This window comes from Orbicella franksi, chromosome 4 (assembly GCF_964199315.1).
Source record: "Orbicella franksi chromosome 4, jaOrbFran1.1, whole genome shotgun sequence".
NCBI lineage: Eukaryota > Metazoa > Cnidaria > Anthozoa > Scleractinia > Merulinidae > Orbicella > Orbicella franksi.
The window spans coordinates 1,789,083-1,925,553 of record NC_138148.1 but is presented as its reverse complement, the minus strand read 5'-3'; the positions used below and the strand labels follow the sequence as shown (position 1 = coordinate 1,925,553).

At 39.4% G+C, this 136,471-nt stretch overlaps 9 protein-coding genes across 12 annotated transcripts; 3 read left to right on the top strand and 6 right to left on the bottom strand.

Annotated features, from left to right (window-relative positions):
• Nucleotides 1-3,788: 3,788 nt before the first annotated feature.
• Nucleotides 3,789-5,777, bottom strand: LOC145485300 (potassium voltage-gated channel subfamily A member 1-like). Its single transcript, XM_081463986.1, has one exon. The coding sequence runs from the start codon at nt 5,466-5,468 to the stop codon at nt 4,137-4,139; it is 1,332 nt and encodes a 443-aa protein (XP_081320112.1). The 5' UTR covers nt 5,469-5,777; the 3' UTR covers nt 3,789-4,136.
• Nucleotides 5,778-7,484: 1,707 nt separating this feature from the next.
• LOC145485830 (uncharacterized) lies at nt 7,485-13,952 on the bottom strand. Its single transcript, XM_081464472.1, has 5 exons — nt 13,463-13,952; nt 11,006-11,156; nt 10,509-10,674; nt 9,836-9,993; nt 7,485-9,259 (listed from the first exon to the last, which is right to left on the bottom strand). The coding sequence occupies exons 1-5, from the start codon at nt 13,771-13,773 to the stop codon at nt 8,696-8,698; spliced, it is 1,350 nt and encodes a 449-aa protein (XP_081320598.1). The 5' UTR covers nt 13,774-13,952; the 3' UTR covers nt 7,485-8,695.
• A 2,145-nt stretch (nt 13,953-16,097) lies between these two features.
• On the top strand, nt 16,098-24,369 carry LOC145485826 (uncharacterized). 3 transcript variants are annotated; one of them, XM_081464467.1, is made up of 8 exons: nt 16,098-16,260; nt 16,637-17,306; nt 19,443-19,506; nt 19,769-19,908; nt 20,647-20,706; nt 22,015-22,093; nt 22,443-23,539; nt 24,031-24,369. In XM_081464467.1, exons 2-8 carry the CDS (start codon nt 16,680-16,682, stop codon nt 24,157-24,159), a joined length of 2,196 nt encoding a protein of 731 aa, XP_081320593.1. In that variant the 5' UTR covers nt 16,098-16,260; nt 16,637-16,679; the 3' UTR covers nt 24,160-24,369. The 3 variants fall into 3 exon arrangements, with proteins under 3 accessions (XP_081320593.1, XP_081320594.1, XP_081320592.1); XM_081464468.1 differs by lacking the exon at nt 16,098-16,260 and having other exon boundaries at nt 16,571-17,306; nt 22,446-23,539; XM_081464466.1 differs by lacking the exon at nt 16,098-16,260 and having other exon boundaries at nt 16,571-17,306.
• A 71-nt stretch (nt 24,370-24,440) lies between these two features.
• Nucleotides 24,441-27,591, bottom strand: LOC145485828 (uncharacterized). Its single transcript, XM_081464470.1, has 2 exons — nt 25,995-27,591; nt 24,441-24,521 (listed from the first exon to the last, which is right to left on the bottom strand). The coding sequence occupies exon 1, from the start codon at nt 27,573-27,575 to the stop codon at nt 26,340-26,342; it is 1,236 nt and encodes a 411-aa protein (XP_081320596.1). The 5' UTR covers nt 27,576-27,591; the 3' UTR covers nt 24,441-24,521; nt 25,995-26,339.
• Nucleotides 27,592-27,705: 114 nt separating this feature from the next.
• On the top strand, nt 27,706-48,801 carry LOC145485825 (tubulin polyglutamylase TTLL5-like). Its single transcript, XM_081464464.1, has 34 exons — nt 27,706-28,396; nt 28,567-28,667; nt 29,711-29,793; nt 30,115-30,221; nt 31,045-31,108; nt 31,209-31,275; nt 31,359-31,441; nt 31,691-31,760; nt 32,132-32,216; nt 32,517-32,618; nt 33,023-33,114; nt 33,678-33,785; nt 34,326-34,407; nt 37,454-37,515; nt 38,933-39,012; nt 39,681-39,874; nt 40,357-40,419; nt 40,608-40,667; nt 40,779-40,839; nt 40,950-41,018; nt 41,282-41,336; nt 41,706-41,831; nt 42,024-42,234; nt 42,478-42,549; nt 42,826-42,880; nt 43,442-43,536; nt 43,972-44,023; nt 44,534-44,652; nt 44,746-44,910; nt 45,061-45,236; nt 45,885-45,992; nt 46,135-46,212; nt 47,449-48,130; nt 48,470-48,801. The coding sequence occupies exons 1-34, from the start codon at nt 28,257-28,259 to the stop codon at nt 48,546-48,548; spliced, it is 3,846 nt and encodes a 1,281-aa protein (XP_081320590.1). The 5' UTR covers nt 27,706-28,256; the 3' UTR covers nt 48,549-48,801.
• Nucleotides 48,802-50,152: 1,351 nt separating this feature from the next.
• On the bottom strand, nt 50,153-62,214 carry LOC145485827 (BTB/POZ domain-containing protein KCTD3-like). Its single transcript, XM_081464469.1, has 18 exons — nt 62,074-62,214; nt 61,336-61,389; nt 60,092-60,137; nt 59,505-59,578; nt 58,982-59,040; nt 58,065-58,145; nt 57,456-57,620; nt 56,836-56,920; nt 56,340-56,470; nt 56,083-56,151; nt 55,701-55,816; nt 55,191-55,278; nt 54,544-54,660; nt 53,330-53,656; nt 52,715-52,811; nt 52,252-52,384; nt 52,086-52,143; nt 50,153-51,648 (listed from the first exon to the last, which is right to left on the bottom strand). The coding sequence occupies exons 1-18, from the start codon at nt 62,115-62,117 to the stop codon at nt 51,404-51,406; spliced, it is 1,989 nt and encodes a 662-aa protein (XP_081320595.1). The 5' UTR covers nt 62,118-62,214; the 3' UTR covers nt 50,153-51,403.
• Nucleotides 62,215-63,641: 1,427 nt separating this feature from the next.
• On the bottom strand, nt 63,642-78,626 carry LOC145485829 (UTP--glucose-1-phosphate uridylyltransferase-like). The gene is given in 15 exon segments (XM_081464471.1): nt 63,642-66,637; nt 67,235-67,339; nt 68,665-68,831; nt 68,990-69,068; nt 69,343-69,439; nt 69,834-69,865; nt 70,339-70,407; nt 70,653-70,741; nt 71,129-71,262; nt 71,549-71,757; nt 72,843-73,025; nt 75,207-75,314; nt 76,010-76,135; nt 77,848-77,974; nt 77,976-78,626. Coding segments are annotated over 15 exon segments (1,809 nt in total). The 5' UTR covers nt 78,152-78,626; the 3' UTR covers nt 63,642-66,529.
• Nucleotides 78,627-85,340: 6,714 nt separating this feature from the next.
• Nucleotides 85,341-108,633, bottom strand: LOC145485824 (uncharacterized). Its single transcript, XM_081464463.1, has 33 exons — nt 108,012-108,633; nt 107,816-107,885; nt 104,833-104,952; nt 103,663-103,779; nt 103,013-103,045; nt 102,787-102,848; nt 102,581-102,699; nt 101,951-102,020; nt 101,729-101,801; nt 100,759-100,826; nt 99,743-99,843; nt 99,186-99,326; nt 98,596-98,693; nt 98,230-98,316; nt 98,028-98,147; nt 97,640-97,762; nt 96,971-97,022; nt 96,560-96,694; nt 95,745-95,845; nt 95,515-95,621; nt 95,380-95,424; nt 93,207-94,874; nt 91,944-92,150; nt 91,530-91,564; nt 91,366-91,430; nt 91,035-91,135; nt 90,554-90,625; nt 90,097-90,193; nt 89,905-89,947; nt 89,191-89,270; nt 88,423-88,500; nt 88,084-88,161; nt 85,341-87,325 (listed from the first exon to the last, which is right to left on the bottom strand). Exons 1-33 carry the CDS (start codon nt 108,056-108,058, stop codon nt 87,221-87,223), a joined length of 4,518 nt encoding a protein of 1,505 aa, XP_081320589.1. The 5' UTR covers nt 108,059-108,633; the 3' UTR covers nt 85,341-87,220.
• Nucleotides 108,634-112,330: 3,697 nt separating this feature from the next.
• LOC145485823 (uncharacterized) lies at nt 112,331-136,023 on the top strand. Of its 2 annotated transcripts, none has more exons than XM_081464462.1 (19): nt 112,331-113,480; nt 115,340-115,512; nt 116,011-116,088; nt 116,789-116,947; nt 117,559-117,693; nt 118,253-118,819; nt 119,178-119,384; nt 120,460-120,623; nt 120,937-123,977; nt 124,502-124,617; nt 125,228-126,201; nt 126,956-127,583; nt 128,178-128,243; nt 128,803-128,914; nt 129,320-129,446; nt 130,445-130,524; nt 131,054-131,151; nt 134,307-134,401; nt 134,761-136,023. In XM_081464462.1, exons 1-19 carry the CDS (start codon nt 112,874-112,876, stop codon nt 134,873-134,875), a joined length of 7,542 nt encoding a protein of 2,513 aa, XP_081320588.1. In that variant the 5' UTR covers nt 112,331-112,873; the 3' UTR covers nt 134,876-136,023. The 2 variants fall into 2 exon arrangements, with proteins under 2 accessions (XP_081320588.1, XP_081320587.1); XM_081464461.1 differs by having other exon boundaries at nt 124,499-124,617.
• Nucleotides 136,024-136,471: the final 448 nt, after the last annotated feature.

The window sequence follows — 136,471 nt, the reverse complement described above, 5'->3', positions numbered from 1 at the left end:
ATGTTGCATTTAAAAACTGCGTCCCTTATCAAAAGTGTCTAGCATTTTTTTTTCTTTCTCATACAAACCTGTGTAAAGGCTTTCTAGAATACAATAGAACTATCCTTTAGTGTTCCTATTATCACTGATTAGCAGCAGCCCTTCTGCTGCTAAAGGCCAGCCGAACATTTCAGAGCCAAACGATTGAGTCAAACAAAGGCCTAACGGTTGGAAACCGAAAAAACTGCATAAAAATACGCGCTGTCTACACCATTTGTAAACGCAGAGTAAGGCATAACGTTCTTGCCTGCTCAGTTTGTCTTATAAACAGCCCGGAATATCCCGATAAATTAGGACAGTCATGACGTCATGAAGCTATTGTTAGCAGGGAAAATGGCGGACCTTTTCTGCGGACCAGGAAAATATGTTGTTTCCAGTCTCGCATAGAGTCTGGCCGGCATTATCCAGGACTTTTTGCGACCAAACGTTGAGAAGGAGAATAAGCGGCCATTTTGGTAGTGGGAGAACGTTGACTGTCTTCTAATCATTGAGTTTTTTTAGTGTCAAGCGACGATGTGTAGACGCGATTTTGTGGCCAAATATTAAGGTTAGTAAAGTGTACGCGTTATTTTCTAGTATTCACGTATTTTTCATTGAGCTGTGTATATTTTTTACTGGTTCTAGTGTTGTTCAAGTTTCATCATGCCAAATTACACAGTTGTAAACAACGTCGATATTTTGTAAACTCTCTTTGAATTTGAGGCGTTACAAGTGTATCTGAACCGCTGTTGTTATAAGGCTTGAGTAATGCATCGTTCCTTCATTTTGATGACATTTGTTTTCAATTTCTCTCTCTTAAGTACATGGAAGAGCATACTCGACTGCTCGAGGCACTTTGCCGAATTTTTGGGGAAAAAACAAAGGGAAAAGAGAGGAAATAAGACGTCGCTAAGTACGCGGACGAAATTAAACAAATTTGGGAAGTCTCTGTTTTGGTGGATTCACCGAATGTGCACCCCAGTTTTATCACTGGAGAGCCAGTAGCCTGTTGAAAACCACCTAGAGCACAGAAGTGGCAGCGAAACAGACAGGCCAGGGGTTGTGCAGTGATTCCCTGTAAATGGATGCTATCAGTATCCCAAGGAATGGCACAAAGGGTAGAGAGATTGTTTGTGCTCATTTACCAGACGTTGAGGGCCATGCAAACATGTAAGTTAAGGTTTGTAGGGGGCATTGTACTCTTTTTTTTTTTTTGGCATTTTTTGAAAACTATACTGTTGTAAGATAGCTTTAGATAAGGCTCAAATACTCAACGCAACGTTAAACACTGTCAACACAATGTCCGACATAAGCCAACTCGCATGTTCGCGAGATGTGGGGCGGCCCACGAAAACGTAAGGGACTCGACAGAGGGGTACCCACAAGTTAATATTACAACATCTCCCCTCTAACAGGATTCAATGAGTCTCTGGGGCTTTTTAACTTGTCGCCCGGATCTGGTTGCAATAGGTGATCGTTCTGCATTTCTTGGTCCTTCTGCTGATTCCATTGGTTCTGGTGCTGAGTCCTTTATAGAAGGTGATGATGGACATATTGGAGAGTCAGCACACTGGGGACTTGAAGGAGGATCATGCAGCCGTCGTCTCATTGGATGATCATTTGGGACTGAGATTATCTGCCTTCGATTTCTTCTATAGACACACCCTCGTTCATCCTGTACTAAGTATGATCGTGGCAACACTTCTGCTTCACGCCATTCTCTATCTCTATTTGGCCGAATTCGCACCTTATCCCCAGCTTCAAGTGGAGGCAGATCTCTACTCTGTTTGTCGTAATTCTTCTTAGAGACAAATTGACGTAGCCGCAGCGCTTTCACTACTCTATCAGGATCCACTGCCTGCAGTAATAAGAGACGTCGATGGGTTGGTATCATTGTGCGTGTGCGCCGACTCATCAGCAGCTGTGCAGGTGACACGCCGATATCTTCAAATGGAGTGTTGCGGTACTTCAACAGCCCTTCAAAAGGGTCTTTTTGGTCAGCTGCAGCCTTCTTCAAAATGCGCTTTGCTGTCTGCACTGCTCTCGTATCTCGCTCAGCCATCGCGGTTTGTAACTCAGCCAAGCCCTGATAAACTCCTTGCAATCTCTAAAAGGTTTTCACTTCTGACACCATGTTGTAAGATAGCTTAATATTACAACATATACACACTGCAGCCGTTCCTAGTACATGATGATTCTTTTCACCTCCCAATGAAGCTTGAATGTGCCAGAAAGTAATGTTTTTGCAAAATAATTTTTATGAACGCAAAGACTGAAAAGGTACGAGAGTTTATAATGTAGTGTCAAGTGTTGAACATTACTAATTGTGAAACTAATGCAAACATTAATTGGTTGTGAACAGGAAACATATCAGTTTGGTTAAGAATACGTAATAAAAAATAGAAAACATAAGAGTTATCAGACCACTTGAGGGCAATCTCTTATTTAGTGAGACTAACGTGGTGACTACATTCAAAATAAATTCATATGTTAAAACGAAAATACATTTGTAATAATATTGGCATCTGTAAGCAATGTAATAATCTCCTAAGCGCCTGTGATTTGTTTCAGGTCCTGCATTCTGCTAAGAGGCAAATTCAAGGTCGAGAGTACCTAAAGAGTGAATAAAATAAAATGGATTTCACTTTCAAGACTGAATTTGTTTTGTATACTTTAAATAAATATATAATAAAGCCTTGGGACATGTGGATGGATTGTGAATGCTCCCTTGTCAACCTGTCCAGGAATCATATTTTGATATTTTTGGGTAAATAACTTGTGAAAGTCAGCAATTATATGTAAGTTTTCATAATTTACATGTGGAAATCAGACATGATATCTTTTAGCACAGTAACAAATAGATACAGGAAATATTTGAAATAAATACCAAAATGGAGAAATTCCAGATTTACAAAGAACATATTAACAGAATTTTTGACTATCCCTGCATCTGACAACACTAAAACTTTGGATACATTTTTTCTAGTTTAGTTTATTTTGTATAAAAGAACAAGAATTTCCCACTCGTATGCGTTATTGAAAATTCTGTTTTAATGATGATTTCATTTCCTCGATTAAGCCAAAACGTATAACATTTTGGACATCTACAATTTATCTTTGCTGGCATAGAAGAACACGCGCGGGCTGTCGATTTCGGCCCGATAATCCCTAGATAAGAGGAAAGCCTCAATTCTCACATCGATCATTTCTGTGCTTAGAGAAATGCAGAGTACAGATGCTTACCGATTGTACGGTCTCTTTCCAAAGAATGATAACAGCAGCTCGTCAAACGTGGCCCGCATTGCGTTCTGTGGTGCTTCCTTCGGTCCGAGGATAATCGTTATATGGGCAGAACTGTCTGTGACATGGAACGCGAACACAAACTGTCCTTTTATTTTATAATTTGGACAGTATTTAACTCAATTCGAGATAAACATATACCTCCTGAAGGCCCGCATTCATGGCATTGGAAAGTATTCGCCACTCTCTTTGTCCGCCATCTTGAATCTCTTGGTTTGTTGTGAAACACAACACTCCAATCAAAACACGCATTCTCATTGGTTGAAACGTGAGTTTCGTGACATCACAGATGTCCTAATTTATCGGGATATTCCGGACTGATAAAACAGCATGATACGGACAGACTCCGAGACAAAACGCTATTTTACAGGTGTTAGGCCACAAATTTGAAGCTAAATTTTTTTGACGCTGAATTGAATAACGATTAAAAAGCGAGTACGGCAGGTAGAAAATTATTTTATGCAAAAAAAAAAAAACAGAACGAGAGAGAATTCATTGTTAGTACTTATAGGGAAACGTCATCCCATGATATTTTGATAACCAAAAGCTTTTTTCTTTTATTCAACTTGCTAATTATAAATGCTAGTTGCCCGCAAAAATTAGACTACAGAATCGTATTTCAGAGTGCAGAATTTTAATTGCTTTTTGGTCTAATTACAATCTTTGCATTGATCATCTTTAGCAACACTTAATATTTATATGACGTTTTATTCATAATTATTCTTGTTTCCATCTCTTGATATAAATCGTTTGGAAAGCAAACGCATAAACCGAGCATGAGTAGTGTGAAATTACAACGTCATAAAGCGTATACGTACCTAAAATTTATAATTTGAAAGGTTTTTCCTTTTTTTCTTTTCATAATATAAACGAAATTTCGTCACGATAACAGGACTTGGTAATGCAATCACTAAAACACCTGCTAAAGTGGAGAGAGCTCCTAAAACCTTTCCCATTATGGTAACAGGAACCATGTCTCCATAACCGACATTTGTCAACGATACTATAACAAACCAAGCTGAGGCAGGAATACTCGAAAATGAATCCTTCTGAGCTTCGTATTCAACGTAAAAGGTCCACCCAGAAAAGATTGCAGTGGTTATAAGAATGAAAAATAGAATCATACAGAGCTCTCGCCACGTCGAACGAACGGTTTTGACGAGGACTTTGAGTTCATCAAGGTGTCTGGCCAGTTTGAACAGTCTAGAAACTCTCAACAATCGAAACCCGTCAACGATTTCTTTCGCGTCAAAGTCGCGGTCTAGGGCCAGTTCGAAATAATACGGCACAATAGCGGCCAGGTCAATCAAGTTGAGGATGTCAAGTATGAATTTTAGCTTGTTCGGACACGAAACTAACCGCAGGAAGAATTCTAAGGTGAACCAAGCAACACAAATTAACTCCAGTACGTTGTTAAATTGAGCCAGTCCGTCATCTCCGTATTGACTGGTTTCGGAATCTGCGGCAGTTTTGTCGTGATCTATTGTCTCAGCACACAGGACGTAGATTGAAATGGCGATAAAAGTGACAGAAAAAGTCGCAACAAGTTTGGCAACTTTTGAACACTTGGGGTATTCGAACCAAAGCCAGATTTTCGCTAAAACCACGTTTGTTGGCAGAACAACTGGTTCGTCGTCATCGTCTTCAATGGCACCCTCATCTCTCATGAATTCGGTGAGAGTTTCTTCCTCAATTTGAAAAAATTTCAGTTCATCGCAGAATTCTTGCAACCTGACGTTGTTCGGTCTGGTGAGGAGACCATTCGATTGATAATAAAAAAGAATTGTGTCAAACGCATTTCGATTCCGATTAAAGAAATATTCCTGTCGCTCTTTGTCGAAGTACTTCTTCCTTTTTGCGGGATTTCCTAGAAGGGTGTTCGGAAACCGCGCTAATGTGGAGTACAGTGTTTCGTACATTTTCCCACTTATGTTGATCTTCACCCGAGCGCTAAGTAGTCTTCTCTCCTCTGGATGTTGAGTTACTCGCAGAGAGCTTAGCCCAACTTCAGGACAACTGGCGCGGCGGTTGTAGTTTTTAGTGTATAACTTGGGTCCTACCTTCAATTCATTCGTAGCTCGGAGGGCAGATTTCATATCTCTAGAGTAGGGCTCCGATGTCGCGGTGAGCTTGTTTATATATGTTAGCATATCAGTAGCGCAGGCTTACTATCTAAAGCCACATCTCGATTTCTGAACAGTTACACCAAACAACGCTTTTAAATTCGCGAGAAATTCACGGATGGCGTCGTTTGGGATAAACTCTTTAAAAGCGCTCCGCCTCCCACCATAAAGACGCGCGGTTCCGCTGAAGTGATCTGACAACTGATCCGCTCTCATTAATGATTGCAATTCTGTACCATATTTCCTCAATGCTGTGAATTATTTATTGTGTTGTTTGTATTTAGCATTTTTAGAATCCAAAATAAAGTCGCCCGCGTTGTCCTTGACTAATATGACACAGAGACGATAACGCGAAAACGCTATGTGAGTTGACTTTGAGAAAAATATATACACTGAAAATGACCGATTAATTGTAACAGTTTCTTGGAAACAGTTGTATCTCACTGAAGCGATTAAAAACAATAATATCTTGGTGTAAAGACATATTAACGCATTCTGTTGTTATGATGCTGAAATGAAAGGAAACAATGAAAGAAACACCAGTGAAAACAGAAGTGTCGACAACAGAATTTTTAACAAGATGAAGACAAGTTCTTCGTAAGAGGCAATGCAAACACTCCCTTTTAATTAGTATTTCCGTATTTAGATCCACTTTTCACTATATTCTTAAAAAGCCTTTCGATCTGTTTCCATTGCAGTTGCAAGTTGTTAAGTTTCCAAAATCCAGCGAAAAAACAAATGAGGATTAAACTATGGGTTTTTGTAATATTAAAACTTGATTACTGTATTCTTTTGAACATTTACCGTTTTGCACCGAAGTAGTAATTAAAGCTTTGGAAGAATACACAGAAATAACTGAAAAAAATGTTGTATTGACTTCGGTATAACGTTTTATGTTATTGCAATTTACAAACAGGTGCATGCAAATGTTGGAAAAAAATCATTATATTCATAATAAATTACAATATATTCGTTTTTCATAAACTGACTCTGTCGTGGACAATTGCGCTGGATTCGGAACAATAAACCGATTTATCTCTGGTTTTGTGTTGTTTTTACGGGTTATCCAAGATTTGACTAGTTTTCACCGTTGTTTTTTTAAATATTATCGCCGCATGAGAACCTCGGTAATGTCTCATAAACTCGATTTTTGATAGGCAGATGTTTTTAAAAGCCGGTGTAGATATTGGTTATGTTAAATTGTCACAAACTCGACTAACCTCCGAACCTGTCACGGGAGAAAGCCGTACTGACCTGTTAGCTGGCTTACACTAGAATATTTAGCTCTATTACCCGGAAAAGGAAGAAAAATTGTGATGCTTTCCCAATTTGTGCACTGATTGCAATCTAATGAAGAATTAATTCATTGTTCCTCTGGTCATGGGACCAAAAAGCAGGATTCGTGTAATTTTGGCGCGCAATCACCTAGTTTACCGCATATTCTGATGGGAAGTCCTCACCTCTGTCAAACCCAGTCCTCCTCCCGATTGTGTACGGACATTTAATTCACTCGAGGAAAAGAAATATCCGAAAGCTGATCACAGTTATATCAGGTGCCATCTTAATGAATTTTTTTCAGGATGATGCTCAACAAAGTGAAAGAAGTTTTCAGACATTTGCTCGGAACGTAGATAATGTTAACTCTTGCGCACTCTTTGCTCGGTAAACTGTATGCAGATGATTCGTCAGAAAATCTCCTCCACTCATTTTGCCCAGTGATGCAGAACTATTCTATGTAGATAGCCTGGAACGACAAAAAATTACAATAAGGAACTAACAAATTAGAAAAATCCCCCGTCGCGGTTTCCGTCCTCCTTGATTCTTTGCACATTTGTTCAGTCAGTTTACGTTGTAGTTTGGCAAAGTCAGTTGTGAAATTAACCAAATTGCGTTTCCCGCCAAGTCAAAGTCTTCGATTTGCTATACTTTCGGCTTGTCAACGACGTTATCGGTGAAGTCATAATCGGTAAAGTTTGCCCAAACCCCTTGTTCAATGACAGTGAGTGGATTCTAAAGACACCATTTGTGAATACTTGCAACAGGTCCTTTCACAGTAAGTTTATTTTACAGGTATGACTGATTTTCGATCACCGTGTACTGAATATTGAACTACACTTTACACGCATGCAGCGAAAGTGGGGTTAAATGATAAACAAGATTATTTACAGTCGTAATAATAAATTAAAAAGTCTAAACTTTACTACAAGTCCATTGCTTCAATATTTCAAGCTCTCTAAAATCTATAAATTAGGTAAATAAATATCGAGTTTTCGAATTAAAACTCGAACGTTCGGGTAAAACTTGATTATTTTGAGGGTTTTAGTACCATCGACATAGGTATACTTTCAGAGTAAAAAGTACAAGCAAAAGACAATTAAAATAAATATCCTAGTACAGTTTATTCTCCGGCACAGCCGGAGAACAAACGCATCTTAATTCTGGGGGTAATGTCCCAAAATGCCAGTGTTTGTTTCATCGTCTCAACTTGGGTAAACTCACAGCTGGTACGAAATCATCCCTCTTCCCCACGCCTCACTTGAGAAGTTCAGTACCACGCAAAGAAGTCGAAATTAAGAATTAAAGCAGTGACGACGGTGACTCTGGGGACAACACCAAGTCAAAAAAAATGACCTTTGAATAATTCAATTGTGAAGATCTGTTCAGTTCGTCTATCAGTCTAAAAAGTTGCTCAGTTTACTTATGTAATGACAGAGTTCAGTTGCAAAAGAAAATACGACAAATTAGGCGTGGCGGTTCACCTGCTTTAAAATACGCATAACTTTGTTATTTCAAGTTTGTTTAGCGGATAACGGCTAAGAAATGTAACAAGAATCAAAACGCACGTGTTACTGCTCATTAGAGGTGGACGATTTGACCTTTAAGTGGTGTGTGGGTTAGTTAGTACAGGGGCGAGACGTGTGTACGTATGATATTTTTTTCTCCGTTTAACATGCGCTTTCTTTCGGCTAACTTAACGTGCGTAAATTTTTTTCGGCAGTGATCGTGTGCATGAATTTTTTGGTACAAGTATGGCTGCAGGATATTTGTTTTAAAAAGACCCACTTCCGCCCCTCAAAAGTGAAATGGTCCATCCCTTAGGCCTTTTGTTCTGTGACATTCTATATTAGCGTTGCCGTCGTGGTTTCCTTTAATTTCCCTATTTCTCCTGTTTTATGCGATGCGTATGGCTTACGGATTCACAACCATAGATTACACCTAGGATGTTCGTCAGATGAATGAAGCCGAATGACGCTCTACACTGGCGCGTTCGCCATCTCATAAAATTCACCGTCCTTCTCAGCTTCGTCTTCGTCCTCGTAGGACTCTTTGAGCAAAATCACCAATCTGTAAATAAGTAAGGACAACGCCATAGCGTTCTTGCCAGTGAAGAAGATATGCAATGTAGCTTTAACATCGTACACAATGATTAACACCAGGCGCACGATCAGAAACGGCCCGTCTTGCATCAACATTAAAGTCAGTATTGAGTATAAGTCACCGTGAAGTTTAAGTTTCTGTTTTTGCTTGATGTGATTTTCAAGGATTTCTTCCTCTCGTCTGACTTCTCTTTGTACCTGTACAACTTCTAACGCTGTATCATGGATAGAGAATCTTGCTTGTCGTCCGCGATCTTTGTAAGCCTTGAGTTGCTTGAGCTGTTTCATTTGATTGACCGCAGCACGTAAATCAGTGTTCTTTTCAATCTTGTCCAGCTCGTCTTTCTGCTTCTGTCTAATGAGCTTTTTAATATACTTTGGTAACTTGGTCTGACCGCCACTTCTTGATTTCTCTGTTTTGTTTTCCTCTGCAAATGGCGACTACAAATTAAAGTAGAAACGAAACGGTCGTTTAAACAAGCTGACTGGCAAACATAGGTGTAGTAAATATCTAACACTCTCCGTGCGCTCAATCAGTTCCCCGCTCGAGAAGTACTGGGATTAGCCCTGGAAAAAATTCCATACTGATGACGTAGCTCTAACAGGGTCACACCTAGTCTCTGATTGATTGTTCCTCAGGTTTGAATTTTCCCGCATAAGAAATGACCAATAAGAGACACTAAAGTTATCTCTGTACAGCTACGTCTTCAGCATGGAATATTTAGGGTCCATGCAGTCTCATGGAATTTTCGAGTCCAGCCTCAGGCTTTTTTTGGAGCAGAGGAAGAATGGCCAGTTTACAGTACGGTTGGAACCCGTTAATTGGAACTCGGTTATTTCGAATTCCCTGTTATTTCATACTCAAATCTGTTCCCTTGGATTCCCCCTTTAGTCATTTACTATCGCTTTTTCTAACTCCCTCTATTTCGAACGATTTTTTGCTTACCGTGCTGGTTTGAAATAGCGGGGTTCAACTTTATATTCAGGCGGATGTCAGTGCGTGACTTTATTACATACCTTTGTCTCCAGTTTTTTGTCGTCCGGGACAGTTTCTGCTGTGGCAGTGAACACAAGAGTGAACTGCATAAAGGACCAGGTGTATGTCGCGAGTACCGCTAAAGCCACTCCCTTTACACACCACAGTGCAGGTTCCTGATCGAACACCTCAAAGAGTTCTGAAATAGAAGTGCAAAGAATCAGTACCAGGAGCAACCTTCCGAGAATATCTACACAGAAAATGGACCATCTCCAAGAAGCTTAAAACACAACCGCCGGCATACGCTTAAATGTTCTGCAATTACCCCAGTCATCATATAACCACTACCAGTCATTAAGCAATAGATCCTTCTGATAATATAAGTATGAGGGAAAAACTTTCTGCCTTTCAGCGCGTAACATAAGAACACTTTAACTGTTGTTGTACGATCTGCAAGCACACCCTTTCTCTAGGAAACCTTGTTAACAGAAATAATAAACATGACAAAACAACGCATGTTTCTCCGTGTTTCTCAGGGTCTTAGTAGACCGTAATCACATCGACATCTAGATTTCTTAGAACCAAAAAGTCAAAATGTTGTGCCTCGATAGAGCTCTTGCGTCATCAGTTTTAGGGAAGACGCCTTATTCTCCAGCGTTTTTTTCCACCGAGTGCTCAGTGTACACGTGACACATGTGTCTGTTGATAACTTACCCATAATGTCAGCGGCATTCGCCACATACACTAGAAGTAAAGAGGATAGTTGATCACGTGTTAGTTCTCCTCTCGGAAGCAGCCATCGACCTACGATGATCAGTAGGATAAGGCCAAGCTTGGACCACTTCTGTGCCAACTGTCCAGAATCTGTTCTGATAGTTATCTAATAAAGAAGATGAAGTACAGTTCAGCGAGTATTGTACCACCATTAAATTGATTTGGAAGAGGGTCAGCAGATCGAGCAGTCGATCTTTGTCCTCAGCTAAGTTGATCTTAGTATTTCTGCAGCGAGAAGCGAAAGCGAGGAAAATTGAGGGTGGGTACGTGCTATTTATGAATTTTCCATTAACGTCATAAAATTGATGTTTTGATTCAGTTTATGCCAAAGCCATCGGGGGATTTCAGATTGAATCGCGATCTTTTTTGCTCTCTAGAGCTATGAGGGTCATGTGTAATAGAAACTAGTATATTTTGAAGAACAAATGTTAACGTACCAAACCTCTGCCAATAGTGAAATCACTTTTTGCAGCAATTAGTTCACAATTATCCACACCAGAAGCGGTCTTTTCCTCCAAGATGGCTAACTCGGCAACCCAAATAGCAGGTAACACTGTTGTCATGTACAATAAACTGCCGGGCCAGATACTAAAATAGGACACAAGCAGAGAGGAAGATTATAAGTACAAAAGAAGCACAATGCCATTCAAATTATTTTGAGACAGACTTTTCGTTTTACAAATTCCAAATTTTACCACTGCCCTCAATAGAGATATAAAACATATAGAGATATAAAACCTAGAACCAAATTTCACGACAAGGTCTAAGAAAGAGAGCCTCAATTTATGCATTTGTCTCTTAGACCGAGGGCAATTACGAAAGGATGTTTTGGGCAAGTGTGAGAAAAACAGTTCTAAAACCTTCTAAGGCGCCGTTGTAAACCGGCCGGATGGAGTGGTCAGGCGAGTCAACGTTCTGTCCGTCCAGGAGTTGGGCCGGGGTCATTGTATTGTACTCTATAATCTTGGACAGTTTAAATGAAAAATTAAGACCACAACCCCCCCCCCCCCCCTCCCCTCATTTTAGTGATGGAAAATATGGCGCGTTTTGGGTTTAGAGCAGTTCCTCATTGATCCGGGGGGAGGATAGGGGTATTTTATTCTAACCAAGATTGTAGATCAGAAGCCAGGTACTTTTCACGCAGTCTCTATCCAAGTCCCTTTCCGTGCAGAAGTATAAATGTCGTGGTGAATCAATGATGAACTGTTATGGACACTTGGCAGAATCTGGGAGGAAATTTGCGGTAAACTAACAGCCCATTCAACGGTAGCAATACTTCTCTTATTTTGAATTTTCGAAAACTATTTCAATTGTAAGTATAACTTTCAATTTTTATTATCTTTTTTTCTCTGTCTGTTTATCACGTTACATACAAACGCCCTATTACACTAATCCGCATCATGTTAACATCTTGTTCTAAATGGTAAAAAAAACTTCCACAGCGAGAATTGGAACATGTGAGCTGGCAAAGATTTTGTCTCTGTAGCCAGTCAAGTGCAAAATTAAACCCAGGCTTGTAAAGTTTTTGGCGTGCTTTGCAATCGCAACATGTCGTTTTATAGTTTTTAGTTGGTTCACTGCACTAAACTGGCTTTAGTTAAAATATTGGTTAACACGCCACTCAAGTATGACCACCATAAATTTCCTCACAACCTTGGCACACAAAAATTAAAACTGTTCCGATCAGTGTATGATAGACAATGTTAAGCAGCAGTTGTGATCATCAGACATTGAGAACGCGGATTTGTTCGGTTCAGGTATTGACGCTGCGTTCTAGCTTGACTTAATATTTCAATCTGTCCATTTTGTTTCCCGATATTATGTTATCATATTAGAGGACTTTGCATAATGATATGTTTATCGTTCCTAATGACGAAGTCAGTATCAATTCAAACACTTGTTCGTCAAAGTCAAGAAATGGCAATTCCACTAAGTTCACTGAGCAGTGTAAAATGTCTAAAATGTCGAGATTCAGAAGTTATGCAGCTAAACTACAAAAATAAAGAGCGATCTATAAACATTTTTGGTTATCGCCTTAAATCAGAAAAGCTTTTTTAGTTATATATTGCACAAGTGTTTCTGACTAAATATAATTTCCTCGTGCTTTTTTTGCTGTTATAAATTCATTTGACCGAAAGCATTTTCAAGTTAGTTCTCTCAGCGGTAAACGGCGCCACGATCACACACTTGACTTTTTTAGACGTCCAATGTCATAAGTTTTATACGGTGGTGTGTTTTACGACCACTAAAGCTCACTTGTATTTATAAAATCTCATCAAATTTGCCGTAAAAATTCTGCCGATAAACGTAAAGAAAACCATGGCGAAACTGAGATTCACAGAACTTTTCTGAACCATTTAAAACCGTTCAAAAACATGCTCAATTTCGGTATAAAAACTTTTCATAAGGTTAGGAAAAGAACCCTGGTGTTTTGATTGACTGCTAATTATTGTGTAACACTCTATTTGCCGCTTTCACAACCACAGGGTAATGAATATCATTCAGATAATGACCTTGTGATCCGTAGGGAGCCATTCAAACTAATATTTCCTAAGAATTGATCGCGGTAAAACAGTTCAAAATATAGAGTTAATCCTAGGAAGGAATGTTGGAATCTAATTAGACGAGGTTTCCTGAAGTTGGAATGATCCGTTGAAGGATTTCATCCAAAACCAAGTTAAGCTTTCTGCGAGTTAATAAATATTCAAATTCATTTGCCATCAAGCATGTTGAGTGAATGCAAACAACAGTGTATGTCTGTCCAAGTTTGCTAGAGATTTAGTTTGGCTTGTTTTCCGAACAAGGACAAACACACCGCATTGCGACTGCTTATTTGGGGGAAAACGCTCCGAAGCCTGAGAGAACATAAACAAAAACAGCACAGATGCACTTACTATTTATACTCTTGCCCTTTCCGAATGACGATTGTGTAAAACGATTCAACGAGTAGAAAGAACAATCCCGTACATAGCCACCAGTAGACCGGATCGTTCTTGTATTGAACCACAAGATATACGCTTATTCCTCCGTGAACAAGGAATATGACCCTGGTAAAAATCCCGCTGAAGAACGTAAAGAAAACCATGGCGAAACTAACACCAGACAAGATGACTTCCTTAGAAACACGATCCTTCGGTATGTAGCGATGCGTGAGTGATCTCGCGTGATTTACATGTTGATGTTTGTGACTCCATGGTTTCGACATTAATAGCTTTGTATGTCACACCCGTCTTTGATTGACATGCCTGTCGGTATTCATTCTTTGTTGACACGCGGAACAAAAAAGAAATAATTCTACATTCCTTTGAAGACAAGTTCCGATATGTCCATTGCATTCCTCAGTCCCCTTTTGTGTAAGAGATTTTATAATTAGTTTCGCTGCGTAATCTTCGTGTGACCACTTTTTTTCTAATTTCCATACATGCTCATTTACTTTGCTTCAAGCAGAATGTCAACGTTTTCGTTATGCTCCAGCCAACAATTTTTACTTCTCTCTGGTCTTAATAAAGTGTCTGGATGTGTGTTTTAAAATAATTGCCCAAAATGGCTCGGTTCGTATTGACGTCAGTTGAGCAAATGACGTCACACAAGGCGGGTTTTCCGCTTTGAATACCAGCCACTGTCCATGAAAGGAGCCTGCGCACCTCTCACGAACTAACCTTCATCAGGGGCTTAGAAAAGCTACGGAGGTCAACTTTGTCTATCAAACCGAAATATTGGGCTAAATGCAATTCTCCGCTGTTTGATCAGCAAAGACAGACGAGCGTCTCTGAAAAACTGTACCGAGGGCTTGCTGTGGCAGGCCAGATCAGCTATGCAGCTTTATAAAGTTTATAAAGTTTGTTTATTGTGCCCAGTGCTGATGGTGATCTCAGTTCACAAAGTTTCAGCTTTTATTTGCTCTTGTTTGTTTTGATCTAGTGGATGAGTGTAGTTATAAGTTTTCTTTTTTCCCGAGACATCTGTGAGCTCGCAGTGATCCTCGTAAGTCGGAAGTTAGCCTGCGTAGCTGGCGGGAAATCGCGCGCGAGTGCTTTTGTTTTGCCTGCAAAGCCGTGGCTCTGCCACCAAAAATCACTCCCTCGCGAATCCCACCATCTACGCAGACTAGTCGGGGGTCGGCTGGCGTTACAAGCTGGTCTTACTGTGGCCAGTCCGAGTCACTTTTAATTTGATCACATTTACAATGTGAAGGTACTGGTAGCAGAAAAGGAGAAGCAGAGTGAAGAGAACAAAATATTAATTTAAATAAACTGCAATTTCTAGTAAGTTTACCGATAAAAGTCACCAATGATTGAGGACCAAAAAAAGTCCAGAACAGGTATCTGTGTCAGTTCAACGAGGAATCAACTAACTATAGGGGTTGTGCTACAGGAAAGATTTTATTTCTTCCACCAGAGCTTTTTGAAATTACATAGATACCATCTGACTTTAGCGTCCCTCAGTGGCGACCTCTCTTTCAACGAGCCTATAGGCCGAGCAAGATCCTGGGAACAAGTGGCTGAGTCTCTTAGCGATTGTAGCCACACTCTCCACCAGTTTCTTCTCGGCCCGTCCAGCCGCGGTCAGACCCTATTGGCCGGAGCCTGTTCACAGGTTAGGGAGATTGCTAATCCATGTTTATCGGTTTTCGTTATTGATCAGATAAAAAGTAGCGAATTTTAGTGACCCATTTACTGCTAGTGATTAAAATCAAGAATCCAACACATGCCCGTCGAGAAAAAACTATTGTAGTGACAAAACTCAGAATCTAGAAATGGTCGCTAAACTTAGGTAAAACCAAATCGATAAATTTAGATGCCGTTTGCTTCTATTCCGGAATGGTTAGCAGCCTTTTAAAAATATCAGTCAAGAAAAGGAGATAGGAGAGAGCGGTCGGGGTTCACTAAAATTCATATTGATACAGGTCACTGAATTCAAATGTAAATGCGCGAAGGTTTCAATCATATATTCCGTGAATAAATATGGCTAAAATACCCATAATGCGATTTTTTTGTGAGTAAAATTATTTGCTAGAATTGTCTCACTGCAGATTTGCAGATCGCTAAGACGCGTTTTAGAACAAGCTGCCCCTAGATCTATTTTCTAACACTTTATTTTACGCGCAGACTTGAAAAAGAAAAACATATCCAAGATGCATATTAGGTGATATGGGGGCGTTGTAAGTTTGTTTCATTGTTGTTTCAGATAATAAGCGCTTGAAGCAAATTGCGTGGAAGTGATTGGAGAGAAGATCTTGATTTAAATCAACAAACTAGAAAACATCCAATAAAATTATTTATATTTGGACTAATTTTCATTGTATGTTTTCTATAGATCAGTCTCATTTCATAGACTTGGCTCTGGATTGTTTGAATATTCCAAATGCGACGTTGTTTTTTGTGTAAACATTGAGCACTGAAAGTCTTTTCTTTCCATGAATTATAATTTGGTTAAAAACCTGGGCAGGTGCCAAACGTGACAGCGAATCAAATTAGCATATATGAAGCAGCTGCTTGCCATTGTGTCATTCGTATTTCAACACTTCAAAGTAATTTCTGATTTGCATTTTGTGTTTTGTTATTGCATTGGAAACGGAGAAATCAAATTTACAAAGGCTCTTTCATAACCGAGATTATTCAACGTTTGGCGCAGAAAAAGCTTCATTCTGACAAGTTGCGCCAATTGTAAAACTCCAGCACCATAAATCATTGTAAGTATTTTCTTGATCTCGCTGAAAAAGAATATTGGAAGGCGAATTTTTTAACTGAATTTACTGCCACGAGGCATGGAAACATCCGCTGCAGGCCACGCACATTATAATTTGGTGCAATTCAACTTGCGCTTTGCCGCGTCCATACTGTAAGATCATTACTAGCGCGAATATTTTAGGGAGAAGAATATATTACTTATTGAGAGTGCGTTCGCTCAAGGCGTCATTTGATGCGAAAATTATTCAAAATTCTCTTCCGTAACCTAGTTGATATGCGCATATTTTAGAAAAAAAAATGAATCGTAAAGAGTAACAGTATTATTCCTGGTCCGATTATTTATTCTTCTCTTGCTAACTTTTCATTCTATCGGGACAGATTCGAAGGAAAAGTTTGCGCTCGCGAAGAAAACCATTCAACTATGAACAAGTCTTCGGAAAAGAACCCAAAAGTTCTTGTGAAAAGCTCGGCAAAAGGACGAGGAGGCAAGGACGTCGAGATTCGTTCCAAAAAACATAAGAATGAACTGCATATATTGAAAATGTCACAAGAATGGGATTTAAGGAGGCAGCAGAGACGCTTGGATCGCCAGAAGTGGGTGGAAGAGCGAAGAAACCAGAAGTTACCTATCTGGCAGCGAGTTGGTAACCTTAGAGTCCAAGCGAACGAAAAAGAGATTTTGCGGGGAACTGACAATGAACATGTAAACAAGAAGGAACATACCAAAAATTCAAATGAGGGTAGTCAAGATGGCATGACAAATGACGAGAAAGTAAAGGTAAAAGTGAAACAAACTGTCGCAGTACCGCCTGCCGAAAGCGATCCATTTCGCTTCAAGTGCTCGCGTTTATCTGAGCTCATTCAAGAAACGTACAGTCCAAACCAGAAAAGCCATTTATCTGACGAGATTCAGTTTATCAAAACTGAACAGCAGAGAACAATGAAACAGCCCTTACAGTACAACATCAACACACTACAATCATCAAATGTCGCCGCGACACAAATCACTGGACAAGTTTCGATCACAACTTTTAACAGCTCGTCAAAGGTAAGGTAGTTTTAAATTTCCTTCAAGTTTCAGAAGGCCTATTTACACATGCGTGCTGCTTGTAGACACAATGATCAATACAAGCTGGTTAATATTTGCATACCAGTTCCTTGTTGCCAAAACATAACACAGTTAAAAATTATGCGTAAAAAGCCGACTTTCAATCCGTACCTAATGAGAAGTTTTGATTTTTCAGATTACAAGACAGCTGTATTTCTGCGGATGAATTAATTTCATTTCAGCTCAAAGACTTAAAAAACGATAAACCTTTTGAGTTTGAGGTATTTCGTCGTTGCTTTTGGTTCTCGCGAACAAAAGAGATAAAGGTTGTCTGTTTTTCTTTTCAGTTGGTACGTTTTATTTAGTTTGAAATTTCGGAGGAAACTGAAAATTCGACTTATAACCGTGAAGCCTTTACTATACATATAAAAATAAATTGATCAAACCAGATCACCGCTAAGATAATGCATTTGTAGTGATGATTCAATCGTTTCTCTTGCCATGTCCCCAAAGCCTAAGGAAGGCCAAGATCTCCGAGGTATAGCCGACGTATTACTATTAGCTTATGCCACAATAGCTATTGTATATAGAGATATTTTTATTTCCTTTTATAGTTTTGCGAAACACGTGTTATAACGCAGCGTAAGACAATATTTTGCTAGAATCAGAATATTTTCGAAACAAAAAGAAATTCATAATTAAAAAAATTATACTCCCCTTTACTTTCGACGATGTTTAGTATTTGTACGTTAATGTTGTAACTATGAATTTTGTCGTGTTTCATGTCGAATTTTCCGAATGTTTTGCAGATTGAAATTAATATTTTAGTGAGAAAGTACGATGCTTTTAGTTAATTTCTCCAAGGAAAAAACATCGGACATCATGTGACTGAGTTACACAAAACATTGATTCTGAAATCATGAAAAGTAAACTGATATTTCCAAGCGATGCGCAAGTGGAATATTTCCGTAGAGACAAATATTCTGGTGTTTAATCGATTTTATGATTATTATTAATATCATTATTATTGTTATTATTATCTTCTGACAATAAACACCTCAGTCATGATACCCATTTGAACTTAAATTAGGAATTTCATTAAAACAGATCTGAAAGAGCTCGCCACTGAGACTTGAGAATTGATAACTTTAGTCATCTTAGTCGAGCACAGAGATTCAAATGCGAAGACAATGGCAAATACTCAGATTTTGGAAGAAAAAAGGCCACGCTGTGATCTAAGTAAAAATCCACACGGTGAAGAATTCCTCCCGCGGGCTAAATTGTTGTCAAGTTTGGCCATTTTATCTTAATCTATTCTAATTTTCGCTGTTGGTATATTAATGATCAGTCTTCCTTTCCTGCAAGTTGGGTTTATTTGTTTTTTGAGTGCAGTTGTACAAACTCGAACTTTTTTCTCGATTTTCTGAGAATTGATCTTTAAATGGAGATTTGAATTTATATCTCTTTGCGAATTAGTTGATCTTAAGAAATGATAAAATCCATACACCTTATCTGATGGTTTAAAAATAATTGTACGCGTGGATATTTTGACAGCGCGGTGAATTTGTATATATCAACTGCTTTAGATGCAAATTTATTACGCTGAATTCTTTTTTGAACTACAAAATTTGAGCGAAAGTTCATCGCCAATCTGTATTCTTAAGTCAGAGCATTAGTACACGCGCAAAAAACGAACATAAATAAAAACCAATACAGAGAAAAAGTTGTATACTACGGGTGGTGTGTTAAATCATCGAGTTGATTCTATGCACGCAGATGAATTATCCTTGGTCTGTAATCTTGGGTTTTTCTTTTCTTTCAATTTTAATTTTAGTCTCGGAAGGTCTGTAATTTTGCTGTCTTCTGTGTTTATGACTCGTAGTTAGAAATTTGCCCGATGGAAATAAATCTCGGACATAACATTTTACCTCTTACGACAAAACGTGCTTAATTTAAGGTTTCTCAAAACTGAATATTTCGCTCAATATTTAACGTATTCCTCCCGGATTTGCCACACTGGAAAAAGTAATTGCACAGTTGCAGTAGGTGTATCTGCAAATTTGTTAAAGTAAATATAATTGCCAATGCTAATTTGGAGATAAAAGTCGCACTTTTAACTTTGGGTTATTCTTACAGTCTCCAACAAGGCAAGACAAACACGAGGGACAGCAGTATGAAAGCAAACCGTCTGCGGATAAAGGTACATTTCTCATAATCATTTGTCAGCGTTATTAAAAAACTTCATTCCTGAATGGTCGTTTCGTTGCTTTATCAACAAGGCAAAAATCATGTGCGCTTTAACGCATGCTGTCAATTCTTATTCATGTAACTATCACAACCAAGAGAACCCTTTTATGAACGGAGTAAATGTCGATGCCCTGAAAAAAAAATGCTAGTCTTCCGTCGGGTAAAGTGTTCTGATATGAGGTACTACATTAAACAGCTTTTATTTAAATGTGCAGAGGGGAAAGCTGCCCGCAGCCCGAGAGGAGAGGGGCGCGGATGTGGATCTCCACAAAATATGTCGACAACTGAGGGGTTAAGAAAAGACAGGAAGCGAAAATTGGATGCGGTACTAGTCGAAGACGATACGAGGCCGACGGTGAGTTGCTTTCTCTAAGTCCATTTGTTCAATTTTGAATGGACTCGTAATTGGTTGCACTATATTTTGCGTGTTCTATGTACATGTACACACACAAAAGTGACAATTGCTATTGAAATGAACCAAAGAGTTGGAACTGCACGCGTTAATTTTGAATATCTAAATATAGCGATCAGAAAATTCCTTTCGAGTGCAACGCTAACATTTAATTCTGGTCAGCGTTCAGGTGTTAAGGTCTGTGGTAATACACTATATATGCCTGGGTCTCGATGGTCCTCGATGTCCTCTACCTTTCTCGTGGCCCTCTCTCCACTAAGTACAAATGCAGGAGAGCAGCAAAGATGTTATGATGGACTAGTGTCTTTTTCACGGGAAATACTCCGGCTCTAGATACTTTAATTGCAAGCCACTGTGTGGATTTGAATTACTGGCCTATCACTAAAATACGAAACAGACGCATTTCAAGAACTATCCTCTTACAAAACCCATTTTCAAATTCCGTTTTTGCGTATCGAAGGCCGTTTCAAGGCAAAAGAATGATTTGACTTGATCTGAAGGCTCGCTGTTTTCAGATTAGCATTGAAGTATTTAATTACCGGTAAGTAAAAATGAAAGAGACAAAATGGCTAACCGTTTTCATTTGAAAGTAACTGAAACGTTTATGAATAAAAACACTTCTAGTCAATCAAACACGCATTATAACATTTCATATTATGTTATTATTTTCTATTGCTTTAGCCTAAACTCATGTGCGTTGATAAACCGACAACTTTAGAGACTCTTGAAAGAGCAAATGGGGTAAGTAAAACTTGCAAATAATGCAATACTTTTGCTCTTTCATTAGACTGTGATTATTAAAAAAGTTTTTTTTCCCGGCTAGAACGTCCTCTATTTATAAACTTAACATTGTTACGTTAACATGAATTCTCCAAGGTAATCTAATTCATTCTGGCGGCAACATTTTGAGGGTTTTTAATTCTTTTCCGCCCGCTTCTTTCATCGGTGTCATGATCAAGAACCGTTTTCACTTCCCTTTTCAGGAAGAAAGGTGAAACCAGTCTAAGTGTCGCTGAATTAAATTGGATTTTAAAGTTTGGAAAGTTCTCGTAAAAAATAAAAACAAAAACAAAAACGAAACGAAACAATATGTAGTTTTGACGACTTTTTTTGATGGGTCTGACAGAATGCCAACAACTTCAAAATACGTCTTCGATTTGGGAATACCAACATTTTAAAATTAAAATTTATTCCCATTTTATCAGGAATTGCGATAGCTACTAGATCCCACTAGTAACATAAAACCCAGAATTTCCTTGTTTCACGCTGTTAATATGCAGAGAACACAATAAGAAACTTTTCAACACACAAATTTAGTGAGTCGATTTAATATACCTTTATTTAGAATTCTACTTTGGGATATTCTAATTTAATTAACATTTTACTTGAGTTTATACACTGTGCATTAATTACGTAACCGAAACGTTTTTATTGTCAAGTTGTTCAGAGAGATGTAACCGCACGTCGTGTTTTGTACACGGTTGTAGGTTGTAGCTGGTTGTCGCTCGTTTTCCGAGCTCGGCTTTCGCGTCTGAGGGCAAAAAAGCGAACAAAAAATCATAGACCAAACGGAGATTTCTTGACTTCACTGACCACTTCCCTCTAGTAACTATGACGACTCTATGACTAAGTGCACACTTCTAGCACTATAAACTTCGTTTCCGAAAAGAATTTTAATTTTTCGATGATGCTGTGTGCGTGCCATATCGTGAGAAGTTTCCCATCAAATTTGTAACCTCTCGCTTCAGTGTTTTTTCCAGCGACATTGAGGTAATTAATAGAAGTTTGCCTAGTTCCTAGCTAGGCCTTGATATGTCGCCTCGGTCAGTCGTTCTCAGGTCATGTGGTCCAAGGCGAAAAGTGTGACGTCACCGACATCGATTGACCGTGAAGGCCTGGAAGAAAGCCGTACAGGAATTGGGCAAGATAGACGTCACTCCTCGTCCCTCCCTTGACCTTTGATGTCCTGTACGTCTTGGCTTGTCAGAAGTCTTAAATAATTCTTAGTTTGATAAAGTATTTTCGCTTTTTATCAATATTTTCTGGCAGGTTACTTCATCAAATTCCGTGAACAATCCCTCTACAATGATGAGACACAGCCGCGGAGGACTGGATCAGAGCGTACGAGGTATGTAAACATCGGCAGCACTTTCCCGTCCCTCTCCTCCCATATCAAAATAGCGATGGATATCAAGAGACCCTCGATGGGAGAGAGGGGTTGATTTTAAGTGACACAATAAAAAAAGTAGAGACTTCAAAGAATAATTTTACCCATTTTCAACAATTTTGGAATTCACTGCTTTCGCGAAGCTCCAATAACACAAGTAGTTATGCAAAGCTGTCTTTTTCATTTGGTTGTTAGTTCTACCTTATAAATTTATGGCGTTTTACTTAGCTTGTGGCAAATGTGAACTTATTAAATAGACTTTTTCCAAAGAGTTACATGACTCATTTGAACTGATGCTGTTTCTTGTCAGCAGGAGATGAAAGCATGCCGCGGATAAAACAATGCTACTCCTTGCATGACAGTCGAGAAGATGACGTCTCGTTTGCAAAAAAGTCACAAAGCAAATCCACGCCACTTGCCGTTACCATGACATCACCAGTAACTATGACAACCACGCCTTCCTCTAAAGGGCTACCGTCAGTAACGGTGGATCCTGGCTGTATTGTTTACATATCAAAATCGGCGGCGCAAACTCCCTCTCCTGGCGCCAGTCTCCCTCCTCGGGCTGGCTATCTCTTGCCTGTTTATAAACCGGACACTAGAGAAGCTGCTTATGCATTTTTGCCAGCTGGTGCCCAGCTTCCCAATCGAGTGGGGGACAAAGCGGGCTTGGAAACACGTGCGTTACAACGCAAAAATGACAGCTGTACAACAGTTGCAAGTACGAGCACGCACTCTCATCCGCGTCCTCATTCGACAAAAGGTTCAAAAGAGGCAAGTATTGCTAGCCATCCTGACAAAGCGAAGTTTGTTCTACACTCCCAACCTCAGTCCACTTCATACAAAGACAACACGCCACAGAATGCAAGAGTACATTCTGGTTATGAATCAAGCGCGGGTGTGAATGTCACGTCAACAAATCCTTCACGACCTGATTCAGGTAATACTAATGGCGACTTAAGAGGAGGTAGTGGAAATAATCACGTGGTTAATATACCGCACACACATGGGCAACATCCGAAAGCAACCATTTACGTTGGTAACCCGCGAATTTCAAGAGAGGATGTAACTGGCTCACCGCTGCCTCAAGATGACAAAAACTCAATCGCGCCATCAGATAAACTTCATTATCCAGCCGTTTGTCGCACACCAGAAGTTGTACCAAACCCAGCGCCAAACACTCAAGAAGGCATTTTCAACCCGATGGCCTTGTATGTTAGGCCGAGATTGGTTCCCAGGGAGGTAGTGTCGGTAAATCACGCGACAGAACCCAGTCCCCCACTCGTGGAGTACATAAAGACTGATGCGATATGCGATAAAGAGTTGACTAAATGGGACGCCAGAAACGTGGCGGATTTTATCGCAGCAACTGACTGTAGGGATAAGGCGGAACTGTTTCTGGAAGAGGTTTGTACCAAATGATCAAATCCTCTAGTCATCAGCTAGCTTCTACAAATAATTTCATAAATTAAGCAAATTTTTTGTTAATTTTCTTGCTTTACTAGTGTATCACGCTTAACCGATTATGCCACCAGCCATAGTTCTACAGAGATCAATGTCTCTGATTGGTTATTTCTTACGCGCGAAAATTCAAAACCGAGAAACAACCAATTAGAGACACTGCTTGGATCTCCGTAGGGTTAAGTCATCCGTAGGGAATTTTCATGCCCAGTCTCAAGCTGAGAAAGAATTAAGCGTTTGGGGAGAAGTCTTTTCAATACGCCAGCGAATTAACATTAGATTTAAAGTCAGATTATCCCAGCTTATCCTGAAACAGTTGTACCGTGACTAGTAAGGAGAATTTGTTCGTCAATTCGAGGACGCAATGGGTCATAACTTGGTATTAGAATAACCTTAGAAGTGTAATGAAAACCTTCTATTTTTCTCTTGTTTTACAGGAAATTGACGGCAAAGCTCTGCTTTCACTATCCCCAGAGATATTAATGAAAGGAATGAACTTGAAGCTTGGACCTGCTGTAAAACTCTATAATCATATCGTAAATCTGAGAGCAGCACTGTCACTTTAAGCTTTGTTGCATTGTCCAAGCGAAGCACATATTTTGCTAGTTGTATTGGTAAATAATTACTCACTTCATACAAAGCATTTCTTTATACATGTGCCGGAAACACACCTTCCGTCATCTTGATGTCGCTGACGTCGTTACGTGCTATTTATTTTGTATATTTTGTATGATTCATGGTTATTATATATTGATTATTAAAGAAATGTGCGTCAATCAAGTTGCTTCTGTTTATCCCACTGGGGAAATGTTCTCTGAAAAACCCGTGATCCCGCAAAATTCTGGGAGCGAGAAGCGCACGAAGGGAGGGACCAGACAGACAAAGCTTCTCGCCCCTAGGATTTCGCGCCGCCATTTTTTTCTCGCGGCTTAAGGTTACAGTATACCTTCGGGTCGGCAATTTTCTTCAAATTTGGATTTTTGGGTCAAAATAGTGGTCGAAGAATAATCTCTAATTTCTGAAAAAAAATTTTGAAAAAGGCTAAATATTGGCGGAGAAATGGCGGTTTTACGTTTTCACCGGAAGTGAAAGTTTACCTCTTGATTGACAGCCCTATGGCGCGTATGCAATCAACCGAGACGATTTTCGCGGGAATTACCTATATGGATGTCACGAATTGACTACTCAGTTGATCAGCATTGTTGTTCTGACTACCCAGCATTTTTGGTATTAGGCGTGTCTCTATTAAATTATAAGTAAACATAGACCACGTTTAAACCATGGACCAGTTCGAAAAGCGAAAACAGCGAAGAACGAATGAAAATACATCAATGAGTGAAGAAGCGAAAGTTCGCCACGCGGATGAAGCTATAGTTATCGTATAAGGCGGGTAAATATTCGTGGTAAGAGAAAAGAAAGGTTCTGTAAAAATTTCGGAACTTGACAGCAATAACAGGGATGCTGACAGAGACTCTTCTGATGAGTCCGATATCGACGAATCGTCGGACTCATTGAGACCATTTGAAATATTATCCATGCACAGCTGCCCACACACAGTTGCTCTCCGCGCTTTCTTTTGTTTGTTTCCTTCGCTCAGCCACTCTAGCGTTCGTATCCTTTTTAGTCTCCCCCATTTTGCCAGACCAGCTTCAAGAAAAACCGAGCTACAGAAAAATTATCTCTCTGCCTTCGGTTCCTTGAGCGCATTGCGAAACACAAGAGTTTTTTAGAGATTCGCGCGTAAATTTCACCAGGAGGTTAACGGTACTAAACTTTCCCTGCACTGATTGGCTTAGTTATTTGAGAACCCAGTTGAAGGCGTTTGTGGGCGGAGTTTGTTTGTGAAGCAGAAAATTTTTCTTAGCGCTGTTTTCTCGAATAAATTTTTTCACTTGAAGCAGACACTTTAAAAAGTTATAACTCAAAGGGAATTTGTTCAATTGCTCTTAAATTGGGACAGTGGCTAGTTTAACATATAAACTACAAAAGCGTATCTGGGAATTGTTAATTTCGAAATACTTTTTCTTCGAGAGCGATTTTTGTACGATCACTCCACATTTTTTAAATCCTATTTCGAAAATGTTCTGTAACCTTTTACTGCAATTGAATATGCCAAAACGCAGACACATTTTTTAAGCGCTTTGGGCCCTGAAACCGAGGAAAAAATTAAATTGGCGAAAAAGGAAATTCGCTTTGACTTGTAGCTTTCGAAAGGTGATTCGGGCGCTCGTATTTAGTGGTCGTGAAAAATTCGACAATTCATTTTTTTTCAAAATTCTTGGTATAGTTTGATAGCCAGCTCCATAAGCTTTAATTTGATATAGGGGTTTAGGTATCTACAGCTTAAACTGCACGTGCTACATCGCTTGCGCGCGAGACACCCCTGAAGGTATACTGTAACCTTAACTAATCTAATCTCGACTAATAATCGTAGTATATTACGTCTGTTGCTGAGTATAGAGTACAGAAAGAAAACTACCCATAACGTAATAAATGCGTTAGCGTGTGAAACCATACTTAAACTGATTATCTCGCCCATCTCCTCCAAAATAGCCTTACAAAATCGCGTATTTGACCATATTTAATTCAAGAATCACGCAAGCTTATCATCTGTCATGTGATCATGATGGAAGACATGATCAGGAAAGTTTTAGAAGTGGTCCTTAGGTAGGCTGAAAAGCACTTCCTAACAACGTAACAACTGCTAGCATTCATTCTTGTGAAGACTGCATTGAGTGTTTCTTCCTCAGAGCACTTTCACACCCAAGCCACACATTGCAACGAGGGTTGAAAACCACGCCAAGTTGGAGCCAAATGTGACTCCACCAGCTTGGAAGCCACATTCAGTGTACTGTGCACACTGGATGAAGAGCGCCAGCTGGGCCCGGCTGTGGAATGGGTGCCCTGTGTCCCAATCCTCGTCAGAAGTCATATTTAGTTCCTTAAGCATTTGATTGCAGCGAGCAGTCACTGAAGCGGCACAGTAGCTTGGGTAGACAAACGCATACAGGTATACCACACTTACAAGGGCGTCCTGATACAAATCGTACCACTCGCTGGCATTTTGTTGAAAAAAATCCACCATATCTGCAATATAAATGACGGTCGTTATCGCCAAAACAAACCAGTGAATTACAAACCATGGTTTCAGAGACTCGGAAGTACAAGAAATCTGTTTACAAAGGCGCTTATGAATGCGTATGACGTCATTTAAGCTGCTGTTGGTGGTGATTCGGATTTCCGCGTGACATGATGTCACGCAGTCTTTCATTGCGTTGGTGATGACTGAAAACATCCAGCAACTTGTAAGGATACTCCAGCGTGGAATGATGGTCAGAGAAACTGACACGTAATTAACGAGCGGCGCATTGATGGTCAAGTTGAACCATAAAACCTTAATCACAAGGCAGGAGCCAAAAATAAGCATGGTGAGGTTTAGCGTGACCCAGAGCGAGCGTCCGGCTGCGGAATAGGACTGATCTAGTGTCACGCAATGATCCGATCGTCGTTTCAGATTCCACATACACCAAACGAATGCTGCATTGGACATGAGCACAGCAAAGCAGGAGACCAGATATAAAATGTTGATCAGCTCAACTCCGTGTAGAAGTTCAGGTAAAGTTGCCTTACTTGTACATGATGAGTTTGTAGTGGAGACGTTCACACACATCCAAGGGTCGAGGGGTGTGTCAAAATGGCCACACACGAAAGCATAATAAACGGCTTCACAGAGGTAATATACATCCAGTAATAATACGATCGCTGCCATTATACCACGGAATCCTTTGCTGGGGTTCCAGAATCCGACAGCGTATGCAGAGGCCTTCAAAAACACACCGGAAGAAAACAGGCGTTTTGTCCTCTCGAACAAATATCTGCATGGGTCTCTGGAAGAAATGCTGCGGGTCAAGAAATTATCAATTGGTCTCCCCGAGGAGATTAAATCAACAAACTCTTCGTTCTTTCCTGTTTCTGCCTCCATCACAAAAAAAGCGATTTCAATTTCTGGTTTTGATCGATCGTTTCACTGCTAGTCACGCGATGGGCCCGTCACACGGTATCATTATCTTCCCATAAATCCTTGCTTGCCTGGATGGCAACGAGGAAATGTAAGTAAAATGGCGGATACTTTGAACCGGTGGGAAAGCTCATTTTCAATTTCAACGTGATGTTCAGAGTTTTGTTGTTACTGGATTATAGTTAAGAAGAGCACGCAGAGAACAGGTTATCTGATCAAAAGTTGAGCTTGACTGGCATCAAGGTTCTCTGTTAATTGTTGTGATAACTCCAGGAAAAAGTGGGTCATTTCAAATCAAGGCCAGCTCGCTCCAGTAATCACCGGAATTTCTGTTGTTCAAGCATTTGCATCTCTGGATTCTTCACCACTGCGGGCAGTGAAGCTGAAGAAAAGACTAAGCTGCCGTGAAGGATTTATAACCAATTGGATTGATTAATTTATTGACTGATTAATTTATTGACTGTTCTAAAGTAAACAACTGTAGGAATTGTGATGGTTACAACAAAACATAACATCGTAAGCTTATGGTTGCCTTTACGAATCTCTGAGTTTCTTTTATTGGTTTGTCACTAAGACTTTGCAATTAAAAACCTGTGAAGAATTAGACAACGTCCGAGGTTGACGTTAGTTGATTGTCAGACCAGAATGCCCAAACCACAGACTCGCGAAAAATATTCTGACACAGACTCTGCAGTGACAGAAAACGATGAATGTGGAGAAGAAAATGAAATTCCTATAACATCCCATGTAGAGGAACCTTGTGAAGAGTCAGATGGCAAAACCAGGTAGCACTATTCCTATATAAATTATCCCATATTGCTAAAACGTTTCTTTAAAGCTAAGTTCACACCATTAACAATGACATATAGCAACATGGAAGCTGATATATTAAGCTTTTAAGCTTGTGAAACAACGTTTTGTAAATATTGGCTCATCCCATAATCTTCTTTTTCAGCATCATCAAGTGGAGTGGTCCTAATAAGAAATTTCCCCTGATCCATTTTTCTCCTCATGTGCTTTTGCTGGCCTTGCCCCCAGAATCAAAATCTGAAGCAGGTAGGAAACAAAACAGTAAATAAAAACTCCAAAATTATGATCATACTTATCTTACAACTGAGCATAAGGATTCTGCTGGGAGAATATCAGCTTTAGGTTTTGAACCCATTGTCTTGAAAGTACAGGTCTTCTAAGTGCAGTGAGGTCCATACAAGAATAATATTACAAAGTGCTGATATTCTTCCAATCTGGTTCCATGCAAGGTGTTTAGATGTACTGCATGACATAATAAGGGATTGAAAGAAGTGCCGTTCAATCATCTGGGACAGGTAGATTCTCCTGCTGGGCGAGTAACTTTTCATTCTCATTTAGCCGATGGGTAGGGGCCTTGGCAAGTCATTTACCTGCCCAGGGTCAGGAAAATTTGAGACATGCTGGTCCGAAGGCAAGCTTGAATTAAAAGTTTTTTGAGCCCTGATAATGATTGAAAAAGACGTGCAGAAACTTTACCAGGTCCAACACTTAGAAAATATTAACCATCAATAAAGTATTCTGAGTTATAATGGCCCTGTTGGCTGTCATAGTCATGTAATAATTTAAGCTAAGGAAAATAAATAGCAAACATGCTTTCTGATTTTTACAGATAATATGTTTCTAGTGTTAATCTGAAAATTGGACAATTTGTAGGACTAATGACCTGGCTGTATCAGCACTAAAGGTTCTTTTATAACAAGGTGCTACCTTTTTATTGCATCATAGAACTGCTAATGTTTACAAGTCCACTTTGTGTGGATGATGTCAAAGAAATAAAAGGGAGTTTTACAGCCTTATAGTCCAAGAGGCTGTTACTAACCCATGACTTGATGTCCACAGTAGGCTTCTCCCCTGCCCGCTCCCTGTTGGGTCCCAACATTGTTCTCAAATCACCCTTATTTTATTTGTCCGTTGTTATCTTTACATACTTTTGGTTGGGGATAAGTGCTATGCGAGAAGTGACCTCCACACTAGTATTTTTTGTGTGTAGCATTAATGTAACAATGCTTTACCTGTGCAGTTTATCAAACGAGGTCTAGATACAAATTTTGCGTATGTTCTCTTGACAGAAAAGTACCATTTGACATACAAATTTATGAAGACTGAATGTAAACTTGTACGAAGCATCCTGAGTGTCCACTGCTTTAGAGAGGTGAACAATTTTGATTCTAGCTGACATGCTCAAAAAGAAAGCAGAATACTAATTTAGTTGAAAACAGCTGTACAGCAACTATGGATTGAACCCCTTCACCAATGGCTTATGTTTCTACAGCTTTGATTCCTCATTCTCACAAACATTAATCATTTTGTTCCTTTATACTAGAAATTTACAAAATATTTGCAAGTACTTGTTATGAATGCGAATTAAAATTAAAAAAAGAATAATCATATTGTAGTTCTACAGATTGGTTAGTTTATTTTCAAATATTATTGTTCATTAACAACAAGGTGGAAAACCTTTTTTTTTCTACAGGTTCATCCTAACAGTTCAAACTTTAATTTGATGTGGACGGGGTCACATGTCAAGCCTCATACTCTGAGAGGCCTTCAAGACTTTCAAAAGATAAATCATTTCCCAAGGTACAGTGTAAGCACACCTTACAGGCTCATGGAACAGACCTTCCCACATTCTAACAAACAATGGTGCCAAGTCAAGGTCAGGGTGGACAAAAGTACAGGAAATGTATGAAAGTATTCACCCCATCCCCATGTACCATTGTTCGTACGTACTGAAGTGCAATGTGGGAAGTTCTATTAACCCTAGACTCCAAAGAGTTGGGTACTTGTCTTAAAGTTATGACTATGAATACATGTATCAGACAAAGGAAAGAGAAATCAACTAGTTCACAAAAATATTAAACTAAGCAACAGTTTCAAACCATGACATCTATAGGTTCCCAAACAATAGCCGAGATATTTTTGCATAAGGGACTTCTCATTTCCTTATGGGTAAAGTTAAATTTTTTACGTTGAGTACACCAACCATTACACTGCCAGTATGTGAAAAACCTTTAGATACTACTGTCACAGTCGTCTTTCATTTTAACCCATTGATTATCTTACCTAAGTACAGAGACATTATATTTGAACCAAGTGAGTAATCATATGGACCTGAACTGTTGCAACTGGCTCACTCTTGCAAAAAAGAGGGTGATGAAAAGAAAACATTTTATGGGGATGCTGGCCATAGATATTTACAGGGTGTTAAGACATTTATAAACACTTTAGATGTTTGTTTTAATATTCAATGGAGTGTTCAGAACACCAAGTTATGTTTTAGTTACAATGTAAAATAATATAAAATGGCATATTCTAATCCTGTTGTCTCGAGAAATAGTTTGAATGCATTTTTAACAGTCATCTACTGTATGTAATTTGACTACTTAATTTTTCTTTCAAACAGATCGTATGAACTTACCAGGAAGGACAAATTATACAAGAATATCCAACGAATGCAACACTCCAAGGTATAATATGTACTCTTCTTTGGGTTTGGGGTAATTATGGCTGGTGAGCCAGTCAGAACATGAATTTTTAAACAACAAATTTATATTCTTTCTTTTTCAGGGTGTGAAACATTTTGATTTTATTCCTGAAAGCTACATCATACCAGAGGAGTTTAATGAGTTTAATGGTAAGTGTTTTGACATTCAACATGCATACATTGGCTTGGTTTTGTTGTTTGAATGTTCATATTCTGCATGTTGTACCATTTAGCGGCATTCCTGAAGGATAGAAAACCATGGATTGTAAAACCTGTTGCTTCATCACGAGGTCGAGGAATTTATCTTGTCAATCATGTGAGTACTGATATGTGGGCTGTATGCTTGTCATTCTAGCTTGGTGATAATCAGATCAGCTAATGAGAGAAATCAAAATCTCCAGGTTATCTCTGTTAGCCAAACTGATGAAACAATTCTTCCTGGTTGATGATTTTTTACATTTTCCTCACCTGCTTGCTCAACATGATTATATTAAGGCTTTAAAGAAGATTTGTACATCTTGATTGATAATTTATATGATCAATTGCTCTTGAAATCTTTTTGCAGCCCAGTCAAGTACCTCTTGATGACAATCTTTTGGTTTGCAAGTACATCAGTAACCCACTGCTTGTTGATGGTATGTTCATTAAACATCTCTTTGGAGAACAACATACATTTTCAAAAAGAATGCATTTGCAGTTCAAAAATTTCACCAGATGGACTTTGCAGTGTATGAGACAACAATTAAAAAGTTGTCAAAACTTTAAACTCAACCTCTGGAGAACATTAATTTGTAAATCAGTTACCACAAACAAATCAAGCTTCCAGGTTTTTTCCTAAAAATTTTATGGAGGCTACCCCTATCCCTACAAGTTACAGGGGATTGCTATGAGGCGGGGAAGTTAACTTCAATGCTCCATGTACAAGATCAACGTCTAGAATTTTAGTTGTAATTTACTTAATGATCTTAAATTTTATGATATATCTGAGATGTTGTTCTAACCACAGGATTCAAGTTTGACCTCAGATTGTATGTTGGTGTGACATGTTTTGATCCTGTCAGAGTTTACCTCTATGAAGAGGGATTAACAAGGTGGGTTGGCATTTAGCTGAAATGCAGTGAAGGAGAAGAAAACACTTTTGCCTAAGTTTGCCTTTTGCCATTCAGAATCAAAGTGCAAAAATGTGAATCTGCATACATACAAGGTAGTTTGATTATCATAAATGCAACCACAGACACTCCCTGTAAACAAATGTTACTCCTCAGCATGGCCTCAGAGTTATTTGTCTGTGGAAATGGTGACTACATACAAAGGTGTGTACATTTGTAATATTGAATTATCATTTTTTGTATGTCGTTGTCTTGAACAGGATCATTACTATTATTTTGTAGATTTGCCACTGTTAAATATGACAGAACTGGTAAAAACATCAAGAATGTTTGTATGCATTTGACAAACTATAGCGTCAACAAGAAAAATTCTGACTTTGTTAGGTATGTGAAGTTTCATATTGTTTTGCTCACCTCACTGAATGAATAATTGGTTGCTGTGAAACTGTGAAGTAGCTACTGTTTTATGTCTTATTCTGTGACGTTTTTAAGGTTGGTAGTTTTTAAACTAGTATGAACCTTAATGTAAACAAGGTGGGCCAGAGTGACCCTGAATTCTTTTAATGCTCTCCAGCATTATTTTTAGTTCATAAACAAATAAACAAACAGGAATACACATTAGTAAAGGAAACAGCAGGCCCCAGTTGTTTGAAGGCTGGATAACGCCATCCACTGGATAACTTGCTATCTGCTGGATAGTGATTTGTCCAGTGCATAGGGTTATCTACCATTTAAACAACCTGGGCCAGGTTTTTAACATATTTGAGCTGTATGGCCATGTACTCCAGGTGTCCTGACCCTGAAGTTGAAGATTTTGGGAACAAGTGGAGCATGAGTGCTATGTTAAGATATCTCAAGCAACTTGGAAAAGACACCACAGGTAAGCTTACATGCAGAAATAAAATGAAACAGGAATTGATAGTCACAAAGCCCATAGAGAGGCCTTTGTGTCCAGATCTCTGTCCCCCCCACACCCCCCAGGATTTTGCATGGCTTTTCATTTCTCACAGTTTTCTTTTGCATCGCGCACAACGGACTAAGCAAAAGAGGGATTACTTGTAGTCTAACTAAATTTAGAAGTGTTGGTTTTTGTGGTAGGAGGAAAACCAGAGAATCTGGATTAGAAGTAGCCCCCGCGAAGGTTTGGGGTAACCTTAAAGGAAGGACAAGGAAGTTGGGACAAGAACCATCTATGAACTCAATCCACTTATGATTTGAACCCTTGCCACATCGTTGGCATGTCAGTGCTCCCAACACTGTGCCATCCCTGCTTCTTGATATAAAACTTGGAATGAAATATGTCAAGTGACCTTGGATTTGATTGCCATGCCTGCTAATGCTGTAACAATGTTGTGCTTGTGGTACAACAAACTGTTCTAAAGCTTAAGTTTTGTATGACTTCAGGATAACTAATTTTTGCTCAAATTTATTACTTTCTTGCAGCTCTGATGATGAGAATAGAAGATGTAGTGATAAAGACAATTTTAGCTGGGGAGTTACACATTGCATCTGCCTGTAAAATGTTTATGCCTTATTCAGGAAACTGCTTTGGTAAGCAAAGCCTTCTCTAGCTCCATGTAAGCTCTCTGTGTTGTACTCTTATGTATGTTCTCCCTCCTTCTTCTTGCCACCAAAAACTGACACAATGCAACTCCAACCGTTAGCTGCCAGTAGAATAAACATAGCAGGCAATTTAAAAAAAAATAAAATAAAATAAAATAAATGGTATTTAATGTGTGAAGTTCCGGAGGTGTCAGTGGTGGTCCTTGGATTGAGCGATCCAGGTTCAAGCCCTGGCTGAGGTCATTGTGTTATGTTCTTAGGAAAGACACTTTACTCCCACAGTGCCTCTCTTCACCCGGGTGTATAAATACGTACCAACGAATATGCTGGTGGTAACCCTTATGATAGACCAGCATCCCATCCAGGGGGGAGTAGAAATACTCCTAGTCATTTCATGCTATAGAAACAGGGATAAGCCCCAGCTGTATGGGCAACTGGCTTGACACAGACTTAGCTCAATACGTGACGTTCAAGTAGAAGCAAAGGCTGGCCAGCTCAGTTGGTGTTTCGGTTTTCCTATTTTCACAGAAATATACGGCTTTGACATTCTAGTCGATGAAAATCTGCGTCCTTGGTTGTTGGAGGTTAACTTATCTCCCTCACTTGCTTGGTAAGTTCAGATGATTGTACTTCAATGGCTAACTCTTTATTGTTGCTGTTTGTTGAGTGTAGTTACAAGGACTACATGGCTTCCACCAAGGTTTAGTGAGCGTTTGGGATATCTTGTTTGCTTTCACCATTCAATAACAAACTTTCTGTTTTGTCCATAGAGCGGTTTTCATTTGAGTGTCAAAAAGTGATTGGTTTTGCACCTACTACGTAACACGATTTGCTTAAAAAACTCGCGCCACTTTTTCATCCAATTAACCAAAAATGACTCGCTCGCACACGCTTTCCCGCGCTTGGCGTCAGTGACATGTAATTTCTTTGAGTTTTGATGTGTTCACTGTATTGTCTATGTCCTTTGTGATTGGCTAGAATGATTACTTTAGTTTTGGTTTTACGATATTCAATATTAGAGAGATTAAGCATGACGTAACGTCGAACGGCAAAAATGAAACTTTTGCCGTCTGTCTTCAGCTGTCTGTACAGCAGAGTGAAAATATTTGTATTTGCGGTGAATAGTAGAAGACGTTTTTCTATTTTTGTGTGATTTATTTAAAGGAGTAGGTCACTCCAAAGACCGTGTATTTTTTTCCATCACCAATAAAAAGTTCACATTGAGTTGAGTTACTCACCGTTGTTTTAGCTTCTGAAGAGGATGCGATCCCAATGAAAAAGAAGTGAAAAGTTCGACACCGGGAGCCGCCATTTTGAAAGGATCTTGAAGGCCAGGCCGCATATACGTGACGTCATTCCGTCCGAGAATGTGTTTGTTCTTTTAAGCTTTAGTATGGCTGCGCTTGAAGCCAGAACGTGCTGGTGATTCCGCGGATGATAATAATCAAGTTGAATGGAATGATCGATTGGAAAATGCTCTGTGGTGTACTTGTGAGAGATGTGCAACCATGCCGACGCAAAGAGAATGTGTGCCGAGAACAGCCCGAGTAGGTCACCTAGATGGAAGCTACATTTTGCAGTGTAATTGCAATGAAAGCAGTTAGTGGAAGAGGAGTTTTATTTTTAATTTTAAATTGCTCTCAGAATTGAACTGGTCGCTTAAATAAATCCCCAGTATAATGCTTTTGATTTGATTTGTCTCCATGTTTATTTTACTGGCGGTTCAATGCGGAGGGAGTTCTGGTATCACAGAAACTGACGAGTTTTCAATGGTGTGTTTACATCGGGCGAATGCTTTCCACCTCACAAGTCTGTGTTTTTACTTATAAAATTTGGATACTTTTTGCCCGTGCTCATACGTATTTGTCAGGTTTCTTTACACTTATGGACTACGTGGACTCTTGTGAAATACGCAGTGACTTTTACATGTAAGATGCGAAGTGAAATCGACGTCCGTGACGTGAGAAATGTGAAATTGACGACATTCCTTATCATTACATGAGATTTTTTGTGAGAATTGTAATTTGTATTTTTGGAAAGCTAAGCATATGTAATATAATTTGGATAGAAGAAAAAAAGTATATGCAACTTTTACATGCGTAAACATTAGCTGATGAGGGAAAATTCACTCTGCTAGTGTGTTTATCCGTATCGCATGTGTCGTGTTTACTCGCCTCGTTACTTGACAAAGCATGCAGTAAAATTAAAGCTTCATTTTTTACCGTAGATGTGCTTTCATTAGCAACTATAATTCCTAAAAATGATGTGAATGCACAAAAACTGTCCTTAATTAATGATGAATCGTGTTGATAAAATTGAAAACAAATTGTAACAAATTTTGTACAAAATATTATTTACATGCGGATATCGGATTTCGCTATAGCAGGACTTGTTATCGGTAATTGTCGATATGTAGATAGGACTGATGTACAGTTAACTACTTCTTCCGATGTATTCCAAATCAAATTAGACAGCATTTAAAAATTTGTAAGTAGTTTACCTCATCCCTGGCTGTCAAGGCCGATTATTAAAGACGCTCTGAATTTGGCCCACCCAAGAGATTTATAAAGCGAAAAAATACTTTTTCGATAAAAGAAAACCGTACGGGCTTAGTCTGACTTGTAATTTTAAAGAAATCTGTAGGGCATTTGAAGTTCCCACGGTACCCTAAGAAATTTAATAAATCACTTCCAAAAAACGCATGCAGTCGCTATGCATCAATGAACACGAAAACACGAAAACCCTAGCGCCAGTCTACGAAATATAATGAATTAAGAGCTTGCGACATGGAAGCCTTTTTTGTAAATACTGGTAAGACTGGTAAATGAAGAAAAGAATTTAATTCAGCCATTTTCCCAGTTATTATAGAGAAAAAAGCGACGAACGGATTATACATGAAACTGACCCGTGATTCACGCCGTTTTAGCGTCTTTTTCGTGAAAATGTATTGCCTGAAGGGTCGAAAATTTTTGGCGACTAAAATACTTGTGCTGGCGACTAAACCTGAAAACCTAGGGGCCAACTGGCCCCAAGGTTTTTTCTTGAAATTTGAGCCCTGTAGTCCAGCGAGGAGCTTCAATTTCTTGCGCAGAAATAATATTTACCCAGTCAAGTCAACGACAGTTCTGCCGGGCAAAAATATTTTTAAAAATTAAAAGTGTAACTGATAGCTACCTCTTTTCGTTCCTTGCGATGCGCCGTTCGCTTGCAATACGTGCCTTTACAAGAGCCTTCCGTTGAAAAATTGTCGGAAAGCATTTTTCTTCAATGACCTCCTTCTTGAGCTTTGCGGCGCCAATTCGGACGGAATGACGTCACGGATATGCGGCCTGGCCTTCAAGATTCTTTCAAAATGGCGGCTCCCGGTGTCGAACTTTTCACTTCTTTTTCATTGAGATCGCATCCACTTCAGAAGCTAAAACAACGGTGAGTAACCCAACTCAATGTGAACTTTTTATTAGTGATGGAAAAAAATACACGGTTTTGGAGTGACCTACTCCTTTAAGGATTACAAGAAAAGAATAAAAAAATCAGAGGTAATCTTTGTCGTTTCCCGTCTGCCGTAAACGTTATGCTTAAACTCTCTAATATTCAACTGAAAACCGCACTATTTAGCCTTTTTAATGTGTTGAGTTGCTTTCCCTTTATTTGTTTAGTGACTCTCCTTTGGACCTGAAGATCAAATCTCATCTGGTGTCCGACATGTTTAATTTAATTGGTGAGTGAAGCTCGGTGTATCAGTCTTACAGTTCAAGGTATCTCAAGTACTCACAATCTGTTCGTATGGGTAACGTAGACACGGAAATTTAATAATAGGTAACCCAAGCATAATAGGTAATATAACAGTTTGTATGGAATTTAGAACTGAGACTTTGTCTCATAAATAATGTCGAAATCACGAAATATGTTCACGAAACCGTATCCGGTATTGCTTTCTATCCTAACGTCGTGTTTCAAGGTAATCTGAGCGATTTTTGGTCAGCATATGCTGCCATATATTACAAGAATCAAGGTAAGAAAGACGGCGAGTCGACACGAGGTTCCAGCGTTCGCAGATTGCTCGAGTTTTAGCACAAAACGGCTTCCGCAGCCATTCTTCTTCGTCGTCCTTAAAGGACAAGGGTCTAACAAAATTTCTGTAAAATAAAATTGCACATACCTTATATTTCTTACGGAATTAGCAGCTCAATAAAAATCAAATACCATTTTGAACTTGCCGCCATGAATGCGTGAGACACAAGATCAGCAGTCAGCATTCGCGGTCAGTCGCGGTCAGCATTTGGTGTGAGGTTAATAAGATTTGTTACACCTCCCAACTCAAATACGTTTCGTGATTGGAGGAGAATGTGTCACGTGTCGTGGGTAAAAACTCACAAACTTCCTAGGGCGAATAAAACTCACTAACTCCCTAGGGAAACAACAACTTGAACTTTCCGCTCACACGTGATCAGGACGGGCTCCTTGAAACCGCGGCAAATTTGTGCGCCAGCCGGCGTCAAGCAAACGATTTCTGCGCAGTTTTTTCTATTTTTGAGGGAGGTGTAACAAACTCTTAATGACTGGCTCCGCGCGAAAAAAATGAGTTTTGTTTCCCCTTGACCTCAATGTTCCCCTCAGCTTCGCCTCGCGGAACATTGAGGGTATCGGGGGAACAAAACTCCCTGTTTCCGTAGGGGCCACTCATGAAGTGCTTAATACTCCCCGTCCAGGGTACGCTGGAGAACTTTGAAAGCGCAGCTTTATTTCTATGGTTAGGCCTACCGTCCACACTAATCCGTCATGAAAACGGATTTGTTTAAGTGTGAACGAAAAACATTTTGGAAAAAGAGCTTTACGAAAACAATGACGTCACGATCAGGTGATTTCCCTGCCCGAGATTTCCTCAAACATAAATCCAAAATGACCGGTGATTGGTGCGTTTTCAAATGTCTCCGGGGTGGTGTGGACGGAAAACATTTGATGCGTTTTCAGAGCGAAAACATCGTTTTCAAATTTCTCTGGCGTAGCGTGTACGGGGCCTTACATTTTCAAAATACCTATTAAAAATACCTTATATTTTCAAAATACGTATCATAGGCACCTATGATTAAATAGGAACTACTATCTTGTTTTTGAACGACTCTTTTTCTTGGCAGGTTTTGTGGCTCATGATCCGATGGTTCGTAAGCTTCCTACCCGACGTTTTGTGGATTATCCACAGAAGAACCGATATCAGGTAACAATGTAATAGACTTGGCCTCCTTTGCAACTGTCTTTTGTTTGGCTGTTGTTTCCCTAGGTGTGGGAAATTAAAAGTCACGGAAACGAAAACCGCAGAAGAAGTTTCGCCGCTTGGTTTAGAAAATCGGACGCCGAGTCCAATTGAGGGAAAACGACCTCGGTGTAAAGCCCTGGCCAAACGGACTCCCAAGTAGACGCAAGTTGAAAACTTGGGTCTACTTGCGAGTCCGTTTGGCCAGAGCTTAAAGACGCTTTTTATATATGACTGAGAAAATTACCTCATTGTGATTGGCTGAGAGCAGGCCAATTTATCGTTAATTCTTAAGTTGCACTGCAGTGCAAATTAATGCGCGCGCTTTCGTATTTTTCTCAGTCGTATAATAAAAAAGTAATCGTTAAAAAACTCGAGCAATTAAGGATTTACACTACTCGTGATATTTGAAAATTCTTTCAAATTGCACTCGTCTATAGGCTCGTGCAATTTTGAGAGAATTTTCAAATATCACTCGTAATGTAAATCCTTACTCGTATTTATACGATTACCTATGCATATTATTTCATATCATAAACAGAACATCGTTTATTTTCCTAACTTTTTGCTATTAAGTACATTTGTGGAAAGTGGCTTTTGTTCTTAAAAACTGCTGATTTATTATTTCACAGAGGCAGCGATCAGCCACAGCCGGTGGAATCGTCACTTCAAACTCCAGACCATTGTCTTCAATGACAAGGAAAAAGACTGATGATGGTTTGACAGGAGAGGAGATTAGGATATTACGTCACACCAGAGAAGAATTCTCAAGGAGGGGAGGGTTTGTACGAGTCTTTCCCTCCCCAGACTCCTGGGAGCTCTACGGGTAAACAACTAGTCCTAAGTTTCAGATGTAATTTCTCGTCACTGATTGTCATATATTTCTTTTAGTCTTAGTTTTGAGAATTTAGCAGCACACAAAGGTATCTTTTTGTTGATGATTTTACGTTATTCTTGTCTCTATCGTATATTATTTGGAAAAATCGAAAGAAACGTTAGAATCATGTTCAGCAACTCAAAGGAAATTCTATGGCATTGTACAGTCAAGAATTAGAGAAGGCTGAAGATTTTAAAACTTGACAAAAAAAAAGTTTAGGTTTAGTTTGCGGAAACGTTTCCCTTAATTAATGTCTCGTATACAATCTGCAGTTAGTCTGCTGGACATGTATGAACTCTTTTGTAGAAGAAATTCATGATTGCGAAAATCGGTAGTGTCCTTCAAAAGAGACTTCATCGTGTCATGCTCACTCTCAGAAGAATTTATATTGCTAAATGTTCGTTTTTGATTTTTTTGGTGTGTCTGTTTAGGTCATTTCTGGAGCATGGAACAACTCACAATCATATGCTGCACTCTAAACTGTTTCCTGGAAGGTAATTGTTTAGCATATATTAGGAACTGATTAAATGTTGAAAGTACGTTGCTAGAAAGTAATGAAAAACTTCAGTGAGTGCAATAGTGGGGGAATCTTCACCGTAAAAGCTTAAATACTAAAATGCGTACATAGAATCAATCTAAGGCTGTATAAATTAGTTATTAATTCGTGTGGATCACTCCATAGAAAACCTTCTTTTCAAAGGCCAAGCACAGCCAGCTTTTCGTCAGCAGGCGCGCGAGCGAGGTACGTTACGGTCAAACATAATTGTTTTTCATTCTACTTTTGCTGCTTAAAGAGCATTTCTCAAGAGCTGTACTAAATATTTACTTCTCCTAATCGCTGGTTTTTTTCTAGGAGTATTACGTCTTACGGAGCACCGCAATCTAAAGTTAATCTAGTAGTTGAACCGGCAGAGGTAAAAAGATATTTAGATTCTATTTTATTTACTCCAAGCTTATCGTCCGCACTAATTAACTTGATTGAAAAATAACATCATTCCTCTGTTTTTCATTCACTATTTGTCAGATGTCTGATACTGTCTGCGTGGGAATCAAGGAGAGAATTGTTTGCTACGAGAGGAAACTAGACAGCTGGGTACGTAACACAGTTAGCACTCCAGTCTCGCATGAGGAAGTTTTGCTAAACAGTCGTTCTTAGTAAACAACGACACAACGTGTGAGTTTAGAAAACATATCTCGGATACTGCAGAATCTATCATCAGTTTAAGGATGTTTACAATTTTGTGACTCCATTTGAAAAGTTGTCCAAAGAAATTCTCAGTTTATTCTACAGAATATGATTTAAAATGGCCTCTCTACATGCTAAGCGTTGACATTTTCTTTCGTTTTCATTGACAGAGTCCCTCTCTCCTTCGGACGAAAAAAGCTCTGGGCACCACAACTCCAAGTGCAGGTAGTGGCAAACGTTTCTAAGCGTAAATGAGGATAGCCTGCGAGCAAGCTCTATGCTCGAGGGTGGGAAAGAGAGAGGGAAGGGAAGGGGAGATCCGTCTAGCGTCTCTGATTAGATATTCTGGGTTTTAAATTTCCGCGCGCAAGTTGACAGCCAATCAGAAATGCGGAACGCTGTAGAGCACGTCATCAGTATGGAATTTTTCGGGTCCAGTCTCAGACGTCTCTCGGGTGGGGCATAAATTAGGCGCGAGGAGAGAGAGATTCTTTTTTCTTGGTGGGCTGCATGTGGTTCATAAAATGTGGATTTTTAATTCACCCTAGTCATACCTAGTGCAGTTCTGACTGCATATCACTTGTCTTTTTCAAGGCACCCCTAGTGCAAGCCAAGACACATCGCAAGCACCTCGTGCCAAGTCCATCTCTTCCCGATTGAGCCCCGATGGACAAGTGGTGACGAATTACATGGAGGAGAAGTCGGCCTCTCATCCCGAAGGTTCGTGTGACTCATGCGATTTAATAATCTTACAGTATAGTTTATTCTCCGCCAGCTGAAATCTTGAATGAGGAGGACCCCCTGCATTTTGCATGAAATAATGATGACGAAGGGGGCGGGGGCGGGGGCGGGGTTACACTTTGGCACTGTTTAGTCCAACGTAGCATCTTAGCGGTTTGTTATTTCCTTCAGGACTAAAGCCCATATTGGATTCAGAAACACAGGCGCCATATCGATTATCCTCGGCTGGCCCCCATCCAAGGGCCCTCCAAGAAGCCACACGGGCGCAGAAGCCACCTGTGCCGATCAGCGGCGAAACAGTGTCAAAGCGTGTGCTGTCTGCGCAACCGCGATACCAGCCAATTAAAGTGGATGACATCATGGCAAAGGCCGGCACACTCACGTGAGTAGTCAAGAACACAATTCTTGTCTCCAGGGTTGCTCGAAAATTTCTTCCGGCGGGGACTATGCACGCGGATTAAGAGAATCAAGCGGCTTTTGTAGACGTTAGCCTATCCAAAAGACAATTCCAACCTAGCTCTGAAGTGCTAATTGTTGATCGCTTGTCGTTTTGTTCGAAAGGTTCGTCTCCTGAAACTAATGATTGTCGAGATGTACTTCATAAAGTTTGTATTTTTTCTTGCAGGAAACTTCAAGCGAGGCAAGCATTCGCTATGTATCTACAGCGAGTCCAGCAAAGACTGGTTCATGATACCAGGTAAGGCTTTATCCCTCTTAACTGCTGTTGCTTCAAAACGATTGTGGAGCATACTGTTTCATGGTGACACAAACGTACCAATTGTTACTTATTACGTATTTTAGACATCCTGGGACAAATCAAATGCCACGTTAATCATGGGGTCGGGGACATCAAAGAAGTCACGTGACATTATGGGTGTTTCTTTGATTAGCTGAAAAAAGACAAAGATTTGTCAAACATTCTACGCTGAGAATGACTAGTCTATGTTAAATTTTTCCTTGTCTTCTCTTTCAGTTATGATTCAGAGGATTCTCGAGATAGCACAGACCCCAAACAAGACGATCAAATGGCAAGTTATGACTATATCTCCTCTTGATAAAAATACCAGTCGCAAAAAAATTCGGACGTTTAAATTTCGGACACTTTTTATCTCATTTCGGACAAATTTCGGACCCTGTGATGGAACATAGCTAAAGTAAATTTACGCCTACAAAACGCGATTAGACTGAAACATCATTTGTGAAAATGACAGTTTTACTGCAGCGTCAAGGTTTTAGAGATATACCAACGAGAAAATAACACAATCATATTAAGTCGTTACCTATCTCAAGCAGTGCGTCAACTAGAGTTCGCACCAAAAAGGAAACTTAGGGCTTTGGATCTACTTAAAAATGTTGTACTGTATTGTAAATATTTTGAACGCTTAAAATTTCGGACGCTTAAAAATTTCGGACGGTTGCATTTTCGGACGCATTTTTGTCTGAAATTAAAATAGTTCAAAATGTTTTGCACGTAATGTAGATTTTTAACAGCCTAGTGACGGCTAAGAGTAAGGTTTGTGTCCCTCTCGATCACGTAGAAGGAGTTGAAAGTTTTAACATCTCTTGTGATATGCTGTTTCCTTGTTCAGAACTTGGTGATTCGTTTTCTGAAGAAAGCGGCGAGCAATTTACAACAGCCATTCAAGGTGGTTGTACCGAGCCATAAGCTGCCATTACACGACAGGTAAGACATGTGAAATGAAACGTATTGTAGAAAATCGTAGCTGGTTAGTTCACAATGCAGGTGACTTAGTAGACAAAGATAATTATGAAGTTATTATTTCCTGTACCGCCAGTCAGCCGACGTTTCCCTGAATTTTTTACACTGGTTAGCTAAGGCGTAAAGAGCCTGCCAAATGAGGACGTGTTTGAAGTGACCCTTTGTAATGATGTTACGGTTAGGTACGAACGATCTTTTAAATTCTCCTAGAACATTTACGTTTGTTAGCAACCAACAGAAATGTTCCCACATCTACATAGGGGAATCCTGCAAAGAGAAACGCCCATCACTGCAGACATTGAAAGCAAAAAGAGGGGAGGGGGATTAAAAAATAAAAAATAATTATGTAGCAAGAGTTCGAGGGAGGAATCTTCATTTATTTAGTCTTTTTTTTTTCAGACGAAGAATTCTTGCCAAACAGCTGGGAGACTTTGTTCATGTTTATGGAAAGGTAAAATGTAGGGAAACTGATAAATTTTCAAGAATCGACATATAACTTCTCCTTACTCCTCCTGAGTAAACCCTCAAGCATACAGGCGATGAGAATAAAAAAAATAGCAAAACTAGGTGATAGTGTCTTGTTTCGCCAAATTATCAGAACTAACATTACAGTGCGACCTCTCTAACCAAGGCTGCCCGACAAAATTTTCTACAAATTTAACGAATAAAAATCGTGGAGGTTAACAATAGTTTTCCAACAAATTATCCATGTAATCAAGCTGTACATCACAAAGACAACAGATTTGTGGTCATTTTGAGTAGTAAATATTTAGCAGAGGTCAATTTGCAAAGAATTTGTCTTAATAGTGGTCTTGGTCGGAGTAGTCGCATTGTAAAATGTGTAGGCTTAAATCAGTAAGAACAGTTACAATAGCTGGACTATTTATGCAGAGTTCGTAGCGTTCTTACGGAAACCAGCCTTTAGCAAGTAGTTTTGTGTACACGATCTTTTGTTCAACAGGAAACTATGCAAATTCAGAAGCGGCAGGAGATTAACCGCACATACGGGCTTTCAAGGAGCAACTCGTTCATGGGTGAAATCCCGGATGAGGAGTTCAAGGTTTTTATGGCCATTGCAAGGTACTCACTGCATTCTGGTCCATATGTTTCAATGGGTTGTTTCTTGTGAATTTCGTTTTTGTAGTAATCCATGTTTTGCTTCGAATTTTACAGCGAGACAGAGTTGGAAGATCTTTTAACTACGTACACCAGGCTCAACAAGAACGCCAGCGTGTTCTTAGGTGGTCGACCTGAAAGGAGCTCGGAGGAGAGCACTACCAAAGTGCCAAACGACTCAGTACTGTCTAGGAGAAAAGAAGGGGACAGGCACCCCCGGAGGTAAATATGGCGAGTTACCATTCTTGGACTAGTACTAGGAGCTCGGTCGAGAAGTTGAAGTAGATCCATTTTCGCCTTCTTGTCTGCTGATGTATGCTCAAAGATGCGTTCACCTAAAGTAACCGTTTCTTTATTTACATGTTTTGTCAGCACAAACCCCATTCCTGATGACGAAATGAAGCCCACGGAAGACCTTAGTAGCACAGGCCCTACAGTGACTGATCGACACGCAAGGGCGCTGACAGCTGTCTCTGCCTATGGCGCCTCAGTGGCTCTAAACAAGACCAGGCAACGCCCGGTGTCAGCCAAGATAGCAAGTTCACAAGGTGAGGTGAAAGCGATATTTAGCGTCTTCATCCGTTGAATACACGCAAAAAAAATCAGTTTTGGCTTGGAGCAAAGAGTTGGCTGCCGTTTGCTAAAGCTTTCTCCACACGCGTTCCCTGGTTGGTAGACGTTTGAGCCTGGACCCGAAAAATTCCACACTCATGACGTAGCTCAAGAGAGATCTGTGGTCTCTGATCGGTTGTTGCCAACCAGGGTATCAGACTCTACACGGATCTTTGTAGAGTTACTTTTTTCGGCTCCAGTCTCATTTTCAAAACTTTAAGGTGGCTCTGAACCCTATGTACAGATTTTTTTAAAAACTTTGCCAAAAGTTGCGTCTTATCATGTTTATTAGAATTTGATAATATAAAAATATTCAACGTGCCGTTTTTGAATTATAAGCCCCTAAAGCTGTAATTAAGGGTGTTTTTTAGCAGGTCATACTGTTGCTATAGTAATAGTAACCTATTGGGTCCCAAAAAATGATAGCAAAGTGTTCACCAATGATTGGGCAGTTTTTTAATACCATGATTGTAGCGTCAAGTGATAATGAGTGGTTATAACGACCCATCAAAATCTAAGTGCTGTAAACTGTTTTGAGCCACCTTAATCAGAGTATGTGAAAATATTTGATAATCTATTTTAAGGAACTGATAGAATTCACCGCGTTGGTCGCCCAGTATCGGCGAAGCCTCACTCACGTGATATGACGAGAACAGCTGATGACCTCGGGGACACCCGGAGCATGGATGGCGGTAAGTGATCACGTGACATGCCAAAGATTCTTACTGTAATTCTACACGAGATCTTTGGTGTAAACATTTCAGAAGTGTTTCTTTCACTTAACAATGACTATAAAATTAAGTTTTTAATTAACTTATTTTAATCTTTTCATAGCTCACAGTGGTCGCCTGAGTCGTATCTCATCGGCCCCAGTCCGCCGCGACAGCCGAGGCGCTGACAGTGAATTCAGAGGTGTGTAAAGCAATGGATGAAATATCATTTCACCAAAAACTCGTTGATAAGAAAAATAAATGTAGCCGACGAAAGATGGGAAAATATGAAACATCCACTGTTTCCGTGTCTGGTTCTAATCAGATTGCCGTTCACGTTTTCACACACCCTATCGAAAAGACCCGCGAATATAAATAAAGCAGCTTAAAGTTGCTTAACCTGTATCATTTGTCTGTCCGTCATGGTTTAGCACGGCTCGTAAGACTCGTAAGAATATGCAGAGATACTAAGCCCTCATTAGGTCATATAATGAAGTGATTGATTGTACTTGACTGTGCGGCTGGTATTTGTAAAACATCACAAAAAAAAAGCACAGGTAACCCAAGCATAATATTTCCATATTTTAAAATGTAAGAGTTTGTATGTAATTTAGAACTGAGACTTTGTGTCGATAAAATAATGTCGAAATCACGAAAAAAGTTCACGAAGCTGTATCTGGTGTTGCTTTTTATCGCTACGTTGTGTGTCTAGCTAATTGGGAGCGATTTTTGGTCAATATGTCTTATCATGTACATACAATATAAAGCAAGGTAGGAAAGAGGTCGAGTCGACACGAGGTTCCAGCGTTCGCAAATCGCTCGAATTTTAGCAAAAAAACGGCTTCTGCTGCCATTCCACTTCGTCGTCTTTATGGGGAGAAAGTTTAACAATATATTTCTAAAATAAAATTGCACATACCTTGTTTCTGTAGGGAATTAGCAACTCCATAAAAATCAATACCAGTTTGAAATTGCCGCCATGAATGCGTGAGACAGAAGATAGTCACGTGCGCGGTCAGCACTGGGTACGAGGTTTAAAAAATACCCAACGAGGAACGGGTGCGTTATTTTTGTTACCACATACATGTAATTTGCTACACCTACAGACACTTCGAAAATACAAAGAATCGGCCGCCATTTTGCTAACAAAAGCACACTGCTAGACTGCTTTCCATCTACAACAGAATAGGTAGTGAGTAACGTGGCCAATAAGAGAATGGCATTCATGATAGAACGCTAGTGGATTTTCAATAATACATTGTAGGATACATTGACCAAAATTCGCTCCAGATGCAGTTTCGTGAACCATATTTCGTGATTTCGACGTTATATATCGACAGAAAGTCTTAGTTCTAAATTGGATATAAACTCTAATATTTTCAAAATGTCATTAATATGCAAGTATTAACCTTGGGTTAACTATGATTTCATTCGACAGGCCACAGCTTGGCTGATGAACACGCAGTCGCCGCTGCTCTTCAGCGGTTAGCCAAACGACAGGCTGCGCGGCAGTATTCTGCTTTCAACACCAGCGGTCATCAGGGACAAAACTGGGATGAGCTGTTTAAGAAAATGGATTTCAATCGGGAGAAGGAAGCTGCTGTTACTCACAACGAGGACGAATTCATTAGCGTCGGAGACGAGTTCACGGATCCCTGGTCGCTTGGTGTTGGAAAAGCTCCGCACTCGGCTCACAAATCACGTGACCGTCACGCAAGCGCAAACGCTACGTTTGAAACTTTTGTGAATCACGATCAACGCCCTGTAAGTAGTCATAGTCACGTGGGCTGGCTCGATAGTGCCGCTGACCAGGGTCGTTCTATTACCGCGGGCGCTCGCTCGTCTGAAGAGAAATCGATTCACGTTGATTTGAAAAAGGAATACAGTGGAGCACAGGAAATGCCGAGAGAAGAGAAAACAGCAGTTGGAGAAACTGCTAAAAGTTCATCTGTTTCAAGGGAGGAGTACAACAGACAAATGAAACTCATAAGTCAGAAGCTTTCCGAAGAGAAGGTTCGCCTGCAGAAGCAGTTACAGCAGTATCCTCGCCTACCACGCCCACCACCTGCTCGGCCGAGCCCGGGCGCCAGAAAGGTTGTTAGCCATAATAGAATGATAAGGTAACTTAAGGTAACATGTTCAATATTTAGAAGCTGAAAATTATGAAATCATTACCTTGTTAGTATTGGTAATTGTACTCCGGGAGTCCCAAATGACTACTCGTGATTTTTAAAAATTCTCTTAAAATTGCGCGCGCCTTATGGCTAGTGCAGTTTGGTAGAATTTTGAAATATCAAGAGTTGTTTTTTTTTTTTTTCACACCCGGCGTCCCTCATTTATTCGCCTGTTCTCAATCTCAGTTGAACAATCTTGACAGCGGGCAGGTTTTTTGATACTGATTTTAGAGTTTGAAAGCGTAGTTCTTGACTGGTTTTTACTGTTTATTTCATGCTAAACAGGTTGGCTGCGTCCAATCCCCCGCCAGTTTTTGACGTCATTACCGGCATGACAGACCTACCGAACGACGATTCTCTGTGACAGCGGTATTCCTCACCCGACGCTTCTGATTCGAAATCGTTTGCAGTATTTCCACGTTGTCACAAGTCATCAGTTGCTTAAAACAGAATAGATTTTTTAACATGAAGGAAGCCAAGCAGAGTGGATGTATTCTTTTTTTATTTATTTGTTCGCACAGGAGATATTTTCGCACATAGAACTGTTTTGATAGCGAATTACTGTGATTTTTGTATGTCAAAACAAAGTTGTACAAAATTAAAACTGGACACTTTTACTTGGAGTGTACGTTTGCTTCTTGCGACAGAAAATTTATAAGACTGCTTCAAGACATGTAAGCTACAACAGCGTCATATTATTCCTATATCGAACGTAGTAAATGGAAAACGCCGAAGCAGAAGACGAAACTTGCATGGCCTGTTGTTTTGCTTCTCGCTAGAAAATCTAAAGGAGAAAGCAGACAATTCTTCGAATGGTTAATTGAATCCGAGACCTCTCTCGCGATTCAATGCAGATGACTCTCTTTCGCAGAGGCTCTCAAAGCGCGCTTGAAAGTGAATATCGGGGTGTGTTCCTTTGCGGATCAGGATTTATGATTTCTCCGTGATCATTCGGATGATGGTGCATCAAAAGAACCCATGAATCCTTGTCCATACTAGATACTACGATTGTCAGTTGAGTAAGGCACGACGGAAGTTTGGTGACGAAGTTTTGGACTTAAAATTTCGGTGTCAGTCACGGGCAACTTACATTGTTTCCATTGATATCAACAGCCGTGCGTCGCCTGTGGCGTCGCGTACAATTTCGCGCGCTTTGCTGTTAATGACATCAAAGCCGACAAATTGCCACTGGAAACGGAACCAGTTACCCGTGACAACAACGCGATTTTTACGTTAAAACCCGATGACCAAACTTTCGTCGCGCCTTACTCAACTTATAATCGTAGTACATGGGTTTCCCTTGATGCACCAGGATTAGATTCATCATGGGCTAAAATCTTGATCGGGACCTTCCCAAAAGAAAGCAGCCTTTCGTCTCAGCGGACGAAAGGGAACAGATGTGTCGCCGAGCTCCTTCTGGTCCGATTTTGAATTCTCCTTCACCGCGAAGAGCCCACTCCCAAGCTAGAGCAGGTTTTCACTCAGGAGTGTGAATGGGTAACTGGCAACCTGAAAAAATATTTCCAATGAAAAAGATCATGGTCGCTTCATGCTACAAGCACTGAACCCTGTGAAATTTGTAAGAGACGCGGGGACCAAATGGTCAGCACTGAGTTGTGTTCTCGGGGAAGACACATAACTCCAACAGTTCCTGCTTCCATAAAGTATGTTAACGGTAACGGCGAATTTAAATTTGGGGAACCCTGCGACGGACTTGGGTTCGAGGGTTTAGGGAGAAAGGGACCAGGGAGGGTGCCTTAATGCAATAGAAACTGGAATGAACTCCACCGGTAAGGGCTTCTTTGCCTGATGCAAACTCTGCGAATGAGCTTACAGGCTGTCTTGATTTCTTGGATTAGTCGGGACTTTTGTCCTTGCAAGGTCGTTGTGCATCACTTTATTTGTTTGGGACCTAGCAGGAAGCCCTCAACGATTTTACACTGCCGGCTCTGCATCACTTCAACTGTCTTGAAGATAACAAAAAATTCATCCAAAATCTTTATTTCCACTTCTTAAATAAATTTACAAGTTCTCAACGGGAAACAAACCATTAAAATTGTGTACATTTAAGTAACAGAGAATGTATCTCACAAACGCACTTATTTTCGAGATCATTTCAAGGTCATTTCCCAATTTCATTTAAGATCATTTCCCAATGACTCTGAGAATTAAAGGAACTCGGTCACGGTATTTTGAGTTATTTTGGCCACGAACAAAATTACCTTTAAACTTAAGGAAACCTGAAAATAGTAGTTTACAAAGATAGAAAAACACCGAAGAGATATTAATAAACCATAAAGGAACAAGGATGGTTAAGGATGGAAAAGATTAACACGGATTACAAACAACAAGCTTGAAATAATTCAGGCTTAACTTTTCAACCGTGACGTAGCTCCTTTAAGTTCCATGTTGACTGACTTCAAGAGCTTCCGATTCCTCTCATCCAATCAAAAAACAGCGTAAACAAACACCAGAACTACAATAGCTGTTAGGTGACATGACGCGATAGGGGCACGTTTGTTGCTTAGAAACTTAAAATGCGAAAATCGCGGGCTCATATCATGACACCTCGCAGTAGTTTTCATGCAGTAGAAACCTTCAATGTAATTGTATAATTCTCCAATTCGGGCTGGACCTTCGTTGTATTGCTTTTCAAAGCCATCATCAAGAAACGAAAATTTGGCCCCGCGAATTGTAATTTTGCTTCGACGTTGATAAGAAATTTCAAATAATATCTCACCCATGTTAACGTTTCGTGGTAATTTCATTTTGAAAAATAACTAGGAGCCTGGTTCAGCTGTGAGAGTGACAAGAGGAAAGCATTTTTCAATCGTCCAAACCAGGGTCAAGTTCACGCGGAATCACACGAGACTAGGAATATTTCGCTTTTGCAACTTTGTACAGTTTTTCTCAACATTTTTGGCGTATCTCTCGAGTCCTAATGACAGCAAACACCGATATCAAACTCAAACATTGTGCACGACTCTCCTTCTGATAATACAATCAATTCAATAATGAAAACGAGTGCGTTTTCCCAATTTTATAGATTTCACAAATCATCGAGAAATTGAAACATACGAGAACTGAACTTTTCCACTAGCCTGTGCGTTTCACTGTCTAATCCAACGTGGTTAGGTTTAAATATTTAAAGCCGGCTACGGCTATAAATTCACTGTATTTCCCGCCTGTTCTCTATTGTATGCTCCTATATTTTAGACTCTAACACTGCGAGATGAGAATGCCATATTTGGACTTTCCTCCGCTGGCACCAGCCTCTTCGCGGTCATCTTCGCCCAAGCTAGGGCATGAGTACGAGAGTTTGAGGCGCGAGCCCGTGAGATTTGTGTGCAGCAGTGACGTGGCTGGCGACATGGAGGGCGTCGTGCAGCGTGACGCACTGAGGTCACATTGTTCGAGTGTCCGTAACAGTTCTCCTTGTGTGACATTACCAATATCGTCACGCTCTGTGAAAAAAAAAAAGAGTAACAAAAGGCGTTACATAAGGAACATAAAGCGACAACGACAATATTCCGTGCGCTTGGTGATCCAGTGTACACTTTCGAGAATAAATGCTGGAAAGTATAACAGAATATGAATTTTTTTGTCTTACAGTTTATGACGTCGCTGTTATGTAAAGCATTTTTTTAACCTTCGACCCATCAGAATTTTCTGCCTTAACGATTTGGGCTGGGATTTTGCGTCTCCTAACCAAAGCGGTTCAAAAAGTCTTGGCAAATGGGCTTTGGTCAGATCATCACAACACAAAAACTGGAAACGCGAATGACTCTTCGTTGTAAGAGTCAACAGTCTAAGACTAACAACTCTCCTTTACAATACAGATTGAATTTGTACCGCAGACAGGTATCATTTTAGTAATTTATCGAAGCAGAATCTCTCTAACCTGTGTTTTCGCCAGGCAGCTTGGAGGCAATCTCTAGTGCTGTTGTCAGGTCCCACATCTAGACACCACACACACAAAAATAAATATATCAATTTACTTTCAGCGAAGAGCCTACTATAGGCGAAGACACCAGTTGCTTTGGAAAGATAAGATTCTGTGTTCTTACTTGAATACATCCGTTTGAATGGCCTGTTATCAGGAATCGCCGGGGTCTGGAACCCATTCTGCTCGAGGCGTCACATTCGTGCACGCAATATGAAGTGATATTACTGCCGTCCACTGAGCGAATTGTGCAGATCCTGATAAAAATAATACCAACGTTCTAAACAGACGCGAATGCATTCAGTCAAGAGAAATGAACTCTTGATTCCACCCAAGAGATTTTTAGACTCAGCTAGGCTGAATGGTTTAGGATGCCGGACTAATAAATCCATCTTTTATCTCTTTAACTTCTCAGCTTTGCGACGTCAATTAACCTCCTGGGTTGAGTTCCTGAAGCTTCTCATTATCTCAAGCTGTGACCATAAATTGATTCAAAAACTTACCATGCAGCAACCGCTAAAACAAGCTTCGTTACTGCGATCAGCATTGCATTATAGCGTTAGGTAAAATTAACGCGTAGTTATTACCTTTTCCCTGTGGAAGAGAACCGCACGATCACGTGATCAGTGTCCGGTACAAGCTTCTGAATGAACACTTGTTGATCGTCACGCTCGCCGAATGGACCTGGGACCGACAATAGATAAGTATGTCAGTTGGGCGTGTCAACACAACAGAATGGAGCAGTGGTTTCCAGTAACACGACGTACTCTGATTGCATCAGCTGATATAACAGCTTTCTGATTGAATGTTCGAGACAGGCAAAAATGCTTCTTTTCGGCACAAGAAAATTTATTCGCTCGTCACATCAGCAGCTTATTTAAGTTAATTTAAGTAACGATAAGGAACAATACACATAAATGGCTCTTATTAAATGGCTAGCTCCGTGAGCGGGCAAGATGAACCAAATCTTGCGCTGTGATTGGTCACCCGAGCGGCCAAGATGGCGCTATCTTGCCCTCTCGGATCTACCCTCTGTGTCTCGCAAGAAAAATTTCCCCGAAAACCGTATAATAAACCTTTATTGACAAAGCTTGTTCGGTCAAGATGGCTGGATACCGGCCTCGTTCTCGACTACATCACAATCAGAAAAAGAACTTGGCCAATATCCAGCCATATTGACCTCACGCTTACATGTTACTCACCGATGACGCTGCCAGCTGATGAGCTAGGATGTGCGTCCTGTGCCTCAAGAGAAACAACATTAAAAGACGCCAGGGGCGTGGAACCAGGCTGCGTGGAGATCATGCCGCGAAAGCGTGTCACGTTCCACGTGCGCACGTGATTGTATTCTGAGCAAATGGAGACGAGATTCTTTTCGCTAAGCATGACCTTCACGACGGGATTTCGATGAACCATGAATGTTTGGAAGAGTTGAGGTCCATGACCTACTGTCTCTGGATGTTGAACAATCACTCGCACTGTTCCTGAGCTTGTACCATACGCTATCTCAATCCAATTGCCACTTAAACCTGACAAGAAAAACAAAACAGTGCAAATAAGCTTATTATGTCAGTAAAAAAAAATGCGTTCACCAAGAATCAGAATCCTAGATGGAAACGTAAAGGCATCCGAAGTTTTCTGTGTTGGAGTTGTTCTCAAATTACCCCTTGAACTGTAATTGTGCTTACTTTGTTTGAAGTTAATTTTCTCTTTTTAATTTTCTCTTCTAGTTCTGCGGTGACGGGGAAATCCCTTTGCAGATTTTATTTAACTCTTACACTACTTCCCCTGGAAACAAAGGAAATAGCAGAAACAGCATGCAGGCTTTTAAACTCTCAATGACTGGTTCTAAAAACTCGACATTCAGCGTGCAGTATAAACCAATCTCAGCAACGATGCTGTATTCTTTTCCCGTGCTTACCAGTGGTTACTAAATGTTTTCCGCGTTCGCTAACGGCAACAAGTTTCCCGCGCTTTCTTTGGCTACACAATTTGGTAGAGGTTGACGAATTATACTCCTAAGTATAAGTATTATGTTCCTTGTATCACATTTGAAAGTGGCTACCCTCCAAACTAAGCTCGATTGCGGATATAACGCCGTTACAGTGTACTTAGCTTGGGAAAGACCCAGGGTGAAATCTCATATTTAAAGGACGGGGGTGCTCGTCCTACCTTTTAGGGGTTAAGAAATCGGCTTTGGTGCCTTTTAGGGTATTGAGCCGAAAAAAATGCGACAAGAGATAATGTGTTGTTTTAGAATTGGTACCTCTCGGGAGCGAAAAAATTTCAAACCACGCCCACAAAGCAGGATCTTGGTACCTCTTACAATGTAGGGGTTCGTTTCAAAATTTCCGACAAGCACCCCTGCCCTTTTTATATGGTAGTTCCCCCCCTGGCGAAAAGATTATTCACGTACACGTCTTAGGTGTCAAGTACACGCTGAGTGCCGTCACCATGTCCTCATTGGGATCTTTATAAAGTTCAGTCACCAGAAGATCATTATCCTTCATTCTCAGTGGAAACTTCTGCATATCTACGAAACAAGAAATTATCTGTGTGATGCCACAAAGAACCAAGTAAATTTCGATTTCTGACAAGCATATCCAGGCGGAATAAAGTTGTAGATGTCCACTTTTGATTTTCAACGGCTTTTAGAGGCGTAATGGGAGTATGGACGTAAGAAAGATTGAATCAACCGTTCAAAACACCTAACTTATAAAGTGCTTCAATTCACAAAGGTGTATAAATAGGTAGTGGGGATGCTGGGGGGAGGAAGGCATAGGGAAAGGGGATGACATGGGATGGACTAGCATTCCCCCCTGGTCGGAGCAGGGCGGGGGGGTAACAATACTTACAACTTGTATCATGCTACAGAGATGAGAGCTCGGAAATTGAGTACAGATTTCTTCAGTTTTAAAGATGGAAGAGAAATTAAAAAGCAAAGGGGAGCACACTAGAAGTATCACGACAATAAAGTGGTGAAATGCTGATGAGCTGGGTAGTTATCAAAAGTACACTACCTCAATAAATGGCCTATAAAGCCCAACAATCTTGCATACATACCAATGTAATAAATAGAACCATTTGTACATCCAAGAAGAAGGAAAGAACCTGCAGTGTCATAGCTGGAGATAGGCATTACATCCTGGATCTGAACAAAGAAAGAAGAGTTAATAATCTACAATTTACTCCTTGAAATACCTATAGCAAGTAGGCAGGGCACAGCTGGGCAAGTACTTGCCTTCCAGCCTTGTTGAGCCAGGTGGATACCTGGAAGTGCCCTGGAGTCCACCATTCTAAATGGTCAGAACCAAGACTAACGGCCTCAGGCCAGGTCTGACAGGAAAGTTCACGATTCACTGACTTTCCTTCAAACCTGATTGGCTGACAAATGCCAAAATACCTGCCCAGAGGTCAATACTCATAGTGTTGACTAAAACGACTGCAGGCCCTGAAGACAAGCATGCCTTCCCTTGGTGCCAAAAAACCCAAAACAATAACAACAGTTGGGAGCAGACTGCCAGAAGTTCAGTGGGCTGATACTGACAAGCTGCCACTCTACACACACTGTACCTGCCAATGCTGAGTCATGGAATTCCACACACCAATCTTGCCTGTGTGGCTTGTAGCCACAAGCTGGCTTCCAATGAAAAACAGAGCATCTACAGGAACAGTTAAATCAAATGTTCCTGCAGCCAGATCAAAGGAAACAACAAAATCATAATTCAGTATTGAAAAACAAATTCTCAAATAATAAGTGAAAAGTGATGAGGTGATGGCAGTGAGCCAAGGAATTAACTTTGGCAGATGTGCCCTTCATTTTGTAGTTGAAACATTATTTTGTTGGACCCTTTCAAGCAATCAAGCTGCACTTGCTATGGGCCCTGAATAAAGAACACTTGATTTCTAAAAAAAGGAATTACAAGGCAACACCACGTGATCAGCTAAAACATACCAATTTCAAATTTCACAACACCTTGAATATGGTCTGTTGTAGTGAAGCTCCATAAACGAATTTTACCCACTGAAAGAGAAAAGAATGATGATTTCCTATTAACACCTGAATTACAGAGTGACTTAGATTTACATCTACAGTACATCTTAGCAGGACTTATTTTAATTTTAACTGCAAGTACTACAAGTATGTTGTTATGTTTATGTCATTATGTCATTACGTCATTACGTCGCTAGTGTGAACTAGGTTTAACTCACCAGATGAAACTGCCAGCATTTTATCCCCAAGAGAACTGGACGTCACTTTGGCATTGAGTGCCATTTTTTCTACACAGTGCACCAGATAAGGAGTGGAAAAAATCAGCTCCCAACCAACAGAATCCTTAGATCTGCAGACAAAGAGTTATAAATAAATAATAAATTAATTAATGTTTAGAGAGGAAGCCACATCAGCTTCAGCTAGTTTTCATGCAGGTCCTCCATCCTGATTGAGTTGGAATTTGGAAATGTTGGTATTTCAGGAGGGAGGAAAACTGGAGTACCCGGGAAAAAACCCTGGAACAAGGTGAAAACCAACAACTAATTCAACAGGCATACAGTGTGGCACCAGGCCAGAATCAAACCCGGGCTACATTGGTGGGAGGCAAGCACTCTCACCACTGCCCCAGCTCTGCTATCCAACAAACAGTAGCAACATCAGCAAAAATCAGTGCTAAGATGCAGAACATTTGCAGCAGGAATTCTTCACTCTCACCTGTAGCAGAACACACAATGTGCAAAAGCCACTGCTACAAAGCTGTGATGACCGATCACCATCAACACTCTTCTAGGATCTACATCTGTGGAAGAAAACAACATTTGCAGATAATTGACATCACAGTACCCTAGTGGGTGCTAATGATAAGCACAATGGATTCCAGTTGATTAATCCAGACAAAGTGAGTAGAAGCGTGTTAATGGAAGCGTAACATGAAAACAAACTAATAATGGATGCAAACCATGACTCAAGATCCACACAGGCTATGAGAGTAGCCTGAGGTTAAAGGCATTGTTTACTTGGGAAAGACAGTTTTATTAGACTCGAGCTAGTTGTGTACTGGCACATATGCCAGGTTGTCTGAACATTGCCCCATGACCAAACAGAATGGTTCGTAGCCACTTCATGCTTCAAACTTGAGATAAGTATATGCTATATATACAAAGTCATGAAGCATAAATAGCAAACTTAATACGTAGCCCATGCAGCCAGAATATAATAAGACGAACAGAAAGGTGACAAGAATTACATAATAAAAATGCACTGGACACTCCTGGTTCAACACACATGAAAAATTAATTTACTATATTTTTGTCTGGCTTCATTTAAGTACTCACCCACAGCTACAACCTCATCATCATCAGGCACTTCTCTGATGCCAAAATCTCGGTAAGAAGGGGCATTAGTTTCATACCGTGATGCACTTATTACAGTTGATGCAGAGCTTCTTCTCGTGAGAGCAGATGACGAAGAGTGTCTTGACATGGAAGGAAGTGGAAACTCTGAAAGAAAATCAGTCATTTGGATAAAAAAATTACTTCAACTCATCATAAACCCTTTATATCTCCCCTTCTAACTCATTGTGGAGCTGACCTGTTATATTGTCCTCTCCCTCTTAAGTCCCCCCCCCCCTTGTCAAACACCCTCTCCCCACCAAACACATATAACCAACTGTTGCTTATCAGTTACACCCCTCCAGAAATCAAGATTTCCAAGGTTGTTAATAAGGTTTTTATTGGCCTTATCTCAAATGAGTATTTTTTCAGTATATATAAACTTAAAATTTTAGAAAACGTTTTGAGAATGTGATACATTTCCCTCTGAAATCTGTTTTGTTCAGTCTACACTATTTAATAAATCACCAGCTACTTCTTCATTAAGGTCCTCAAAAAGACCCTAGGAAATTATCAGAGTAGTTTCTCATGGGTTTCTTTAACATTCATTACCTGGAGGGTTAAGATATCCATGGAACAGCACATCACCACATTTGGAATGAGAGACTTCTTCACACAAAGCTAGCCGCTTAGCTACAAAGACAAAGCAAATCAACACATGTAAATAATTATGTAATTCTGTCAATACAGTAGAATCCTGATTTTTTTGAACCTCCAAGGGAAATGAAAATTGGTTTGAAAAAAAGCATAGTTCAAGAAATTGGGGATAAAATTACAGCGTTTGACTGAGGAGGGGAAAAGACTTTTGATTCAAGTTATCAGGAGGTTCGAAAAACTGTGGGTTTGACAAATAAGAATTCCACGGTAATAATAATTGCAGGTGTGATTGGCTACTCTTAGAGAGGCTATCTTTCCCGGGGCTGCCTGATGTATCCAGGAAGAAAAGTGTCATGCAGTAAAATTGCATCAATGCCATTTAATAAACCTTTGTTAGCCAGGCGTGTTTGGTCAAGATGACTGGATATTGGCCTTCATCTATTTTGTGTTTATGAACCCTGAGTGCATCTCAGTCCATAAGCATCTAAAAATTTCTTGGTTCAAGGCTCAAAAAAAGTGCCCTCCAGTCATCCAGGACAAGTAGATTTTCCTGCAGGGCAAGTCAGTTTTCATTCACACTTGCCCAATGGCCAAGGGCCCAGAAACCTCATCTGTCAACTAAGACTTGCCCAGGGCAAGCAAAATCTGAGAGTTACTTGTCCAAAGGGCAAGATGGATTTCAAGTTTTTTCCTAGCCCTGGTTAATAATATCCAGCTACCTCATTTCATGGAACTTGGCATACGCATTTATGTACATGTATCTGCTAGCAGGTTTTATTGAAAACCATATTGTTATCCCAAAAATTTATTAATAGTGATTACGTTATCAACTAAACAAGTGCACCACCAAAATTTTACATTTAGTTTCATACCAAGAGGGGTGATTCCATAATACTCAGCTTCATGTTTGATAATCCTTAAGTCCAACCCTCTACAACATAAAATACATTTTTATAAGAGATGACATTCTAACTTTCTTTTAATGGGAACACACAAAATTTTATATGTAGATTATAGTTATCAATCAGTCATACCGCAATTATAAAATGGATGCATGATATGGTACACATGTACAACAAACAGCTGCAGTTTCAGTTCTTTCACAGTCTTATATATTAGATAAATGTTTACATATCATGCTGGTGTAGGAGGAAAGCACACTGATGTTGTCATCTAGAAAGAGTGACTTGCAACTCTTCAAAATCATTTATTAGTTTTTATTACCAAGAAACACACATAAAAAAATTAACACTAACTTTGTTGTTGTTGTTTTTTTTTCAATCATTCATAAATAGCACGCTTCTGACTTATACACCTGACCAAGCAATTTTATTTAAATAATATGCATAAATGCATTTTAACTATTAAATAACAATTTCACACATGGAGCCCTACCTTGCATCAAGTTCTTTGGTTCTAAGAAAATTCAATATGGGAACAAAAGCTTCAGGATCTCTGTCAATAAATATCTATTTCAAAACAAAACAATAAAAATATCAAGTGATTGTGAATGTCTATAATACTCAACTAATAAACTACGTTAACAAAAATTACGTGAAAAAGTGAAACCAGCAAATTAAATTACAGTGGAAGTCCTAACTGCTAACACTTTACACGTACATGTACTTTTTTTTGGGGGGGGGGGGGGGAGGGGGTGGGGCACTGACCATGCACCAAACCACAGACTTGACTCTTATCAAGCTATTCTACATGTACAACAGCCACATTTTTAAAACAGCCAGTTTATTCTGTCTCAATGTAGCCTTTGAAGACAAGCTCAGCTTAAATATCAAGCCTCTTCCAAAATGACATAAAGAGATTGATGGATAGAGAAACAAATCCAAATCTATCATTGATCAAGACTAAAGAAACATATTCTATAAGACCCACAGATTTCTGATATCACTTTATGAAAAAACATATATTTTTTATCCTTGATAACAACCTACTTCAATGATATTACAGTGTCATGGTTTTCTTACCGCTCCTGTCTCATCTCTTAGAGACGAAATTCTTCCACTTAGTAAACTGGGAGAAAGAATTTAAACAATAATTGTATAGTCATATGGAACTAATGACAGACAGCTTGTAAACAAGACTACAATGTATTCTCAACTACATGATTACGTATAACGATACATGTTTATCAATGCCAATGCCCTATCATTTTTTAAAGTGCTCAAAATATAAACAATCACAAAGTATAAAGCACCAGCTGAATGTTCAAGGAGCTGCACATATTTTTCTTGGTCAAATTAAGTTCATTATGTATCCTAGTATGATATTCGTACAGCACTTAGCCAAGTGAGTAAAGTCTGTTATTAAACAGCATTTAAACAAAACCATAGTTTACTTTCGTTCATCTGATGTGGTCCAAGGAATAAATGATTTTAAGTAAAAGATCCAAGTATAGCCAAAGACCTCAAATAAATTCTGTATCTAGGTTAGTTGATAACAAGTTGTAATAGTGTTTCAACCCATATACATGTACTGGGGCAGTTGCAGAATTTTAGGGAAGGAGGTTTGAGATACAGGCCAGCAAAGGTGGTCCCCTTTAGAGGGGTCTGCAGAGTATCCTCCCCTGGAAATTTTAAAATTGAGGTCCTTGGACATTCTGAGGCTAGGTTGGCATGTTATGATGTCTTTTTTTTTTAATTTAGGGGGTTTGACCAAACCACCTGAACCCCCCTGGATGTGCCCCAGATACATGTATAGTTCTTGTTTCAACAGAGGTAATGTCTGTGCCATGCCAAAGGATCTGAGAGTCCAGACTCTTGGAGTTGTCGATTCCTGTGGCATGAAGTCATTATCACTCCCTCTAATTATCACTACTCCCTCTGGATGGGATTCAGTCCATTATAGGTTATCCCCTGTATTTCTTACATTACAGGTTGTCCTCTTGGGTTCAAGAGAGGTTAGTACTGCAAGAGTAAAGCATTTGACCCAAGAACACAACATAGTAACAGTATGACCTTTGACCAGGTCTTAGACCCAAATCATTGTGGAAGACCTTTTGACTTTTCAAAGTATGGTTGTCCAATATATATTCTTAATTTGCGTTGAGAAATTGCTTTAACTTCGATGGTATCTCACAATATAATTATTACATCCTATCTTTGAAAACACCATGTTGCTGTTGAACATTTAAGAACACAAGATTTGCAGTCATGGCATTATTCTATATTTCCCTCACTGCCAAAAAAAATCACAACCATGCCTACTGTACCTTGAAAAAAATGAGTCTGGAATCCATGTTAAAGTCTGCTTGGAAGTTGAAAACCTGCAGATGTTCAACAAGCCAAAATAAAAATGAAGGCCACGAAAAATTATTACAAATTTTAGATATGTCCACCATTCTGACAATTTACACTGAAAACTGTACAACTGATCAACCTTTTAAAAATATGGTAAATTTTGAGCTGAAAGACTGCGTAGCACCAAGTGCTTGTAACAGCTAGATCACTACATCCACTTTGTTTTGGAATTAACAATTTGTACTGTAGAAGCTGTCAGCAGTATGCTGCAGCCGTATTAATAGTAAGTCCAAAGTGTGTGCCAGAAATCTAAGATAATAGAGGTAGGACTCAAAATTTTATCCTAACAATAAATTATTCGTTCCCAGTTAAACTTTAAAGTTATCAAACGTAAATCAAGCTTACACATGCATGCATGTAGTTTATTCCAATTTCAATGCATCTTGGAAAGCTACTACAGAAACAGTTTTCGATTGAAAGGAATTAATCTTGAACTTCTCTGAAAGCAAGTCACGATTTCTTTTCATGTGAATAAGAGCAGCGTTACTATCTCAGTGTAAACAAAAGTTAAATTTAATTTTACTTTGACTGTGTAGCAGCACCAAGCAAAAGACACTTTCTACCAGATTTTACCGCCTTACGGACTTTTAAAATTACTAATTCCTCCACAGAAAAGGCCCCCAAAAGACGATTATGCGAATGGCACTTACTTTCGTCCACCAACATTCAGAGTTATGATTTCTCCGAAGCTCATTTCCCATCTAATGTTTTTTTGAGGATCTGCAGCAATTGTCAAAATTTCGCCATGATTTCACCTGTCTACATTATTTTCAAGATGGCGTCTTGCTACATGTAATAGAACGAGCATTTTCATTGGTCAGTTTCTGGCCCTCGCTATCATGACCACAAAATGACGTAATGTCTTTTTCCTGGCAGTCCGTATAAAGGCAAGATTCCCACTCCTTTCTTCCAGTCTTTCCAAGTCTTTCAGTGGTTCGTTCACTGATTCGTTCATTAGTTCTGGTATTTCTCTTCAGTTCAGACAATATGGTCCTTTTTCTTGATAATGTATGTTGTTTTTGACCTCAGGCCCTAGTCAATTGTTAAAAATAGCACATTTCTAATGATGTACTATGTCGGAAGAATTTACTGATCTGAGCGCTTAATCGTGCTTTGTCACGATTCTTGCGTGATGCAAGACCCGAGACCATTTCCGCTCCACCCATGTGAATTGCCGATGACAAGCCAAGCGCACTTTTTGTTTTGTTTTATTTTATTTTATTTCATTTTATTTATTATTAGTAGTAGTATAGGTAATCATACGGTTTTGAGTTCAATTTGGAATTAATTTGCACGAGTGAGTTTTTCAAAAAGTTGAAATTGCACGAGCCGCTTCGGCGAGTGCAATTTCAGCTTTGTGAAAAACTAACAAGTGCAAATTAATTCCAAACTGAACGAGAAAAACCGTATGATTACTCATTAATAATATAAACATGAAAAAATTCGCGTGGAGGAAGTGACGGAAGATCTTTCTTAAAGGCATTTTTTTCTCATTCGAGAAAACGTTTTTCAAAGTTTCCACAAAATATTCGTCATCATTTTACGTGATATCATTTGCTTAGAAAATTTCCTATTGTCTTTCAGCCAATCACAATCCAGAATTACGATGTGTAATTTGAACTGGTGTTACACTTTTTGCAATGGTGTGAAGGTGAATTAATCAACATGACACGAGCGTGGGACAAAGAAAAATTCTGAGTCCCCAACAGGAATCGAACCTATGACCTCCCGAACACCGGGCGGGCGCTCTATCCACTGAGCTACGCGAACTCATGGAGAGCAAGGTCATTTAACTGAGTTCATGTATGACAGGTGTCCTGCATACTGCTAGGATCAACGCTATCGAAGTCATCGTGAGTAGTGATAAGTTAATAAAGATGGTGAATTTTAAGCTCGGTAATGAAATGTGAAGGTGAATTAATCAACATGACACGAGCGTGGAACAAAGAAAAATTCTGAGTCTCCCGACAGGACTGCTGCTTATCATCATCATCATTATTATTGTTATTATTATTTTTTTTTTCATTTGGGACTTGTTTTATGTGCATGTGTAGACAGCAGGCGAGTTTTTGCAATGGTGTTACACATCTTGCACTGATGTTACACTTTAACTACACTGCTCATGTATATTACTATTATTATTATTATTATCATCATCATCATTATTATTGTTATTATTTTTTTTCATTTGGGACTTGTTTTATGTGCATGTGTAGACAGCAGGCGAGTCTGAGATTTTCTAAAATTTTGACAACATATGAAGGACAACGCTACCATGGCGAAATTGTAAACTGGCATTTCTTTCATGGAGTTATGATTAAATCCAAATCGTTCAAATGTTGGTTCACGTGGCATTTTAAAGATGGAACAACAGGGAACCACACAAGAGGGTCTTGAAAGTGGGGGCGGAATAAGTCTCAATTCCCAACCAAAATCCCATATTCCAACCTATTTTCCCCCATATTCCAGTCCCATTCAATTGCCGTTTTTTCTTTGTGAATTGTGATTCTCTTACCCAGTGACCCAAATCTCACTTTCCCAGCGAAAAATGGGCAAATCCCAGCCTAATAAGAAATAACATACAAACAGCGGTGACAAACATGACAATAAAACGCATTTTGGAAAACAAAATGATAAAGATATAAAGATAGGGTCAACCGTTCCCAAATGTCAAAAGTTGTGTATAAGGCTAGTTGTTGGGACTGCCAGGATTTCTACATTGGAAAAACAAAACGTAGATTGCATGACAGAAAAACTGAACATTTTAAAGCGATCACAAGTAGCTGTCATGCGTCTGCTATCGCAGACCACGTCACGTCAACTGGCCACAACTTAAAATGGTACCACTGTGATATATTGGCAAAAGGTCGGTCAGATACTCGTTGCAAGACTGAAGGAGACTCTACTAATTAGGGAATTGAAACCTACCCTAAACGATAATGTTAGCAGCGAAAAGCTTTATCTTTATTAGTTTGCATCTTTTAATATGCAAATTTTTCTCAGCTTCTGTCATTGTTATTGTTAATTAGTTACTTATCTTTAATTTAAATTTAGTTGTTACTTCTATTCCAAACGGTCACTTCTGAAGATGTATGTCGAAACATACTAAAAGTCAAGTTAATGAATTTTGTTTTCCAAAATGCGTTTCATTGTCATGTTTGTCACCGCAGTTTCCATGCTATTTCTTACTGAGCTACGATGGCCAAAGAAAAAGAGTATTTAAATCCCAGTCTCTATTTTACTCAATCGGGCCCCACACACTTGTAAGCGCGCGTTCTGTGCTGTCCGATTCTGCATACCCCTCTTTGCCCTACCGTTATTAACCTAGATTTGAATTTATGTTTTGTTTGTAACGGCAGCCCCTATTATTGAACATGTCGTCGGAGTTATTCAATCAACAAGGTTGCAATAGCCCTGGCCTGTGTAGCAAGGGTATCGAAATATTCCAGTCTGATGATGTTATAGTTCATTAGTTCTTACCGAAATATAACTTCTAGTTTTGCCAATTATTGTCGGAATTTCGACGCAATGAGCATTCTCGGATTATCATTTATTCTCTATCGAAGAGTGACCCGCAATAACAAAATCCTGCAATATTTCACTTCTCGTCACTATTTTGGTGCCGCCAAAACGCCCTGGGCTGAACGAAGAATACAAAAGCAAAAACCGACACAACGTAGAATGATTTTTTGAAGGTGTACTATATTTCGGCTGGCCAAACCAGCCTTCTTCAGGTACAATGGAAGATTTTACATTGGTGCGTGTTTTTATGTAGGCTGAACGCTTTCTCCGTTGTCCGCGGAAAAACACCCTAGTGATATGGGCTTCCTTCTGGCGACTTTGCGGAGAACTCATGTGTAAGAATCGTAATAAGAGGAAATTTAGATAAACATTTTAGAATGTAAACTAGCGAAATTAAGAATTGTAAACACAAAATAAACTGTGCACATAAATACAAAACCATATGAACTTTATGTGATTTTGCAATCACGAGCTAAAATGCATGTTCATTTTTTTCTCTAACAATAAAACATCAGGCTCACTACTACACTATAAATAATGACATGATATATATAAGTTCATCGACATCTTTTATGTTACGATTCCTTTCTACGTATAACCTCGGTTATAAGTTTTTTCAACTATGGTATGAACGATATTGCAGGGTGCAATACAAGCCCTATCAGGCACAGACGTGAAGGCACATGAAACAAGAAGAAGCATGGACACATCAAACTCTCGTCCTTTGTTACCTACTCTCCACGGTTTTGATCTTGCTAAAATTTTCACAACGATCAATGAGAGTTTCGCTTGTTTGACAAGCAGATTATGGTCTCTTTTAGTTCTCTCAGCTTGTTTCCTTGTCGACTATTGCTCCTTTTTGAAACAACCTTTTAATTATCTGTAAAATTATACGAAACTATAATTGAATGAGAACTGAGACATAGTATAAAATGTGCCCCCAGTTCGTTAACCCTTTTTAAAAGCCCCAATTCTCGCTACTGACCGCCATCCATTTTCACTGTATTAGTTGTGAAAATGTGTTAAATATCAAGACAATTTCACGTTGTTGATCAGTTCGTTAATTCTCGAGACTAGCAAACTTGAGTATTTCTTAATAGGACGAAGAAAAAAGAGATGTTACTGATGTTATTCTGGCAAATTTTCTACACTTCACATTACCAACACCTTGATTCTCAATAACTCACTTTTTGACCTATTTTGCAAAAAAAAGTAAAGAAATTACGAATTAATCAGAGAAGCAACAACATTGAAAAATCCGGCTATCCAAAGAATATGATTAATGGCAATCACATCACCTATTAAAACCTAAACTCACTATTTTAATAACCTGCAAGTAAAGCCGTTTCCCCTCACTCGGAGCAGAGATGATTACAATGCAAAGGGTGCTCCGCTCGCAGGGTACATAGCCAGTACCATTTAACATTAGACAAGGAATACCTACAACTAAACAATGATTACATTTCACAAGCCTACTAACACTACAGTTGGTTACGCACAACCCCCTGTCATGCAGTTGCTGTAGAGACGAGGAAGAGTGAAAGAGAGACAGTTGTTCATGTTGGAGGTAACAGGGGCTTTCTTTTAATGTTGTAAGATTCTAAGATTTCCAGACACGATCTTGTTTTCAAGAACGGCTCCTGAAGGAATGTCGATCCTATCACCGTGATTGGCAATTATAATGACAGTGCCCTGTAAGGAAAGATAAATAAAATCAAAGAAATAAATAACTGTACGCTTTTGTTTCCTTTTACCGGCTAACAAGCCCTTTCTCTTAGTTTGTGGAGGCAGCGAGGCTGAGTGGTCAGCGTGTCGCACTCGAAATCCAGCGGTCCCGGGTCCGAGTTCCGCTCTGACCACACCTCCGAGATCAAACCCTCGGCCATGCTTGGAAATAGTCAACTGGTTTGCCTCCGGCCAGTCAATGCATAATAATGTTATGTTCAATTTGAATTGTTTGTTTATGCTTGTTTGTTGACCCCACCAGCCTTTGAGCTATAAACACTGCCGAGGATAAATAAAGGTTATTTTATTTATTTTTTATATACTTTTTTGTGGTCCACTGGGTATGGTACTTGCTGACTAATCTATCGTACTGGGTTCGAGTATCGATGGAGTCGCATTTCCATAAAATTAAACCTTGAGTATGTAAAATAACTTATCAACTACCTATATGTACAATAGTTTCTTCCGGTAAAGCAAAAGTACTTCCGATTGCCAGTTGCCCTGCAATTTTCTCACGACAGACAACTTGGTCAGCGGTTCTCCAACTAGACAAATAAGACCTACCTTCAAACACACACCCTTGCCGAATGTGACGTCACCAGACACAGTCAAATGGTCCAGTTCTAACACATCTGGGATGGTCTCAAAACGGTTCAAGAAATCCTTCACCTATTGACCAATGAAATGACAGAGATGGTCAAATAGAGCTTACAGCAATTTTCTCACAGCAGTCTTACAGATAACTAAAGTTAACCAGAGTCAGTAACACCAGTGGTTAATATTAACACTGACAAGTTGAGTGATTTTGATTTTTCGTCTGACAACATGTCTCTATTCTTCTTAATCACACAATGCTGCACAGGGTACTTGAAGCAATCTAGCCTGTGTGGCAGGCGACCGAAGGGGAGGGAAAGAGGAAAAAACGAGCATGCAAAGCACGTGATGGTAGGGGAAGTCCCGCGCTCATTTTGACCTTTTCCTTCCCCTTCTACGGCCTGCCAAGCAGGCTAGAAGCAATCATATATTAGATAAAAAATAAACTTTCTCATATCTCTACTAAGCTTGATATCTACTACTACCACCACTGTTCCTTCCGCACCGTGAGATATTCTGACTTATTGACAAAACTAATCCTTACCAGGAGGTGAAAAGTTTGTCAGGTTTTAAGCTAGTTATAGAGTGGTTTTCAGTTGAGTGTCGTAAAACCAAAACCAAACCAATAACTTATCAATTAGACTACTCAGCCAATCTTTTTTTTTATTATTTTTATTTTTTTAATTATTATTATTATTGCAATGCACACAACTATTTACACAACTTTCATTACAATACTTTACTACTTTACTATACATAATAAACAGGACTTACGGTATAACATCACTAATTCACACTCACTCACGTACACACACTACGAACAAGTTTACATAGCAAAGTCACACCTATTTGAGCCTAACATATTCTAAGTTATTCAACTAATTCTAGTATTTATATTGCCCACTTCTTCCTAAACATATCTAAATTATTATTTTTTGTACAGATGTATTTTTCAGTCTCATACTTTAATTTGACTTTTGATTGAAAACGTCATATACTTGGAAGTTCTTTATTCCTTCTACACGCCCATAAATAAATTTTTCCTATAAGTAACAGATATTTAAGTAAGGGAACTTCTGGTGTTAGAAGACTGATTAAAATATCCTTCAGACTACTCAGCCAATCTAAAACCGTAGTGAAATCAAAACCAAAACCAAAGTAATTGCCTGATTACTTTCAACACTCAACTGAAAACTGCTCTATGGATTAGCTACCTTGGGTCTTCAATCTGAATGGTGTCCTAACGTTAGACCCCGGGTGTTAGAGTAACATTCTTACAAAAATGAAAGGATAAATTAAGTTTATTAGCAACCAACATGTGTTATATCTGGATTACAATACTTCGAAAAACATAAATTGAAAGTTTTAATGTAGAAACACTATGAGTTAAACACACGCACCTTTTTAAAAAATGGACCACTGAGCTGTACTATGGGCACAGACGGAAACTGTCTCAGCGGACTCAGATCAAGTCGGCCATCATTCATGTCATACAGGTTTGACATGACCAATAGTAAATCTGAACAAGTTTTGACCGGAAGGAAACGTCTCCGAGGCACATTTATACCTGCATGAGTGAAGAGGAAAGGAAACGTGATTGTGAAATTGTTAGCGATCATGCGTGACAATGCAAATAGTGACTCTTGATGTATCAAGAAATTTTTATCACTGAAAACAAAAGAAATGTATGAAAAACAGCAGGGAGAATTCTAATTTTGATCTTACCATGCGCTCCTTCAAAGTTCTTCATGGCAGCACCTACAGCTGTCTCCAGTTGAATGATGCGCATTCCACTATCAAGGGTCTAATAAAAAAAGAGAAATAAGATATTTTAGGTTATTTATTATCAAGTCTATAGGAAATCCTCTTGTAATGGAAATTGTAACATCAGAATGGGAAACACTGCATCTTCACTGAAGAGGGTGTATCTTGTACAAATTTTTCTTCCTCTCAAAGGCAACAAAATTAATCTACGTTTTCAAAGTCAATAATCACAAAATAACATTACTTAATCAAGCTTTCTGTTGAACAAATAAGTTTGGACCGTATGTGCTGCTAATTGAAACATCGTCCCTCACCTTGTTGTTAACAATAACTTCCATGTGCATTTTCTTCTCTTCCACTAGCCTTTTTATAGCAGTCAACTTCATCCACAAGTTATTTGTGTTGAAGATCCTATAAACATAAATTGATTAACATAAAATGGTACAGAATAATCATAACAGATATTACACAAAGTGCATATTGAGTGAAAGGACAAGACTACACTGAACCTGCAACAGAGTCCACAAGGCCACCACTAATGGTACTGGCAGCCTCTGTAGCTTAGACAGAATGTTAGTCCACTGAAAGTTACCTCCACGTTTTCTGTTGAGCCCCCCACCCCCAAGCCCTGCTCACATACCCCCAAACAGCTTGTCACACCCAAACGAACTCCTTGATTGAAATTATATGAGAGAAGTACAACTGTCACGGTGAAGTGTCTTGCACAAGAATGCAAGATAGCAGTTAATGAGTACAGCTGTACCAAAAAACCATTCCAAAGTAGTACCTTGCAGTCTTAACTTACCTAAACTTGCTAACTGACTTGAATTCATCAACCTGCAAAATAGTTGAATTGTTTACAAAGGGTTCAGATTTCCACATTTTCATTTTTTGTGTGTGTCCATCAGTGGAAATACATGAAATAAGTTACCATAAGAATATAAAGTGATTATAAGTAAAAAATCATAAGAGTGCAACCTGTCATCACAAAGAAGCTCTTCTAAACGCTTATTATGTGATGCAGCACAGAAAAGTAGGAAAATGGCTAACATCAAGTTTTCTTTAGGGCTCGAAAAAAAAAGTGCTGTCCCATTGTCTCGGACAAGTAGATTTTCCTTCTGGGAAAGCAACCTTTCATTCTCACTTGCCAGGTGGGCAAGGGATGAAGGAAATCATCTGTAGACTAAATCATTAAAAGAGCAAACTAATACTTGTCCAGGGCAAGCAAAATTTGAGAGCTACTTGTCTCAAAGGCAAGCTGGAATTCAAGTTTTTTTCAAGCCCTGAATTCTTCACATTTCAGTACTTACATGTTCTTTAGGAACTTGCGCAATTTCTAGCAGTCTTTGTTTTCCTTCATATTCTATAAGTGTTCCTCCCTGCAAGAGTTTCATTATTTAAATCATTTACTATTATTCTCGCCTAATGAATTTCAGTTTATGTTTGCAATGAGATAAAGTAGCATCATATCTCTCAACATGTAATTTTTGAAGGCAGGCCTGACCAGTCAAACAGGGACACAACAATGGCATTTGCAAGCAGTTGTTGCATTTTTGATCCATTGGCTGAGGCATTACATATCCCCTAGTAATCATCAATGTAAATAAATGTGTCACAGTAGTACCTTGACATCAGCCCTTGTTTTATCAGTGACTTCCATGAGGAATTCCGGTGCTGGTGATCTTGCAGGATTTTCCATGTAATTCAGAATATCTGAAATTAGTTACGGAATCTGTCGCGAGTTATTTTGTGTTTCTACACCACACCTTGTAAATTATTTCCATCAATTTTCTGTTTTTTGAGCATACTGTTAACACTAAGGGATTTTAAGCTCCATATAAAAGACAATTCAACTTAAACTACTTCTGATCACCAGGTTAATTTAACTCTTGTAAACTTAAGCATGACGTAACTTTTACTATATCCATTTCTGGGTATGGTGGTAAACATCATAGATTAGAAACTGCTGCACCTACATATAAAACAAGTAAGCTACATGAAAGCACAGTTGTATTACATCACTGCAGTGAACCTGCCGGTATTGACCTAACATTCCCAGCACAGATAACTGTTTTGCTACTGACAGCTTTGAAAGGATATTTACATCTACAGTGGCTCCCAGGTTGTCAATGTTGGAAACAAACATATACTCTTTGCCTTCATCAATGAACTTTTCAAGAAGACCAGAACTGTAGAATGAGCGATAAATATCACCATGACCTGGTGGGTTGAAACTAAACAAGAAAATAAAAGGATATTACGACTGAAAGCTATAACTTAAAGCCCACTAGATTTAATACTATCACCACAAATTAAGGAATGAAGAGATTCAAAGTAGGTGGACAGTCTGACAGACAAGCAGGAAGAAATGAAGCAAAGAAGGAGGCAAGGAAGCTAGGAAAGAAGGTCAGCAGGCAGGCAGCCAGGCAGGGAGGAAGGAAGGAAGGAAGAAAGGAAGAAAAGAAGGAAGGAAGGAAACCTTTCTACCTCCATCCCTTCAGTGTCTCACTGATTACTCACCATTCAACATTAAATTCCTTCATGCCCATAACCCTGGGCAAAGGAAGCAAAGATTCTTTCACAATACGTGGATGACAACTCTGATTGAAACATTTTATCTGAACATTATATGCACTGTATTTTCGCAGTGTCTTCATAGTTTCCTCATGTGTATTGAAGGAGTTCATCAGGACAAGGGGAACTTCACAACCATACTTGTTATTCAGTTGCTGTGGGGTAAAATGTAAAAAAATAAGAGCGTTAGAGGATACTTAAAAGAAATAACTGTTAGGTAATTTCCTCAGTCTATAATTTAATGGTATTTAATGTGTGCAAGTCTTCATTAAGACAAGATACTGGGGTGAAGTGTTGAGTGACAGCTCTAATAAGGGCTGCAAAGGACACAATGTCTCATTTCACTAACTAATAATTTTTTTTAATCTCATCAGCAGTTTTTATGGGGTGATGGACAAAACACTGACCCCTAGTCCATGGACTACCCTAATGGACTACCCAAATGGACTACCCTAAAATGGACTACCCCTAAAAAGTACTATTTCAGATGAGTGGTATGTTAAGAAGCTGTGATTATATACTTACACTGCATGGAGGATGCTTTTCTTTTCGTTCCGCATCACCTCAGCCACCACTTTGAATAACTATACTGAATAAAACAACCGCTGTACACAAAAAGCGTAGACTCAAATCAAATCAAATATTCTATGGACAACTCAATCTTGCTCCCATGTGATTCAGTAGCTCAGTCTTTTTCAAACAGACGAAATGATCTTCAGGATGTTACTCATGATTTGTTTTGCTTGTTTTGTACCGAAAATTATGGCACAGAAGCAGCTAATCTTCTGGTTTTTTCCTGAGTGTATCAAAATGAAATAGAAATGGGAATGAGGATAAAGCTATGGGACAGCAAGAAATTTCAAGGACTACGCTACAAAAATTCATAGTGGAGTGGTTCTTGGCTGGCCTGGACTATAATTAAGTGGAAATTTACGCGTTTTCTGTTCAGCAGTTGTTTTATTCAGTATAGTTATTCAAAATGGCGGCTGAGGGTGATGCAGAACGAAAAGAAAAGCATCCTCCGTGCAGTGTAAGTATATAATCGCAGCTTCTTAACATACCACTCATCTGAAATAGTATTTTTTAGGGGTAGTCCATTTTACGGTAGTCCATTTGGGTAGTCCATTAGGGTAGTCCATGGACTAGGGGTCAGTGTTTTGTCCATCACTGTTCTTGTGGTGTATTGCATTTACAAAGTGAGTTAATTAGTTGATCAACCTTGGAACCTAAAACGTCCCACCTCAATTTGCTGTACATTCATGTCCAGGAAGGTCATATCACGACGTAATGAGATTAGACTTTTGGGACCAGTACAACCCATGCTTGTCCCCAGACCTCCATTGAGCTTGATCACCACAAGTTTATCAAGAACACCCTTTATATCACTTGCAGAGACTTCTGGTATTTGATCATACCTAACAATCTGAAGAAGATAATACAAGAAGGTAACTCAGTGAAAAGTGAGCTTTAAAAATCCAGCTTTTAGAGAATGAAACATCATTTAGATTCACACCATTTAGATTCTCATCCTGCAAACCGGTTGAAAGGTGGATCAAAAACCTGGCTATAAATTTTAGTAGCTTTAAACAAGTCTATAACAGGATATTTGAATCTAAAATAGGCTTTTTGTTCCTTAAAACAGTTTATGTGTTGACCATACCTCTGCAACTACATGTATTAACAATAAATCATTGAATAGAGCAGTTTTTAATTGATTGTTGTAAAACCAAAACCAAAGTAATAGCTCTAATACTAGCTAATCACAAAGGACACAGAGAAAAGAAACTGTATAAACTCGCTTAATCACTCAGATCTCCTTTTTATACTTGTAAATATTTCATTTAATTTTGATCATCTGTGTAATTGAATTTGAGTAAGTAAATAAATAAATAAAATAAATAAATAAAAACCAATCAAAGCTCAAAGTAATTACATGTGGCTAATGTGAAACATGAGTAAGCAAGTGCAAGTGAGTTACAATTGAGTTTTGTTTTACTTCTGATTGGATTAAAAAGTCGTACAAGTTTTTTAAGGTTACTTCAAACCTTCGCCGGTGTACTCCAGAAAAAAATTTGTACGCGCGCTGTTTTCAAGGAAACCCCCACAAACTATATATCAACAGAAAGGTTATAAAATGTAGAATACGATAAAATTATGTTTTGTTTTGGATTTTGCTTTCCAAAGGCGGCAGAGGCCGTCAACTCCAAAATGACCAACTGACGTTCCAGCGAATTAATCGGGTATCAAATGCGATCATTCATGCAAAATAACTGTGCAGTGTTAATCACAAAGCCTCAATCTCCAAAAGAGTGTCAGCATTTTCTTTTATTAATATTCGTTATCTTTTTATAGATCTGTCAAGTTCAACTATCGAAAAATTTGCGTAACCTGTTGCGTTCAAGGCCGCCACGAAGAAAGTATTTAAAATAAGGGAATTAGCCGACACACTTTTGTTCCATATCTATCAGTGAATGCTCTGACCAAATTTCATGGAAAACCATCAAATCTGCATACCCTATTAATTCATTTAAAGAGAAGGGATTCTCTCAAAAAACGAGTGCGAGTTTTCGCCTTCTACAGATTTATAAACATATCACGCCTTCACAGAGGAATGTGTCAACTTGAAAAGCCGCGAGCCAATGAAATAACAGAACTCCTAGCGTTCACAGTATCCAAACTTGAGCTTCACGGACTTAATTTTCTTGACCAAAAAAATATCGACCAGTGTAGCCCTATGAAGGTTTGAAGTAACCTTAATCCAATTGTGCGGTGTAGTTGATGCAAAACCAATTACTTTTTGACACTCAAATTATTAAAACTGTTCTATGTAGTGCGAGTTATAAGGCAATAGCTCTTATACATGTTGACATCAGACAAGGTAATTTTCACCAAACCCTGCTTGCAAATTGTTAATTTTATCATGAACAAATTCTCAAAACAGCAAAGATGAAAGAATACACACATAACAACAACACAAGAGCAGAGAAAATTTCATGCAACAGAATGCTGAGTACGTGAAAGAATCATGCAAAAGACCTATTGCACTTGAAAGGTTCCTTTTTGTATACCATATCTCAGTCAAAAACAGACTCAACTGTTATCTTGTATATGTTATTTGCTTGCTGGAAGGTATGATAGTAAAAAACTGTGACTGTGGTCTTGAAAATCCCAAGGCCATAGGAGAGGGGGGCACTTTCAAGTTTGAGGTCAAAGTTTTTCATTATACGGACCGGCCATATGCTGGTAGATAACTTATCTATTTTTTCCTCTCTCTCAATCACTTACATAATAAATTGTTGACCCTTTTCACACACATCACACATGTTTCTGTGACCATGGTCAGAGTTAGGAAAATCTAGACCATTAGATTGCAGGATTCATTACTGTGACCCCATAGGAAAAATACATAATTTTTTTTCACCAAAATATTTGAAACCAAATGTTTCTTTAATCCTCAAAATTTGCAAATAATCATACTGAATAATTTAATTCAGTTTACAGTTAGAACTAAGAAATGATGAAAACTGGACTAAACAAAAAAAAATTTCAATAAAAAAAACAGACTGAAACATATTTATTTAGTACTTCGTGTTAAATTACTTACAGATCCTTCAGGAGGAGGCTTTATTTTCTCCCATTGTACTGATGGGCCTGTTTCTTCAAGAAACCTACCAAACAACTCTTTGAAACCACTTATGTTCAACAATGCTTCCTGAGACAAAAAAATAAAAGGCAAACCTTACGAACAATGACTAAATGTTTATAACATAGGTTGAATTGTACATGCATGTTGATTGGCGAAAAAGTTAATAATGCTTTAATTAAGTCATTGACCACACTCTCTGGGGCTTTAATGGCAAAATAAACCCATGGGGGATGTTTCGAGAGCTCAAGATAAACTAAATCACTCGAAGCACAAGACAAGCTAAATCATTTGTAAATCGCGAGCCTAACGGCTCATCATCATCAAGTTTCCGTGGAAGACAAAATCTTAGCTCCAAACCCCCTTCATTTGTTTTCTGGCTTAGGCTCTTTCCCTGCAGATAGCTAACAAGGTTACAGCATGCTATAATTATCCTTGATACGGTTATGTAAGTGCTTACAAAACAATGGAACAATACAACCATGGCACGAAGGAATTTTGTTATTGTTTCCTGTGGTTTGATAGCGTGATTTTGTTGTTGATTAACATCGAGAGGCTTTTGCACTACCTGATTTATAAGTATCTTTTGTTAACTAATTGTGACCTTTTGAGCTTACTTGATGAGATGAAGACACCTTTAAGCTCCCTTACACACCAACTGATGACCCAACTAGCTGAAGCAGAACAAATAGTCAGGACGGACGGCCGCTCATGCACGAGTAATTCGCACAAGTAATTCTAACTTTCGTACAACAAGACATTACCTCTTTTCTGTCATCTGGTACTGTGTCAAACAAGAGTTTCAACTCATGGTCCATGCGCTCAAAGGCGTCTCTACGAGCTAATGTTTTGAACTCAACCACTGGGTCCGCCGCCTTCTGTAGCTCCATCTACAAACAAACAGATCAACACTCGTGGCTTTGATCGCAGCAAGAAAAACACATTTACCAGTTTAATCATATCTTTCAGCTTACCATGATCTTCTTACAAAGTGATGTCTCCAAGGAATTAGTCAAAAGGGTGTAAATGAAATATTTATCGATGAAATACACGATCCACTTCTCTCATGAACGACCCGCAAACTTGGGTCCAGACTACTACCGTGACATGGCAAATTGCGTGATTTTCGACGTGTGACGTGGCGCATGATCTTTGTTTGCTTATTTCAGGAACCCCTCGGCCCTTGGGTTGTTCATATAGCCAAAATGGTAAACAAAGACGAAAATACTAGAAACACTTTGCAGAATTCCGAGGTACATGTTATGTTCTCGGAATCAGACCTTGACAACGCATTTTTAACCTAGCTATTTAGGTTCGTCATTTAGATGCAGTAAGGGCGAAGAGCGGGAAAAGCCCGGGAAATAGGAGAGCGGAGTGGTCCGTCACACTCCTCCACTACCCCTATCTTTTCGCTCGCCGTTCTTCCTAACCGAACACTTTTAAATATAACATTTCAAGGTGCCAAAATTTGCAATAGCATTAGCGGTGATGTTAAGCTCCTAGCTCTTAAACAATTTAAAAATAAGTTAAAACCTATTTATCTTGAAAATTATTTTAAATTATTTTCTGGCGTTGTTAAAAGTTATTTTTGACTTCTGGCTTTTAAAATACATTAGTGCGAGTTTATACAAGTGTATGTGCGTGTGTGTTGACCGTGCATTCTGTATCATTTACCTGACACAAAAACTACATATTGTTGTGCTCTTAAGTATGGCTGCTCTCTCTTTTTTGTTGTTGTTGTTGTTGTTGTTTTTTTTTTAGCCCCTTATGGTTATATAGGGCAGCTAGTACTCTCTTTATTTTTGTACTTTATTATTAACTCATCTGCAAATGTAGATGCTAGGGTACAAATAAAGTTGTTGTTGTTATTCTTGTCGTTGTCTCCGTACGTGGCGTGATGTGGCGTTACAGATATATAACAGCGCTCAAAGTCCCTTTCAGTGGCCCGATCGTATTTGTAGACTTTCACCGGAGCCCAGCCAATAACTCATTCATTGGAATATCTCGGACACGTTTAAACTGATCTCGAAATCTCGTAGGCTTCTTATGTCGTGAGTAGTGAAGTATCCTTTTTACTTTCTATCCGTCTGTGAGTCTGAAATATTTGCCCCTGATATTCAAAGAAGGGTATCGCGTTCTCATGGACTCCCGTATTCGTCACCGCTCGCGCAGCTCGGCCCAGACTTGCCTTACGAATTTTGCGTTTGAGAGCATTATGAAGATGAAAAAGGCTAACCCACACTATCAGAAACACAGTTTGAAATGAAGCTCTCACACAGCTATAAAGAAAAACCAGCACATTGACGGATTGTAAACCAGTCAGGGAGACTTGTCTTGAACTAGTCAAGAACATGAGTCTAACCGGAACGTTTAGTGAGAAATTAGAGATGTATCGAGTTGTAGATATGCTTTACTAAACGATCTGACAGATAAATTTTTATATAATAATCAAATTAACCTCAGACCGTCCAAGTGTATTTAGTTTACAGAGCTTGTAAGTTGAGAAAAATGCAATCATAGTGGCAAACACATGATCCAGCCTGTTGTGAACGTCATATTTTGTCAAATTATAACTAGGCAAACTGTATCATAACATTCTCACCTTATATGAAGCCCAAAGATCATTGCTATAGTTGAGGCCGCCTAACTTGTTTGTTAGAGTTTCGCTCTCCTTTGAATTTTCCATCGTCTTAAGTGTCCGCGGATCAAGAACAAACTGTAGTACAAATTTTTGAATCATGAGATGGGACTAAATTGCTTTTGAGGATCTCGTGATGAGAGACAAGGTAACGCAATCTGGTAGGTAACTTTGTTACAGTGTAATATAAAATTTCATTGTCTGACAGAAAACGTGATGAAATCCATTTGTCACAGGACTTCCGTCCGACTGTAATACTGATATCCATGGATAGGCGAAAATAACTTGGAATTAACAAGGAAGCGTTACCGAAGTCTCTCCTCTGATCAATATAACTTACTATCAGAGTCTCTGTGAAGTAAATCTGTCTACCATAAAATCTGGGGCTGTGAAAGAAAATGGCTTACTTTCAGATGGGGGACAGGGGTTTTCAAAAGGTACACACAAACCCCACAATTTCAAAACAAAAGTTTTAGTCTGCTCATGTAATCATTCAATATCATAGATACACTATAAGTTACTCTGTATATGAGACAAGTGGCTCATCAGGGCTCGAACCGAACCGCTCGATACGCACTAATCGTGAGACCGCGACTCCCCTTAAGGAAAAACTATAGCAGCTAGTCCCACTAAATGATTTAAATACACCCAAGAAAGTCACAAAATAAAAAAAGAAAATCTACCTCCGCGAAAGCTATATTGATCCTAGCATTTCAAGTGGCATATTTGATTATATACATATCATACACATACATATTAATATATACTACCAAACACAGCGTGCGTAAAAATAGAACACCTTGTAACTCCTTGTCTCCATTAATTTTGGGATCGGACTTGCAAGTGATTTTTTTTAAGTTCAAGACATAAACGATATATACCCTGCCACAGTAACAGCTAGTACACTTAATTTAATGTACAGTTGTCATCAGCAAAATGATCTAAGACAATTCAGTACATTGGGATCTGTAACAGTTTCAACGGTGGGTGAAGGTGAAGTGCTTTAAAGAAACTGATGCCGAAAAATATTTTTAAATACAAACTGAAACAGTTTTTATTGAACCATTTTAACCTTAGTTAGTAGTATTTTAATTCTTGTTTTAGTTTTTAATCTTAGTTAGCTTACCGCATAGGTTTTTGTCCTTTTTATTGTATTTTAGATTTTAATTTTCTTAGAGGACCCTCCTGAAAACCACCTTATGGTAATTGGAGGCTTCCTCTTAAAATATCATGTATTATTATTATTATTTATAAGGGTGAAGTTCGTAAATTTATCTATAATAGCAAAGAGATTAAAACACGCCAAGAATACCTTCTCGTATGACGAATTTCTCCCGTTGTTGTCAGCCCGAGACGGCGTTTTTTAACCGTGTTTGTATTATGCAAACCGGCTGATTTAATGTTTGTTTCTTATTCTTTTGTACGTGTACACTCGTCCCGCAGAGAAATTTACATATTTTAAACCAGCTGATTTAATGTTTGTTTCTTATTCTTTTGTACGGCTACACTCGTCCCGCAGAGAAATTTACATATTTTAATGGGATTTGGAGGAGCTAACCTTGAGATTGAAGATCTCAAAACACTTGCGAGTCGTCAACCCGTTGAACAAATAAGCTAAGAAAAATTGGAAATGGCTATTAAAAATCCTGACGGTCAAATGTTTTCCTCTTATGTTTGGGAGGAGTAACAGACCTTTTTCGACTGGGTGGTTTGTTGCCCCATTTCTTGAGAATTCTTCTTTTCAAATTTTCAAATGGTCGTGTGCATATAAATAAATAATTTAAAGATGGATAAAAGAACAATTCTCTAGAGAATATCAACCCAAACCGCCCAAGCGAAAAAGGTTTATTAACGATAATTTTGCCGGCCACTTTGTTAGCCACTATTCAAAAACACAACCACGGTAACGAGTGTAAAATGTAACAATTTTAAGTGATGCCGATAATTAAGGGTTTTGCTACACTTTTGATCTGATGGCACAAGGATGAATGCATTCAAAGGGAGACACAACGACAGAATTTGCAAAACTCTACAGACTACAGTCTCATGTGTCTTATATGTAACCTCCACGTTTCCAACGAGTGTTCGCACACCTTGGCAGCTCTGGGAAGGGAAAACTCGACCGTGCAATTTTCTGCCAGAAGTTATTTTGCTGGGGGTCAAAATTACGCGAAATACTTCAAATCGAATTCACGTAACAAATACTGTATTTTAGGGCGCGTTTGAGACACCTTAATTAAACATAGGTACGCAAGGCCTGCAAGAGTATTTTTTTGTGACTTAAAAGTCCTGGAGGTAGCAGTACTCGGTGGACTCGTAACAGTTATGATAAGGGTAACTCATTCACGTATACTGGTCCCGGATTCCATTCAATGGCATTATAGAGTTTAATGTTTTTGCACAACCTTTGATGATTGTTGTCCCTAAATATTTCACAACGATTCTTCAAAACAACTCTTTTCCTTCTTTTTCTCCTTTTTAGCTAATATCCCAACGAAATACTTAATAAAACAGACATGCTCTTTTCGAATACTACTTTGTCTGAACTTGTTAAGTATCGACGACCTTGGAACAGCCCCAGTACTCTGTCAAATAAGCATCTTATCTTTCTATTTTTCTGTAAGTTTGGGACAGATTCTTGAAGGTTCTCGACATCTAAGCTTACGTCTTTCAGTCATCCCTTTGCATCATCCGCTCGCTACACACGAAAATACAATATTTCGATCTTACACCTTTTAACTCATTTGCAAAGCATCTTGTTCCCTCTAAATAATTATTGTAATCGATCGAAGACGTAAGCTTAAAATCATCTGCAGCTTTACCAATATCCACGTCTCTCTGATCTACAATTGTTTCTCTGCCATCCTCTTTCTTTCATGCGATTACCATAGCAAACATCTTGTATGACACCGCACCTACCATACGAAATATTCCAAACCAACCTCGAGATAACATATACGTAGGCCATGACGAGATTTCTTACCATTTCTGCAACAGTTTGTAATAACCACAGAAGTAACTTCATGATAACACAGATGAGTACTTTCTACAATTTTCGCTTCGGTCAGCAAAATCAGCCCGTCTAAAACGAACGCTCGAATCGCAATTTAGTGTTGGGCATTTTGCTGACAGCGTGTGCGTTGTAAGCAGCTGAGCGTCACACAAAATACTTTTCATATGTAATTCTCCCTAGATTTAACAATGTAAAATGTAAAATCTCCAGATTAATATAGATACCATCCTATTTTCTAAGAGGCAATGTGATTCGTTATTTGATACAACCCACACTGTGATTGGTGTGACGCATACAGGCTTGACTCCCTCACTCACTGACCACATAGCCCTTCCAGCCCCAGAGAGAAATTTGTGCATAGAAATACTTAAGTTAGGAGAAAACTTTCCTCATTTTATACGAGTCATAAGTTTACCTCGTACAGAACGCAACAACACTACTTCGCCAAAAATACTAAGAAAGAGAAATAACCTCGCTGGCACTTTAAGTCTGATTAAATCTGATTTGTCGCCACGTAGTCTTTTACCTTTAAAAAAAGATCTCGGACTGAAACGAATGTCATAAAATGCCCATGAATTAAAAATATTATACTGCTGCTGCAGACACACAAAAACTGCCCAAAGATGTTAGCTTCTTTTTGTTTAATACCCTGGAAACAAGAGGCGATAAGTTGTCAGCTCTAACTAAATTTACTCCCATGTAAAAAACAAAAGTGTTAAGTTACCATTTGTAACTAAAAATAGCAACATCTCGTTTTGTTTGTTCAAACATTTCATGGGAACAAGTCATGACGATTCGTCAGCTCTAATTGAATTTACACCCTTGTGAAAAACAAAAGTGTCAAGTCACCATTTGTAACTAAAAATAGCAAACATTTCATGGGAACAAGTCGTGACGATTCGTCAGCTCTAATTGAATTTACTCCCTTGTGAAAAACAAAAGTGTCAAATTACCCTTTGTAACTAAAAGATAAAAATATCTCGTCATATTTGCATACAACAAGAACAAAACAACCGTTACCTGCACTTACAATTGTAAACGTTAGAACTGCTTCAAATCTAAATAGTCTCGTCTTCTCTAAAACATGTCCTAAGAACTAGAAGCGATGATTCGTGACCTCTAATTGAATTTACTCCTTGTGAAAAACAAAAGTATCAAGTTACCCTTTGTAACTGAAAATAAAAATATCTCGTGCCATTTGCATACTACTAACTCATGAAATGCTTCAAAACTCAAGACTCATCTCGTTCATATATAACTAGCTAGCCACCATTACACTGAAAATTACGCACTCTAAAACAACCCAAAGTATGTAGGTAACTGTCACCCTCCCCTCCAAAGGACTTCCAAACCGGACTAAAAATCACAAATCGGCAAAATACACGTCAGTCTTTATTTTTCAATTACCAAAGTCCTTGTGTTTAATACAATAAAACGCTCAAGACTTCAGTGTACCTCACTAAAGTTATCTTGAACAAAAACAATTTTCTTTTTCTTCTACTACAATTCGTGCTGGCGAAAACTGAAAACCCTGATAACATTGAAGAGAAACGATTTAGTTTCATTTAAAACGTATCTTTTCATTCCAGTAGTAAACAATAACCATTATAACTGTAAAATCGTCACAGAATAATATCTTTTTGTTCTGTTAACCAAATTAATCGTAGTCTCTTCGCTTTTCACATTGAAACTCATCAATTGATGCTGAAATTAACGACACGCCCGGAACACTCATTACGAACTCTGCAGTAATATTTAGGTTTCAATACAACACGCAAACGATTTGATCCTGGTCGCAACCTCTTCACATTCCCAGTAGTGTATTCCGTCCCCCCTAAAATACAATTGTTCCCATCATAGAAACCACATCAACTTTTTTTTCATTCACATCTTAAACCTAGTAGTAGAGTGGCTAAGACTCAGTTAATTCAAAACCTTATCTAATGGGAAAAGCTCACCCTTCATCGCATGCTCGTAGTTATATGCCAAACACTATGTTTCTTTGACTGATAATCCAGTTGCAAATTATTATCAAACCCGCCCACAAATCCTCAGCCTAACCCACAGAAGATGTCAAAGTAAGCCCAATTAATGAAGACTTCCTCCTCTTTTATAGAAGAATAAATATGGCCGTTCTGAATGATATCGGGATCAAATCTTCTCACATACCATTTACCTTTACAACAAGAAATTTGATTGGCTGTTTATAGTAGATCCAATCTGATTGGTGTGACATACATACATTTCTCACTCACTCACTCACTCACCCATTGACCCGTCCATAACATACCCGACGCGCCGACTACGTGTCAACGTGTCAGAGAGGTTTTTTTCTCTTTCTTTCAATTTTCGGTGAAGTAGTGTTGTTGCGTTGTGTTGTGTAAAAAGGGTAAACTTACGACTCGCATAAAATGCGAAAAGTTCTCTTAACTTGAGTATTTTTGAGCAAAAATTCCTCTTGGGGGCTGGAAGGGCTCCCGAGGGGGTACTCCCAGAAAAATTGGTTGGGGTGTGCGGCCCGCTTCCCAAAACCCTTACCCTATTTATGACCAAAATCTGTGATATTCCTTACCCTATTTATGACCTGACCAAAAATTCGAAACCCTATTTACGACCTGACCCTCAAATCAAAACCCTGTTTCAGACCTGCGTTATAATTAGCTCCCTAGTTCAAACCAATGTTAAATTACCGTAAACATATAAATTTGTGAAGGGCTTTTGTTGATTTTCTTTTCGATAATGATGAAAAAGTGGCTTCTTCTTAAAGCATACCCATATCAAGGCTAGAGTGCAAAAACCGTACCCTATTTATGACCAAAATGGCCAAAATCAGCTAAAATCGATACCTATTTATGACCAAAACGGCTGAAAAATCATACCCTTCGGGGCCGCACAGACCTATATAGCCCATATAAGGGAGTCCCCCCCCCCCCGGGGGAAGGGCTACGTGATCGGTGGGTGAGGGAGTTATGCATGTGCGCGTGTCAGACCAATCACAGTGTGGGTTGTATCGAAGAACGAATCAAATTGCCTGTTAGAAAATAAGATGGTATCTACATTAATCTGGAGACGTGTCAGATTACTGTAGTTTGTTCATTCAAACATTTTATGGCTTACTATTTAGTTACCTTACCATTACCGATGTAACATCTTATGTACATCATAAACTCCCAGTTTCTTTCTTGCTGTACATCGCAACCAAAAAAACTAGTCAAATCAACCAAATCATTGCTGTAAACAGTTCCATGAATGTGCCTATCTCCGAGACTTATAGTTCACAAAAAAAATAACTCTTGCACGCCTTGCGTGCCTATGTTCATACTACGAACTCACGAACGGTTTCAAACCTCAAGGCTCATCTCGTTCGTAAATAAAATCCTCAGCCTAACCCACAGAAAATGTCGAAGTAAGCCCAATATATGAATACTTCCTCCTGTTTTATAGAAGAATAAATATGGCCGTTCTAAATTGTGTCGGGATCAAATCTTCTCACATACCATTTACCTTTACAACAAGAAATTTGATTGGCTGTTTATAGTAGATCCAATCTGATTGGTGTGACATACATACATCTCTCACTCACTTACTCATCCATTGACCCGTCCATAACATACCCGACGCGTGGACTAAGAGGTATTTTTTCTACCAAAAAAGTAACTCAAAAACTTGGGGTAAAAATTCGTGGAACTACAGCTGATTTAAATAAGAATGGTAACTATCACAGAACGGGGTATAAGTCAAAGTCACCATTATTTAAATCAGCGATCCGAGTAGTTTCGGTCCAAGTTTTGTACATGCCCCGGTTTAGTTGGGGCGACACGATGCAAACTGATCGAGCGGCAAACTTGTTTGCAACTGAAGTTTCCCTTGGGTTCCCTTGGATGGCTTTGGTTTGATTGAACTTGTATCACAGTGCTGCTTGAATTCATTATTTATATATTTGGCGAAGGTTTGATGGCTGTCAACCTTGAACCCAGGTTCAAGACAAGGGAGGTAAAGGAGGACGAGCCTGGGATTGAGCTTGGATGGTTGTGTCCGTGGTGGCTTCGTGACGTGTACATGGTACGACTTATACATTAAATTACAGATCACGCTCAAATTTGGCACAAATGTTGGCCAGGTGGAAGCTATTTGATCTGCAACGAACAACTCCTTTGAATACCAAAAACTAGGAAAAATAAATTTAAAAAATAAAATTAAACAAAAAATAATACAAAAATGAGCACATGGTTTTTTCATAGGTAATGAAAGCCTTCAGTACATTTCTCAAAATGTCATTGAATGTTTAAAGACGAAATTGTGCCGATGTAGCTTGACCGATTTATGGCCATTTCATTAATGTTCTCCAAAATATTACACGATAAATTCATACTTAATCAGAACGTACCACGAAATTACCGACGCCCAGAAACTCCAGAAGGAAATTGAGATCACTAAAAAAATCATAAATTCAAACTGTTCTTTACTGAGATCAGTTTTGCACTGAGGGCTACTGTAACGAAACAAAATACTTGTATAAAGTTATTCACCTTCCAACCAACTATAGCATAAATATCATTTGTTACTATTAACTATCTAAATGTCATTTACCATTGGAAATTTTGTTTTATCAAAACTAAGAAATGTTAGCATGTTCCAAGCTCTCGCATGTCTAATTTTTCCGTCGCTACACATTTTGCAGGTTGTCAACAATCTGAAAGCCTCGAAAACGCTAACAAATGTATGCAAAGGCATTAAAACTATAACTCTACCCAAATACTAACCCCTAAAAAATGACAATTACTCATAACTGAGACAAAACTAAGGTGCGGATCAAACGTGAACGAAAGTCGATGATGTTTTTCTTTACTCTTCGCAAGGTGATCAAACGAGCTGAGAGTAGGCCAGAAATGATATTATTTGCCTGTGGATGAGACAAAAAATGATCGTTTGAGCAGGATCGAAAACGATATGAGCACACGATACTAGCAGTCATCACACGAGAGTTGTTGGTCAAACTACAATTCAAAGTAAAGAGGAAGTTTCCGGGATCCGTTCTCTTTTGATCCCACCACAAATCGCGTCCCCAGGACCTGCGAGGTTTCGGAACCAGGATATGCTAGCTTCGGCTTGATCCTTTTTTATTGTACGCATGCGTTCAAATTCAATAACGATTTCAGAACATGACTAGATGGAATAACCGCTGTGCCTAATGCTGGCTCACCTCATTTTGACTGGCCAAAAGGATCGCGGTCTCTGGGAACGAGATTTTTACACCGCTAACAACTTGTTATCTTTATGTTGGCTTTTTCAAATCTCTTGTCCAATCAAATTGCTTGTAGTCACGCGTGCTTTATCCTTGCGTGACCTTATAATTGCCCCGTTATTGAATCTTCACCTCGTACCCTGACTTTGCTCGACTGACCGAGTACTAAGAAAACCAAAATTAAAAAAAAATACAACGTAGAGACGTCAAGAAAAGATTTGCATCCAAACCCATGTCCTACAAATTGTACATTACAAATGTTAAATTTGCTCTTCAATTCAAAATACACCGCTATAATACAATTCCCAAAATATCTATTGATTTACTCTATAATTAAATACTCTTTCATAAAATTTAACCAGCAATAAGGAAATATTTTAGTTCGCAAGCCCAGAAAGTGTTATATACAGTCCATTTTTGTCTTTGCATATAAATTGCTGTAGACGATACTTCTCTTAAAATGCCTTGCATAAGAAGCAGATGTGAATAAAAACGCTAAAAATCTGCTACAAATTCAAGGGTAAAATAACCTCTTTGTTTTTAAACTGAACAAGTTACCAACCACAACAGAAAGTTTCAACCCCCATTTAAATTAACAGCTAAAATGGAATTGTTGATGAGTGGGATGAACCCAAAGCTAAGCCGAATAAATACTAAACAATCTAGGAATCCCACTACATATATGGTGGGTAAACTCCGATTTTATGGTACGTTGCACCTTCATAGCACTGACAAACATCTTGCCATATTAACATTATATAACAATAAACGAAATTCTTAAAAACGTTCAAATTAATCCCTTTAGGCGATAAATTTAAAATTTGGAACTTGGAATTTCGACTCTTGCTTTAAAATGTATTTAGAGTAAAAACACTTATTTTTGTACGCTAAAAGAATATTGTTCTCCTGTGGCGCCAAAGAGCTCCATATAATGAAGGGCTCCCTTGCATAGCAATTCGCAAGCTTCATAAGTACACTCTAACGAGGGCCTGCCGTTTAGTAACCTTATGGATGGGCCAGCAGGCTCCGTAGGCACGCTATATAGACGGGGCTGCCGTTTGGATAGCAGCTCGGTATACTCAAGGAGGCGCCAGGTAGTTCCGTAGGAAGGCTATACTGAGGGGCTGTCGTTTGGATAGCAGATCAATTAACCGCCATGGAAGGGATGAAGAGCCGAGGTGAACCTGTAAGAGAAGTGGGAAAGAAACACGATGATGATTGAAGAAAGGTTATGCCGGAATCGCTCTGTGCGCGTGGGCAGCAATCTTAACGATGAAGGTCCTCTCTTCAGGGGTGCGCGACATTTATTCCAAAGAAACCCGCCAAAAATGTTGACTACAGTTGGAATGATCAGGAAACTTGCCAGAAATTTGTAACAATTGCTTGGCTTTTGTCTTCAACGTCAATGCTAAACCCTTCTTTCGATTTGACGGCTTATCGTAATCGTAGCCCCAACTGGTATTTCTTGACCAGCCCACTGCTGTTCAAAACTAACGCTAATAATAAGGCTAAGTAAAATATACGAAGCCACGGCGTGTTTCTGTAAGTCCTCCTGTTCAATTCAACATAACTCACAAGCGTTGAATGCACCAACTTCAAAAACTAACATTTCCAAATTCCAATTCGACCAGGATAGAGGACCTGCATGGAAACCAGCTAAGGCTGATGTGACTTCCTCTCTAAATATTGTAATTTATTTATCTATTTGTCATGGTTCGCGCATCTTGAAACGTTAAGCTTAAAAATTAGTCGATCGTAATCCGTGTTAAACCTCTCCATTCTTAACAATCCTTGTTCCTTTATGGTTTATTATTATCTCTTTGGTGTTTTCCTATCTACGTCAACTACTATTTTCAAGTTTCCTTCAATTTCTAGGTAATTTTGTACGTGGTCAAAATAGCCCAAAATACCGTAACTGAGCTCCTTTAAAACAACAACTTACCTTGGTGATGTACCACACAAGGGAACAGTCCTGGCCGTTAACGCGTACTGGTTCCACAATCCATCCACTGGACATGATCTAAAGGAAAAGTGAGAAAACTTTGATCAAAACAAATGGTTTAAAAGAACAACAAATGTAACGACAACTGATAAAGGGTTTATATATCTCAGTAGCACAGTATTTCCGATCTGTGTTGCCCCGGATCACAGGTTGGGTAGAAAACATTCCTTAAATTGACAAAATCTGAAAATCGTTCTGAACACTGACGAGAGATAAGAGACAGTTTCTGAAAAACATGAACCTAACTTTCAAGTGATTACGCGGGCACTTAGCACTAACCTGTCCGCGGATGATTGAGGTGGACAGTGGACACTTCGGATGTTCAATCGATTGAGATGCCAGCACATACTTTTGACCCTGAAAACAGTAAACAGCGGCAATGAAGACTCGTCAAAAATGCTTCAGTGGCTGACAAGAACGATCTCATCACTGAGGATGACCGTTTACTGTAACGCTATGTTGAAGGGGTAGGTCACGCTAGTTTGCGTGATTCCCATGTTTCAACAAAATTTAGTTTAATCATATTCGTCACTTAGGCCTGGTTCACTATAGCGACATAACGACATAACATCATAATGACATAACGACATGATAGTTTATGTTGCAATGTGAACATCGACATAAAAACAAAAGGAAAATATCGGTTTTTTTTCCTCATGTTGTTATGTTCATGCTGTCATGTTACTACTACGTCATTATGTCAGGATGTTCACACTAAACACAACGACATAACGTCCTTGTTATGTCGTTATGTCGCCAGTTTGAACTTGGCCTTACAGGACTTGTGCTGAAATAGATACACAACAATTCATTCACAGCACAGGTTGCCTTCATCCCGGCGGCCCCAGGATGTCCACTCGTGGAATAGATGAAAAGAGAAGAAGGTTTTCCAAAGCCACTTCCTAACCACTGCCTCGAACGGAGACTCCGCTCGAGCCCTACCCATCGACCACCTTCGGTTTGTGATTGTTTTTTTCCCCGCTACTCGATTTGATAAAGGCGAGAGGCTGTAAGCAATACATTACCTTTAAGCAGGATTTAACTCACCTCCACGCGTTCTTTGGATACGTAACAGAAGTCACGTGAGTGTGTCATAAAGCACTGAGATGTCTCGTGAAGCATGTACACTGAAATAAAGAAATCAATGAAATGTCAAGGAAATTAAACGAATCGAAATCCATTTCCATCCTTGCCATCATTAGCCATCCTTAAATCCTAATTGGGTCCTGTCATTTGTCGAGTATTGTTAAACAAAAGAAACGCATAATTGCTGTATTTTATGTAATCAAGGTATGCTTTAGAACTCTTTGATATACCAAAAACTAGCTGATAATGGCCTTTAATTTACGCTTCGTGTAGTGCTCTTATTTTTTCTCCTGAAATTTACTTTCTCAGCAATAAATTACAATATTTAGAGAGGAAGCCACATCAGCCTTAACTGGTTTTCATGCGGGTCGTCTATCCTGGTTGAATTGGAATTTGGATTTGAATTTGTTTTTGTGGAGGGAGGAAAACCGGAGAACCTGGAGAAAAACCCTCGGAGCAAGGCGAGAACCAACAACAAACTCAACCCAGATATGGCACCGGGCCGCAATCGAACCCGGACCACATTGGTGGGAGGCGAGCGCTCTCAACACTGCGCCATCCCTGCTCCCTACCCGGTCAGTAAAGCTATTACTACAAAAGCTTGCCAATACTGGTGAAGACTCCAGACTGAAAAAGCTGAATGAAAATCAATATTACAAACTTCCCGATACTTACCCACTTTCAATCCTTCCTCGACATGCTCTACAATGTTTATTTTCTGGAAACGAATAATAAACGCTTATTTTAGTTACAAAACATGGTAGGCAGTAGTCGCTCTCTCGCAAGGGAACAACTTACGCGAACAGCAACGACGAGGGGAGGCGATAAACACGTTAGTTTATCGATTAACTCAGACAGTTTTTGTACCTTAAGCATGTTGTCATAAATATATCTGGACAGCGGATTCTTGACTGCTTCCCAAACGGTCAGCGGTGATGCTTCAATGACTCCTCGCCCCATAAAACTGAAACAGCAATACACCAACAGTCATATTGTGGAGCACTTTATACTTTACGTTTGATAAGCACAGAGCAGGGATAACGTTAAGATTTTTCGAAAGAAAGATGAAAAAATGTTTTCCAATTTTTCGATCCACTGGTTTAAAACGGACACTTACTAACATAGCGCTCGTGGAAAAATAGTTAATTATCTGGAATTAAAAGGTTTTGTTGGCTCTTATTCTCTGTTAAGAGTACTTCATTTTTCTTCCGGGTCATTTAAAAAATCCAAAAGAGGGAATCTAATACGTCTTAATCGTGTTCTCCTTCTTATTTGAAGGCAAGCCTCATTCACTACAACACACACAAAAAAAACGTTTTCTAACCAGTGTAAAAGTCCGCCGCCTCCTTCTTCTCTTTTCCGTACGATTGTAACGTCTTTTTGAATACTGTGAAACCTGCAAGAAAAATAAAACGAAACCCAGTAAGTCAAAATGAAGTGACACCATTTCCTCTGAATTACTCAAAATGTTTACGATTAGCGGTTCACAACGAGTAGTCCCTCTTTGTCAGTCCGTCGTGCGTGATGCGAAAGAAAACCGCGAGAAAAAAATGGCCAGGCAAAATCCTGGGGGCGAGGAGCGCGCTTCTCGCCCCCAGGATTACGTGCGGCCATTTTTTCCTCACTGGAAGGACTTAGCGAAAGAGAGACAACTCGGAGTCTAGATTAACAGCTTGACCAGCGATTAAGTGATCAAATGGAAATCAGGTGGCTCAGCCAAATTTAAAATCAAAAACTTGCATTTTGACGAGTTTAAAGTGAAATCGTTTGCTAAAGCAAAATAAAAAAGTCAGAATTTTTCTTACAGCCATCCGCCGTGTGAGGAATTATCTACTCCTTGCCGCGAAGAGCCCCAGGACGCTGGTGCCGACTTGATCATCTCGGGGACGCTTGATGCAAGTAAGGCCTGGAAAAGACGACAAGAAGTCTCTTAAACAACGACACGCTCAAGAGTGATCAGAATCTTGTTTCTCCTGACAATGTTAATATAAATAGTTGATGGGAATGAAGAAATAATCAACTACGGAATGTTGTCTTGATTTATCATGAAATTCTCGTAACTAACATTGAGAGAAACGTATGACAATCACTAGGAGGAAATCTAGGACTGGGTGAAAAAAATGTCACGTGACTCACCTCTTTCAGAACCTCGGCAGCCGCGTGGTTACCAAGCACCCGGAATTTTACGTGAAGTCGGTTAACTGGAATTAAAAGGAACAGGCAAAAATAAGCTCGTTAACACTTCACACAGTAGAAATTCAACCACTCTGGACCTGAATAACACGACAAGGTTTACTTACCTAGAGGTTTCTCAATGAATTCGTAATCTTCCGTTCTATAAAGAAAAACAGAAGTATTTCAAAGGAAAGCCACAGCCAAGCTGTCAACCATTTTAAAACAAAAATCAATTGTTTGTATTTGTACAACATCGATAAAGCAAACTTCACCAAACTAAGAAGACAACAAAACAAATGTTAGAGACTGGGCCCGAAAATTCCACTCTGATGACGTAACGTTATAGAGATTCGTGTAGTGTCCGATTGGTTGTTACTTGCGCGTGAAAATGCAAAACTGAGCAATCACCAATCAAAAAACGAATAACCGGATTAATAGAATTATCGCAACGTGTTAACACAGCTATCTATACTCTAAGGCTCTTACACTTGAATAAAGTTACACTAGGTTTATATTTATTCACTTTACTGTTAGCTTACTTGAGATTTTCTAAATAGCTTTGTTTTTCTTCCTCAATTTGTCTTTTCAGTTCACTGATTTCTTTCTCCTTTTCCAGTTTTTGTTTTTCCAAGTCTCTCAGTTTCTCCTCGCATTCCTCTTTGTCCTCTTCACTTGTTCGCAGCTTGGCTCGTGCTTCCTCTAGTTGCAGATGGATATTCTCTCGTTCCCGCCGTTCAAGTTGTAGTCTGAAGTCAAAATATAAATTCAAATCTGCGTCAAACAGCGAGATGTTTTTGAGTTTCACGTTTCATGTTTTAGTTATCTTGTCTTTGAATTGGCTTTTCAAATTTCTTAGCCAATGAAAAAGCCGGCAGTCGGCACCAACACGCCACGTGACAACTATGAATCCTACGCCCCCATAATAACTTGGTTTTGATTGGTTCAACATAGGGGAAACCAACAAAAATATGTCAAATAATGAAAACAAGCTGTCAGTGAAAACTTTTTCAGGTTTACGCGGGGCTCTGTTGTTCGGAATTTTCTTTTCCTTTTATCAGTACGTGTAAAATTCGTCTAAAAGTGACACTCAATCGTCATTTTAGCCTGCGTAGCAAGCGTTTCCGTGGGGTTTGGGACCAAAGAAAGACCGAGGAACGGGATTTTCGGTGTTTTGCCTGCGCGGAAAATGGAGCGAGAGCTCCATTTTTCGCGTTGTAATTCTTTGCTCCCGAACCCCAAAGAAACGCTTGCTACGCAGGCTATCGTCATTTCTAGAGGAAACTATATTGAAAGAAAAATCATTACGGAACGGAGACGCAGAAAACAAAAGTGAAAAGTGACACAAGATATCGTGTTAGACCTTAGGGGAAGACTGCAACCGAAAGACGACAACATAAAATAAATATGTTTTAGCTGTGACGCCTTATTAAGCAAGTAGAGGGTTGCTTACGCAAGGTCTGCATAGTTCAATTCGGCGTAGCGACGTTTATGACACTTTCGGTGTGTTATTGTCTGCTAATGTCCTGCTAAAAGTGTTCTTAGCTGTTCCCAGCCCTGTTCTGAGGTCGTTTAATTCAAAGTTTGTTAGGCTTTGTGGCGGTCAAAACAAAAGCAAACACCGACCACTACAAAAAGAAAATCCAAAACGTGCAACAGGCGGGAAAATTTGCGCTGACTGCGATTAGTCTCGAACCTGATTAGTTGAGCAGATATAATCTTCGCTCTGATAGGTCAAAAGCATGTTCAGCCCGCGCAAAGGAGACTCCCTCAAAACAACTCTCACATGGAAACACGGAGCTTACCTGTTTTCACTTTCCTCGACTTTCTCGAATGTCTCTCGAAGTTTCCTCGCTTCTTCCTTGAAAAGCTCCAACGCTTCCTCATTTTGAAGATCATCTGACGACTTCACACGTGAAAGCCTCTTTATTCGTGAATATATTAGCCTTCGCTCCCTCGCTCTTTCCACGTGGAACCTTTCCTTTTGTCCAGAGAGTTTCTGTAGTGCGATCTCCTTCTCTTTGATACCATCCAACATCTGGTCGGAGATACGTTTCTGTTGCTCGTGAACACGTTCTTCGTCTTTCTCAAAGTGAGCTCGCTTAGCGACATACTCAAGAAATAATTCATCTTCATCAGAGCCAATCTGCTTTAATCTCCCCTTAACCAAACTAAGAACTTCGCGTCTCTGTTCGTTCGTCTCGCCATCGCTGGCTTCTTCGCCTTCAGAGGGATCACCGGAGTTCAGGGAGTCAAATGTTTCGTTAATCAAACTTTCGATCTCACCATATTCTTTCCATAACAGTTCCACATAACGTTCGCGTTCTTGGTCAATTTCCCCGATTTCCTGTTCTTCTTTGCTTTTCAAGTTTTCCAAACACAAGCGAATTTTCTCTGCGTGCTGCTGGCGCGAAGTCTTGTACTGTTCTTCAAGTTCTGTTATTTTAGCCTCGTTTTCCAAGATTTGTCGACCGTAGAATTCCACACTCGTGATTTCCTCAGCTAACTCGCCGCGTGTTTTCTCTATCATCTTTTCTTTTTCCTCTTTCAGTTCTAACAAGCTCTGCATTTGCATAGCTAGCACATCGTCAACACCACCATCCGAATCAGTAACCAATTTACGCCGTGAATCTAAATTCCAGCTGGTTCGTCTCCGTTGTCGCAGATCGAAAGAAACAGTTTTGGGTCTCAAACCACAATCTGAAATCCTCCGTTTCTTGTCGGTATGATCGACAACTCCATTCTCCTCGCAACTTTGCTCCGTGTCCGCGGAGTCTTCCAAAGAGCTGAGGTATGTGAAATACTGATCGTGTTTTTCCTCCAGAAGTCGAATTTTTCTTTCTACTTCGTCTAGTTCAGCTAAATTCTTCGTAAGCGCACACTCTAAAGTAATTTTGTCCCGATTTAAGTTCTCTTCTGCTTCGTTCTTGGCTTTTTCAAGCGTTTCCTGCAATTCCAACAACTTCACCTGTTTGTCTTCCAGGTCCTTTAAATCTCCTTCTCTCTCCAGAGCATGAAGTTCCTCTTGTTGCGTTCGATCGACCTCCGTCTGAACAAGCACTTTACGCCTCTGCAGCTCAATCTCTGCTAGTTTCATCTCGTACTGAATAATCTTCTGCCATTCACCCTCCATAAACCGACCAACCTCTTCTCGTTCCTTCGCTATCTCTTCTGCCGACTCCTCTACTTCCCTGCTGTGTTTAATCTTCATCTCGAACAAATCTTCCAGTTGTTTCTCGATGTCGTTCTTCGAGTCGTCATGTTTTTTGTCCATGTTAAACCGGACGTTCTCCAGATCTAGTCTGGCTTTTTGTGACCTGGTTTCGTGCAGTTCGCGCAAAGTTTGAATGTGTTCTTTCTGATCGTCGATTTCTTTTTGTTTGTTGTCAATTTCAGTTTGGAAAGCTCTCTCTATCTCCAGTCGCCGCACCTCCGCTTCTTTGTGCCTAGCCATCAGATCCGTCACTTGATTTCTGCAAAATGAATAGCCATGTAAATAAACAACTACAGTTAGAATTAATGAGAGGTACTGAACATTCAAAAAGGTTCTACAGTTTATTTCCCATAAATCAACATCAACCTATGAAATTTATCTCGCTAAGAAAAAACTGAACTCTCTTACGTGAGTGTCGACATAGCCTGCGTAGCAGGAGTTCCCGTCCAAAGAGCTTTTTCCGCATTCTGGCCGAGCAAAAATTGGAACGAGAGCAAAAACATCGCCGAAGCTGGGGGTGGTGGTACGAGTGAAGCGACCCACCTCCCCCTGCCTCGTCGAGTTTTTGCTTTCGCTCCAATTTACGCGCGGCCAGAATGCGGAAAAAGCTCTTCGCCCGGGAACGCTTACTACGAGGGTAGAGTTGACAATGACTTCCATCACATTAACATTTTCCGCATAGTAGAGAAAAGATCCATTATAAACCGTTTCCACGAAAATAAATGAAAATGAAATGAAAGTAAGATCTGAAAAAATCAACTCACTTGAGATCATCCAAAGAATCTGCTCCTGGAAGATCCGCCTCGACACTGCAACAATTAAAATAATGAGGAATTTTCAGTTTCAAATTATAATTTAAAAAAATAATCACACACAGTGAGAATAAAAAACTTTCATACCCCGAGTCAAACGTCATCGGAGATGAAGAGTCAGACTTCACACTCAGATTGCCTTGACTGCCACGGAGCGGGGAGATATGGAAATTACTCAAGGACTCCGTCGATTCCTGACGCAAAAGAAATCACATAGTTATGATTCACGCGAGTGCTTCGCGCATATAGGTGTTTGCATGCGTGTGCGTGAAATCGCGTGTTCTGCGAAACTTTGCGTGAAAAGCTGTTGAACTCACCATCCCATACAAGCCAGAGCGCCGTTTTTCCCTCAGTTTGGCTGCTTCCGTTGGAAAGTTGAATTTGAAGACATCACTCTTGCCAAGAACAATAACATCACCTGCAAGAACATCGCACTCTGTTATAGTCCAGTGACTGAACTCGTCCTTCTCCGCTTTTCTATAGCCTCTTACGCAGAAGCTCTTTGCGCTCGTCACGCAATCTTGGGGAAGGAAGATTGCGTGACGAGCCCAAAAAGCGTATGGTAGTAGGGCAACTCTATAAAGGGTTGAACCCTGCAGTCAATGTAATTAATGTAACACGATATCTAAGGGGACTAGCAAAGAGAACAAATCTTATGTTTGATTACGTCACATCACCCCAAGTCTCGCTTGCGCAAAACTTTCTCAAACCTCTGACACCTCCGTGCTGTTTTGACGTGGGCATTCTTTTCATCTTTGCTGATTTGTGTTTTCCAGATCTACCTATCTTACGTCAACATTCATAAGGGCTATTTAATATTTGTAACTTTCTCCTTCTTAGGCTATGTTCACACTTGGTGCCCAAATACAGTGTCCGAGTGCCATTCTCGCTGAACACTTATGTGAACACACCTTTCTTTCAAACACACACACCACCTTGGGCACTTAATGGTATTTGGGTAATTGTATCCAGTGTGTAAACGCAACACTATTTTGTACTGGTGCTCAGACACCAGTACTCGGGCACCAAGTGTGAACACAGCCTTCACTCAAAAGGTTTACTGAAGTCGCCTGCTGCTTCTGGATTCCATTCGACAAACGAGGTTGATTTGTCGAGTAATAAATCACGATACCTTGATTGAGTTTAGTGGCCTGCGTGACAGCCACTCCATTCACCCAACACATGGCGGAAATCGGCTCAAATGTCACCTTTCCTTTGACAAAATCCAGTACGCAGTGTTCTTTCTCGATGTCTTCACCTTCAAGAACTGGGAAAAAAATAGTCAGGTTACCGGTACAGCAGATCCGGTTGTTTTCATGATCACAGGATCATGTCTGACTCGTCCCTAGTCATCTCTTAAGATCAGCGGCAACGGTCGAGGGAGTCTGGATGAAACTTAGGGATGTGGAGCGGAGGGGATCATAGGATTTTTCGTCTTCCCGTCACCCCTCACGCTCGTGCTAGCCTCGTTAATATTCAATGAATTCAAGAGACGACTGTGGACGAGTCAGAGATCACGTGACAAGTTTCTTTATCGACTCACCGATATCCTGAGGGTTGGGGGCGTCTTCTCGTCCAATGTGTGTCTTACCGTGCTGTTAACAAGAACAACATCTATGAGATCTTAAATTCAGGCAATTCGTTGTCACTAGAGAACCCTTTTTATGGTATACAATGACAGACAATCAGTGACCTGCGAGCTGTATGTGTTGACCATTAGTTATTGGCCATACTGTTAAACTAGAAAAGTCGACTATAAAGGGAGCTTAAGCAACGACGACGGCGACGCCGAGTACGACGCCCACTCAAAACTGAATTTACATTTTGACTGCCTAGATCTTTTGAGTACGCAAATGGCTCTAAAAACGTGCTCAGGCTAAATATGCATTGACGGCTTTCAATTCCAAATGGAAATACGAAATAAACCGTCTTCGTTCGTGTTCCTCAGACTACGCAGAACTTGGTCATTTCACGTTGTTGCTTTGTAGAGGACGGTTAAGACATGTAAAAAGATTTATAACGCACGTGCAAAGCCATTGTTTTGCTCATTATTGTTTGGTGACGTTCTCGTTGCCGTCGTCGTCGTGGTGTTCTTAAACTCCCAAATATCTCATCACTGTTACTCCACCTGACGCAAAAATTCGATGTGTCACAACTATCCACATTCGTATGCCTTATGAAACATGCTCTAAAGCTTGTAAAGATTTTTTACCATGACACGATACAGCATTATCTCTGTTCTCAGCGGATCCTCCTCCAAGCGAACCAAATGAGGAAGTTCAAGGTCGACAAGAACCACACATGAACCTTGACGACGAAGCTGTAACTCGCTCTCCTGCAGAATATAAGGGACAGCAATGGGAATCATTTATTTACCAAAGCAAACAAAGTTTTCCCACGCGAAAAAACGCAAACACAACCAGAGGTAAAACCTTAAATGATCTGCATCATGCGATTGTGAGAGAAACCAAGAACTAAACACATCTGACAAGATTCACTGGTAATCATAAAGGGAAACTCAAAGACAAGAGAAAAATCTATCAGGAAAAAGATGGGTGTTTTTTTCCACTTTTGCTCAGTGCCCCACCCACTCCACCCACCTGCATGATGGATTTCGCTTCCTTCCATTTCTCGGTCCAGTCTTTTGTTAGCTGCTCGACCCGCGCTTGGTTCTCATGAAGTTTCTTTGCAGCTTTCATGGAGTCATTTATGGACATTTTCTACGAAAAACGAAAGCAACCGTTATATGACAACCGAACAATGTTGACATAGAAGTTGAAGTCACACAGAGTAGCAAGTTACCTCATCTCCCATTTCGGTGTCCCGGATGATGGATTTGAGTCGCTCGATTTCAGATCTAAGTTCCCTGATAAGTTTGACATTTGGATCCTACAAAGGAACAAATATAATTAAGCAAGAAATCAGGAACAAAATTAAAGACTCGGCCTTGATTTACACACGTTTCCCGCGCTTGGTGCCAGTTGATGTTTTCCCGCGCTTGGCACCCTTTGCTTCGAGATCTGATTGGTTCATTGCCTCTATGGCTATGATTGGCTCCATAAGATTCCAATGCTTCGGATCGCTTTTCTCCAACAGTCTTCAGTACAACCGTCCTGAAGGTATATTAAACTTATCAGTGACATGAAAATCACTCAAGTTTTATTTTACCTCGTTAATTGTTGGCATGTTGATGATGCTCTTTGCTCGATGCGCGTAGCGAAGAGTGCTAAGTGTTTCTCCATAGTTGCATTCGGCAGGTGAAATAGCTAAAAAAAACAAGCAATATCTTACAAACTACAGGTCCATGAAAACAAGCACAAAGAAAACTCAAACACGACATAAAGAGGGAAATAAATTTCTCCGCTGGCTAGAGTTAGAGTTTTTCTTAGAGCAAACACAGCGAATGAGCAGATATTGCGTTGAATGTGAGAAGAGAAAATTCATACTTCCGAGAAATCATCTTTCAATTTACCTTTTATTACCCAAATATGCTTGAATTTTCCGAAGATTTTCGACGATTACTCGAAAGTAATGAGACCGTCGACAAAGTTTTCCAGACATTTTCGACGATTTCCGAAGATGACGAAGACGATCCCAAGATTTTTACTAACTCACCAGCTAACATTACCACATGGATGTGTGCACAGGAGAAACATATCTTGACTTTAACAGAGAACAGATAAGACTTTTTTTCGCAGGAGAAATCCCTGTAATTTACCATTGATTATGTTACAGTAAAAAAAAAAATCAAAACTGACCTGCAACCATAACAGTTTTAGAATTTCCTCCTAAACTGTCCTTAAGAAGAAATGTCAGCACAGAATCACGGTATGGAACAAACAGCTTCTTCCTGAATGAAGGACGCTTTGATGAAGACGTGGAATTAATGGAGTTTTCAGCTGTGGGAGAAACAACAGAGGTAATGTCAGGCAGAACTGACTGCATTGAAGGAGCCACGTCACAGTTCACGTATCTTGAAAAGCTTAGCCTAAATTTTTCAAGTTCGTAGATTGTAATCCGTGTTATTCTTGGCTATCTTTGTTCCTTTATGATTTATTATGATCTCTTTGGTGTTTTTCCATCTTAGTAAACTGTTATTTTCAGGTTTCCTTTGTTAAAGCTAATTTTGCACATGGCCAAAATTTGTCTCAAATGTTCGTCCGCTACGTATCGCTCACACGTTACGCTCTCGCTTAACGAGAAAAATACACTCCCTGTCAATTCCACTTTTCGCGGAGAAATGAAAGATTTGGACCGCTTAAGCTATTAATGGAACAGACTGCACCTGGAGAAAAGGATAGAATGATATATTTACCAAGTGTCGAAATAACAATCCCCAAAGTCACAAGAGATTTGTTGATATTCGCTCCTTCCTTTAACCTCTCGCCAGCGGCTCCACTTGAACTAGCACGCTCACTAGGAACAACAACAACAAAGAAAAACAAATTCTCATTACTCGCCTCCAGACGTTTCTTACAGTACTTGTAGTGAGAATGTACTCATAATTCATAACTCATTACTGCTTGATTTTAATATTCATTTGATATTATGAGAAGGAAGATTTCATTTATTATTACTAATGACAAAAGAGGAATACATTGTTGTGGAGGCAGCAGTGGTCCAGTGAGTGGATCTCCTGCCAGTTTTCATTTTGAACTGTGAAATCTTATTTAGTTATTTTTGCTTTGTTAGTTGAGTGCCCAGAAACTAGATCTGCTATTCATAGCATGAAGCATTTTATTTTACCACTGGGAATAGAAAACCATTATTGGATTTATAGATTACAGGTATTAAAAATGGAGATAAGGGAATAGAATAAAATAACTCTAAAATCCCCCTCTCTTAGCTAACACACCCCTCCACAACTAATCCAATTGTTTGAAATAATCCAATTACTAGTGTAAGATTAGGTAGTGAAGTAGTAACTGGTTCTTTCTCTGGGAAGGAGATTTTAGATTCAAACTAAAAAAATACTGTACTGATGACAATGCTTTTTGTCCCTCTTGGTGTCTGAAGTATTCAGGTTTCACTGTACTTACAACAGAACTACTTACTAAGGAGCCAAAATATATCAACAGTGGCCAATTGTTGCTATAATCTTTGTATCGATTAGTTTACATATTTAAATTTTTATAGTCTAGTTTTTCAATTTTAAATTTTATAGTCTAGTTTTGTACTTTTAGTGAAAAGATAACATTTAAATTTTAAATTTTAATTTTAGGATACACGTTCACATTTAGACGAGCCTCAGGCTCACTGGTGAAATGTGTCTAAAAAAGTACTTATTTATTTACTTACTGCCAGTAAAAAGTGAACCAATGAATTACAAACCTGCCAGCCAAGTCTACTAAATGTATCTTGCTGATCGTTTCACTGGGCATATCTTCCATAAATTTGGCCTGCAACGATGAAATGTAAATGTGATTGAAGTGTTTCACAACTTTTTTCCAAGGAAAGGAAAGGATAGATGGAAAAGGAAAAGAAGGGAAGAGATAGATGAACTAATAATCAGATTGATGGATAGATTTAGAATTTAGATTTTAATTACAGTGAAACCTGTATTAAGGGGACAGCATTGGGACCTCACTAGTGTCTGCTTAATACAGGGTGTCTGCTCTAAACAGGTTCTAATATATTGTGCAATAATAGTTAGTTATCAAACCTTTTATAACACAGTGTAACACAGTGTAAGATCAAAGACTGCTCATAGCACAATGTCCAGTCAGTCACTGTATTAATCTGGAATTGTCATTGTCATCAAACGACATTGCTGAACAATGTTAAAGGAGTCTGAGCTAAGCTTTTAGAATTAAAAAGCCTTTGAAGTGTCTGCTTATTGCAGGTTTTGTGCAACAAAATGGCTTAAAATTAGTGTCCAACATCCACGTCCACTTAACAGAGGTGTTTGCTGAATGCAGGTTTATTTTACAATAAATGTGGAATGAAAATTTAGGGACTCATGTTGGTGTCCACTTACAGCTGTGATAGAGGGTGTCTGCTTAATATACATACATACATACATTTTATTTGCTATCAAATTAAAATTACAATTGTAACATGCCCGCGGATAGCTGAGCTAATCTAGGCGGGTCATGTTTGGAGGGTCGAGTTTGAGAGAGTTAATATGAGGAGTGCTTATTACAGGTTTCACTGTAAATCTTTTATCCATCAGCTGTCTACTTGATGATGCATAAGCATTGCAAAGAGTTTTGATATATTGATCACTCTAAAGTTAAAGACCTTAAACAAAATGAGATAAACACTTGATAACTAGTTACACACAAGCACTAAGCATACTTACCTGAGTAAACTTTATTGTGAAAATTGCATGTGAACGACTGCTGGTGTTGTTCATTCTTGTGGCAGCAGTTGCTCTGAAAAATGAATTGCAAAATAAAATGAAACAGGCTTAAGACTAAGGTTTCAATATTCTTTCAAACACTGCTAGGGAAAGGCAAAATTGTATTAATGTTTGTGACAATATAGATAAATCTGAAGGCAACCTTAAGCAAGGCTTACAAACCTGAGCCTGTTACCCTGCTCCATGAGAACTTCAATTGAGTCAAAATCAGAAACATGCTGCTTTGTTAACCCTGAAAGAGAGGGAAAAAAACAGAGTGGTGTTTTAAAAAATTGACTTAAGTCATCATCATGTTCCCTGTTAAACTCACAGCATGACTAGTCAAGTCTGCTAGTTATGCCCAACTTACTATATTGCATGTGCGAAGGCTTTCAACAGCTTTCTTAGGTACTGCATTTCTTCCCTGAAAGTACCGCAGGCATGCAAAAGTTAGGCATATATTTATAATTTTTAGGTCACTTCCTGGAAAGGTTAACTCAAATTTTCTGTGAAACTGAAGGAAAAATATTTTTACTTAACAACAATCTATTTCTTTAGAGCAATGTTCTGAAAAGCAGTCCATCTTAGAGTTCCATATTTCAAAATTCAGACCAATCAGGAAGCTAATCCGAAATCACCGTTTCATCTTGGACCCGTTTGCCATACAATAATTAGCAACAGTTAATCAATATTAAGGGAACTACTACAGTTGTCAAATTATCAGTATAGCATTGGTTTGGATCCCTAAAGCAACCTCAGTGAGCTAGGGATTTGAACAGGTAAAGAGATTTCACACAGCAAGCTAGTCCTTACCTTCAACATATGGACCTTGTTTGGGATGTTCACGCACTTTCAAATTCTGCTGCGGAAGTTTCTTCAGTTTCTGTGGCCTCAACAGGTCACGCACATGTTCATTGTAGATTTCAAGATAGCTATAACAAAATAGCAAAGCCAATGTTTAGTTATCTTACTGTACACTGTACACTACAGATTTGACAGGGATTTAATATTGTGTTTACCTCACTTCAGTTCTGAAGGAAGAACTCAGAGATGTGTTCTGCTCAATGTACTTAAATAATCCCTGCAATTAGAAAAACAATCAAACTTACTGCTGCAACAATTTGTACAACCACCTTTCACCCAAAGAACATTACTGGGAGTACAAGGTTCAACCGAAATATGAGAGGGCATCAACAATTTTCCAGAACAACATAAAATAAAAAGTACAATACTATTAGTAGCTACCTTGCATATCCTAGGAATAAGTCCCACTTCCTCCTGGAAATAATAACAACATGCAAAAAGGCTTTTAATGAATAATAAATCAATAATGAAATACTAATTAACAATTTATTCCAACATTCAGTAAGATGACCTTTACCAAGTATAAGATACAATACTTAGCAAGTAAAAGATACAACAGTTGGCACGTATAAGAGATACAATACTCAGCAAGACAAATAAATGTTTGAAAAATATAACAAGATACCAAGGATAGAGAACACGAGGTCTTAAAACGTTTGTGGTAGACTTGTTCAAAGGGTGAATGATACGGTCCACTGGTTAAATCACTATCTAGTCGATAGTGCAGTTGGTTTTGTTAATGTTAAAAAACCAAGCCTTGTTGCTTTTTGTGAACTGAACTCAGCAGCATAGTGTGTATAGTTATTCATCTAGAATGCAACAAAAATATAAATAAACAAGGAAAACTAAATAATGGGATAGATGGAATCAACCCTACAGTGGGAACTTAAATTGTATTGAGGAAGGGGGGACTTTGTTAATTGCAGTTATTGAAAGCTGGATAGCTAGAGCTCAAACAAGAAGTTCAAATAATTTGTTTAATTAAAGTGATGTGATTTTGCAATTTATGGTATTGTACAGTTTGGACTTACATTGGTTCCCATCATGGTATAAGTCTTCCCAGCGCTTGTCTGACCATAGGCAAATATGCAGGCATTGTAGCCTTCAAATGCTGAGTCCAACACACCCTGACCAAGGTCATCAAAAACCTGCCGTGACAATTCATTCACAGGTTGAAACATGTTTTGCCAGGAAAACTAGCTTGTTCTTTGTCTATCAGTTAAGATGTTTCTTCTTGAAAACCAAATACAAACATATCATTTTTGAAATCCATTAATATTAAGGATCCCTGTAGGGGCAAGTAGACTTTTGTTGCTCATTGTCTGCCCTCATTGCACCATAGGACACACACCTCCAAAAGCCCAACCCCAAATGTCCTTGCTTGTGGGAGGTTGGCAACAGCGGAGTAGGGGACTGGCAGCTGTCAGGGTGAAGTACAGTGGGACTTAGGTCCCGAGGCTGCTACGGTAGCTGTGAAGGTTGGACAGGAACCCTAAACAAACTGGCAAAGAGGGGCTCTGGCAACTCTGCAGGGGGCTAACCTCTTATTGCTGGGGTCATGTAAATATCTACCTGTACTTCCAACTAAAATGAAGACATACACAGTGAAAGCTGTAACTGACCACATGCTGAAACTATAAAGGCTGGTCTGTTACAAGATCTTTTAACTGTGTTTATGAAACAATTCAACAGGGATGGGTGACATTAAGAGTATGTCATGAACAGAAGACAAAGAAAACAAAATCTGATTCCCCAACAGAATTCAAACCCTAGACCTCCCAGACTGGATAAGCACTGGTTACTTGTGAGAGCTTTGACTGTGTACTAGAAAACTAAAAACTTAGAAAAGTAAAAGATAAAATTTCACAGGTGTACCACGTATGGAAACTTGAAAAACTAATAAAAAAGTTGTCATTGAAAAAGGCTTTGTTTATCAAAATTGCTTCTAAATTTTGAATTACAGGTATATATTAACTAATGATCCTTCACCTTTTCAAAACCCTTGATAGATGCAAAATAAATTTATTGGCAAATAAAAAGAGCTAACTTTTTAAACAAATACACATAACTTTTGACACTTACTTTTTGTAGTAGAATAAAGCACCTGTTTAGTATGATGGTGTTTCTACTTTTGTAACAGTACTGTACTGGTAATTATTAAAACTTAGTCTAAATATTTTAACAAAAATGCTGGCGCATACCTTGTCTTGTGTTACAAAATGTGGATCCTTGGCATCAGCAGACCAGTAGGAGTGATCAAAAAAGAATTCCTTCTTGAAATCACGAGCCTTATCCCCTTCAAGTCCTATCTCACCATAAAGCTAAAATTGAAAAGAATTAAATATATTCGCCATTGTATCAAGGTGCAAGCTGCAACTATCATGTGCTAGCCCAAACTCATTCTCACCAGCTCCCAAAAAAATTTTCTCTTCACAGAAAATCAGTAATCTGGATGTCTTAAAAAAAAATCCCAAGAAACTGCACTTGCAAGCCTGACCAGGGGGGAAGTGGGGTGGGGGGAAAGTTTCTTGAGAAATGGAATCCACAAGCAAAATACCTAGCCCTGTGCTATACATTGGACATGACTTTCTATGCACACTGGGTATGTAGACAAAACAATGAAAAAATGTAGGACATTGTATATAGTATGTGTTCTAAAATTAATACTCTAATAATGTAGTTAATACCAACAAGTTAAAATAAGTAATGTACATGTACTGTTTGTTTGAAATTAATAAAAAAAAAACCCTCCAAAATTAACAGCCATCCAAATGTAGCAACTTACAGTTAATACAAATTGCCTTGTGTTTCTCAGCGGGAATAACAGAGACAACAAGCTGCATCAAAGTGACATTATATTTGCTCCAGATTCCAGGCCCAATATAAGACTCTTTTTTGTTAGCAGTGTGTGGCGAAGGAATTAATGTGACACTTGATGTGACACCATGTGTTACATGGTGTGTAAATTTATGAACAAAAACATAGCTAAAATTCCTCCTTTGCTACCCTCATGGAAGACAAATTATTTTTGACAATAATCTCCAACATTATTCATCCTTTTTCATGTCTAAAATTTATAACAATTTTAGCCTGCACATGTATATGGAGTGAAATAAATGGAAAATGAGGTCATAAATAGACCGGCTAAGAGATGTTGACTTGATACTACATGAAATTCTCAGAACATTGAAAAAACTATATGGACATGCAGTGAGGGGAATTCACTTGTTTTTTTGAGCTTGAGACTGTTTTCTTGCAAATAAAATGATTACTTCATTCTGATTAGCTAAGAGCAATGCAGTGAAAGTGTCACACCTGTGCAAAAAGAGTAACATGAGAGCAAAGCTGTAATACAAGAAACAATTACAACAAAGAATTCCAAAGTTTGTCATGAAGATAATATTTAAAGCTTGTTGACGATCATCTGAGGTATTTTGAAGGCAGTCAAAGTTCACCTAAGGTGTTTGAGGATAAACCGAGGATAATTAGTCGTTTTCAGAACACTTCCAAAGACTACCTAAGCCCTTATGAAGATTTTTGAAGAGTTCCAAAGACCACCCAAAGATTTTCAAACACAATCAGAAGTTTTGCAAATAATTTTCTATTTTTTATAGTTTTTTCGGAGTTGGAAATTATGAACACTATGCAAAAACTGTAAATTTATCAAATGCTACAAATTGGACTTGCTCTGACTACCAGCTCATGCAATTTTGTTAGCCTTTGAAAAACTGACTCATGCTTAGTTATTCCAAACGGCACTTGCAATCATGTGAGTATCATGATTACCTATACTTAAGGCCAATTAAAAGGAATAAAAATGCACAGTTGGAAAACACAGTCACACATAAACACAGTATAAAATACATTTACGCTAAACCTAGTAAAATCATAAGACCAAAATGAATACTTTTTTAATTTCAAATTTTTCAAGATGGTACTAAGTGTCTAGTAACCTACAGTTTGGTGGCAAAATCCTTGACAAAAGGAAACCTGCCCAATGCCATTAGCATTTATCATTCACTTATTGTCAGCTAAACCTCAAGGTTATATGAAAAGTAAAAATATGTTTATTAACAATGCCCATGGCTGAACTTCGCCCTTTGGACTCCAAATTACAACTGTTAAAATGAGAGGTTATTATTCTTTGCTAAGTATTTTTTAACAAAACAAACAACTTGAACACATTTAAGCTTTCGTAATTTTGGCCTAAGTGGAAGGAATTTGAGTTTTTTTTTTAAGATAACTCTTTATTAGCTTTGTAACAAAAATAAGGCAATGTAGATTTTTAACCATGAAAAAAATTATTCTATTTATGAATAATGGCAGTTGTTTACGCGTAAATTGGGTGCAATATTCACAGCATGAAGAAAAATTCCTTGATTGAGCACCTTTTCTCAAGACAACAAAGCAATTAAAATGAATTATACAAAGAAAGTTTATGCTACAGTAGTTTAAGAATTTTGCTCCACTAAAGAATAAGTGGAACTTCTAGGAAATAATACCAAGGTCACGATATGTAAAATCCGCGAAATTAGAAGCGAGATCTTGTCTCGTCGACTCGCGCGAGTCTTTCATCGACACAGTCAGTATTCGCCAGGTTTTGCGAAAACGTAGTGTGAATGAACATAATTTTATTGCTCAAGACATCGTTCTTGGTTAAGTCTTAGGCCTTGAATAAATAGGATGCTGAATAGATGACAAATAAACCGAAGTCAAATCAATAAAGACACGAGGTACTTGAAAACGTCTATCAAGTCTTTTCAGACATTCTTAGCGCGATCACGAGAACAGATACGGAACTTTGATATTCGCACGGGGGCGTCCATCACGCAGATTTCATTGACAACAAGTTAATATCATAAACTTTTTAAAAAAGAGACAAACCAATCCTCTGGTTAACCTCTTCCCAGATAAAATGCTACCGAGGGTAAAAAATTTAACCCGAGCGTTCGCAATATGGCAGAGAAACCGCGTTTACATAATTTGTGCTACATGTAGGCTTCTCAAAATAGGACCGATTTAGCGATAAAGGAAATGTAAGAATACGCCATAAATCGCACATCTAACAAAATCAAGTTAGGTGACTGTCGAGGACGGTGTTAGAAAAAATTGAATTAAAGTCACGGTGATTGAATAATTTTGCTAGATCATGCAGCTAACGAAATAAAAGCTTCAAGAGCTTACCTTCGTGTTGAATATTGTTGTTTTCCGTCCTTCCATTTGAATAATACATTTGGATCCGAGCTCCAATTCCCTGTTGAACAAAGAAGGCAAAGAAGTTCTTATCTCGTCTTCAATGATGTTAGATGCACACTGTGTTACATCAAAACATATCCCACTGATGAAAATATTAGTAAAACAACGGATCATAATATTTCACCTGTTGTTCAAGGGCCGAGCGCGCACCGCCACTTTCAGCGAAGCCATAATGGTCTTATAACGAAGAAAGCGAACGACTTCGGTTCCTTCGATTTAGCAGTTTTTGCTAGTGAGTGATCACCATGGTGTGGGTTCTGAAGAGTTTCCTGCAGTTCCAAATAGCAGCATTTTAAACCTATAGGTCGGAGTAAACACTCTCTATAACCTCGAGTAACTCAAGCGCTCCTCTTTCAAATCTTTGTCGATTCGACTGCTCAGTTAGAATTACAATAGCTGTTTGTTCATTTAAAGTCACGATGCGCGGCACTGGTAGAGAAAATGTTAATCTCTTAATGACGGACTCTTGTTATTGTAGAAAATGTCTTGCAAAATCTTTCAGCGCAAACATCAGGTGCTTCTCCCGTGAAAGATGAAAATCGAAAGAGTAGTGTATGGCGTTACACAGCAGCGGAAATGGGAGATTTCCGTCTCTCAAAACCGTTTCTTTGTAAGGAAATGGTGTTATAAGGCAGGACAGGAAAGGTTGATGTTATTTCCTGTGATGAAATCGTGGATGAAGTTCCAGTCCTACGATAAATCTTAATTTCAAGCGCTTCGAGGGACGTGACCTCGTGAGAGTATCATTTCAAATTCAAGGGAAGTGGCTAAATATTTATTTCCAGTCCCTCGGCTTGGCCAATGAGAACAGAATTTATAATATCAACAGCCAATCAGAATTGTTGTTTTTCGAAGATTCGATTCATCTGGAAAAGCCCGCCAAATTTATGTGCTGCTCAGGTCAATATCCAATGAATATCAGTGAAAGATTTCTAGAATTCTAGAAACCGTTCAGTTTTAATTTATCTGAATTTTGATGTTTAGAGCGATATTTTTAATGCCGCGCCAGGAATTAAATTCTGCCACTTTTGATCTCAAGAAAATGACCCTTCGCAAAGTGATGACTGATCTGTAAAAAATAATCCTTCCAGATCACAGAGGACAGACAATAACGAATAGACTAATTCTCGACCTCTGCTGCTATCGTGTAGAATTCTTGCCGTGCTTGTTTTCAAAACTTCGAAATTATACAAGCAATGCCAAGCACTTTTATATTTGCTTATTTCCGTTTGTTAAAAAAAATAAAACCTCCGATGGTGTTGACGTACCTAACGTACATATCTTACGGAAATACCGTCTAATCGCTTTTTTATCTGTCTATAGAATTAGGCTGTCTCCTCTCTCTACAACGTGTCACAAGTTTCAATCTGGTATCGTTAATGTGAAATGTTTAAAATTCGAACCTTAAAAGAGATCTGGAAATATTTCGTTACGTAATCACCCAGAAAAACTTATTGCAAAAGTTGTATCACAATTGAACTAGTTTATTCTGGAAGTCGTTTTAATTTGAATAATGATTTAAGCGTTTGATGCAGCATTTTGTTTTTTGCTCGAAGTTAAAGAGGTAGTAAGAACTAGGCCATTCTATTACTCGAGGTTCTCACAAATTACCATTGAGCACGAATAGACCGAGGCCAGTTTTACAGTACCGTGATCTGTATTTTATCAGCTGTTATTTTCCATGAATAAAATTAAAATACTGGTTGAAGAGACTGCATAAAGCCACTATCAGGCCAAGGGCATTGTTTGTTATTTTTCGTGCGGCTACGTCATTCAACTTCGATTCGAGCACCTTTGACTTCAAAATGATTGGGTAAAAAGCACTTCTTAGTACACCACGGTTGTTTTAGTTCCCGCTCACTGCTTATAGAAATTGACTCATATTGTAACTCGGCATTCATTATGAAAGATAAATTTGAATTCAGGCTGAAGCAACGATGTATGCAGAATGAAATCAAACCGCGCCACAACAAACCAATCTGTCTGCAAATTAACAAGTTTTTATACATCATTATTCACGGACTCATTTTCGCTTGATGAGTGTTCTTTAATTAACAAGGTGTAGAATGGCGAAAAACTTATGAATGCAGCAGGTAAATTTTCACGAGATGAATCACACTTTCAGTTGTCAAGGATATTTTGGTGCGTTTAATATATTTTGGCGAATCTGAAATAACTAAAAAAGAGAAGTACGTCACTCAGTTAAAAATATATTCGCTATCTGACAGAGACATTGGTCGGTTCGATGTTGAATGATTTAAACTTTACTCAGTTTTGAAAAGTTTATTTATTTACTTATTCATTTATGTATTTCTTGTTTATTTCCACGGTGCGCAATACTGGCTTCGAAGATGCCAAGTTGGTTTTGCCAGCTTTATAAAACATTATCGACCAATGTATGCGATATGAATAAGTTGTTATATATCACTAGCTTTAAAATTTCCTCTTTTCCCTTTGCTGAAATTTTGAAAAGAAAATGTTGAAGTTTTTGACACTTTCGAGTGTATAAAACTCATTTCATTGTCTAGAAATTTTGAAAAGATGTTGAATTTTTAAAGAGCGCATGAGTAAATAAAACTCATTTCATTGTCTTATCGCTGTTAATTGTCATTATTGTTTGAAAGAAATCTCAGTACTTATAAAATAAACAAATAACTTCATGGTTGGTTCGCTTGTACGATTTTTATTCACTTGTTGTGAAGAATCGCAAACTCACTCGCTCGAAGACTCGCTCGTTCGTTTACGATTCTTCGCAACTCGTGAATAAAAATCGTACGCACTCACCAACCATGAAGTAATCTATATTTATCGTTGTCTTTCGGACTGGGCGTAGAGGAAGTACTAGGGGCAATTAACAACTCATCTGCATTATAAACGAGGAAAATAAATCTCTTCGTTTACAAATTGCAAAATATAATGAGAGGCTGTCGACGAATACGGCAGTTACCAGACCGGGTGCGTGAATTGAATAATTCTGTTTAAAATCTTTGCAGCTTTTTTACATAAGTGTGTTTTAAAAACGTCTTTACATAGTGCACCACACCGGCAAGCGAAATTTTGTCTTGCGGACTTGTAAGTTCTTTGATCAGATCATTATAATTTGTTTCTATACCGGGGAGTGATGCGAGAGGGGGCTTTTTTTGAAAAGTTTGCGGTCTTTGACATGCTTCATAAATGGCGGTCTCCTAAGATAGCCTTAGCTACAATGCAAGAGACGTACAAAGTTGTCGGACCCGACAGCAGCGTAATTTGGCGGGATGTGGTACTCGAGCTGTGTTTCACTGATGACTCCCAGCAGTGTTTGCCTATTAGATTGCCCGGGGGGGGGGGTGCTTCCCATCTACTGCTTCTTTTGCCGGAAATCGAACAGAAAAAAAGGCGTTTTAAAGGTTGCTCGAAATGTCTAATTACGGTTGCCACAATGTATCACAAGGTTTCCATATAGTAGGGATGAAATTCTTGATAACAAAGGGATCAATTGACCGCAAACTTTCCATTCAATGATTCAAAGATCAAGAAACCGGAAAAGCTCAGAACAAGTTATGCGATCTGTCTGGGCATGAGTTTCCTTTAGCCCCTTCACTCAGCATGATACTGGAACAGATTTGTCGCGTAGAACTGCAAATTAACAAGTTATGATATTATTCGTTTACATGAGCAGTGTCATCATCTAAGCACGAGAACATGGAACACAAAACGAAGACACGCGCCAAGGGCAGACCTCAATACACGCATACAGATAGATCGATTTCGCGCAAGAATGCGCTAATACACCCAAAGAAAAGAAAGCGCATTATATAATTTCTTGAATTAGCGTCCCACCTTGCATGCTTTAGGGCATATGGAAATCATTACAGGCAGTTTTTTTTTTTACATTTTGAAAGTAGAGGTCCCCACGAAACACGGATCAAGTTTTGTTTTGGCTTAACTCGGCTAAAGAAAAGAGTGCTTTGTTCTTTTTATATCAAAGTAGGTAGAGGAATTATTTGTCTTAAAATAAATTGGGTTGTAAACTCACTCAGGCTTAAAGTATTTCCGAGTCGAACCTTCAAAGTCTTCAAACCGCTGAAGTTCCGCTTTTGCTGATAGGTCAAAAGTTACGCCCATATGACCAAACCTGCTAAACCTCATGCCTCAGAGTCTGAGGCATGAGATTTGGAACCGTCAGCTTTATGGACGTTTTATCTTACATTGGTTCGAGTCTCTATGTTTTTGCTTGGTGTAAGCTCAGGATTTTTAAATGATTCTTTTTAAAAAACTATTTATATATAGCACGCCAAAGATCGAAGTTTTCGATCCACAGACGTGAGATTTGCCATTGACTAGCCTGCAGAATAGGTCATGAAAACAAAGCGCGAAACGCGATACATGAGGGTGAAGCCCGACCACAAGCCCCGCGCTCGAGCTCGTGTATCGTGTTTCGAGCTCTGTCCCGCTAATCAGCCTATTTTGCAGGCTAGTTACTGACTTACATGTATTCAAATACAAGGATTCGTTTGAAGTCAGTTAGTAAACCAAACCACTTTTTCTGACCGCACTGAAACCCGCAACTGATCACAGCGCTATTTATACACAGTACTAAAATAAAAAAAAACTAACCAACTAACAATAAAGCGTATAACTGAACGGGAAACAAAGAAAATAAAGAGCTCGGTGAGGTTCAGTCTCTCGTAACCAGAGAACAAAATAAGCGCTCCAGGGTGGAATAAAAGTTGACTGTTAGTAGACTGGTGACTAGACTACCAATAGAATGTTACTAAACGCTGATTGGTGAATTTTTGTCACATGATCGTAGCGCGCAATTTTCAGTCGATCACATAATCAACATGGCGGCTCCGTGAACGCGAAGTGGGTGAACGATGAAATGTAGTATTCTTTGCCAGAATGTAGAATAAAAGCCAGGAAGACAAGTCTGTACATTCGTTGTGTAAGTCTGTGTAGAACGAACTGGTTTTTTTTTGGCGAAGCTTTGGTTAGTGATGCAAAATGAAGAAATCAAAAGTGAATCAAGCGACGCTGTTTCAAACCAGTTGGGGTCATTCAGCTCAATCTTCCACGTCCAGAAATCCGAATTCGAACAGGAATGAACCGAATACCAGTCAAGCTCATAAGGGGGCTTGCAGCTTGTTTGACCCAAACGAAATGGTAGAGTTGGAAGATGACGACGACGACGATGAATTGCTGGCTGCTGCAGAAGGAATCATTCCTTTCGACGAGGCCAAGTTCCGAGCTAAATACAATGGCGGTGGACAAAGGAAGGCAACTAATATTACATGCAATCCGGATGATGCTGAAGTTATTCCTGGTTTCGATCTCGAAGCTGGAAATGTTTGGATCTACCCAACGAATTATCCTATAAGGAATTATCAGTATAATATTGTAGAACAAGCCCTATTCAAGAATACTTTAGTGACTTTACCAACGGGTTTGGGAAAGACTTTTATTGCGGCTGTCATCATGTACAATTTCTATCGGTGGTACCCGCAGGGAAAGGTGATATTTATGGCGCCCACAAAACCACTGGTTGCACAACAAATTGAAGCTTGTTACAATATTATGGGGATTCCACAGTCTGACACTGCTGAAATGACAGGTAGGCATAAGTTTTCTCAGTTATTTTATTTATTACAAATTTATGGCTTATTATATGTCCTCTTATATAACTGAGAAAATTACGTAGTTGTGATTGGCTGATAGCAGGCCAATTTATCATTAGTTTTTTATTTAATTTTAGACAAAATAATGCCATTCATTATTATAATACCTGCCAGCACAAGAATCTGCACCTTTCTGCTCTGAAAACAAACTGGGCAAAGCAAAAAATCACATACCAAGCAGCTCTCGATTTTAACCTTTTAAGTCTTGAAATACAGGAAACTGAATCTATTTTACTTTTTAAAAAGAAACTTGAACGCATGCCTTAATTTTATCATATTTTATTTATATTGTATCTTTTACATTTGAGTAGCATTGTTTTGTATAGCTTTTACGTTTTTATTATATTTTTCACAGGGCTGTTCTGAAAACCACTTTATGTGAGACTGCCCCCTGTATAATTATTATTATTATTATTATTATTATTATTATTATTATTGCCTTGCAAATTTATGTACAAACTTTTGTAATTTTATCATTCATGTGATAAATGAGTAATTGTTTGAAAGATTAAAAAATTAAGGATGTACACTAATACTTGTGATTGTTGAAAATTCTTTCAAATTGCACTCGCCCAAAGGCTCGTGCAATTTTGAGAGGCTTTTCAAATATCACTTGTGGCGTAAATCCTTAATTTACACTCACATTCATATGATTACCAATACTAATCAATAAAAGGTGAGAAAAGAAAGAAAATGAAACCACAGGGATTGTAAATAAAACCAAAAGGATTGTAAATAAAGCCATAAGGGTGACACGTGAAAAAGGTAGAACCCATACAAGACAGACCACCTATATGAAATGTAAAACCTTCTGAGTCTTTTCATCACCAAAGTCACAATGTCCTGGAAAAACTCTGACACTGGTCTATAACACGCTCACATTCAGCGACATTTGAACCTCTACCTTTGAAGGTAGTGAATTCTACAACTTAATAATTAGTCATTCTAGTGTGGTTTTAACCTGCACACTAAACCTGCCAACATTTTAAGAGTCAAATGTGTGAGGTATTTATCTTGGTAGTGCCAGGATTTTTGAATACAACCTGAACGAGTCCAAAAATGTCTGAAGATTTGTGCAACTGTAGTTTGGGGGCAATTTAACCTATTGGAGGTGAGACACTTTGCATTAGACCTCAAATTAGTGGAACTGCTCCCAGACTAATTGATGTAACCGGTGGTTTGTGGTAATGTATGGTGTGAAGGTCTTGTTGGATTGGATGCTTTATTATCAGAGACCACCAGGAACTAAATTTGGTTGACCTGCACACAGCAGGCACCAATTTACGCTGGAGGTGCATAATCCATATCATGAGGATGCCTCAAGAAATATTATGTACTGCACCAAGAAAAACTGTCTGCTTTAATACATCTTCAATGACAAACTACGAGATGAACTTGGGGAAGATGAATAAGCTGTTTGTGCATAATTGAAAAGAGAGTCCTCACATATAATTATTGCAATCATTAATATATGAAATCAATAAAAAATACATCAAGGGGCCAGTCACCCAAAATACCTGAAAAGCTAAATTCAGGTGTTTCATTAGCTTTTACAGCAGAAGGGAAACTGTTTTTCACAGGTGGCCAAAACCTTTTGAGCCGAACTTTTTTTATAAGAAAATCGTAAGAAAATCTTTCCTCTGGATGGTCAAACCAGTCAGGCAAAATCATTCTCACAGATGGTCAATTTGCCCAGGGCCTGTCCGTTAATGGAACACCTTACCCCTGTAAACTAGTTCGCTGTTTGCTAAATTTTAACCATTACCATGTTCTTTTTTGCCATTACCCTTGCCAGGAAACATGGCTCCTAATAAACGACAATCCATGTGGCAGAGCCGGCGAGTTTTCTTTCTCACTCCTCAAGTTCTACAGAATGATTTGAACCGTGGATCATGTAAGGCAGAAGAAGTTGTTCTTCTTGTGGCTGATGAAGCTCACAAAGCGCTTGGAAATCATGCCTACTGTCAGGTAAGACATGTCATGTTTACCTCCTCAGTATTTACTTTTGGGGACAGTACATTTAATCATATACAGTAGCATGTTATGGCCAAAAACCAAAGGCCCAAAATGTTCTTTGACTATACATACTGTAATTTTATGATAGTATGAAGAGGATTCAATCCTCTCTCCCCATAATTTCCAAGTTTACAGAATCAGCAATGAAACTTAGCTGTTATGTTGGTGTGTGCAGTTCCCTTTGTGGCTAACAACAAGACATGGTGATTTTAAGATGTAGGTATAAAGCAATCATTTCCAAGTGGGCAGTACCTTTGATTTCTTGAGTTTTCCAAAACACCAACACCAAAAAAAGGGGAAAAATCAAAATAAAAGTTGCATTAGCAACTTGGATATTGAGCTTGGTGGATCTGCAATGGTCTCATTTAGTCATCAGTGTAGTCAATATTCTTAATATTCCTATTAATATTTCTTCTTTCTTTGATAACACCTATATATTGTTCCATACAGGTTGTTCGTGAAATCTCTGGTTACACCAGGAATTTTAGAGTACTTGCCCTCAGTGCAACACCTGGAGATAATCCTGAGGTGAATAATCACATTCAATATTATTCTTTTGATAGTTTAAACATTTAAATTTTTAGCTGCTACAGCTACCTGTGAGCACAATTTTCTTAGAATGGATTATCTGGCTTTGTAATGAAATAAGATTGAGTTTAGACCTCAACTGGCAATATAAATGAATGGCAATGTTCAGTTTGGGGGAGTAATCATTTAGCATTTCATCTGTGGAAAGTGTCATTACTCCCACTAACAGCAACACTAATTAATATACTCCTTAGCTCCTCCAAAAAAGGATTGGAACAGATTGTAACCTTTCGTGAACTCATTAATAAATATTTAGGTAACTAGATAAATCTTTGGGATCATGTGTACTAAAGGCATCTGCGGTTGAGTGTTGATCGACACCCTTTATTGACCTGTGATTGACACACTCAATCAATATCTTGATCAACACTTGATCGACATCCCAAACAATACTCGATCAACATTCAAACAACAGTTGGTTGATAGTCGGCCAATTGTCGATCGACTCATATATATACATCGATCGAAAATAAGTCGTCTCTCGACCAACTGTCAACCAACACGTCGGTCGAATGTCAATGGAGTGTCAACCTACTAGGTGTTGATGGAGAATCGATCAAGTGTTGATTGAGGGTATTGCCAGGTTAACAACTTGTAGTATTATTTGATAATATTTGTTTGTTGTTTTCATTTTTTGTAGGCTGTCCAGCAAGTCATCACCAATCTTTTGATTTCACACATGGAGCTTCGTTCTGAAGAGTCAATAGATATCAAGCCCTATACTCACAGCCGATTGGTGGAAAAGGTGGTGGTCTCACTTGGAGAGGATATTGCTAAAGTTAAGAATTCATTTCTAAAGGTACAAGAACATTTTTATCTCAATCTAAAAATGTTCATTCTCTTCACTGATTGAGATTTGTTTTAAAGTGATTTCAGCTTTAACTCTGATGTTTAAAACTAGCCAACAGTGCATTTTACACAGCATTCCAGCATGATTATGAAGACAAAATGAAATTGAAACCCATAAAATGAATTCACCAAGAATTCATACGCTTCCAACTTTCAGAAAAAAAATAGAACTGCTACAGAAATATAAAACGTTTGCTGTGTTTCTATCAAGTAATCACAAGTGGATGTTTGGGAGAAATAGGAATGCCAACACACTATTGATCAAATACTGTAAACTAGGCTCTCCAGCCCCCTGAAAATAAGCTCCCTGAATCCGAGACACAGAAAACTCTCAGATAATACTTTCCAAGTCTTCTTAGCAAAATCGTGTCCAAATATATACCCAACCAGTTCTCAGTGTGTTCAGGGACTTTTCTACTAAAACCTTTTTCCAAAATTAATGACAACCCAACCATTTCATAACCACATAATTCCTTCTGATGACAAGGCCTATTCCTTCTCAAAACAAGGCTCTGAGCAAAATAATAACAATAACTAATCAATGTTTGCTTTTTTTTACAGATCTTAGAAACTATTGTAGGCCGGTTGTTTTGCCAGCGAGTTCTGTGGAACACTGATCCTCAGCGAGTCAGTAAATTTATGTTGTTGACAGCACGAGATCAATACAGGAAACGAATGAATGAACAAGGAGGATTTGTAAGAAAAATGTTCATCCTTTTGTAGCGGAACTGAATTCTCTTGAGTCTGTAGACAGTTATATGACTTCCTTTAAATCGTGTTTTAGTTTCCTATATATAAATAACGTGTTCCTAACTTTTTGATACCAGTAGATATGGTAAGCAAGAGATTGAAAAGACACTGAACAGTATCAATGCTAAAAAGAAAAAAGAAAAGCAATAGCCAACCGAGAAAAGCAAAGCAATTCTATTTATGCACGGCGCGTATCTAAAGCTAGAAGCTTGTGGATAAGAAATGTATAAGACATGTAAAGAAGCTGGATGCTGACCAGTTGGCTATTAACCAAGTGTGGAGGAGTTGAATTTGGGATCACTTAACACAAATTGAGTTATTGTACTTTGGCATCCTGATTGGCAGAGCCAGTTTTGAGATTTTAATGCAACAAACTGTAAACTTTAAACAGATCATGTTGGGTTGAATAAAACTTTTCCTTTTATTTTTCAGAATTCCTGATTTTCATTTCAGTCATTTTCTTCACACCAAATTTTTATTACCTTTTTTATTTTTTTTATTCCAGGATCGTAATCGTCAGGGGCTGATTGAGGGGGACTTTGCCATGTGCATCAGCCTGTACCATGCATATGAGCTCCTACTACAACATGGCATCCTATCATTCTACAACTTCATCAAGGCGATCATTGATGGAACGAAAGGGATGGCGCGGGCTAAGGCCGAAATCACCAAGAACCACGAATTTACACAACTCATGGATGAATTACGAGAAGAAATTGAACCCCCGATGGAAAGCAGTGCGAATGAAAGCCTGTTGTTCTCACAGTTTTCGCCGAGAAGGCGTGCTCTTATGAATGTACCGAAGCCCAGCACTACATTCAAAAGTCATCCCAAGCTATTGAAACTGAAAGAGATTGTTCTTGAGCATTTTGAAAAGTTCCAAGACAAGAGCGGTGAGGAGAAAAAGGGTGTGGCCACGCGTGTGATGATATTCTCTCAGTACAGGGACAGTGTGAACGAGATAGCGGCCATGTTATCTCACCACAAGCCTGTAGTGCGTGTGATGAGTTTTATTGGACAGCAATCAACTGGAAAAAGTACAAGAGGACTGACACAGAAAGAACAGCTTCAGGTAATGCTACGCTTCGGATAAGTATCAGTGTTTGTTGATTTGGTCGATGAACATTTGCCAATAGACTCTTCTCCAGCTGTTTTATTGTTCTGAGGATTAGGGTAGCTTATTGGAACACACGTCTATCTCAAGTTAACAGCTTCAGTTTAGGCTTAGTTTGGTGTTGTTACTGTTGTTGTTGTTTTTGTTTTTCCAGTAGCACAATAAAAAAAGAGAAAAATAAGCAAACCCAACCAGTCTGATATGGTTTTACCCAGTGGAACGTGTTCAAGCAGTAATGCCTAGTGTTACCAAACAACAGGAGACAAATTTCCTGAAATTTCGCTGTGACGTAATCCACATTTCGTGTCATCTCCAGGTTGTCCAGCGGTTTCGTCAAGGAGGATATAATACGCTCGTGGCCACGTGTGTCGGCGAGGAGGGCCTGGACATTGGCGAGGTTGACCTCATTGTATGTTTTGATGCGCATGCGTCACCAATCCGTCTGGTACAGAGAATGGGGCGAACTGGAAGAAAGAGAGATGGACGAATAGTTATTCTTGTTACTGAAGGCAAAGAAGAACAGGTACATAGGACTGTGGGATACATGTAGTTGGGTCTAAGTTCTTCCTAATGATAGCATGGGTAGCTTGCGTTCCAGCAGTAATCATGACGGAGCGAGTTGGAGCGGTCTCCAAGAGCGAGACGAGAACGCGAGGACGGCATGCGCGTCGCATTGCTGCAACTCGCGCCCTTTTGTTACTCGAGTGTCTGCAGCGAAGAATATCATAATGATTTTCAAAGATTCCTCTCTTGATCACAGTTCAAGAATTTTGGTAGTTTATGCCGTACATCCTCTCTGACTTCCTTTTCTCGTTATCTAGCTAGCTTTGATGGAAACTGGAGCCTCCCATTTTCATGTTTTCTGTTTTGTTTTAGGGTAACCTTTTAAAAAAAAAAATCTTTCCATACCAGTGGGGCGATTATCTATAAAATGTTTATTAGATAATCGGCGGTGTGGTATTCGCAGCTAATGGCTCGCTGAGTGAGGTGCACACAGGATTCTGTAATGCAACTAAAGGTGAAAACTGCGTGGATGAGTACATTACTTGCGAAAAAATTCCGGACGTTTTATTTCGGACGATTTAATTTCAGACACTTCTTATCTCATGTCGGACAAATTTCGGGCAACAATTTCGGACACCGCTGAAACAAAGCTATAGTAAATTTACGCCCACAAAACATGAATTAGACTGAAACAACATCTGCGAAAATGATAGTTTTACTGAAGTCCTGAGGTTCCACGAATACACCGACGAGAAAGTAACACAAATTCTGTTAAGCCGTTACGTATGTCAAGCAGTGTCTCAACTAGACTTCGCTCCATAAAGCTCGGCATAAAGGAAACTAAGAGCTTTGGATCTACTTCAAAGTTTTATTCTGTACTGTAAATAAATCGAAGGTTTACAAATTTCAGACGGTTTTATTTTGGGTCGGACACTTCTTTCACCGAAATTAAAATGGTCCGAAATGTTTTGCAAGTAATGTTGTCCGCTCTCCCAAGTGCGGCTGCTGGTTTACACTCGGTTCAGAACGTGACCTTTTAAACTAGGCCTAATTTAAATTATCTCCTATTAATTTAAATATTGTGTCCTTGTAAGGTTTACATGAAAAGTCAGAGGAGCAAAAAGTCAATTCACAAAGCCGTGACGCAGGCAGCCAAGTCATTTGATCTGTACACGGACAATCACCGCATGGTTCCGTGGCAGATCACTCCTGCTGTGCTCAAAATGGAGATGACAGTTGGAAAATTTGTTGGTCAAAGGTGTGTTGCAGTCATTGGATCGGCCAGTTAGCCAGTGAGTCAGCTGGTGACCAGTTTGTCGGTCCGTCCGTCCGTAAGTACGTACGTCAGACAGGCAGGCAGACTTACAGACACACACAGTAAGTCAGTCAGTCAGACACAGTCATTCAGCATTCAGATACAGACCCACCGACAGACAGAGAGACAAAGAGACAGACAAACCGACACAGACAGACAGACAGTCAGTCAGACAGTCAGTCTTCCAGACAGTTATTTTTAGTTTGATGATGACATACTATCGTGAATTGAGCACAGCATATTATTTCTCTTACAGCAAAGGCAAGAAAGAGAAAAGGCCTTCAGACGGAGCAAACATCAAAAACTTCACTACGAAGTCATCAACAGCCACATCCAAGAAGAGTGACGGCTTTTTGACCTACGAAGAATTGGTTTACTGGCAAGAGCATTTCAAGCTCCCGGAACACGAAGCAGGCTTGTCGCCACAGCTCTCTGTCAAAAAGAAATCAAGGCGCTCGTTATCAGAAGCTAAGAGACCTGTCACGCAGGCCTCTCTGTCGGAATGGCTCCCTTGGCAGACCACACCACATGCTGTTAAAGCTGTCACGCACTCTCGTCGCACGGAACATTTAGTTGAACTGTTAGAGTTCACGGAGCTTCAGGGTGGGCGAGGAGATGACGATGAAAGTTATGATCTAGAAATGATGTCGTTTTTGAACGAAGTTGACATCTTAAAGCCCGGGCAAAAAGAGGAAGATGCAGAGGAGATCCTTGTGGTTGAAACTGATCCGGATGTTGCTTGCGAGGCAGACGAAGGCGCAAGTAAAATTACAAAGAAGGGAAAGAAGACTCGAAAGAAATTTCAAAAGGAAGATGAGACTGACGCGGAAAATGATGGACAAAGCTCGAGGAAAGAAGGGAATGGTGAAAATGGCAACACTGCAAAGAAGAGTAAGGGATTTAAAAAGCGCTCCCCGGAGAACAAAGCACGCTGGAAAGCGTTTCTTAATCAGTTTGACAACCAGGAAGATGAAGATTTCGAAAGTGATGGTGCGAATGCTGCCGTTGTGCCCGATGAAGACAAGGTTGTTGATGATTGTTTACAAAGAGCGGATGACGAAGCACTTGACGATGATTTGCCAGACATAGGGGATCCTTGGAAACCAGATGATAAGCCCGCAGGAGTTGATAACAACCATACAAGACTGAACGATAACAACAAAGCAGCAGCGACACACAAAGAAATAACGCGCACTCAAGAATGCGATGGTGATGATCTTTCTGATGCCGCCTCTGACGAAATGACAAATCTTTTTCCTGCCGGAACTCCTTACTCTCAGGGTTCTGTTCCAGGTTTTCAGCTACAAAATGAGCGATTTCCATTACTGATGGCCTCAGTGCCGACGCCGCCCTCACTAGACGCTTTGGACAAGATGAGTTTATCGTCTGCAGACGTAGAACCTGAGGAGTTTAACATGGACTTTGAAGAGATTCAGCGAAAATATTTTGGAGAAAAACCGTTTGAAAAAGACGTGATGGATAAATCAGAACCAGTTTCAACGAGTTTGTCGGCGAAGGTTTGTTTTGAAAGTGACTTAGAACCATTTCTCATGGGAGACTTTCTTCAAGACGAGGAGACAAATACTGACGCTGAAGCAAGTGAAGACGAAATGCTAAAAATGATTCGTAATGAGAAGAAAGGTCGGGTTACTTCGACTTCAGATTGTTCTTCAGAAACTGCAACCAAAACCCGTATTGACAAACCTATCCGTGGAGAAATGCGATATCGAAATTCTGAAAACCAGAATTCTAAATCTAAATATGATTTACGTGGAGAACAAGGCTCGCAAGAAATCGCGAAGGGGTTCAACAATCGTGGCGGCACGAAGGATCGTGACACGCGTGGAATCTCGAATGATATTGTGGCTGACGTAGGTTGTGAGAGTCCAATAAAAGGAGAGGATGCTACTATTGGAGAAGCCTTCTTCATGGACGTGACTGACGATGATGTCGTTTTCACGAACATAACGCTGCCCGAAGATGATAACGTTGGTGTGAATGACACCAAAAGCGACCAACGCAAAGACACTGGTCAGAAAGACCTGCTGCTGGAAAGTGAATGGGTGAGCAATAAATCAGCGAATGTAACAGAATCGGACGTAAATGTGTCTGAAACCAGGTTAGGAACGTCAAAACATGTTGACAAGAGCAATGTCGCTGTCGCCGGACAATGTGTAGCTTCAGGTGACGTGGATCTTAGAAAGTCTATTAGCAAACTGAGTGCTTTTCAACGCAGTTCCACAAACAATCAAGATTCTCACTCTGAAGAGGAGAAAATTGGTGTCCTGAAAAAGGAAGAAGAAACGTTGCCGATGGAACCAAGATCAACTTTACATGTCCGTACGAGAGGCGAGCACTCTAACTCAAATGCTATTTACAGTGAGGTAGATGTAGGTATGCTGGATGCTAGCAGGAGTTCAGGGGCAGCTCCACCTTTAGCAACGAACTTGTCAAACAAAGTACTGTCTAGCAGGTTAGGTATGAAACCAAGTAATCACACGGGCGCTTTTCGGGACGGGTTACCCTGTCGGGACAGCGAAGGGGAACGACCCGAGAGAAAATCGCATTTGACTGGATTAACAAGTAGAGAGAGGGTCGCAAGTGGAAATGACGATGTTGGTGACAATATTGGGAACAATGTCAGTGGCAATACAAGTATCAAAACTAGAGATGAGGAGGGTGACGGTGGTGACATCACTGGTAACAATGTTAGTGACAATGCTTGTAGGACACCACTTCCAAAGAAGCTTAAGCTGAGCTTAAAAAGAACCTCTCCTAAAGACAAAGGAATGCCAGCAACGAAAAGGCAGGAGAAACATTTTCCCGTTAACGAATTGAAATCAATAGACTTTGGTGCATCAAGATCGCTAAACATGAACCCAAAGGAGGAGAATTTCTGCTCTGCGAACTTAAACGAGCCTGAGGCGAAATCTTCATCATTGGCCATGAAACATAAGGACTCGGAAATGTCAGTGAAACACTCTCTTGCAATGGGTACGGCTCTCGGAGGCCCATCACTGGACTGTGAAGACCTTTCAGCAAATTCTACAAATTTACGAACTGAAAACGGTAATGTGGTGGCGGTAATGGACAGCGATGATGACGATGAAGAAGACATCCGTCCTGTCGGGAAGGCGAGTTCTCGTAGGAGGCAAGCTTTCTCCAGCCCGTGTTCTCAAGGCTTCAAAATACCGGCCAATCCTGGAAAACAAGGTGATAACCAGCGAAATGGTTTGTCGTCTCGTCATCTTCAACTGGGCTCCGAGAGCGACGAGGAGTTCGAAACTGATAAATCGGGTGAGTTTTCACTGCGTGGCCTGATTAACTTTTGTAAACAGCCGTATCCTTTCAATTGCCCAGTTCTTCTCCCACGCGAAAGACGCATGAAATTGGAACCGAATAATTCCATACTGATGACGTAGATCTGCCAAGCTATGGGTAATTAACTTTTGTAAACAGCCGTATCCTTTCACGTGCCCAGTTCTTCTCCCGCGCGGAAGACGTATGAATTGGAACCGAATAATTCCATACTGATGACGTAGTCTGCAGAGCTATGTGTAATGTTCTGTTTGGTTATTACTCGGCTTCGAATTTTCGCTCGCAAGTTGCAACAACCAATCAGAGGAGCGGATCTCTTCGAAGCTTCGTCATCAATTTGGAATTTTTAGGGTCCAGTCTTAGACGTTTCTGGAGTACAAAATGTAGCGGAAAAATTTAGCGCAGGAGAGAAATGTATATCGGACTAATTTGTGTTAAGAGCAATTTTGCTAAATGTGTTTGTCATTTATACTCTCTTTAAATCTGATCTTTCTTTATAGCAGGTCGAAGCCGACCTGAGGCGAACTCTGTCCAAGTTCAAGCCAGGGCTCAGAAGAGAAATTCTCTTGAAATTACTACAAAACAAGGTACACGGAAGTCGCTGGACTCTTTCAGGAAGGTCAGTACGTCCTCACATTAATTTCTGTTTTTCCTCTGCGAAAGTTGCTCTCGTCGAGGTCAAACTCATTTGAACATACCACGCGAAGAGAAGTGTTGTAAATGGTTATTACTAGTGAGTGAGTCAGTTCATGTAAGTACATGTAAGTTCTCCAAATCAACTTTCGTCTTGTATGCTTTGCGGCTGAGTTGACTTTTTTCCTTTTTTTTCTTTCAAAACACATTTATTAGTCGACATTTATTGATCTAGTTGGTCCAGCGATCTTTTCCTTACTCGAAAAATGTGACTCTAAGTTGAAAAATTTAGGCCGTGTCCGTTTCGAGAGTAGAAATTTCTTTCATATTTGAAAAATGTACTTTGGCCCTCAACACATACAGGGTGATGAACTGATGATTTGGTTTATCATCAAACTTTTTATTAGAGCGGTTTTCAATTGAGTGTTGTAAAACCAAAACCAAACCAGTTTCTTAGCAATTATGAGACATGTACTCATCCAATCTCAAACCGTAGTAAAACCAAAACCAAAACCAGTATAATTGACTGGTTACTTTCGACACTCGATAGAAAACTGCTCTCTTACTTTGCTAATGTCGGATAATAATTTTTACAGAAAAACGGCAAAAGATTCCGCAATAATCATTTCCTGGATGACGAAGCAGAATTATCCGGCAGTGATATCAATGACTTCTCGTCGGATGAAACAGACGGCGAAGACGAGGACGAAATGGACAGCTTTATAGACGATGCCACACAGCTGACACAAAGAACTCCTTCAGCTACAAAACCGCGACCCGCCAGCTCGCCTATGGACATGATGGCGGTTTATAGACAATCTCTAATGAGTCCTCTCTGTGGCGCGTTGAATTTTAGAACGCCTGCGTTTCATAAGCAAAGAAATAAGTACAAAATGGTTTACAAGTACAGAGCTGATGAAGAAGAGAGCCAGTCCGCTTCTGAAGCTGAAGAAACCTACGAAACAGTGAGCGTTCTTGAAAACGAGGGCGAAGCAGTGAACGAAAACGAGGCAGAAAGTGAGCATGAAAATGAGGCCGTTAGGCGTGGAGGTGAGAGCGCTCAAGCTAACGCTCACGCACGCGCAGACGTACCATTCGAGGAAAGTCAAATTGGGCGCCCTGTTAAACGTATGAAGAGGAAGCGAATTTTAGACGATAGCTGTGACGAAGACGTGTCGCCCAAATTAAACAAACAGCGAAATTTGTCAGAAACTTGCGACAAGGAAAATATTTTCGAGAATAACGCGTTGGCTGTCCCAGAAAGTAGTAAGGCGCAAATGAGTGTGGTTCGGCAACGGAAGAGTGGTGCATTTGGGAACTTTTCAATGAGACCCACGGCAGTAGGACATCCTTTTCAACGTGACTTTGTCAAGTCATCCGAAGCTTTAGCCAATAAAAAGAGCTTGCGTGACAACACTTCGACCTTGAGGCGGTCAGAGGCCAGCAAAGGGAACATGCGCAGATCGGGAGCTTTCGTTGATGAATGGAACAATGACATCAGTGACAGTGAGTTGTTGGTCGCTCTTGAAGACAAAGTTGAACAGGCTTCCATTAATAGAACATCTGTGAAGTAAGTGAAACGTTTGGACAATAAAACAGTAATACCTAAAGGACGTTTTTACCGATTTCACGCTTCTCCGATTTTTCGATTCAAACAAAAAATAAGCGCAAAAAATAAGTTCGATAAATACGTGAGGTTTCAGAAGAATGATCGATCCATTGCAAAGTCGTGAAAATATGGGACCCTAAATTTGCTAATTTGTACAAAGCAAAATGTATGCTAGGGTACACCGCTTACTAAATTCAGTATGATAAATTGACCTATGGAGGCGGTTTTTTGATGAAATGAAAAATACGAAAAATTTTTTGACATATGCGGGACATATTTCATACCTTAGATCCTCCCGGTATTAAACCGTTACCAACTGAGATATCAAGCCAACTGGGAGCTGGTCACTTTATGAGTTCGTAATATAGCCGTAGATGATGAAGAATACAAATGAATATATGAAAGATCATATATTTAAGAAAATTAAAGACATGATTGATCTTCGCAGTTATGCAGATAACTGCGAAGATCAGATAACTTAAGCAGTTGTGAAATTAAAGCCCGAAAAAACATTCAGGCCTGAACGGGATTCGGGTCCATGACCTCTGCTATACCGGTGCAGCGCTCTACCAACTGAGCCATCAAGCCAACTGGGAGCTGGTCACAAAGTCTGCAAAGATATGATCTTTCATATATTCATATTTAAAAGATTTACAGTAAGTGTAATTATGATCACTTTCAATCTTAAGCCATTTTGTTTGGATTTTACCCTTAGGAGCTCGAAGCCACAATCAAACGACAAATTTCACGATCAGGACTTCAAAGAAAATCCCGACGCCATGGATATGACAGATAACGACGTCTCCATGGAAATCAGCACACTTCCAAATTTCTCCCTTGGCTTCGACTTTTTGTGGGAAGTAACCTCTACGAACAGCGAGAGCGAGGAAGGCAGGAACTCTGCGAAAGACAACGCGGTAACATTTTTTAAACAAAGGAATGAAAACTGTACTGGGTCTATTAACAGATATAATGGCGCAGAGGTTCCAAATTTCACCAAGATAACCCAGCATTCCAGACAAAACTCGGAGATATCTTGCCCGGAGTTCAGGGGTCAACTTACGGTGAACAAGGTCAACATTGAGCAGATGTCGTGTTCAGCCTTGGAATCAACAAAAGCTGTACCACGGAAAGTCACAAACTCAAACATCTTTGGTGGAAGTTCGGTTGTTTCTGATCAGAGACAGGTTTTTAACAAGTCTCTGACGGCGCAGAATAAAAGTTCCTCACACAACGGTGGTCAGCTTTCTGCTGCCAATCCGCATGCAAAGTTGCAAGTTGTTATGCCATCATGTCGTCCCAATAATGTCGGTACCAGGCCCACGATTAGTCCGCTACTCACGGTAAGAATTAAATCATTGAAAGAACCGGGATAACAGAGGCCGATTTTTGCAAATTCACTCAATCTCGTTCCCAGAGTCTTCGTTCCCCTTGACCAGCGGTCGGAAAACGAGAGCTCTGGGAGCAACCATTTCAGGCGTGCGCCATAGATGCAGACTGCGCAGTGAAACTGGATGAGCAGAATTCGGTTATTTCAAAATGGTTGCTCTCGTTTTCCAACCGCTGGTCAAGGGGAACGAAGAGTCTGGGAACGAGATTGAAATCCACTCAAAAATAGCGAAGATCATTACGAAAGTTGTCACGTTAACTTGTCGCTAAGCAATGTGACATAACCTATGACGTCAAGGTGATGTAATAACAGTAGACTGCTCGTTTTCTTTGACACATAGTGGCAAGTTCACATCCCCTTCCAGTGAGTTTAACGTTGTATGTCGCATCACGGTGTTGAGAAAGAAATATGAAAACCAGACATCGTGACAGTCCCAGCGAACTTATATATCGTTCAGTAGCTTTTCTTTAGATGACTGAAAGATTTTGTTAAAATAATAGCCACTAACCCTATTGAAATTTGTTGTTAATTTTCTCTTTCAATTTAGTCCTCTCAGAAAGACAAGGGAAAGACCGTCATTTTGGTTGACACTCGGGAGATCTCCAGTTCTCAGGTATCAGTTCTTTCTCCAAATAAATAGGCCTTTTTTCTTTTGAATAACCTGTCACGTGACCTTGTCAATCGTAAAATTGTCTGTGAAACGGATGCGAAAATTCGGAAGAGGGTGATTGTCAATTTTTAGACCACTAACGTCTACAAATTCCTGTGGCATTTTGAAAGTTTTAAAACTGAAAAAGGTCTGTATGAAAATACCTTGCACTTTAACTAATAGGCCATATTCGTATTCTCGATATTGGGGGGACTGGAACTAGCTTGTAATGAAGGCCCATGCGAGGGAATATCATTAATAAGAGATTAATGTCATTTGCCTCAGTCGAGCTAGTTCCTATCCAATACTGACAATATGAATATGTTCTATTTCATCACGCTATTTCTATTGCTGTCATCCATTTTGTTCTACAACCATAACAGGTTCTAAAAAGAGTCTTTTAGTTCTTTTGAACAAAAGGAACGTTAAATGCGGTTTTTCCCTCAGTCGCGGTCGGCATTTGTCACGAGTTGTCTGAATGCTTTTTCCCAGTCACTGACTATCCCTTCCCCTTCCCCCACAGGTGGTATCGTTATTGCGCCTAAAACACAACATCAGGGCGGAAGTGTGTCAGCTGACCAGCTGTGACTACATTGTCAGTAACAGAATGGCTGTCAAGAGAAAAACAGCTTCCGGTAAGTCAGGTTTTAGTAAAATTCATCCGGAATTTTCGTGTACTGTTACAGAATCTGGGCGTTATTTTTGTTAATTATCTCGACTGTGCTGGTCCATTAAGAAAATATTCCCAAGTTGTAGAATGGTAGACTTAAATCCCAGGTCGGATTGGAATTTGGAGATGTTGGTTTTTGTGAAGGGAGGAAAACCGGAGAACCCGATGAAAAACCCTCGGAGCAAGGCGAGAACCAACAACAAACTCAACCCACATATGGCACCGGGCCGGAATCGAACCCGGGCCACATTGGTGGGAGGCGAGCGCTCTCACCACTGCACCATTCTTGCTCCCCTTGGTTCTGTTATTGTAAGGACAAATAAGATCTTTATCTCACTTGCTGATTGAAATAAATGACGTTTTTCTTTAGATGTTGCGAACGGAGCCAACAGTCAGAAGCTTGTGGAGTACATGCGCCGGATGTGTGATCTGTACGACAGGCCGTGCTTGATTATTGAAAAAGATCGCGTCAAGCCTGGCGAAACAGAAAAACACTTGTAAGTATCAGTTTATTAAACACGAAAGACCGTTTTTTTTTTACCACATTTCAGAAAAAAGACTGACGTTATGATGAGAATACGACGCACATGGAGTAGTTCTGACGAACTTCGAAGAGTTTGGAAATGTGGTCAAACACGGTCTTTCGTGTTTGATATATTACTTCTCAACTGAAACTAAAACTAAAGAGTAAACAATAAGATCTATGCTAATTAAGATGAGATATCCAAACATCGTCACGGTTATGATTTATCTTCTCAAAACTTGACCAAGTATTAATGGTGTTGTGTACTTTACTGACCGACCCATCTGATTCTCCCTGCCCTCCATGAGCGCAAACGCTCATCGGTGGAATTGTTCATTTGCTAAAATTTGATAGCCCGCGGCTTATGTTATAGACGTGTAGATGATCGAGAGACTGGCAAGGGTCACGGTAGTGAATTCTTGAAAGGGACGCTTTTCTCTCGTAGTGCCTGGCTGCATTTGCAGTAATCCTAATAGCTAGTGGCGAAGCCGCCATTTGTAAGATTCCGTTTACCTCTGTTTCAAAGCGACTCCTCCTGAACAGTCTTTCGTGTGAAAATGAGTTTTACTAGCAAGTGTATTGCGTATGAATTGCAAGGTTGTGTAGTCGGAAATAGCCTATTGTTATTGCGACCTAACAAAAACGTTTAGGGGGACGGGGAAACCCACCAAGAACTAGCATCCCATCCACTTCATGCCATTCATGTTATTGGACAAGTTACGTATAAAAGCTAGTGTCATATTATACAGTGCGTGTTTCCTTTCATCGTATTTAACTGTAATTGCCACGAATGTATAAAAGGTGAAGTCTGCGTTTCAGCCAAGTGGCGCATCAGGCTGGAGCTTATCCCGGTTTCTTTAGCATGAAGCAACTAGGAGTATTTCTACTTCCCCCTGGACGGCCGGATGCTAGTCCATCGCAGGGTTACCCCCAGATTAATATCTTGTTGATTTTCGTTGTGTCTAATTTCAGCATTAAAAGCAAAGCCTATATCCTCACCCTGACAAGCATCGCACAGACTCATGTCAAGATCATATTCAGCGAGTCCCAAGGTATTTCTGATATATACGTATAACAGTGTCGAATTTATGAGGGACACACATAACAGACCAAATTATCATCTTTGTTCGTTATCCTTTCAGTCAAGGTGACCAAAAGAGTTATCAGAGAATGACTCTCGAGATATGAACCACTGGTAACTCGAATCTGAACTCAAACCAAAATTGATTCCGCCTGGATTTGCTTCCTACATTAGCTTACATTGTAAATTTACTGTATTTTTTCCTCGGTAACTCGAACATTTGATAACTTAACCTTTCAGCTAACATTCAGGCTAATTCTTTATTTATTTAACCTCGATAACTCGAACCTCATATGTCAAAGATTAATGGTTTAAAAGTTCTTCAGAGTCATAAACAGAAAGATTTGCTGCGATCATGGCGATAACTAAAACTTCCCATAACTTGAAACTCTCTCGATTTCTCCTAACCTTCGAGTTATCAGTCAGCTGCATTGCATTATTCTATTCTTTCATGGACAAACTGTAATAGTTCAATTTTGTAATCTTTGTTATAATCTTAGAGGAGACGGCTCGCCTTCTGACGGATCTCGCGGACATTGAAACTAAAAAGGGAACTGCCATCACTGCATGTGTTGCTCTCAGCAAAGAGAGAGAACAGGTAAAGCTTGTTTGTCCTTCGTCGAGAATCTCGAAAGATCAGTACTGCTGGTCGTCAATCAAAAAAGTTAGTCTGATTGGCGGAGAAGTAAGAAATAATCACGTTACGATGAATTCCACTTGTGAAGTGGATAACAAATAGAGAGACGTCAGCAAGTTGATCGAGAGACGTTCGTAACAGTAGCCGATACATTAGGGACCGTTCATTTTTTATAAGGTAGGGGGGGCTGGTGGGATTTGGGGGGGGGGGCCATGCGAAAAAAAATGGCTTTCGAGGGGGGGCATCCGAAAAAAATAAGGGGAAAAGGGGGGTCACGTGAAATATTTTAGTAAAACTTTAAAATGGCATAATGTTTGAATATCAAAAAAATTGCTATAGAATAAACATAGAAGGCAGGATACAAATTTATTACAAACTTTCCTTCTGCTTTAAAAAAACGTTTGGCGACAAAAAGCATTTGTAGCTACTGAAAAGAAGTATTTAACAGTGTTATTTTCGAATGCAACTTTCGCTGGCACTCATCTTCATCTCCGCTGTCGTCGAGTTCTTCGTCGCCGCTTGTGCTGCTATGGGAGTCTCTTTCACCAATGCTGCAAGAAGCAGCAATGCTTTCCGTCAGAGTGAACTCTTCAGGGTACATGAAGGTGTAAACATAATCTCTGACTTCCTGCTCAAGGTTGGTGGTGATTCTGCTTCTTGCAGCATTGGTGAAATAATTCCCTTCCAAGAGCTGTGCGATGTATGGCCCATCTCTTCTAAATATCGACGTGGCAGCATCCTCAACTTTAAGACACTCTTCCGGGACGGCCGTTCTAGGAGGGTACACAAGGCATTGTGGAAGATCATTTCCTAGCGGGTTTCCAACACAGATTCCATAAACTCGTTGGACGTTGTTTTCAGTCCGCTTCCTCTTTCTTTCATTTGACTTTCTGCGGTTTTCTTTTTTCCTTCTCCTTTTGTTGATGTGCTGTTTGAGTATACCTTTGAATATGCTGTTATAATTGCTCTTCTTATTTTCTAGTGCTTCCATGTCCTGCGTGACCTTCGTCAACTTAGCTTCTGTACATTTGATCTGTTTTACATTAAAACTGTGGGCAAATTCTTCGCCCTGCTTTAAAGCAAACCCATTGGACTGAAAGAGTGTGGAATCGTGTTCCTTTACATCTTTCAGTATGACATTCAACGTTTCCACCATTGCTCTGTGCTCTTTGATGGAGAAGTTCAGTTTTCTTCCATCACTGGGCTTCAACTGGTACCCTTGTATGGAAAACTCACTCGCCCTTTCTGAACAGCCATCCGCACTTAGAAAGATTGCTTCTTTTGCTTGTAAGATGTCAAACTGCCTGGATCGTTCAGCTGTAAACCTTTTCTTAAACGAGTCGTCGCTTTCGCCATTGTTGCGCATTTTGGAATGAGCCTCTTTCATGATGCTCATGTAGTAATGCGCTCTTTCCCTGATTGGATTAACAATATAAAGAAGAAAGAACATGGAAATGGCAGGCTGATTTTATCTGACCCTGAGAGCGTTGCTCTATTTGCAGATAAGTATATTGTCAAATCGAAGTTTGTGGTGGATTATCTTCAGCATCTTGAAGTGCTGGAATTTAAAAGGAAAAAGAGAGCAGAAGAAAAGGCAAAGTTAAGTAGGGAGGAGGATTATCCTTGGACTGAGTTGTGCAAAGATCTAACCAAGCTTAAAAAGCTACGTGTTCCAGAACTAAACAAGTACTCAAACCACCACGGGCTGAAGCAGCATTTGAAAAGCAGCAAGAGTGAGAAAGTAAAGGCAATTGTAAGACATTCATGCTTGCAGCAGAAGAGTCCTCTCAGAGCTGGCCAACCAACACTGAGAAATGCCAGGACATTGACACAAAATGACAACAGGGCAAGTGATGACAGCAGTGAAACGGATGAAAGTGACAATGATGAGTATGACAGTGACGCCATTGACTCTGGGGGAGAAGATGACTCAAGTGACGTCATTATTGCATTCATCAATTCAGATGAGGAAGATGCCAATGAGAGGCCAAATGCCACACGCTCAGGGCGAGCCATAACTAGGAGATCCGAAATTGACTTCTCTTTCTTTTGATTTGTTTTTTAAACAACAGCTCTCTGTCGTATAGAGATTGTAAATATTGTCTTCATAGTGAGCACAATAACGTGGAGTAGAGGGATAATAGAGAAATATTAAAAAAGTTCAAATCTAAATATTGTTTGTTCAATTTTTTTTTGGGAGGGGGGGTCATCCCAAAAAATGACCGCTATAAGGGGGGGCCATGTGAAAAAATTGGTAAGCTGAGGGGGGGTCATGCGATTTTTAAATGGTGCTTCCCAAATCCCACCAGCCCCCCCTCCCTCATAAAAAATGAACGGTCCCTTAAGGCGTTTAAGGCCCGGGTCAAACGCCGTACTTCACATGAGCCGAACCCAATTCAAGCAATTAGGTTCATGTGAAGTTCGGCGTTTGACCCAATTAAGTTCGACTGATTTTATTTGGAGCGGCTGAGGCGTTCTTCACGCCTGGCCAGCCGTGAATAACGCCTGAAGACCGACTTTGGGTCAAACGGCGATCTTCACATGAGTCGAACCAAACGCATAATCAAAGGTCATTTTGACCTTACCTTGAAAAACCACTGAACTGAGACCGCTTGTGTTATTTGTTTGGTGTAGCAGATCGGTTCGACTGAATTAAGTTCGACGTTTGACTCAAACAGGCGTTCTTTTAACTATTTGAGTAGACCCAAACTGTCATTGGGTTCGGCTCATGTGAAATACGGTGTTTGACCCGGGCCTAAGAAAACCACAATCACAACGGCAACGTCGCTAAACAAAACATTTAATGAGCAAAACAATGGCTATGTACATGCATTGTAATTCTTGGTACATTCCTTTGCCGTCCTCTGCAAAACAACAACGTGAAAGGACCAAATTCTGCGTTGTCTGGAGAAAGTGAACTATGACGGATAATTTTTAAATTTTGAATTTTACGCTCTGTTCCATGCCATATTTAGTTTCGAGACAGTTTTGACCAACAGAAACAAACTAAATGGCTTTTGAGTATCGCGAGATTCGTAGGTAAAAGTCATTTTAATATACGTTGTCCTTGGTCCTGTAATAATTCCTGTAAAATCGTCTGATCATGTTTTGCTTAGGTATTCCGTGTTGTACAAAGTATTCCACGAGTGAGTTTCGTCACTGCTCTCAATCTGTGTTCGTCCTTCAATACGCTCCAGGAAATTATTAACAGGTAATGATTTTGTTGAAGATTATATTTTCCACAACAAAGCGAAACCAACAATAATGTTGGCTTTGTAGAGCAGAACTGGACAAATGAGAGGAACCATTAGGAAGTGACGATGAAATAAAGGCAAAAGCTCGCAAGGATGGAAATGGATTACAAAATGGGCAAACAGGAAAACGCGAGACTCGCTTTCATCACTGACCCAACATCACTTGTAACTTATCTTGCTAGTATTGTTCTTGACAGATAGTTTTATGGAGTATGGCTTTGCGGTGTAGAGATACAGAGTGGTGTTCACTAAACTAAACTAATTGATGCAATAAAGGTTTTTTTTTTCTTACTTGGTCATCTTTTTTTATTTACAGCACTGCGACTGAACTTGAGAGAAGAACCCCCGGTCTTTCAAATCCGCGTGCAGCCGAGATCCACAAATATCTTCGACACAAGTTTAATTCCGACATGTTAGCTGTAAAGAAATAAAATGCCTTTTTCAAGTTTCGTGATTGAACTGTACTGTGTAGCAGCGTATCTCGTTCACCAACAGCTTGCGTTATTGAAAATACGGTTCTAATCAATTGTGTCATATGAAGAAAGTTACAGTTTAGGAAATATAGTAAAATATTTTAATTCATGGGAAAACGAATGAAAAACGAGGGGTATAACATGCAAGAATACTCCTAATTTAATTGGAATTTTAAAATTAAAAAACCGGGTCAATATGGTAAAATAAATGTTTGTGAAAACCTTGTTTTTTGACTCCTCGTTTGCGTGCGTTTATTTGCAAAGATTCTGTCATAAGGGACAGACCATTATGTTTTTTAGGGACGGCGGGGGAGGTGTTGGGCAATTTTCTGGGGCGTGAGAATTTTTTCACTCCTTTAGGTTGTGCACGATTTTTTTGGTGGGCAATAGCTTGTGCAATATTAAAAAAAAACATCAGACACAACCTGGATAGTAGAAAGCTCGATTTTTTTTCCCCCATGGCTCCCCTTGCACGATTTGTCTTAAGCAGTTTTTGCTGTGCAGGTTGATGACTCTACGAATGCGCTATCACGTCAACCTCGCCCCCAGGGCCTTCACCTAGACGATTTTCAAACTCCCCCCAACACTCCCGCCCGCGATCCTGCCGCAACACGCCCGTCATTTTGAAAAGTGGAGAAAGCCCTGGGGACGTGGTTGCCAACGTGACATTTGTTACTTTTGAGAGGAGACTGGGGCCTAACAAGTAATTCAAGATAGCGATAGTGATCCGGGTGATGGCGGGAAAACTATAGCAGTTTACTCTTTTTATAGTTTTATTTAAACCACTGCTTGTTTTGTAATGAAGCCAGTCATAGAGAATGATTTCTTCGTTATCCTGGTGAACATTTTGTTCTCGTATCGCAATGTACTTGGCCAGGCAATATGGCGGTGAGTTAGTGTCTTTATAGATCATCTTGCTTTGGTGAAACTTTGCACGAGAGCTTTGGATGTGTGATACTGATATCCTAGTCCTTAACTCTCGATCTTAATAAACTTAAAAACATGCATCTTTTCTTTTGAATGTATAAACAAAGATATTCAAGTAAAGAAGGAGACGGGACTTCGTTTACGACGCGATATTCGGTGAGTGTGTGGTTGGGGGTTGAGATAGCGGATGACAAAACCCGCAAAACCTTCCAGTACAGCTAGAGTTGTCTTTTAAAATCACAAGACGAAAGTGTAAGCTTATGTTAAGAGTCTTATATTTAGAATCAGTGAATCCTTTGGTAAAAACAGCTCTCTATTTTTTGGAAATTACAAACAGACAGCTTTTAAGCTTAACTAAGCTTAGTTTTAGGTAAAAAAGAACAGATCCACAGACCAAACATAGCTATAAATCAAACTGTGTTGTTTTTAAGATATTGATGCAATGACTTTTTTCCCTGTAGATAGTGGTGGAGCATTTAGAAGCCAATGAAACTGTAGACTGGTGTTACCCAACTGACTGTACTCTAAACAACAACAGGCAAGTTTAATCTCCTTGTGCATTTTACACATGTAGCACACTTAATGATTTGTTAAAACCTAGAGTGATGTTAACAATAATGGTTTAGC

What these genes read in the sequence shown, in the direction of transcription:
- LOC145485300 (XM_081463986.1), bottom strand. Translation starts at nt 5,468, where the DNA reads ATGCTAACATATATAAACAAGCTCACCGCGACATCGGAGCCCTACTCT.
- LOC145485830 (XM_081464472.1), bottom strand. Translation starts at nt 13,773, where the DNA reads ATGTCGAAACCATGGAGTCACAAACATCAACATGTAAATCACGCGAGA. An exon ending in GAATGCCGCTGACATTATGG is followed by an intron (nt 9,994 to 10,508) that starts GTAAGTTATCAA and finishes CTTCTATTTCAG; the next exon opens with AACTCTTTGAGGTGTTCGAT. An exon ending in ACAAAAAACTGGAGACAAAG is followed by an intron (nt 9,260 to 9,835) that starts GTATGTAATAAA and finishes TTTAATTTGTAG; the next exon opens with TCGCCATTTGCAGAGGAAAA.
- LOC145485826 (XM_081464467.1), top strand. Translation starts at nt 16,680, where the DNA reads ATGAACAAGTCTTCGGAAAAGAACCCAAAAGTTCTTGTGAAAAGCTCG. An exon ending in CAAACCGTCTGCGGATAAAG is followed by an intron (nt 19,507 to 19,768) that starts GTACATTTCTCA and finishes TTAAATGTGCAG; the next exon opens with AGGGGAAAGCTGCCCGCAGC. An exon ending in ACTGGATCAGAGCGTACGAG is followed by an intron (nt 22,094 to 22,442) that starts GTATGTAAACAT and finishes GTTTCTTGTCAG; the next exon opens with CAGGAGATGAAAGCATGCCG.
- LOC145485828 (XM_081464470.1), bottom strand. Translation starts at nt 27,575, where the DNA reads ATGGAGGCAGAAACAGGAAAGAACGAAGAGTTTGTTGATTTAATCTCC.
- LOC145485825 (XM_081464464.1), top strand. Translation starts at nt 28,257, where the DNA reads ATGCCCAAACCACAGACTCGCGAAAAATATTCTGACACAGACTCTGCA. An exon ending in AAGATAAATCATTTCCCAAG is followed by an intron (nt 30,222 to 31,044) that starts GTACAGTGTAAG and finishes TCTTTCAAACAG; the next exon opens with ATCGTATGAACTTACCAGGA. An exon ending in TCAGCAGGCGCGCGAGCGAG is followed by an intron (nt 40,668 to 40,778) that starts GTACGTTACGGT and finishes GTTTTTTTCTAG; the next exon opens with GAGTATTACGTCTTACGGAG.
- LOC145485827 (XM_081464469.1), bottom strand. Translation starts at nt 62,117, where the DNA reads ATGAGCTTCGGAGAAATCATAACTCTGAATGTTGGTGGACGAAA. An exon ending in TGATGAGGTTGTAGCTGTGG is followed by an intron (nt 56,921 to 57,455) that starts GTGAGTACTTAA and finishes TTTCTTCCACAG; the next exon opens with ATGTAGATCCTAGAAGAGTG. An exon ending in TGGTTCTATTTATTACATTG is followed by an intron (nt 54,661 to 55,190) that starts GTATGTATGCAA and finishes CTTGTTTCGTAG; the next exon opens with ATATGCAGAAGTTTCCACTG.
- LOC145485824 (XM_081464463.1), bottom strand. Translation starts at nt 108,058, where the DNA reads ATGGCTTCGCTGAAAGTGGCGGTGCGCGCTCGGCCCTTGAACAACAG. An exon ending in GCTCGGCCCTTGAACAACAG is followed by an intron (nt 107,886 to 108,011) that starts GTGAAATATTAT and finishes TTTGTTCAACAG; the next exon opens with GGAATTGGAGCTCGGATCCA. An exon ending in GGCGGCGGACTTTTACACTG is followed by an intron (nt 90,194 to 90,553) that starts GTTAGAAAACGT and finishes TTGCTGTTTCAG; the next exon opens with TTTTATGGGGCGAGGAGTCA.
- LOC145485823 (XM_081464461.1), top strand. Translation starts at nt 112,874, where the DNA reads ATGAAGAAATCAAAAGTGAATCAAGCGACGCTGTTTCAAACCAGTTGG. An exon ending in ATTAATAGAACATCTGTGAA is followed by an intron (nt 126,202 to 126,955) that starts GTAAGTGAAACG and finishes TTTTACCCTTAG; the next exon opens with GAGCTCGAAGCCACAATCAA. An exon ending in TCAGCAAAGAGAGAGAACAG is followed by an intron (nt 131,152 to 134,306) that starts GTAAAGCTTGTT and finishes TGTTTTGCTTAG; the next exon opens with GTATTCCGTGTTGTACAAAG.